Source organism: Protopterus annectens, chromosome 2.part2, assembly GCF_019279795.1.
Source record: "Protopterus annectens isolate FY-2018-M chromosome 2.part2, PAN1.0, whole genome shotgun sequence".
NCBI classification, from domain to species: Eukaryota; Metazoa; Chordata; order Ceratodontiformes; family Protopteridae; genus Protopterus; species Protopterus annectens.
This window is the reverse complement of record NC_056730.1, coordinates 784,574,882-784,719,060: the sequence shown is the minus strand read 5'-3', so window position 1 is coordinate 784,719,060 and position 144,179 is coordinate 784,574,882.

Genomic DNA, 144,179 nt, shown 5'->3' with positions numbered 1-144,179 from the left:
GTTTCCCTTCTGTTGATTGGAACCCAAGGCATGCCAAACTGCAGGCATACTGGCCTTTATCCTTTCAAGCCAAGCTAATAGCCAGAACATGTTCTTAAGAAAACAAAGAGGTACTGTTAGACCAACCATTTTGTTAAAAAGCCGATGTTGGCAAAGCATTACAGGTTCATAGGTTCATAGGTGTTTACTAGGCTAACGACCACAAGGACCTTTTTAAACCTAGCCATGCATCCCAAATGTCTGACAAGTTTTGACACCCTTGATAAGTGTAAGCATGGGCCTGGGAGATTAACCATTTACAGGTTAAACGTTTGCATCAGAGACTTAGGAGCCAAACCAGGGATGAATTTCTGGTTTTCCATCCAATTGTCCAAGGAGACAGAATACAGGGACAGGACCTTTAGGCGGTCTGCATAGGATATATTAATTATGCCCTGTATTCTTTTAGTGAGGAACCTCTGTAGATATTCCAGTTGTTGGATATGTCTTGTTAGGTACATACTAAAGGGGGCATTGTACTCGATGATAGGTCTGATGAATGCTGAATACAGTGGACCAATGACTTCCTTGGACTTAGATGCCATCATCATCTTCTTTCGGCTGTTCCCGTTAGGGGCTGCCACAGCGGATCATCTGTTTCCATTTCTTCCTGTCCTCTGCATCATGCTCTTTCACACCCACCGCCTGCATGTCCTCTCTCACCACATCCATAAACCTTATCTTAGGCCTTCCTCTTTTCCTCTTACCTGGCAGCTCCATCCTTAGCATCCTTTTCCCAATATACCCAGCATCCCTCCTCAGCACATGTCCAAACCAACACAATCTCACCTCTCTTGCTTTGTCTCCAAACTGTCCAACCTGAGCTGACCCTCTAATATACTGATTCCTAATCCTGTCCATCCTAGTCACACCCAGTGCAAATCTTAACATCTTTAACTCTGCCACAACCAGCTCTGACTCCTGCCTTTTCGTCAATGCTACTGTCTCCAACCCATATAACATAGCTGGTCTCACTACCCTCTTGTAGACCTTCCCTTTCACTCTTATTGGTACTCGTCTTTCACAAATCACTCCTGACACTCTTCTCCACCCATTCCAACCTGCCTGTACTCTCTTCTTCACCTCTCTTCCACACTCACCATTACTCTGAACTGTTGATCCCAAGTACTTAAACTCATCCATCTTTACCAGCTCTACTCCCTGCATCCTCACCATTCCTCTACCCTCCCTCTCATTTTCACACATATATTCTGTTTTAGCCCTGCTGACCTTCATTCCTCTCCTCTCTAAAGCATATCTCCACCTCTCCAAGGTCTCCTCAACATGGTCCCTACTCTCACTACATATCACAATGTCATCTGCAAACATCATAGTCCACAGGGCCTCCTGTCTGATATCATCTGTCAACCTGTCCATCACCACTGCAAATAAGAAAGGGCTCAGAGCTGATCCTTGATGTAATCCCACCTCCACCTTAAACGTATCTGTCACTCCCACCGCAGTCCTCACCAATGTCACACTACCCTTGTACATATCCTGTACCACCCTTACATACTTCTCCACCACTCCCGACTTCCTCATACAATACCACAACTCCTCTCTAGGCACCCTGTCATATGCTTTCTCTAAGTCCACAAAGACATAATGCAACTCCTTCTGACCTTCTCTGTATTTCTCCAACAACACTCTCAGAGCAAATATTGCATCTGTAGTGCTCTTTCCTGGCATGAAACCATACTGCTGATCACTAATCATCACCTCCCTTCTTAACCTAGTTTTGACTACTCTTTCCCATAACTTCAAGCTGTGACTGATCAATTTTATCCCTCTTTAGTTACTGCAGCTCTGCACACCACCCTTATTCTTAAAGATAGGTACCAAAACACTTTTTTTCCACTACTCAGGCATCCTCTGACTTTCCAAAATTTTATTAAACAATCTGGTTAAAAATTCCACTGCCATTTCTCCTAAGTACCTCCAGGCTTCCACTGGTATGTCATCTGGGCCAACAGCCTTTCCATTCTTCATCCTCTTCATAGCTGTCCTTACTTCCTCCTTGCTAATCTGCTTCACTTCCTGATTCACTATCCCCACATCATCCAACCTTCTCTCTCTCTCATTCTCTTCATTCATCAGCCCTTCAAAGTACTCTTTCCATCTACTCAACACACTCTCCTCACTTGTGAGTACGTTTCCATCACTGTCCTTTATCACCCTTACCTGCTGCACATCTTTCCCAGCTCTGTCCCTCTGTCTAGCCAATCCATACAGGTCCTTTTCTCTCTCTTTAGTGTCCAATCTCTCATAAAACTCTCTATATGCCTTATCCTTAGCCTTCGCCTCCTCTCTCTTTGCCATGTGCCTCATCTCCTTATACTCATGTCTACTTTCTTCATCTCTTTGACAATCCCACTTCTTCTTTGCCAGCCTCTTCCTCTGTATACTCTCCTGTACTTCCTCATTCCACCACCATGTCCTCCTTCCTCTGTCCTGATGTCACACCAAGCACCTTCCTAGCAGTCTCCCTTACTAGCTCTGCTGTAGTTACCCAGCTATTCAGTAACTCTTCATTGCCTCCCAGTGCCTGTCTTAACTCTTCCCTGAACTCCACCTCACAATCACCCTTTTTTAACTTCCACCATTTAATCCTTGGCACTGCTTTCACACTCCTCCTCTGCTTCTTAATCACCAACATCATCCTACAGACCACCATTCTATGCTGCTTAACTACACTTTCCCCAGTCACCACTTTACAGTCTCCAATCTCCTTCAGACTGCCCCTCCTACATAGGATATAATCCACCTGTGTGCATCTTCCTCCACTCTTGTACATCACCCTATGCTCCTCCCTCTTCTTAAAATACGTATTCACCACAGCCATGTCCATCCTTTTCGCAAAATCCACAATCATCTGACCTTCTGCATTCCTTTCCTTAACACCATACCTACCCATCACTTCCTCATCCCCTCTGTTCACTTCACCAACATGCCCATTGAAGTCCACTCCAATCACTAGTCTCTCACCCTTGGGTACACTCACCACCACTTCATCCAACTCACTCCGAAATTTTTCTTTCTCATCCATCGCACACCCAACTTGTGGAGCATATGCAATAACAACATTCATCATTATACCATCATTTTCAAGCTTCATAAACATCACTCTATCAGACACTCTCTTCACCTCCAAAACACTCTTGGCATACTGTTCCATTAGGATAACCCCTACCCCATTTCTTCTGCCATCCACACCATGATAGAACAATTTGAACCTGCCTCCTACACACTTGGCCTTACTTCCCTTCCATCTGGTCTCTTCCACGCACAATATATCAACCTTCCTTCTCTCCATCATATCAGCTAGCTCTCTCCCTATACCAGTCATGCTGCCAACATTCAAAGTTCCTACCCTCAGTACTACACTCCTAACCTTCCTCCTCTCTTCCTGCCTTCGGGCATGCCATCCCAGATGCTATACCTTTGTGTATAAGTTGCTCAACATAGAACGATTTGATTTTTTCACCACTATAGATACGTGATGATCAAAGGCAAGATTACTCTCTATGTGTGTCCTTAAGTCCCTGACTACTGGGTCAGCTCTAAGGGGTGTGCTGCCAATATGATAGTTACCAGGGATGGATGACTTCCCAAAGGATACTATTATGCATTTCTTGGCATTTAGCTTTAGTCCATGACTCTGACACCAGTTGTTTCTGGATTACAGGCCTATTTCATGACTAACTCAGTTATTCATAATCATTCACAATATAAACATTAATATAAATTATTGAAATGTGCTTCTCCAAAGAAATGCTATGGATGAAGTAATGAAAGATAATGATTACAGATATGTTTCCCCTGTGTGGACTGGAACCCATAGCATGCTAAGATGTATGAATGTTGGACAATTTCCTTACAGGTGAAGCTAACAGACAGGAAGGTTTCATTTTAACAAACGTACTGCAGGTGTTTATTAAAATTCCTGCAGTGAATGGATGAATACAGAAACCTCACCAAGAATGATGCCACAGTATAAAGACAAAATGATCAATTTTAACAATTGGCTAAAGTATTGGTGTCATTCAAAGGGGATCCAGTGTCTGTCAGCCTGGGATGACATGCTCAACAAGCCATGTTGCTTTACTAGGGACGGCTTGCACCTGTCACCCCTGGGCTTTCAAATACTGGCTAATGCTCTTGCCACCCCCATAGTGCCTTTTTTAGGCAAGGCTCAAAAGACAAACCCACCTCCATAGACAACACAAAGAAAAAGAAACTAAAGGTAATGCTGCTCAATGCCAGAAGTCTAAACCTCAAGATGCACGCACTCGAGGCTCTCCTCAGTATGGAGAATATTGATATCTGTGCAGTAACAGAAACCTGGTTCAAGGCTCCTGAGAGCACCCCAGCACTACCAGGTTATACCTTGTACCATGCTTTTCGGCCCCAAAACTCGGACTGAACCACAAAAAGAGGGGGAGTATCCATATTCATCAAAGATACCCACACCTCCAGGTTAGTGGCACTGCATGAAGCATCGGAGACCATCCATGTGCAACTAACAGTGGGCAAAACTGCCTTTCAGTTTGTAGCCTGCTACAGACCACCCTCCCAAACTCAGCAACCCCACTTGGCTTTCCTGAGAACACTGGAGAATATGAAGGTCTCTCCAAACACCATTATATTGGGTGACTTCAACTACCCAAACATAGACTGGGAGCACTACTCAAGCCCCAACACCCTCGCCCAAAGGTTCCTAGAATTTATAAACTCAAATGCTATGGAACAAATGGTCACCACTACCACAAGAGGGGAAAACATATTGGACCTGATCATCACCAACATGGGGACTCTATGTTCCATACCAGAGGTATACCCCTCATTGGTAAGATCTGACCATAAATTAATCTCACTGGACATCCATATCCCGTCCCCACCCCCAGCCAAGGAAACCACGGTGAAGAACTTCTCAAAAGCAAACTTCACACTTCTCAAAACTGAGGTGGAATCCTTAAAAGTCCCTGGGCCAGTGGAAAATACGGCCCAAACCGCAGTATCCTTTACAAACGCTTTCTATGGACACCTACAGGAATGCATGGATCATGCTATCCCAAATAAAACCAAGACTCATTCCTCCAAAGGCAGGAGACCTGTCTGGTGGACCCCAGCCATAAATAAGCTATACAACAGAAGGAGGAAGCTACTACATGATAGAGCAAAATCCCAAAAAGGGAAGGCATCTCTGATCAGTACTAGCAAGAAACTACGATCCCTCATAAAATCATCTAAGGCCAGCTTCGAAAGAAAAATTGCACAAGATGCTAAAGATAATCACAAGGCCTTCTTTAGTTATGTCAGGAACCTGGGTGGCAACTCCCAGATATGCTCTGAGTTAGTTCAAAATGACAAAAAAATACACTGAACCCACAGACATTGCCAACATCTTGGCAGACAAGCTCAGTGCAAACTTCTCCCCCACTTCCCCCCCAAAAGAGCAAATGTCTATCCCAACAAAGTGTAGCCTCCCTGACATCACAGATGCACAGGTGAGAGCTGCCCTCTCCAAAGCAAAAAACACAGCATCAATGGGACCGGACGGTGTCCCGGGCTGCGTCTTATATGAACTCCAAGAAGAACTGAACCCTCACATAAAGTCACTGTTCAATCTCAGCCTTACTACAGGATATGTACCCAAGGAATGGCGTACAGCAACAGTGGTCCCACTCCACAAAGGTGGTGCCACAACGGACCCCGGAAACTATCACCCTATAAGCCTGACTAGCCTGGTCTGCAAAGCTATGGAGCATATCATCATGAAAATCATAAACAAAGATATTGGGAACCTCCAAACACTGGATCCTACCCAATTCGGCTTTGTTAAGGGCAGATCTTGCCTCTTGAACCTGGTCTACTTCTTTGAAACAGTCACCAAGGCCATAGATGAAGGGAAGGTAGTCCACACAGCCTACCTGGACCTCGCAAAAGCCTTCGACACAATACCCCACTTGGGCATCATAAATAAGCTCACCAGCTTAAATATCAACCTCTATGTCACAAGATGGGTTGCAAACTGGCTCAGGGATAGAACCCATATGGTCAGAATTGCAGGTGCCATGTCAGACTCTAAACCAGTTACAAGTGGCGTCCCACAAGGCTCAGTCCTGGGACCTCTCTTGTTCGGTATATATTTCTCTGAGGTACAGGCTAACATGGGAGGACTATGGCTCACCAAGTTCGCAGATGACTGCAAACTGGGTGCCATAACTGACTCACCGACTGACACAAGCATCCTCCAAAAGGGTCTCACAGAGACAAATAACTGGTGCCAGAGCCATGGCCTAAAGCTAAATGCCAAAAAGTGCATAGTCATCCCTTTTGGGAAAAACAAAGTGCCTACAAATTACCACATAGGTGGTAATCCATTAAGTACGGAAGAAGTAATTAGGGATTTGGGGACCCAAGTAGATAGCAATCTCTCCTTTGACAATCACATTGCCAAAGTAGTTAGAAAGACCTTCTATATAGCCCACCTTATCACAAAAGGGTTCACATCTAGATCAAGAGAGGTCATTGTGCCCCTCTACTCATCACTCATCAGGCCCATAATTGAATACAATGCCCCTTTTGGGATGTACCTTACCCGACACCTGCAGCAACTGGAAAGACCCCAAAAGTACCTCACCAAGAGGATCAAGGGACTCAAACAGATGCCCTACGCAGTTAGGCTAAAGAAACTCCAGCTCTACTCAGTTGATTACCGCCTACTCAGAGGCGATCTGTGCCTGATGTACAAAGCCATGTCCAACCCAAAATTAATGGACATGCTCCACCTCAGGAAATCCAAATCCCTTAGAGCTACACACTCCAGGGACTTAAACCTCAGCACAGAAATAAATAGGACATGCTGGAGGGACAGATTCATATCCCAGAGGCTCCCCTCACTCTGGAACAAAATCCCAATCCATGTTAGGCAGAGTCCCTCAACGACCCTCTTCAAGAGAAATCTTGACGAGTGGATGGGAGATCGTAGGTTTACCCCTGGGTTCTCTTCTGTGTCCCTACTAGACAGAGGCACAGTAAACTAACCTCAAAAGGGCTATCTTCTGTGACCTACTATACAGAGGCACAGTCAACTAATCTAAAAGGGTGGCGAAAGCCAAACACACTCTGGCTAGGCTTATAAATGCCCTAGGGCAGATAGCTTAGTATCAACCTATGAACCTAACTGCAAACAATTATTGGACATTTTATTATAAAGAAATAGCCATCAACACATAAATGTGTAAGCAGCTGCACAGACAATTTTATGTCTTAAATAAACATGACTGTTTACTTTATTAGGAATAATGAATTCAAGAAGTTACATATGAGCTTTCATTCTGTTATATAACTGTGCAGTAGGCGATATTATGGTACCTTAATGGAAAATGAGTACACAGTTATCCGCAGCCTAGGCGCTATAGGCATCAGTGATGCATGAGGACAGTGGCTATGTGAAATTATGTTATTAGATGTTGAAAAATCTAGGTTCATCTACAAAGGTCATAATTATGGATATTATAAACATTATTAAATAAAATAAGAGAACGGAAATTGAACTCACAGTCATAGGGACAGCAGTTACCATATCCACATAATTATCCCCATGAGTGAATTGTCAAAGCAGTTACTAAATGGTTATATAAAACCATCTATTTGATATATATGGGTCAGATATATTTCTAAATTCCATAGGAATGTTCAGGTATGTGTAGAAAAGTGACACTTGCTGTAGGGATCTACAGGCTGCCTCTGCACCTCGGCAACCCTCCTACAAACCTCCATGCCCCTCCGATGAAGGTCATCATGACAGTGGCAAACCAGCAATACAATGTGATAGATCTCTGTCTACCTGCCATGCTCCCTCCCAATTCAATTCCATATATCTATCATGTTTAAGTTCCTGGGTTTGTCTGTAATTCGCTGCTCCAATCCAGCCTATGCAGTCAACATCTGGGTTATCTCCTTGTCACTCCAGTTGGGTTCACTGACAATTCTCAGCCTTCTTGAAATAGCCATCATAATCCATAAATGGAAAAAAAGTGTGAAAATTACAAATGCATAGAAACACTCAATGAGATAACACTCAATTCACAGTTGGCAATGGCCTGATCTGTAAATGTATCAAGATCAATATTTGAAAGTAGCACTGATGTCATCCTATCAGATCATTAGCAGAAAGCACATGCCACACATTGTACCATTTATCAATACCTATGGATGTTTGCAAAGAACACCTGGGTGTTACTTCACATAAAGCCAGTTTACGAAGAGGTACACAAATAAGATTCCAAAATCCTGAATTTTAATGAACCTCATTCATTATGTATGGTGCAAATGGTACTTAAAGTTGGGTGCACATTGATTCTGTAATTGGAAGTAAGTGATACATTGGCAATTGGTAGCATTTCAGTTTTGGTGATTATTAAATCTGTTCAAGTTATTCATTTCTAAAGGTACCTGTTTAAATTAATTTTTACTCAAACTGTTATCTTTAACAAAAGTAGTAATAAGTTACTGGAGTGATGTTTGTTTGAAATTTATGCATACAGTTGTTGCTTGTTTAAATACTTCATTTCAGTCCCATATGCAGTTATATAGACAGTTACATTGCAAATGTTAACAGTATATAAAGACAAATTTATGGATCATCCACAATTCCTTGCACTCTGTGGTAACTACAGAAAACAAAGGATTCTGACACTATCTGTATGTACTATGTTATGTTGATATTACAGATATTTCTTAATTCATGTTTCCTAACAAAACTGTTAAAACATGCTGTTGCTGTCATGAATATTTCTTCGGTGATGCTTCTTAACAAAGTGTTATTACTACTACTGTCTCAATATTCTATGGATCCGGGCTGTCTGTGGTCTGCCTACAGATCCTGAGGTTTCCAGTGCTTTCCTTAAGTCGTTCAATTGTTATCTGCTGTAGAAATGTCAGGTGAAATGCATGCAGATACCTGTAATATGATGCTGTTGTCTTTTCACCTTCATTCAACACATATTTAATGTAATGGGTTCTAATTCCTCTCATGAATTCTAAAGATACTGCAAGGTATGTTGATTCTACAAATATTTATGAGTGCATGGTTTCTGTTTATATGTCACATTAGTATTTGTCACAGACAGTGTTATACAGACCTTTTCACTGTACAGGAATGCATACTGTTCATATTGATATATGCTGTCCACAGTCTCAAATATATAAATTGGCTCGTACAGGAATATTAGCATCTGCATATCACTGTCTTTGAGATGGCCAGTCATCCTAGGGGTAACAACTCCCCCCCAGGAAAATGAAATCATAATTTACAGTATGCTCTCTGGCAACATGGACGGCAACTCTAAGGTCATCCTAGCGATACAGTTTGGAGATATAAAATCTGGAATGACCTTGCCAATATGATAAATTCAGTCAGAGACCACAACCAATCCCACAATGTCTAGATGATGCTGTGCAGACATGATCCTTCATGCAGCCAACAGATTGAGACATTACAAGAGTTCAAGGGATGCCACTGGTTGTAGACCACCATTTACCCCCTGATGATACCACAGTATTTCTGGCCTGACTACATACAGCAGGAGGGGAGCGATGCATGGCCAGTGTAAGAATGAACCTGGAGTTTTAGGCCAAACATGCACGTCTTTCTTTTCATTACATGACCAGGTGTAGAGGCAATCACTGCATATTGCTGTAGCATCCATAATCATGTATTGTTGTTTTTGATTTACAGCAGCAGAGTTGAGCCACGCACACACATCCACACAGGGTGAGGATGATGAATGTACGTCTAATGACATGTATACATACAACTGAAGTATGGACAAAGTGCTCCAAACAACGTGTAATGCTGTTTGCATTAATATTCACAGGTCCATCTACTTCAGAACTAAACCAGGGAATGGCAGTTGAATGTCTCCATACTGTTATTGGGGCCACTGTATTGTAATTCCCTCAAGCTAGTTTCATGACAGATTGATATTTCCCTAGCATTGTAAACTACTGGTACATCCAGTGGGGGCACAGGCCATGCAGGTTCAAGTTCAGACAAACCAGGTATCTTACAGCAAAATTGTCATAGCTTACATCATTGTGTAGGATACATGTGATACATGACAGTTATGTCAATATTTGTCAGCACAGGCCCATCTGGTGTACAGTTGCAATGTCCATCATGTGAGTATCTGCATCACCTGTTACTGTGTTCTATATATGTTGCTGTCAGCATTGTTTTTGCTAAAGACATGACTGTGTTGTCTTTCTCTTTACTTACCATTAGCATTAGCATTGCAGAGCTTTGTTTTTGTGCTTTGTTTGTGACATTAAAGGAAGACTGTCTGCGAGCTTTATTGTACACCTTTCCAGGTCTATTGTTTATTTTACAAGTAATCTTTGTGGACCTAGTGCAATTGTCTTTGGATTTTTTGGTCATACTATTAAATTACGTAAACATAGCTGGTTCATAATATTAAATTACCACTTTACTGTGATATATTTTTCTGTGGCTATTAAACATAGGTTCATAGATTAGTACTTGGCTAATGGTCCTTGTGGGCCATTTTAAGCCAAGCCAATTACCCCATGTAAGAATCAAACCCTACATCCTGTGTATGTAAGGTCAACACCTTAACCATTATTCTAACCTCCAACCCAATAACAGACAACTGCGCTAGGCCACATTTATGTCCTTTGTGGTTTCTCTTTTTTAATGTTATTATATTGTTGAGATAGACATGTGTAACACTGATGTGTCCCTTATTATTTTTAATACAGAGATACAACAATCTGAGTATGCACACATATCTGTGTCAGTTGTGACCTGAATTGATGACCCCAGTAGTGATACATTTGCATATGTTCATATTTGTAATATATAATGATAATATTTTATCTGATGCTCAGTGCGTATATCTAGTGGGTAATTGCCATTAGATGCAATCTGTGCTGCTGTGGTGGGGCAACACCTGAACACTAATGTTTAATCTGTGTACTCATGTACATATGGCTTCTGTTGACTCAAAGAAATGGGCCAGGCACTGCTGTGTTGCCTGGGCCTGCACTTGTTGTTGCACCCTATGTTGCCTACGCCTGTGTCTTCTGCCACCTATGCCCTCCTGCTCCTCCTCCGGTACCTGTTGGATATCCTCTTCAGACATCTGGGATTCATGGGGTAGTTCACTTATACATGCAGCTGGAAGACTGCCATGTGCTCTAGTTAGAATGCTGTATACCATCGTGCACACCATTATCTGTGCTGTCTTCTCGTGTGTATTGCAGTGCACACTGGATGTGTCTAGACATCTGAACCTAGACTTCAGTACATCGACCACACACATGCTCAATGGTGTTTCTGGTTGTTGCATGTGCTCTGTTGAAGGCCTCCCATGCAGAGTTGGATGGTTTAGTGTACAGTGTCATTAGCCATGGCTCAAGAGGATAACCACAGTCACCTGTTGTGGGGAATTAAAACACATTTGGTTAGAACAGATATTGTTGTGAGGGATATACTTAGCTTACATCCTAGCTGTGTTCCTGTATTTACCTAGTAGCAGTTCCTCTGCCCACTTTCTCTCCATATGGCAGCATGATGGACACTTTCAGGGTGTTTTGCCATGATGTTTGCTATGCTGTCATCTGCTGCACACAGAGCTTAGCAGTTGATGGATGGCCATCCCTTTCTGTTTATGTATCAGTCTGCTTCAGGATCTGCTGGCATTTTGATAGGTACATGTATGCAATTTATTGTACTGAGCAAATGAGGGAATTTTTCAGTGCTTTAAAACTTATGCATTACAGTTCTCTGCACCACAGGAGTAGATGGAAAGTACAATGTCATCCATCTAGCTGCACATTGTTTCCAAGAATTTTGCCAGGAAATGGCTGACAGCTGTCTGTGACAGTGCCACAACATCCCCCATGTGTCTCTGGAATTCCCCAGATGTAAGTACACTCAGGCTGAAACACACTTCGGTTTTAAGGGAGATGGGGCTTCTTCACAGGGTATGCACAGAAGTGTGTAGCACACATGTCACAGACAACCTGCACCAGTTGTTTGGCAAATATTTGCTGATCTGACAAATAGTTTAGTTTCAGCCTTGCTCTGAGTCTAGCTGGTTGTCCTCTAAGGTGTGCAGCCACAGTCTCATTAATGGCTTATATCACTGTAGCCTCTTGCAGTTCATTAACAGCAGGTTGCATTTTTTGTTCTTTTGCTATGAGTTTTACCAATATCCATAGTATTTACTTTAATTTCTCTGCAAACTCCACAAAGCATCTACCAAGGATTTCATAAAAGGAGTCAGTGTGGCAGTTTATCACGTTTAAGTCACCTTGTGTGCACATGATGTGTTTTGAAATCAGGCCAGCATGTGCAGAGTGGGTCTATATTAGAATCTCGAAGGTTTAATGCTTCAAATCACTAAATATCGAACATTAGTTGTCGCCTCACAGTAAGACGATGTCCTGTTCATTCTCAGCTAGAGCGTCTACTGTGTGGAGACATGCGTGAATGGGTATACCTTCGTTGAAGGTTGTGCATCAGGGCCGGCAACTCGGCACATAAAAATCTACTGCCAATCATTAGCGGACCGGAGTTCTGCTGTGGCGACCCCTAACCAGGAAAAGCTGAAAGACACAGCAGCAGTGATCAAAACATTAAACCATCGAAATTCTAGTAGACCCCTGCACCCCCCCCCCCACTACTTAAATATACCAACTCTGAGATCGCACTTTAACAGAGTATGGTGCTGAAAGGGAAGATTTCCCTTTACTACACTGTAGCGCAATCTCAGAGTTGGTATATTTAAGTAGGGGGGGGTGTGGAGGGTGCAGAGGGGCTTGCCCCCTGCCTATAGTCATTAGTTTTTTTTTTTTTGGTCCTAAAAATATTTTTATAGGTGTTCGACTGTTTAATAGTTCGATGCATATAGTTCGATGTTTATGCATTCGAAATATTAAACTTTCATGATTATAATATAGACCCGTGCAGAATCCCTAATTATTCTATGCTGAATATCTAAGTACTCAAATGCCTTCAATATGTCTTCTGAAATCTCATCCCCAGCAGGTGCACTGAAGTCTTCCTTTGGCATGTTGCACTGTCTGCAAATACCTTCCACGAGCTTTATGGAATCTGGCCCTTTGTATATTATCCATGATTTATTAGACACACATACATGATCTTGTAATGTAATAGTTTCATAATTTGCATTCAGAGTGTACCTTTCTACCACTGTTTTGAAGGATATTATATTATGCACACACACTGTACATGCATACAATTAACCACCACAATTAAAATAACTATATAGTCAAAATATAACTATAAGCTAAGGTTAAAATTCAAATGCTTTTATTGCCAAGCTGTTTTTTACATATCGTGTTTGGCCTTCAAAGGTCTCTGCAGTCTTGCATTTTATGTATATTCACAATAGTTAAACATCACTAAACAAGACATATACATAGCTGATGGAGAAAATAAGACAGATTACACAACACAGGTAGAAAATGGTTGCTGCCTTATTATGCTACTACAAGATAACCAACAACAGCATATTTACAGAAAGTTAACATATTAGGCATTACAGCAGCTCTCAGGAAAAGTCTTCAAATCTACTACATTACTAATATAGGTATTTAGATGTGCATTAAGCATGTGGTAACTGCACAGTAATATTGTGTTGTATATGGAATGTGTGTCATGCGTACATGTGTATACGTCTAAGATGGGAATACATAATGCTAATTTAGGTAACTAATACTGTAATAACATTAATATAGCTGTGGGGAAAAGATTTCTAGGCAATAGGTAAATGGTGGTGACATCTTTAAACTGTTAACCAATAGAAAATAGATTATCTCAGAGTCTCACTGCTATGTTGTGTCCTGTCTGTATTTACCCAATTTTTAGTCATATTACCCTGTCCTCTATTGGTCCATCTTAAATTCAGTTTCCCTATATTACTCTAGCATGTCCAAAGGTCAGTCAATGGTTTCCTCTCCAGTCCAGCTGGTGAATCTGGGAATTTTGAGGCAATGTTACAACTGTCTCATGTACACGGACAACCCTCTCCTCCTCCAAACAGGTTCAAATATATGTGAGAGATGCAACTATTTAGCCAAACTGGAGGCTGAGCTCTCTCATCTCAAAACTGGTGTAACCAGTCAGGAGGAGAAGGTAACCTCACACAACACAATTCCAGTATCACATAGTCCCAGCACATCAGCGAACCAAACACATAAATACACAAAAACATACTCGGAGGCTCTAAATAACAATCTACCTAAGCAACAGAGACCTCCAAAGCAGACATCCAAGCAAACGCTACCTCAAAACAAAACACGCACAACACATAGCCCACAAAGTCAGTGTGCCAAGCAGCCACAGCCCTTAAGGCTGAATAACACACCTGATACTCTTGTAATAGGTGACTCTATTGTCAGCACACTGACGTCCCACTTACCAGGCTGAATAAAGAGAAGGTCACGGTGAGCTGCCTGTCGGGTGCTAGGATCCGCCACATAACGCAAGCACTCAGGTCACTCCAAAGCAAATACAAATATGACTTAGTCATTGTACATGCTGGTGTGAATGACCTGAGACGTACCTCCCTGGACTACATGAAAAGAGACATAAAGGAGCTCTCTGATCATGTAGCCCAGGCTGGTATGACCCTGACCTTGAGCAGCATCTTACCCTCACCTAGAATGATGCCACAGTATAAAGACAAAATGATCGATTTTAACAATTGGCTAACATTTTGGTGTCATTCAAAGGGGATCCAGTGTCTGTCAGCCTGGAATGACATGCTCGACAAGCCACGTTGCTTCACTAGGGACGGCTTGCACCTGTCACCACTGGGCTTTCGGATATTGGCAAAGGCTCTTGCGACCCCCATAGTGCCTTTTTTAGGCAAGGCTCAAATGTCAAACCCACCCCCATAGACAGCACAAGGAGCAAGAAACTAAGGGTAATGCTGCTTAACGCCAGAAGTCTTAACCTCAAGATGCACGCACTCGAAGCTCTCCTCAGTATGAAGAACATTGATATCTGTGCAGTGACAGAAACCTGGTTCAAGGCTCCAGAGAGCACCCCAGCACTACCAGGCTATACCTCATATCATGCTTTTCGGCCCCAAAACCTGGACCGAACCACAAAAGGAGGGGGAGTTTCCATATTTATCAAGGATATCCACACCTCCAGGTTAGTGGCATTGCACGAAGTATCGGAGACCATCCATGTACAACTAACAGTGGGCAAGACTGCTTTTCAGTTTATAGCATCCTACAGACCACCCTCTCAAAGTCAGGAATCCCACTCGGCTTTCCTGAAAACATTGGAGAACATGAAGATCTCTCCAAACACCATTATATTGGGCGACTTCAACTACCCAAACATTGACTGGGAGCACTACTCAAGCCCCAGCACCTTAGCCCAAAGGTTCCTGGAAATTATAAACTCAAATGCTATGGAACAACTAGTCACCACTCCCACAAGAGGGGACAACATACTTGACCTGATCATTACCAACATGGGGACTCTATGCTCCACACCAGAAGTATATCCCTCATTGGTAATATCAGACCATAAATTAATTTCACTGGATGTCCACATCCCGACCCCACCCCCAGCCCAGAAAACCACAGTGAAAAACTTCTCAAAATCGAACTTCTCAAAACTGAAGTGGAATCCTTCAAGGACCCAGGGCCAGTGGAAACTACAGCCCAAACTGCAGAATCCTATATAAACGCATTCTACGGACATCTCCAGGAATGCATGGATCATGCTATCCCAAACAAAACCAAGACCCAATCATCCAAAGGCAGGCGTCCAGTCTGGTGGACCCCTGCCATAAATAAACTGTACAACAGAAGGAGGAAGCTACTGCATGATAGAGCAAAATCCCTAATAGGGAAGGCATCTCTGATCAGTACTAGCAAAAAATTACGATCCCTCATAAAAACCTCCAAGGCCAGCTTCGAGAGAAAAATTGCACAGGACACCAAAGACAATCATAAGGCTTTTTTCAGTTATGTTAGGAACCTGGGATGCAACTCCCAGACTTGTTCTGAGTTGATTCTAAACGACAAAAAATACACTGAACCCACAGACATCGCCAATATCCTGGCAGACAGGTTCAGTGCAAACTTCTCCACCCCCTCCCCCCAAAAGAGCAAGTATCTATTCTGGCAGAGGGCTGCCTCTCAGACATCTCTGATGCTCAGGTGAAGGCTGCCCTCTCCAAAGCAAAAAACACTGCTTCCATGGGACCAGATGGCGTACCAGGTTGCGTCCTACATGAACTCCAAGAGGAACTAATCCCTCAAATAAAACAGCTATACAATCTCAGCCTCACTACAGGATATGTGCCCACAGAATGGCGTACAGCAACAGTGGTCCCACTCCACAAAGGTGGAGCCTCTACGAACCCTGGAAACTATCGCCCCATAAGCCTGACTAGCTTAGTCTGCAAGGCTATGGAGAGGATCATCATGGAGCTCATAAACAAAGACATTGGGGACCTACAGACACTAGATCCTACCCAGTTCGGCTTTGTCAAGGGCAGATCCTGCCTTTTGAACCTGGTTGACTTCTTCGAAACAGTCACCAAAGCTATAGATGAAGGGAAGGTAGTCCACACAGCCTATCTGGACCTTGCAAAGGCATTTGACACAATACCCCACTCGGCATCATAGATAAGCTATCCAGCTTAAATATAAACCCCTATGTCACAAGATGGGTCGCAAACTGGCTCAAAGACAGAACCCACAGAGTGAGATTTGCTGGAGCCATGTCAGACTCGAAAATGGTCACAAGTGGCATCCCACAGTGTTCTGTCCTGGGACCACTCTTGTTCGGTATATACTTTTCCGAGGTACAGGCAAACATGGGAGGACTATGGCTCACCAAGTTCGCAGACGACTGCAAACTGGACACCGTAATCGACTCTCCAGCTGACACAAACATCCTTCAAAAAGGTCTCACAGAGACAGATAACTGGTGCCAGTGCCATGGTTTAAAGCTAAATGCCAAAAAATGTATAGTCATACCCTTTGGCAAAAACAATGTGCCCACAAATTACCACATAGGCAGAAACCCATTAAGTACAGAGAAAGTTATTAGGGACCTGGGGACCCAAGTTGATAGCAATCTCTCCTTTGAAAACCACATTGCCAAAGTGGTTAGAAAGACCTTCTACATAGCCCACCTCATCACGAAGGGTTTCACATCTCGATCAAGAGTGGTAATCGCGCCCCTTTATTCATCCCTCATCAGGCCCATCATAGAATACAATGCCCCTTTTGGGATGTACCTTACCCGACACCTGCAGCAATTAGAAAGACCCCAAAAGTATCTCACCAAGAGGATCAAGGGTTTCAAACAGATGCCATATGCTGCTCGGTTAAAAAAACTCCAGCTCTACTCAGTTGCATACTGCCTACTTCGAGGCGATCTATGCCTGACATACAAAGCTATGTCAAATCCAGAATTAATGGACATGCTTCACCTCAGTAAATCTAAATCCCTTAGAGCCACACGCTCGAGGGACATGAACCTCAGCACAGAAATAAATAGAACTTGCTGGAGGGACAGGTTCATAACCCAGAGGCTCCCTTCACTCTGGAATAGAATTCCAGTTCATGTGAGGCAGAGCACCTCACTGAATCTCTTCAAGAAGAATCTCAATAGGTGGATGGGGGTTCGTAGGTTTGTCCCAAGGATTACTCCCGTGTCACTATTAGACAGAGGCACAGTAAACTAAACCTTAAAAAGGGCACAATATACTCAAATCAAGGGGTGGCATAAGCCATACAGAATTGGGCTAGGCTTATAATTGCCCCAGGGCAGATAGCCTAGTATGAACCTATGAACCTATATGTCATCAGCACATCTTATTACAGTATTGTCAGTAAGATCAAAAGTGATTAGCTGTTGTACATATATCTGGGAGTCATGTGTTAGTGACAACTGCACACATTCTGCAGCAACATACCACTACTGTACATCAGACTCATGGCACATAATTCAATTCACTCTAAATACTTCTAAATAACCAATAAAACAGAATATTTACAAATGAGGAAGAAACCTACAAACTAGTATGTTACATATCCATAATATTCACTGCACATGCAGTTGATAAACTGTCTAAACATAATGCATGCTGAATATAATTAATTTTACCCATGCATTGCACTACACTACTGGAGTATAACATGTATCACATGTTTCCTGTCATGTAATTTAATTGTATGTGTTTCCTAGGGAAGAGTACTGATCATAGATGATCAATTGCAAACTCATCCCAGACTTCATATATAGTAACAAAAAAGTATGCATTTATATAAATTTAATATTAGCAATATATCCAGTAATAAACATAAGTAAAGGTTAACACAGGAAACATTAAAAAATGAACCAATAATCTAGAAAGTAACACAGTCTATATGTACACTACAACAATGGAACAGAAAAATAGACCAGTTAGAGGAGATAGTAGCAGAGGTAATCTTTCCTACAAATATGCAACAATAACTATTGGGGATTGGGTAATATACTTATCATAACTGTTCAGTTCCTTACATTTTACCAGCATGATGACCCTTTTATATCAGTATGAGATATTGGTTAGTGCAGCTACTTGTACTTAAGACTAGCATGTTACCATATTCTTACAGCTGACTTGTGAGCAGAGTAAGCACATTAATAATATGTGTAAACCTATATCAACCATATATTGCATGTTACATTACAATGTTTAGTACTGTACACACATACAGTCATATTTCTCAAACTATCACATATTAGCAGATACCACCTGTATGGAAATGCAGATATGACGGTACCATGCTGTACTCTATCTGTCTACAATATCCAAGATATAGAACCCACAACAGAGATGCGAGAAGGTAGCTGTTACCAGCTTTAAAGTAGAGGACTTACTTCAACTTATTTGTGAAAAATGAAAAATAGAAACACGTAAATGATATGATATTAAGCAACAGTAGTAAACAGACCAAAACTTCAGATGTTAATTCTTCTTTTATGAAGGTACTGAAGAAACAAATTCAAGCAGGGTTAGTCAACAGAATAACTCAGCTTTAATTCACGATAAACTCTTTTGTTCACCAAATAGACTTCAATATTCAAGATATTTAATATAATAGCTATATTGACAATATTTGAAATATGCCTATAAAGCCCAGACATTTCTGTTGTCTGCTCATCTCTCACTTTTGTGATATGTCTTGTGTCATACACGTTCATCTGCAGGACTTTTTTTGTACATCTGTTATGGTTCTTTGAGACGTCTGAGGAAGAGTGACTATCATGAGCTCTCCTTTCTATGATACCACAAATATACATCATCATGCATGGATTTCTACCCCTCCAGGGTAGGTTCACCAGCTGGTATGGGCTGAAAAAGAGAAAGAGCAGAAGAGTGAGACTGGAAGCCAGCACTGCTGCTCACAGGGGATGTCTTGACCCAGATTTGGGAGGCTCAACCCTCTCTTTGCTGTCATCATTCAGAAAAGCATTGTGAACTCTTAACAATGAGCATATCATCAGGTGAATCCCCACCCTTCCTAAAGTTGTGACATCCCTCACAGCCAGCACATTCATCTACTTTGATCACGGTTCATGGTGACTGACTTCACTGAGGAGTCAATAATGGCTTGGCTCACACCAGCATATTATCCTCTTCCTTCTTTGAAGAGGGATGTGCAGGCATAGTATCATTCTGACCTTTCCCACCATCTGTTACATATACTTGGGATGTTAAAAGAAACCAGCCTGACTGGGTCATAGTAAAGACATCATCCCTCTGCACCAATAAAGCTAACTTCCTCTGCAAGGCATTTAGATTTTGCTGCATACTTTTGGACTTGGCAGACATTAGCACTGGGTGTTAGTCCCAGAAATTCTGAAACATCTCATGTTAATGAGATTCATTAGGGATTTATAGTGCTGAAGAGCAACGTATGTTAGCCAACATGTCATATAAGTCTGTAGTATTCTGAGATGGATTCTACATGGTTAAATAATTTACCTTCCTGATACCACAGTATCATCATCATCACCCAACCACCCTTCCTCCCATTTTCTGCATTGTGTCAGGGTGTCATGTTAACTGTTGCCATCTCTCTTGTTTCAATGTCACACTCCTGCCTTCTTCGACACTCATGCCTAGCTGTTTCAGATCTTCTCTTACACAATCCATCCACCTCTTCACTGAACACTCTTATTTCCTCTTACCTTCTTCCTGTCTGTCTCACATCTTCTTCTCCAGATTGTCTTCTGCTTTTCTGCACATGCCCAAACCACAGTAATCTGTTTTTTTTTGCAATTGGAGCTACTTTGGCTTCTGCTCTTATGTCCTTATTTCTTTGTCTATCCCACAGTGTGCATCCTACCACCATTCTCATACACTTCATCACCTCTAGCATTCTCATCTGCTCTGTCTTTACTGACCAAGTTTCTGTAGTATACAGTAATACTGGTCACAACACTATTTTGTACACCTTACTTTTCAGCTTCTGTCATATACTACACCTGGCACTCTATGCCAGTTGACTGCAGCCCCTCTGATTCTAGCTTTGACCTCTTAATTCAGACTTCCCCTCTCTTCAACCACCCCTCCCAGATACTTAAAGCTATTAACGTCTTCCACTAATCTTCCCTTCCATCTCAATTCTCAGTTTCCTCTGATTTTGCCAATTTGCTGCCATCACCACTGTCTTACCTGTACTTAGTTTCATCCCATGTGCCTACAGTTTTGCATTACATTCCCCTATCCTTCACTGATGTTCTTTTTCATGACTATAGTGCTCTTGGCATGTATTTGTTGAAGGTGAAGAACTGCTTGGAAGATCCATCCAATATACTATGATTCTGATGACATTTCTGAGGCTTCATTTGTAAACCACTCTATGCAACTGTCAGTACTTGCTATGTAATGCTTGTGGGCATGTGGACAATGATGCATATTTCCTTACCCGTATATTGTCCATAGGTATGATACACCCTTAGCACAGAAATGTGTTGGTGTCTACAGATGCCTATAAAAGTATGCTGCATACCCACTGCATCCATAACTAGCTGCATATCTTTGTAGTTATACACTAAAAGGAGTGACTGTAAGTTTAGTTAGAGTAGGTTTTCTTTCTCTCTCTATAGATATATCTATACACACACACACACACACACACACACACACACACACATATATATATATATATATATATATATATATATATATTGTAATTCTGTCTTTATATATAGTACATCTAACTCACAGTGTATGTGTGAGTGTATAATATATATATATATATATATATATATATATATATATATAAATATATATATATATATATATATATATATATATATATATATATATATATATATATATATAGCTATAGATAGATAGAGGTACACATACTCAAACACAGACACTTGTTCACATACAACATAAACACATGCATATGTGTGTGTGTGTGTGTGTGTGTGTGTGTGTGTGTGTGTGTGTGTGTGTGTGTGTGTGTGTGTGTTTGAGTAACCATAATGTAAGCATAGCCAGTATACACTGCAGTAGTGCATTAGCCCATAAATCTGTAATGTCAACATAACAATTCACATGCATATTACACATGAAGCCTGCTTGTTACATTGTCTCTTAAATTACTCAGAATAAAAAAACGTCCCTTAAATTACTCCAAAATCTCAGAATGGTGAGGCTTTTCAGAATCACACCCATCTTGTAGCCATGTCTTTTAAGACTTTAATGAAGGCAGCATTTATTATGTTTATGGCTGGATCCAGATGTATTGTTTGTACCAAAAAAATCAGATTTTAATTTTGTTTTCTGAAATAATATCTTCACTACATGTCAGCATCTCCTGCTACCTATAATCTTTAGAAAACATTACAAAATGGTAAACAACCTTTGAAATAACAAGCTAGAATGTGTCAATTTTCTTTGCAAAAAATATTCCATGTAAATTTGTCAGATTTCAAAATGAATACCCAAAATGTACATAGGCATTTATACCTGGGGAATGCTACTTATCAAGTATAAATGAAAAGTATTTTTCACTCAAAAAAGGGGCATTGCTATCACTTTACAAAAATCACATTTTCTGGCACCATCACAAGTAGCACATCACTTCTGAGTCACAACCTGGCAGTGTTGCCTCCACAGCTCCTGCACTACCTGCTAAACTGCAACAGGTAGCTCTGCCCCAGTGGGCTGGTGCACTGGTACCCACTGAGAGTAGTACCAGTGGATGTGTAGACTACATCATATGTTAACTGCTGACAGGACTGGTGGGGGAAACAATGGAGAAAGGACTTGGTGTTTGCATTGGCAGAATAGAAAAAATCCTGCACCGAATAGTTAAATCAATGCCTTGTCCCTCACTGCCCAATGTGTTTGCAACAGGTGACAGTGAGAATATTTCAGATGGTAAAGACTAAGATTCTCAATATACTTGTGCTGGATGAGGATGCAGCTCCAAAGTCCCCTACCTATTCCCAATCATGGGGTCCCCCAACCTTTTGTGCCCGTCACATGCCTGTCTACCTTGTTTGTTCTGTATGTCAGAACCTGCTACCTAATGTAGCCTGCCTATCTAAACCTCTTGTTCCTAACACCATCTCTAACATTTCTATCTCACAAAAAATGTACCCCTGTCCCACACAAAAATGCTACCACATAGCTCTTTGCTTCACTTATATATATATGTATGATGCACTTGATTTGGTCCAACTGGACAAAAAACATTATTAAGTTGTTGTCACCTACTCTTGATATGGTGACTATACAAATTCCTCAAATTATTTGTAGAAGCACAATGTTGGCTGGTGAAGAAATGAATAGCTATGGTGCTCTCCCACCACCATCCTGCATATTTCTTTATTCTTCCCCCCAGTGTCCTACCGTCTGCTTGCCTCCATTTTTACCACTGTCCTATCAACATCTTTTCACAACTTTAACCTGGTCAAAAATAGATTCACACTGCACACACACATAGCCAGAGATGGCCCATAAAACAAACTCTCAGTTTTTTCCCTCAACATTTGCATAACAGTTGGCATCATGCACCAGATGTAAGTGATGAACCATGTTCTTCAGCAAAAACTGAAAATTTTTCAATCAGCCACATTATTACGGTTCTCGTCATGCAACTGTGCTTAGCCTCACTGTGAGACAGAAAGCACGAAAGAAAGCAGTATGAGGATAAAGTATTTACAGGTTTATCAGGCTGTAGAATTTAGTGTACAGCACATGGGATGTTTCAGCACTCATTACTGTAATGAAGTATGATGCACACATATCCCCTTGCTTCATACTTTTCTCATTGTCCCATTAAATACGTGAATTTTACAACATGAAATATGAGTTGCTTTGTTTTGTGATTGGATAATCCTCAAGTCTACTCAATTTTATAATGTTTATAATATATATAATGTTTATTGTAATTTGCTTTAAATTAAGCTTTTTTCCTCAGGCCTCCATTGAAAAAAGGGCTTCCTGCCCAGTTAGACTAACCCGGTCAACGAATGTGAAAATAAATAAAATAAAAAAATATTTTAATGTAGATTGGCAGGTGTTTGAATCCAGCAGTATATCAAATCATAGTTACATTTTTGTTTTTAATAGCATCTTCCCTTCTGAAGTACTGTATAAATATGTTAGGCCAACTAAAGCATCTTGTATATCCATTTATTTAGTATACTACTATCCCACCCATTGTCATATCTCCAAGTGCAAACATCTGGACATAGCAAAAGTACTAAAGTGACAGAGGTTCAAAAATAGGGACAGATTGCAGTCATTGCTCTTACACACTTAGGAAGTTGCCTAATAAAATATTTAGCAATAGTGTGCATTTTCTAAAGGATCTGAAGTCTGACACATAAATGTATGTTATAATGTAGTAACTTCAGACCTCAATGATTTACTAGAAAACACAAATTATAAAGAAGCCTACAGCATGACTTTCATGTGGACATTGAACAAATCTGTTGACAGTGGAAATATCTGTATTAGGAAAACTTTACTGTAATGACAATGACATTTGTTTCCATGCTGTCATAGAAAACATTAACTCAGTATGCAAATGTTATGAAATGGCTCAGTATCAGAAATGTCTAAATGCCCGTACTCCTTAGTTATGAGACATTTGGTATGGAGCACCATAAACCACTGGTATTCCCCATTCTATATTAAAAAATGAAAAAGTAATTATGCATGTGGTAATATTTTGCCATCTGTCATGAAAATAAGCTTGGCACTAATGCACCTCAGTAAGTAATTGTGGCAAACTGAAAGTAATTCAATGGCTTCTATTACTTGTGTATGGTATGCTGGCTTATTGTAGTCAAGATATAAGGAACTTACAAAGATGCTGTTCATTTGGGGCATAATGGAAATTACTTTTGTACTGACACATTGCCCTTTCAAATGTGTACCATTGAATTGGGAAGTTTGGATACATAGTTGCAGAGACATAGTCATTAGTGTACCATTTTATGTTTGGTGAGTATGTCTTGTAGTTACCTCACTCACACAATGTGCACACTTTAAAAAGTATGCACAATGATACAGAAACTATGCGAGAACTGTATAAAGTGATCTTGAGATGAAGAATCAGGAATGCTACTGGTTGACAGCTGTGCTTATCATTCATCATATGAGTTGTCAATATACTTTAGTGTGATACACATTGATATCATTCATGCTAATGAAGTGATGTATGAGTTACTGTAGTAATATGTAGTGAGTTGTGATAAACACATCACTGTTTTGCCTGCCTGTCAAGACATCACTATTCACCCAAATGTGTAATGCACACTACAGCTATATGCTATCCATCATTTGTTACAAGACTTCTCCTGTGGCATTGGCTGTTGATACAGTGTTCTCTAGAGTGTGTACTTATATAGGCAGGTATTCAAATCCAACAATGACTAACTAGTGTGAATGACTGTAGTAACAGGTATGATTGGCATATCCAACTGATCTGGTATGTACACTTCCACTCAGGAGAAACATTTACATGGGGAGAGGCTCACCACAACAATTTCAGTCCCAATTAGCTCAAACATGTACTTTGCAACACAATGGTCAAGTCATCCCTTCAAATATGTTCTGTCTCCCACCTCTAGTAAGACTTTCTGTGGTTTGAGCAACTAATACACATTGTTCTAGTGTGTATACTTAGACAGCTAATTGTTCAAATCTAGTAAAGACTAACTAGTATGAATATGTGTGAATGTCATGACAGATAGGACTGCTATATTTAAATAGTCTTATGTTAACTTCCCCTTGGAGGAAATGTTTACAAAGGGAGAGGTCTCTCACAACTCCTTCATTTACTTTTTAAACCAATCAATTGCATTACAATACAATGATGAAGTTATACTTTCAAATATGTTAATTTGATATGCAGTAAGACTTCTTTTTTAGCATCAAATTTTTGGAGATTGTGGACTTAAACATGCAGGTATTCAAAATTAGCAATGACTAACTTGCGAGAGTGTGTGTGTGTGTGTGTGTGTGTGTGTGTGTGTGTGTGTGTGTGTGTGTGTGTGTGTGTGTGTCTGTGTGAGAGAGATAGTGAGATAGAGACTATGGAGAGTGTGTCTGTGTAATTTTACTGCTCTGTAGGAGTGGCTTACGAGACAGGTCTTGTATGTAAACTTCCCCTCAGTGGAAATATTCACATGCAGGGAGTCTCCTACAACTGTTGCACTCACCTTTTAGCTAAATATTTGCCTTGACACACAATGATGAAGTCATACTTTCAGATTTCAGTCTCACAGCTGCAGCAACGCTTCTCATGTAGCTTGAGCAGCTAATATAAGGTTCTCTAGAGTGTGCTCTTGAATAGGAAAGCTTTCAAAATCTGCAATGTATAAGAAATGTATGTGTGTTCAACAATGGTGACAGAGAAGACTGCATTATATTCAACATATATCAATATGGTTACCACCCACTTGTGTAAACATTGATATTGCTGAAGATTTTGATTCCTCAAAATACATTTTAGGGGACACATGACCATTCCAAAACAATATTTAAGTCAGGCCTTGAAGCATGTGCTTTCAGATGCCTCTAGTTTAATATCTCCTGTGACAGAAGCAGTTAATGCACAGCACTTTAGATTGAGGACATAGATAGTGACTCAGATCCAGATATTCTCACCTCTTTCTGATTTATATTAGATTATATGGATTGTATAGCAATTGGTTCATTAACAGATATAATGAGGATAAATCAATGCTGGTTAACAGTTGCATGGCCTCATTATTTTAATAATTCAAACACATTTTTATGTGAGTCATGCAGATTCAAACTTACCACTGAAGTCATCTATTCAAGTATGCACTTTCTGACAATTCCACTCATGACCTCTTACATGGCATCAGCAGTTAATATGCAGTTCTCTAGATTGTGGACCTAGATAGGTAGATGTTTAAATGTGGTAATGTAGTTGTGGAAGACAATAATAGTAACAGACATGACTGGAAAGGAACAGATACTGACATGCAAACACACACTGCTGTTAACAACAACAGGGCGAAAGAATTTTGAGCCACAGAATACATTTTAGTGGAGGCATAACCATTGCAACAGATTGTTAATGTAATTGCTTCAAGTGTGTCCCTCATTAGACTTCAGATAAAGTTCTGTCTGTGGTGTCAGTGATTGATATACATCTTTATGAACCAAGAACTATAAACACGAGTAGGCAGGTGTTCAAGACTGCCAATGCATAAATGCTGAGTGTGTAAAAGAGAGGTAGCACTCAGTATTAGCTTCTCAAAAGTAATTGATCATTACTATTATTCTTACTGTATGTTTTTCCATTTGGGGAGAGACAGACCAAATTGTGTAATACCCTGAATGGAAGCTGTGAGGTCCAGTAATATTCTATTGAATTGCCACTAAATAATGTGATGTCTCCCACTATCCTGGGTCAATAACTAAGGCACTTCAGTCTTTACTACTGACTCCAATGTGAGACTGTCACTTAAACAGGAGTAATATTTCACCATGTCCCATAAGACACAGGCACAACAGGAATGTACTCTATAGCCTAGGACTGGACTTTATACTTCTGTCCACCCCTAATGTAACTGCTTATTACACACTTCAGAGCAATGTGTCCCAGTTTAAGACCTTTGATATACTCACACTTAAATAAATTAAATCTCACACATCCAAACACTTCTAGGAAAGACTGACAGATTTACAGCTTCCCTTCCCCAAAATAATATGGTAATGCTACCATCAATCAGAGTGTCTTCATGCCCATGCAAAAAGGTGTCTAATTATGAAAATTAAATATTAAGACAAATAGTAGCAAATGTAAGTTAATATGTAAGTTAATAAACATATTTAATATTGAGCAAAATGATTAAAAATATAAAACAGTAATTTCCAATAAACAGCGCTCAATCACAAGGAAATGAATCAATACTTTGGGATAGAAATCCAATATACAGAAAAACTCTAACTGATCTGATTACTTATAATTTTCTCATCTGACTAAAGAACACTGTCTCTGATCTAAACAAAATTACTACAACAGAGCAAAGGCAGGATGGTTCTTGGTAAGTCTTTTTTCATATCCACTGCACACTACATATGTGATAACTGACAACTGTAACTGACTTCTAACAACTGACGTCTCTAACTGACCACAAACTGTCTTCAGCAGACTCTTTTATAGACTAGCTTAACTGTCAGCTGTTCCAGTTTTAATTTTCATTTCATATTTTGAAAATCAACAACTAAATGTTCATTCCTGTCTTTCAGCTTCTGACAGTAACACATAGCAACTGTCAACATTCCAACATCATCTGCTGATCAGCTGAATCTGAGACAGTTTGCTTTTAGAATCTCTCTTCACAAACAGGCATAGTTAGAAATGCAAAAGGACACTGCTCAAGTCTCCAAAACACTCTGTACAAACAAATCACAAATCAACATACAAGAACTTATTTACAATATCATAGCTAGTCATGTTGGCATATAACACACAGGTCAATCTGAAATCATGTACAATAACTCAGCCATACATGCTAGCACAAACAACAGTGTCCAATTTCTTCACACACACCCATGACTCAAGCACAGTTTTCAAGTAACCCTTGAAAAACGACGCTTGAAAAAATGGGTCTGTCTAGGAATATCAATCCACTCCTCTTTTGATTAATCCATTTGCAATAGCGTTATTAACCCTACTGCAGTGTTCTTCTCCTTCTGAGGTAACATGGCTGAGCATGGTCCTCATGCCACAATTTGATGCATCTACTTGCACATAAACTCTTCACTATAATCTGGACTGGCCAACACTGGGGTTACTCCCAAAATATCCCTACGTTTTTGGAATGCCTGTTCACAGTCCATGGTCCACACTACCTTATCTGGTTTACTTTTCCTAGTTGGGTCAGTAAGAGGTGCAACTATTGCACCACAACTAGGCACAAGTTTTCCAAAATACCCCACTGTCCCTAGAAATGCTCTCACCTGTTTTCTAGTAACAGAAATGGCACTTACTGGGATTAATGGTTAGTCCTGCCCTTTTAAACTGGTCTGCAAATGCCCACAGCATAGCATAGTATTTTATGTAGAGTTTAACCTTTTCCCAAGACCATTAGTCTGGGTATAGTAGGGGTTGGTCTTTAAATGTTTCACTCCACAACACTTCCACAAGCAAGTCAGCAGGTCTGACATGAAGTTGGAACCTTGGTCACTCAGTATCTCCCTTGGAAAACATACCATGCTGAAAATTTCTAGCAAAGCATTTGCTACCTTCTCTATAGCCATATCACCTGCAAAAGGAATATTAGGAACTATAGCTAGAAGTGGCAGATGGTAGGCTCTAGGATCTACCAACTGCCAAACTACCTCACCTTCCAGCCCTCCTTCAGGATATCAGTCTTTATACAGCAGACCTCCTTTCTCTGCCTCAATATTACCTGCACAAGGAATATTAGGGACTATAACTAGAAGTGGCAGATAATAGGTTCTAGGCTCTACCAAATGCCAGACTACCTCACCTTTCAGCCCTCCCTTAGGAGTCTACTTTCTATACAGCAAACCTTCCTTCTCTGCCTCAGTATCAAATGCACGAGGAATAGTAGGGACTATAGCTAGAAGTGACAGATAGTACGCACTAGGCTCTACAAACTGCCATACTACTTCACTTTCAAGTCCAACTCCTGGAGTCCACCCTTTATACAACAAACCTTTGTTCCCGTATACAGACTCCCCTCTTCCTTGAAACTCAGGTGCTTCTTTAGGCATTTCTCTCAAGCTTTGTAATGTAGGGTATGTAAGTTGAGCCTGTCACAGCTCTACATTTGTGACCCTCCCAAGTTCCCCTTCTGCATGTAGCCTACTAATGTCTGACAGCTGTACCTCACTGCCACTCTGAGTACTATCACTCACCTTCATCCTTGTAGTCACTATGTCCAAGGGAACATCGGTACCTCTCAGCAACTGTGGCTCACTTTCAGACGTACTGCTAGAGGATAGCTCCTTCTCAGAAACAGCCACCATACCAGTCTCAGCTGCAGGTATGAGATCTGTCTGGGTCCCCAGGAAACCGGACATACATGCTTGTCTCCAAGCCTGACTGAGTGTCAATGCAGGCACAAAAGGAACTGCATCATCACAGTCATTCCCTATCAGGACATCTTCAGGAATATTTTCAAACACACACTCCCCTTCCATAGGAAGCCTAATAACTTCTGACAGTCGTACCTCACTGTCAATCTGGGTACTATCACTCACCTCCGTCCTTGCATTCACCATGTCCAAGGGAACATCAGTACCTACCAGCAGCTGTGGCTCACTTCTCTGACACAGCCACCACACCAGTCCCAGCTTCAGGTATGAGATCTGTCTTGGTCTCCCACAGGCTACTGCACCTACATGCCTGTCTCCAAGCTTGACTTAATGTCACTGCATGTACACAAAGTACTGCATCATCAAAGTCATTCCCTATCAGGACATCTGCAGGAATATCCTCAAACACATCTACCTACCTGCTTCCTCTTCCATGCTCCCAGTCAAGGTGAATCCTAGGTTATGGTATTTGGAATGGGGTCCCTCCCTAAGCTCTCACTGGAGTGTACTGTCCAAGCAAGTACTGCTCTTTTATAACCACTACAGGCTTTAAAATAGTTATATCAGAAGCTGGGTCTGTATTAGCAAGTAACCTGTTTACCACCTACTAAGATAGGATATAAATTTGGTGATAGATTGGCATCCCTGTTGTTTCCAAACAACTTACTGCTGGCAGTTTATCATCACTACTTGCTGGCTCCCTCTCCTTCTGGTTCTCATCTTGCCTCGACGGACATTTCACTGCTATGTGGCCCCTCTGGTTGCACTTGAAACACCTAATCTCTAAACGTGCACTTGGACTAGTAGTTTCCCCTGCTACTGGTGTACTCTGTTGGAGTTGTTTAGACTGCCCCCCCCCATGCATTCCCTTATATCCATCTGCAGCATTGGGAATCCCTTTTTTATGCATTGATGCTCTGCTTGCTAAGTAGAAATCCCCTTTTCTCCCCAACTCCTTTACAGAGTCACACTCTCTGTCTGCTAACCAGATTCTCGTGTCATCAGACAAAGTACTAAGGGCTTGTTCCCTCACCAAAAGGTCTCTCAATCCCTCAGAAATGGTGACCTGACACCCACACACCCATCTGTGAAAGTAAGTACTTAAATCAGCATTCTAATCACACACACTTTCATCTGCCTTATGTCTGTGTTCACTAAACATTTTTCTATAAGTTTCAAGTGTTAGTATAAACCAATCTAGAAGACAGTTCTTAACTTTAACATAATTCAAATAATCTACATCAGACAGTTTTGACATGGCCTGAACAGCTTTACCATGGAGTAAGGGAGTCAAGAGCTGAACCCAGAGCTCACGGTCAACATCATACTGTCTACATACCTCTCAAATATGTGAATTAAAATATCAAAGTCATCCCAATCCCTGTAATGAGGAAAAAGGTTACCAACCTTTACATCTTCTAGGGTCTGGATATTCCCTTCCCCATTATTTTTATGACCCTTTCAATGGGGAAGAAACTCCACTTCATGCCAGTGCTGTCTCTCATTTTCCTCAACTTCAGCTGTTTGACATCCAGTTTCTGGGCTTCTAGGTGCAGTCTCTCTGCTGATTCCAGTTCAAGATGTTTGGCCTCCAGTTCATATTGACACTGCTTCTCCCTTTCCTCAGCCTCCCAATGTTGGGCTTCCAGTTCATATTGGCATTGCTTCTCCCTTTCTTCAACCTCCAGACCGCATTCTTTTCTCAGCCTCCAGGCACAGTCTCTCTAACTCCAGACAGATTTTCAGGTCCTCTGAAGAAAATGTGGACTGTCCTGTCTTGGAAGGCTACACATCCACAATACCAAACTGGATATCCTCTGAAAGGCTGGTCTGAGGTGAAGCTGCAGCTAAGGTTGAGATAATTTCTTCCTTAGTCAGGTTGGTATACATCAGTCCTCTGTCTTCACACTACTTGGCCAATTGGCTCTTTGTCAGCTTACTATGTTCTTCTCCTGACATCTTTGCATGCTGTCCCTGACTAACTAAAAATAAATAAAACTGTGGCTAACTGAGAATCTGTATGTTTATTTTGTGGCTGTCAAGAGTGTAGAACTTAATGACAACTATGCATAGGCTACTAAAGTCCAATTAAAAATCCCACACCACTGCCACCAATTAATGTTGTTTCCAGTAATATTCCATTGAACTGCCACCAAATAATGTGATGTCTCCCACTATTTTTGGTCAATAACTAAGGAGCTTCAGTCCTCACTACTGCCTCTAATGTAAGACTGCCACTTAAACAGGAGTAATATTTCACAATTTTCCCATAAGAGCACAATAGGAATATAGCCTGGGACTGGACTGTATACTTCTGTCCACCCCTAATGTAAGTCCTCATTACATACTCCAGAGCAATGTGTCCCAGTTTAAGACCTGTGATGTGCTCACACTTAAATAAATTAAATCTCACACATCCAAACACTTCTGAGAAAGCCTGACACAGACTTCCAGTTGTGTTCCTTCCCAAAATAATACAGTAATATGCCACCAATCAGAGTGTTTTCATGCCTTTCCAAAGGAGTGTCCAAGTATGAAAATTAAATATTAAAACAAATAGCAAATGACCTAAGCTGTCAGGCTTTTGGAGTGGCCCTGAGAATTATCAAAGCAAGTATAAGCCATATCAAATCACTAAAGAAAAACACTGATTGGCCAACCACAATGTAAGTTAATAAAAATATTTAATATTGAGCAAAATGATTAAAGATATAAAATAGTTATTTCTAAAAAACAAAGTTCAATCACCAGGAAATTAAATAAATACTGTAGGATAGAAATTCAACATTCAGAAAAACTCTAACTGATCTAACTGATTAATTATAATTTTCCTATCTCACCAAAGAACACTGTCCCTGATCTAAAATAAATTACTACAAAAGAGCAAAGGCAGGCTTCCAGTTTTTGGTGAGTCCTTTTTACTATCCACTGCACAGTGCATCTGTGATAATTGACAGCTATAACTGACTTTTAACAACTGACATCTATAACTGAAGACTAACTGTCTACAGCAGGATCTTTTATAGACTAGCCTGCCAACTGTTCCAGTTCTAATTTTTATTTCACATTTTGAAAATCAGCATCTGTTTTCTAAAAGTTCCTTCCTCTCTTTCAGCTTCTGACAGTAACACATAGCAACTGTGAACATTCTGATGACATCATTTGCTGATCAGCTGAATCTATGATAGTTTGCCTTTAGAATCTCTCTTCACAAACATCTGCAGTTAGAAACACAAATGGACAATGCTCATGTCTTCAAAACACTCTGCACAAACAGATCACAAATCAACATGTAAGAACTTATTTACGATATCATAGCTAGTCATGCTGGCATATAACATGCATGTTAATCTGAAATCATGTACAAAATCTCATCCAGACATACTAGGACAAACAACAGTGTCCAATTTCTTCATAGAAGCCATTCAAACACAATGGTCAGATTATACTTTGAGTCGTGTAATCTGAAAAGTGGGATATGAAGTCTTGAGTGGTGTCTTCTGTTACTGCACAGCTCAAGAAAGGCTTGATCTACAGTATACATGTTTGTATCCAGTGGTTTATGGCTTTTATTAGTTCATTTACATTACAGTGGTCAGATGCTACAAAGGCTTATTCAACAGATTTTGATGTAGGTCATGCTAAACAGATGTCAGAAAGTGTCATAGGGCCTGTGTTGTCATCCTGTTTTATGGTTTTAGCCTGGGTATCTGAGGTTCATCCAGTAGTTGCTGTACTTCCATATGAGCATGCCCAGTATAACAATGATGATGATGATGATGTATTTCATTGCATGATGTTTAGCACAGTGCACATTAACTAAACAATCTCATAAAATAGCTATTGTCCTCTGTTGTTTTGTGGAAAAAACTTCTTAAAAATTTCCTCTGACAGCATGGCTCAGCCTGTGACTGTATAATGGAGGTAGTGTCTGATGCATGGTGGACATCAACATTGCTGTGGACTGTCCTAGGCTAGTGTGCACCTGATGTAAGTAAACTCAGGGTGTTTCTACAGTTCACTTACTACTTGATGGTATTGTTGTACCTCTTGGTGTGGTATCTTGCCTGCAGTGATCCAGGTATCACTGGTGTGTTGCACATTGCTAAACTGGGGGAACATATTGTTTTCTGACATGACAGTATGCTGCCTTCAGAAGTATACTTTGTCAGACTGCAGTAACTTGTGCATGTATGGCAGCACCAGGAACTACACATATAAGCCACTAATGCTTTACCTTCCCAACACATATAATACATTGAAAAGGTGAATGCAGCAGCTGTCAATACACAATTGTTGACATCAGGCACATTTTGGTTGTGATTACTTCTCCTAGAGGTTAACTACTATGAGTGGTCTTCCCTTCACCAAGACCTTACCATGTCCATGGACATACAGGGACATTTGTAGACAAACAACCTTCATGTTAATGGACTACCTCCACTTTGTTTGTTTCTTTCAGATTTCCAGCTTAGTATATTTCTCTTGACATCTCTGTCATCTCCTGTGTAATTGCATCTCATTTGTTAGAGGTGGATATCTGTACCAAAGCATTGCGGCATAACTGTCAGCTAATATGTTGTTCAAAGTGAGAGTTCTGTTTCTGTGACAGATTTTTGAGTCTTGCACCACCTACTGATTTGGGATGTATTAACAATCTCAATTCCTACCCTGCCAAACATGCATGTTGCAGCCATAACTGTCATTATTGTTTCAGCTGTCAGTACTTGTATGGATATTATGTCCATTGGTTTTCTTTATTTCTTTTAATAGATCCATGAGTTTTATGTATGTAGTTTCCCATTACACCTACATAGTTACTTCAACACATATATGGCATGGGATTTTGTACACTTGTGTTACCTGAATGTCTATGCACATATCACAGCTGATTCATTTGAAACATTTATTGCTTGTGTTTTATGTCCCGATATACCCAATTGCTATTGAATTTCCTTCATGTCCACTATTGGCACTGAATACAATGTCCTACTGTAGCATGTTTCATTGACCACTGGTATCATACCTCTCTGTCCCTGATTTTCAGAGACAGGCCAGAGATTGACTCCAGTTTAAACTCTGTTATCTCTTAGTTCCTTGTAATAATACAAATGTGTGAAGTTTGGAGTAAATTTGTGAACTTTACCTAAAAATAAATCATGGCACTGTTTAGAGGTGTACACTTCTTTAATTTCTGAAATTTATATTAATTCACACTATCTTATTTTGTGAACATTTCAGGTTATTGGTACTAACATTGTAGAATGTGCCCCTGATTGTCCATGATTATTTCCAGATTTGTTCCAAATTCTGATTAGGTTTATCTCTGATTCATTTCATAGCAGTGACTGATATTTGTTAGGACTCCTGCCTTACATATATTCCACTTTGCCCTACCTATTATTGTGGAATTCATGTATACATACTTACTGATCTTAGGCTTTTTTGCAGTCTTGTGTTTATATTGTCTACATGAGGCTTGCTACATCTCAACATGGCTGTCAGCATGTAATATGGCCACAAGCAGGAGCTGTTTGATGTGTCTAGCAACTTGGAGCCCTGCATATTTGATTAGCACTGTTTCACATTACACACAGATGACTATACCAGTAATTAAGGAGTCTCAATCCTCACCCCTGACACTGGTGAGAAACCATCACTAAAACAGGATGGATTTACACAGTAATTTCAAATGCTGATTTCTGCATCAAGCACAATTTCCCCCAAGAGCAGTTCCAAGTGACTGACACACCCACAACTGGGTACTTAATTTTTACACACACACACACACACACACACACACAAGCGCGCACGCATGCACACACACACACACACACACACACACACACACACACACACACACACACACACACACACACACACACACACACACTCCTGGGAAAGGCTGGCACAGATTTACTAGCTGTGCCCCATTATGCCCAGACAAGAAGATAATGATGCTGCCACCAGTCAGTAACTTTCAGGCTCTTACAAGGGTATCCAATTATAGAGTAATCCAAGCTGCAAGGCATTTGAAGTGGCCAAGGCATCACTAGAATAAGCACAAGTACTCTCAAGATGTTAAAAGTAATCTCTAAAAGACCAGGCACAATAAAGGTATAAAAATATTTAATAATAAATAATAAGGTAGAAAACATGAGAATATTACATATTTAAATGCAGTAAACATCAAAGTTTTAATCACAGGATAAATAACAATAGCACAGTTGGAGAGATTCAAGCAAATGCAGAAAAATACTTGGCTAATCTCATTGTAATTCCTGACTGTCTAAAGAAGAAGTGCTCCCTATCAAACTTAATTAATACAGAAAGGCAAAATTAGATACTGACTTGCTTACTTCCACAAGACAAGATGATGATCTTCCAAATAAACTGAACTCAGCTGAACAGACTGTGATGACTGGCATAGATTTTTATATTGGGTTCCAAAGAAAACAAAACAAAACAAGCTGATCTGTGAGTTCCATCCCCTCAGTGCTGGTTAGAGAATGACACCACATTTGATCACATGACTCTGGTAGAGAACAGACTCAGATCTTTACTAAGATTGGTTGTAGTGTTTGAAAATTATAAAATTCTTTGTTTAAACATAAGCATTTAATCAGTCATAATAACACTGTTGATACATTTTCAACATAAGCATCTATACAAGTTAGTTTGACAGTCAAATGGCAAAACAATATCAACAAAACTCCGCTAACTATGCTGGCATATGTTACACATGCACTGCCCCACTCTCCCTGACACAGATGGAAAGAACTGACATTGTCACACCTCTCTCACTCCTTGAAGACTCAAGTTAGTTTTTCAAATGACCCTGGAAAAATGTCACTTGAGAGAAATGGGACTGTCTGGGAACACATCAACCTATACCTTGTCTTGGCAGTACATTTTCATTGGCATTGCTGTAATCTGGACTGACTAACACAGGGGGTCCTCCCAATGCCACTTTAAGCTTGTGGAATGCCTGCTCATAGGCTGGGGTCCACATTACCTTATATGGTCTGTTTTTCCTTGTCAAGTCTATGAGGGCTTCAGCTATTGTATATAATTGGGAACAAACTTTCTGTAGTACCCCACTATCTAAAAGAATGCCTTTATCTGCTTTTTGGTGACAGGGGCAGGCCATGTTTGAATAGCTTCCACTTTGGTAGGTTCTGGCATAATTTTACCACTCTCCACTCTATGCTCCAAGTAAGAGATGCCTGCCATATCCACCTGACACTTACTGGGCTTAATGGTCAACTCTGCCCTTTGAAGTCTGTCCAGGACTTCCTTTATATGCTGAAGGTGCTCTTGCCAGGAATGGCTGTAGATGGCAATATCATCTACGTAATCAAGGGCATAATCCCCTGCTCCTACTAAGATAAACTCTACCATCCTCTGAAAGGTTGCTGGGGCATTTTTCATCCCAAAGAAGATCTTTGTGAACTTGTATAATCCAAAAGGAGTCATAAAGGCTGACCTTTCTGTAGCAATAGGAGTCAAGGGGACCTGCCAGTAGCCCTTAGTCAGATAAGTAGTGGTCAGATACTTAGCCCTGTCTAGCTGCTCTAAGGCTTCATCTGTCCTAGGCATGGGGTAAACATCTGACTCTGTGTGAGTGTTTAGTTTTTTATAGTCCACACAGAATCTGATGCAATCATCTTTCTTTGGTACCAGCAATATTGTGGAGGCCCAGGGACTGCTGGACTCATGGATTACCCCCAGATCCAACATTTCCTGTATCTCCTCCCTCAGAGTCTGTCTGACTCACTCAGGTACCCTATAAGAGGCCGGCTTGATAGTCCTTTGGGGGTCCTGTATCCACATTCTGCTGCACAACATGGGTGTTCCCAGGTTTCCCAGTGAATATGCCCCCCAGACTTCTGCAACACTGCTCAGATTTCTAAAACCTGAGTAGGGGATAACCACAGGGATATTGCTACTCCTTCCACAGAGGTGTCAGTCTGAGCCTCACTGAGGAGATCAGTCAACAGATCCCCCTCAAACTCCTCCTGCCATCCACTGAAAATACTCAGCACTAGGGCCTCCCTATCATGATAAGGTTTCATCATGTTAGCATGGTACAATTTTTGCCCCTGCCTGCTGCCTATCAACTTTATCATGTAGTTAATATCACTGACCTTCCTTACCACCTTAAAGGATCTCTCCCAAGCTTCCTGCAGCTTATTGTGTCTGACAGGAATGAGCACCATAACCTGCTTTTCCATAGCATATTCTCAGGCTCGAGCCTTCCCGTCATACCAGACCTTTTTCTGCTGTTGGGCTCCTGCCAGTTTCTCGTGGACCAAGCCCATGAGCTCCCTAAACCTTGTCCTGAGTTTTAGGACATATGCCACAACAGACTCTTTGTGGGATTCACACTAACCCTCCCACTCATCACAAATTAAATCTGAAGGCTCCTTCATCCTTTGCCCATACAGCAACTCAAAGGTTGAAAAACCTGTGGATTCCTGTGGTACCTCCCTGTATGCAAACAGTAAATGAAGCAAATATTTGTCCCACTCACTCCTATACTGGTCTACAAATGCTCATAGCATAGTCTTTAGTGAAGAGTTTAACCTCTCCACAAGACCATTGGTCTCGGGATGGTAGGGAGTGGTCTTTAGGTGTTTCACCCAAGAGCATTTTCACAGACAAGCCAGCAGATCTAACATAAAATTGCACCTCTGTCAGTTAATATTTCTCTTGGGAAAACTACCTGCTGAAAATCTCTTACAAAGCATTTGCCACCTTCTCTGTCTCGATGGAGGACAGAGCCATCGACGCAGGGTATCTAGTAGCATAATCTACTACTACCAGGATGTACTTCTTCTCTGTGGAATTTGCAGTGCTCAGAGACCCACAATATCCATAGCTATCCTCTGAAAACAGCTCCTCAATCACAGGCAAAGGCATCAATGGAGCTTTAACTTTGTCCCTTGCCTTGCCTATCTTTAGGCACTGCTCACAGGAGCTGCAGTACCCTGTTGCATCCTTTTCAATCCCAGGTCAATAATAAATCTGCATACTATGTCACTTGGTACCCTTTATGCCCATATGACCTGCAAAAAGAATCAAACCAAAAAAGGAGCCAGCACAAATCCTGTTGGAAATAAGTGTATTAAAAAATACACATAATATACACCATAATGACAGACTGCATATACATATGCAAAACAAACAAATTACACAGACCGGTTTTAGCTAAACAGCTTTCCTCAGTGTAACAAAAATAGTAAAAACCATTGCATTCAAAAGCAGACCATAAATATATAGGCGTACAATTATGACAGAAGCCAGTGCACTATATAAGCATATTTGTAACCATCAGACTGGTTCGTGTAAATTCACCATTATTGATTGTATTGTGTATAAAAATAATGATCGAGCTGGTTTACATCAAGTTTTGGACATCAAAGAAAAAAAAGTGGATTGTTAAGCTGGGCGGGCTTTTTCCTTCCAGTCTAAATGAACAGTTTTGAATATCTAATTTGTGTATCATTTTCATTGGACTTTGTCCTAATTGTACACCTATATATTTATAGGCTGCTTTTGAATGCAATGGTTTTTACTATTTTTGTTACACTGAGGAAGGCTGTTTAGCCAAAGCCGGTCTGTGTAATTTGTTTTTTTGCATATGTATATGCAGTCTGTCATTATGGTGTATATTATGTGTATTTTTTAATACACTTATTTCCAACAGAATTTGTGATGGCTCCTTTTTTGGTTTGGTTCTATTTGTTTGAGCCGCTCCCTTGCCGTACGTGCGGGTGCCTTACTGTTTTTTGGGAATCTGCAAAAAGAATGTCATGGGATATGTCTAGAAGTGTGAGATGGTAGGCTGTACAAACTACCAACTGGTGTATTACCTCACCCTCTAGCCCTCACTCAGATGTTCATTCTCTATACAATAACTCTTTATTCCAGTATACAACCTCCCCTTTTCCTTCAGCATCAGATGCCTCCTTACTTACCTCCCTCAAGCTTTATAAGGTATGGTCCAAAAGCTGAGCCTGTCTCAATTCTACATTTGTGACTCCTCCCAGCTCCTCTTCCATAGGAAGCCTAGTATCTTCTGACAGCAGTGCCTCACTGTCAGCTTGGGTACTAGCCATCACCTCTGCCCTTGTAGTCAACCTGTCCACAAGAACATCAGTACCTAATAGCAGCTGTGTTTCACTTTCAGGCTCACCACTACAGAGTAGTTCTCTTCCTGAAATAGCCACATCACCAGCTCCAGCTTCAGGTGTGGGATCTGTTTGGGTCTCCTCCAGCCTAGCAGACCTACATGCCTATCTCCAAGCCTGACTGTGTGTAACTGCATGCACACAAGGTACTGCATTATCAGAGTCATTCCCTATCAAGACATCTGCAGGAATATTCTCAAACACAGCTACCTGCTTGCTTCCTTTTCCACCCTTTCAGTCAATGTGAACCTTGGCCAAAGGTATTTGGAATGGAATTCCTCATAAAGTTCTGATTGAAGTGGACTGCCCAAGCAAGTACTGATCCTCTTTAACCACTGCAGGCTTCACAATGATTATGTCAGGGGCTGTGTCTCTCTCTTAACAGTAGCCTGTCTTCCATACACTAGGATAGGATACAAACTCCAGTGACAGTTTGTTACCCCTGTTGTCTCCAAACAATTTTGGTACCTTTGTTGTCTCCAAACACCTTACTATTGACACACTGTTATTCCCACTTGCTGGCTCCCTTACCTTTTGTTCCCCAACTTGCTTCAGTGGACATTTGTATGCTACGTGACCCCTCTGGTTGCATTTAAAACAACATAACCCCTAATCCTGACCATGTACCTGAACTATTGGCTCCCTCTGTTACTGGTAGACTCTGTTAAGGTGCTTTAGCCTGCCCAACATAGGTTCCCTTATATCCATGTGCAACACTGGGTATCCCCTTTGTTCAAAAAATATGTATTTAAATATATGTGAAATGCTAGTTTAGAAGCAAGGTAGTTTATAATGCATTTTATTCTATTAATCATATAACAGAAGGGATAAACTCATGTGTAAATGCAAGTAGCTTCTGAAACTGCAGTGTGCTTTGACCCCTGACCCTGGCAGCTGCCAGCTCAGCAAGCTTAATGTTTATGCTTTTCATAAGTGATTATCTGCTGGGTCAGGAAATTAAATGTGTAAATCTTCCGCAAAATATATGCAATTACAACATTCTGATAACGTTAGGTATTATACGAAATGGGTTAATAAATATGAATTTGATGGTAAACTAGATAAACCTTCACTAGTTAAACTCCTTAAACAGCTTAAATCTGATGCAGGAGGTCAGGCAAAAAAGCAACGCCAACTAGGCATTCCTCAAGCACACAGGTGGATTGAGGAAGCAAATCGTACAGAACAGAAGCTTAAAAATTCAAAAACATTATTTTTAGACAAAGAGGATAATAACTTGGTAATAGCTACAGCTCCTCCTCCTTCTCCTTTGCCCCCTCCCTTACCCTTTTCAGGATATGAAGCGAGTGGACAGGCTGGTCCACCTGCGCGTTATCCTGAAGTTTCAGTAAGATCACAATCATTTGTTAGAGATCCTATTGAGACTAGGTCCCGAACATGTAAAACACATAGGGACACAGAATCATACCAAATAGAGAGAAATCTACAGGATGAGAGTGAGGAAGAAATATGCCCACTTATAGAAGTTCCAAATCCTCAGGCAGGACAAGAAGGGCAGGATCCAACATTCTTAGTATATAGACCATGGACACCGGAAGACATCCGGAAGGCTACTGAGGGAATCCCCCATCCGAAAGTTAATTTTACGAAATTTTTAGAAGATTTACAAGGCATGAGGTTAAGTTACCACTTGAATGGGGAAGAAGTAGAAAAAGTAGTAAGACAAATTATATTTCCAGACTGGCACATGATTTGTGGCACCTGGAATCTTCGTAATGCAGAACTTAGGCCACTCCCACATAGTGACGCAGAGTTAGACAACAGAGTGAAAGGTCTGACAGACCGAATCTCTGAGAAATGGAAACCTAGAGCAGACTGGACTTGCATTCATCAATGCATACAACAGGAAAATGAGACAATAGATGGATATTATGCTAGATTATTAGAATGTTTTAATAATCATAGCGGTATGTCGGTTCCTGAGAACCAAACAAATGATTCCCCGTATGAACAACAATTAAAAAATGCATTTTTGAAAGGTTGCATTGCACCTATTAGTAGCTTCATTACGAAGCATATGATAGATCATCGAACAGGGAGGCTACAAGCCTTACTCGAATACGCTAGGCATGCTGAGAGACATTTTAATAGTAAAAAGAAAAAGAAGGCGCAAGTCTTCACTGCTGAAGATGGAGCTGAAGTATTTGTATTACAGTCAGGTAAAAAGGGCAAGAAGAATGCCCAGAGAAACAAACAGTCTGATAAACGATCAGAAGATTTTGAAGAGAGGAAAAAGAGAGGTGAATGCTTCAAAAGCGGGAAAGAGGGCATCTAGCAAGGGATTGTAGGCAAAACAAAAAGGTAATTACAGAAGATAAGGGAGATGAAGACTGACTATATGATAGTGAGGATACATCAAATAAAAGTCAGAAATCATCAGGAAAACTTAATAAACAGAAAACAAATGTAAATGTGATAGAAGGAGTAAAGGAAGTGCAAGTAGATATGGAGGATGAAGAAAGTGAAATTTTGGACTTAGCATTATTGAGCTTAGAGCTCTACTTAGCGGATACGAAACCGGAAGTTACACTTCTGGTAGAGGGAAGGGAAGTCAAATTCCTGTGTGACTTAGGAGCGTCACGGAAATTGATACACCCCTCCAAGTTACCAGAACATTCTGAATCACCTGATTATATACTAGTAAAAGCCGCAAATGGACAGCTATACAGGGAACCACTTTCCCATGATATAGCAATAACTGACCCTGTTTCAGGTATGACCCAGAGAAGTAAAATAGTTGTGTCTGCAAAGTGTCCAGTAAACCTATTGGGCAGGGACCTTATGCAGATATTTGGCATAGCAGTAGTTCCAACTGTACAAGTTATGGAGGCACAGAGACGAATGGATACCTTTGTAGTGCGATCGGAGGGTGAAACGTTTTATTGGTACAGCCAGGACCTAGTCACGACTGGTCCAGGGGCAGTAACCGAGGAACTGATGAACGTAGCCATCAGTAAAGCCCCCTCCCTTGACACTGATCAACAGCATTTGTTGCACTGTACTCTATATTACTTTACCACACCAGGACTTGATAGAGAGTATGAACAAGAACTGTTTAGAAATCGTGCAACTAGATTGGTTTTGCGTACTTTGTACTGGGATACTGAGGGGAACAGTGTAGTTAGCTGTTCATTACCCCAAGAATTCCTTGCATTGTATAGATCAAATCGGTTGCCACATCTCAGCTTGACAAAGAACAAAAGTGTTAAATGGGCAGATTTAGGAGAAAAAGTAACAAGATGGGAGAAACAGACTGATTTAGAACTGTCAGAACAAGGGATACAAAAACAAAAACTGAATTGGTTGACACAGACACATCCAGCTGTACACTTGCAATCTAGCGAGGACAGCTGATTAGCATTCTTATTAGAAGAAGAAGAAAAGACCTTATGTGAAATTCCAACAACTCTCTGGTCAACAGGCAAGTCAGATGTAGGACTTATTCGAACAGCAGGACCAGTTACAATAACCCCAAAGTTAACTTTCAGACCACAGAAAAGACAATACCCTTTGAGAAAGGATGCAGAAATAGGAATTAAGCCTATAATAGCAGCATTACTCAAAGAAGGAGTACTGGTAGAATCTCCTGATTCACCATGTAATACACCCCTATTTCCTGTTAAAAAAGCAAATGGGAAATGGCGGATGGTACAAGATTTACAAGCTGTAAACAATGCAGTAATACATAGAGCACCCACGGTGCCAGACCCACATACTTTGTTAAATGATTTAGAACCGCAGCAGAAGTATTTCTCTGTGGTAGATATTAGCAATGCTTTCTTTTCAATACCTATACATCCTGATAGTCAATATTGGTTTGCATTTACATTTCAGGGTAAAAGGTATACATATACTCGACTACCACAGGGATATTGTGAGAGCCCAACAATTTTTGCACAAGAAATGGCTAGCAACCTGGCAGGATTTACCCCACTGGGAGGTAGTCAAGTTCTACTTTATGTAGATGACATCTTGCTAGCAGCCCCCACCCAGCAACAGTGCAGGGAGGATACTGTAGCATTACTGAAATTTTTAGCAATACAAGGACACAAAGTAAACAAAAGTAAGTTACAACTTTGGAGAAAACAAGTTAGATACTTGGGATATGTAATATCCAATGAAGGTAGAATACTAGATGAGGAAAGAAAACCAATATTGCCATCTAATTTATTTAGATATGCAGCTTTGTTGAGCCATGGGCAGAGCCATGTCTCAAAAGGGGGGATGGCACAGTTAGTAAACCGAATATTCCAAACATATGGATACACAAATTACACAAAAAACATTTGTGCAGCTTGTCATACTTGTAACAAGCACCATGCACAAGGAGCATTTAAAACCAAGCAAGGAATTTTTCCTATACCACCATACCCGTTCCATACTATCTGTATGGATTTCATAGAATTAAATAAATGTGAAGGGAAGAAGTTTTGTTTAGTTATTGTAGACATGTTTTCTAAATGGGTAGAAGCTTTTCCAACCAAAAATCCAGATGCAGCAACAGTGGCAAAAGCCCTGATAAAAGAAGTAGTCCCTAGATTTGGCATTCCGGAAAGGAATTATAGTGACAATGGCACACATTTTGTGAATCAAACGATTCACCAGCTTGGGAGATTTTTTGGTATCTCCTTGAAGAACCATTGTGCTTACCACCCACAGTCAGCAGGACTGGTGGAAAGGTACAATGGTACCCTAAAGAACAAGTTAAGGAAGCTAGTAGAGGAGACCCAAAAGAATTGGATATACTGTCTGCCTTTAGCACTGCTGAGTATGAGAACGGTTCCAAATGTAAAGGGTTTGACTCCCTTTGAAATGATTTTTGGGAGAGCATATTATGTGCCTCAGTGGAAAGCTCTCATGCCTGCAGAACAAGAGGCTGACAGTTCGTTAACAGAGTATATGAAGAAATTCTTAATGAATAAATCTGTTTTGCAGTTTAACTCTTTTTCAGATAAGGAACAGACCAGACCAGTGGAAGCAGTCTTGGCTCCTGGGACATACGTCTGGCTGAAAGTGACGAAAAGGAAGAATTGGGCGAGTCCAAAGTGGGAAGGACTATACCAGATTCTGTTGGCAACACCCACTGCAGTCAGAGTGGCTGAGAGGACGTCCTGGGTTCATTTGACGCATTGTAAACTGGTAAAGAACTTTCAACTTGATAAAAACTTTATGACTGATATACAACCAGACCGAGATGGCCAAAAACAAAGCGAATAGAAGTTTAGAGCAACCCCAGAGATGTTGCATAATCATTTTGTTGTGTGTACATTTATTAACTGTAATTGTGACAATTTTCCTCTTGTTGTGGTTTATCCTACAAACAACTACGCAAGTGAAAGTGAAAAGGCGTGATGAGACGTCTATAGACTGGCATCCAAATTTTAACACATACCTAGCCATGAAACGTGTGTATGCAGAGACTATGAACATTTCAAATTGCTGGGTTTGTACAGCTATACCAACAGCATATGGAGGACTGATAATGTCCGCTGTCCCTTTGGGGATAAATGAGACTTGGGAGAATTTACTTTTCGACACAGGAATTGTGAGATCACAGGATAAAATAGCTTTATTTTTACCTATCACACAAAAAGGAGTTGTATGTTTCTACAAAAATGACACTCTCCAGGTGGGCTGGAGCAATTGTAATATAACCATATCTTACCAATGTTATATTAAGAATAGTAATGGCAATACTTTTTGCAATACTAATTATGACTCGTATTTAAACTCATTGAAAACAACTATGAGTGACATTCAAAGAAATCCAGTTTTGTTTAAACAATTGTCAGTTATAGATCAGAAAATGTTTCATGTAGGGCTGATGCGTATTAGTACTAAAGTAGAAAACTGTTATTTTATTTGTGGGAAAAAGGCATATAAATGGTTACTTGAGAATTGGTCCGGCAGTTGTTTTTTGGGTTACTTGATTCCGGCAATAAGACATACTGCAGAATTACCTTTGGGTAAGATACGAAATGTAAGAGAAACAGCTCGAAAGCCCAAAGGTCCAGTTAAGAAACCTGTGAATCCAGTTGGGAAGATCAAAGCTGGTTGGAAAGACCATAATTCAGTAAAAGACAAAAGCAAATTGACTCATATGGACTTGAGTTACAGTGTTATATCCTGGGCAGGAATATTACCAGCCTATGGAGCAGTCAAATCGATCTGGGAGCTGAGGAAGTTGTTGAAACTTCTCGAAGTAATGAGTAATGCAACTTTTTCTGCCCTAGAACTAGTGACTGATGAACTGAATGCAATGAGAACTGTTGTGCTACAAAATCGGATGGCTCTTGACTTCACCCTAGCGGCAAGAGGTGGTACGTGCGCGCTTATCAAAGAAGAATGCTGTGCTTATATGCCTGACAATCATCACGAGATAAACAATCACCTAGAGGTAATTCAGCAAGTATCAGCCATGACTGAACCAGGCCCAAACCCACTGACAAACTTTTTCCAGAATCTGTTTGGGGGGTGGGGTTCCATCCTAATGAACATTCTAATTGCTATTTGTGTGGGTATACTCCTAATAGGAGCATGTGTTTGCTGTGGAATTCCCTGCATGAAAAGATTAATCAAAGATTTTGTTGATGTATCTGTTACTGAAACTTTCTACCAAGATATTGAAATTGAAAGATTGATTTCAGATGACGCTTTTTCTGAAGTATAGATTGAATGACTCACCTAGCTGAAAATCCTAAGTGGAAAAGGTTAGGAGATGAAATAACACTATGCATACTTCAAAAAAAAAATAGAATAAAAAGGATTAATAGGGGGGAAATGTTAGAAAAATATGTATTTAAATATATGTGAAATGCTAGTTTAGAAGCAAGGTAGTTTAAAATGCATTTTATTCTATTAATCATATAACAGAAGGGATAAATTCATGTGTAAATGCAAGTAGCTTCTGAAACTGCAGTGTGCTTTGACCCCTGACCCTGGCAGCTGCCAGCTCAGCAAGCTTAATGTTTATGCTTTTCATAAGTGATTATCTGCTGGGTCAGGAAATTAAATGTGTAAATCTTCCGCTCCTTCCTGATGAGATAACTTGTCCTTGTAAATAATGAAATCTTCTCTTCCTGCATGAAGTAACTTGTCCTTGTGAGATAAAAACACAGCTGGTAAAGAAAGTGAAACAGAGAACAAATATGTATGTTAAAGACTGAATCTGCTATTGTATTCAAACTGATATGAAACCTTGAATAAGTAACTTTACAGAAAGACATTATGACTGACCAGCTGGATAGCAAGGCCGTATTGTATCTAGAGGAAAATTTTTTTAAAACATACTGCATCAGCAGATTAAAAGAATAGAGGCTTGTAAGCTAAAGTGATGTAGATACCCCGTGACATATCATGTCAGTAAGGTGGGCATAGCTTAAATGTTAAACCTATATAAAATTGTGTGCTTCCTGTTTCATGTCAGACAAAATTCTGTACTTGTATGGTTTTTTGCCTCCTGGTGTACACTAGTAAAGTTTTGAATCTGAACCTCCTGTGTATTGAATTATTAATTTTATTTAACACCCTTCTTGTGCAGTGATGCCCTGCTTGCTAAGTAGAGATCACCTTTTGTCCCCAGCTCATCTGCAGAGTTACACTCTCAGTCTGCAAACCAGATTTTCATGTCCTCAGGCAAAGTACTAAGGGCTTGTTCCCTCAACAAATGGTCTGACAGTCTTTCAAAAGTGGTGATCTGACATCCACTCATCCACCTATGGAAATAAATGTTTAACTCAGCAATATAATCACATACACTTTCATTTGCCTTGCGTCTGTGTTCCCAAAACTTTTTCCTGTAAGCTTCAGGTGTTAACTTATAACAGTTTAATAAACACTGTTTCACTCCATCATAGTTTAAACAGTCAGTAACTGACAATTTATAAATAGCAGTTACAGCTTTATCATGGAGTAAGGAGGTCAGGAACCATTACAAGAGCTCTTGGTCATCTTTATACTGTTTACATACTCTTTCAAATATATGAATAAAACTATCAAAGTCATCCACTTCTGCAAATTGTGGAAGAAATTTACTGATATTTATTGCTTCTGGGGTCCAGTTATCCCCTTCCCCATTACCTCAATGACCCTGTCAAAGGGTCAGCATTTTCTTCTAGTATTGTCACAGCTTCTCTTTTTCTTCAACCTTCAATTGTCACAGTCTCTCATTTTCTTTGATCTACAAATGCTGTAGACTCTCATTTTCTTCAATCTCCAGACATTAGGCCTCCAGTTCACGTTGATGCTGCTTCTTCTTTTCTTCAGCCTCTAAACATCACAGCCTCTCTTAGATCTCCAAATGTTGAAGTTCATGCTGAAGTTGGTTCTCCTTTTCTTCAGCTTCCAGTTCATGACACTTCATCTCCTTTTCTTTAGCCTCCAAACATTGCAGTCTCTCCTCACTCTCCATAGGTTTGGCTTCCAGTTTAAGTCTCTTTATCTCCAGATGGATTTTTAAGTCCTCTGAGGAAAAGGTGAACCGTCCTGTTCCTGAAGACTGCACATCCCCAACACCAGACTGGTTGTCTTCCTGGTCACTGGTCTGTGCTGCAGCTCTGAATAAAGCTGAAATAATTTGCCCTTTAGTCTGGATGGCATGTACCAGTCCTCTGGCTTCGCAAATCTTGGCCAACTGGTTATTTGTCAGCTTACCATAATCCTCTGCTGATATCTTTGCCTGCTTTCCATGACTAAACTAAACTAACAGAAATAAACAAAACTGTGACAATGAAATTCTGAATGTTTACCTTATGGCTGTTCAGAGTATACACACCTTCAGTGACAACTGCCCACAGGTAACTGAAGTTCAATTATTATCCCACCACTCTGACACTAATATGTGACGGGCCCTGTTTAGCCGGGACAGGTAATCAAGGATCCTCAGCTTTTGCCACTGACACTGACGGGAGACTGTGACTAAATCAGGGATGGATTTACACACTAATTTCAAATGCTGCTCTCTGCATCAAGCATCATTTTCCCCCAAGAACAGTTCCAAGTAACTGACACCTACACCTTGGTATTTGATTTCACACACACACACACACACACACACACACACACACACACACACACACACACACACACACACACACACACACACACACTCCTGGGAAAGGCAGGCACAGATTTTCTAGCTGTGCCTCCTTATTTCCAGACAATAAGGTAATAATTCTTCCACCAGCCAGTCACTGTCAGGCTCTTACAAGTATATCCAATTATACTGAGTAAAATCAATACTAACAAAAGTGGTAGAGTATAACCCAAGCAGCAAGGCTTTTCAAAGTGGTCAAGGCATCACTAGAATAAGCACAAGTAATCTTAAGATGTTAAAAGTAATCTCTTAAAGACCAGCCACAATAAAAGGTATAAACATATTTAATAATAAATAATAAAATAGAACACATGAGAATATTAAATATTTAAGTTCAATAAATATCAGAGTTTTAATCACAGGAGAAATAAAAATAACACAGTTGGACAGATTCATGCAGATGCAGGAAAAATACTTGGCTAATCTCACTGTAATTCCTGACTGTCTAAAGTAGAAGAGTTCCCTGTCTAACTTAAATTAATACTGCAAGGCAAAATTAGATGCTGAGTTGCTTACTTCCACAAGGCAAGGTGATGATCTTCCCCTAAACCCAACTCAACTGAACTGACTGTGATGACTGTTATGGATTTTTATATCAGGTTCCAAAGAAAACAAAACAAAACAAGCTGATCTGTGAGTTCCGTCCCTTCAGTGCTGGTTATAAAATGACATTACATTTGATCACATGACTCTGGTAGAGAACAGACTCAGAGCGTTGCTAAGATTGGTTGTAGCATTTGAAAATTAAACAATTCTTTGTTTAAACATAAGTATTTAATCAGTTATAATAACACTGTTGATACATTTTCAACATAAGCATCTATACAAGTTAGTTTGACAGTCAAATGGCAAAACAATATCAACAAAAATATTTGCAAAACTCCAGCTAACTATGCTGGCATATCTTACACATGCACCACCCCACTCTCCCTGACACAGATGGAAACAACTGACATTGTCACACCTCTCTCACCCCTTGAATACTCAAGTTAGTTTTTCAAATGACCCTGGAAAAATGTCACTTAAGAGAAATGAGACTGTCTGGGAACACGTCAACCTATACCTTGTCTTGGCAGTACATTTTCATTGGCATTGCTGTAATCTGGACTGACTAACACAGGGGGTCCTCCCAAAGCCAATTTAAGCTTGAGGAATGCCTGCTCATAGGCTGGGGTCCACACTACCTTATATGGTCTGTTTTTCTTTGTCAAGTCTATGATGGGATCAGCTATTGTACTATAACTGGGAACAAACTTTCTGTAGTACCCCACTATCTCCAAGAATGCCTTTTTCTGCTTTTTGGTATCAGTGGCAGGCCATGTCTGAATAGCTTCCACTTTGGCAGGTTCTGGCGAAATTTTACCACTCTCCACTCTATGTCCCAGGTAAGAGATGCCTGCCATACCCACCTGACACTTACTGGGCTTAATGGTCAACCTTGCCCTTTGAAGTCTGTCCAGGACTTCCTTAATATGCTGAAGGTGCTCTTGCCAAGAATGTCTGTAGATGGCAATATCATCTAGGTAATCAAAGGCATAATCCCCTGCTCCTGCTAGGATAAACCCTACCATCCTCTGAAAGGCTTCTGGGGCATTTTTCATCCCAAAGAGGATCTTTGTGAACTCATATAATCCAAAAGGAGTCATAAAGGCTGACCTTTCTGTAGCAATAGGAGTCAAGGGGACCTGCCAGTAGCCCTTGGTCAGATCAGTAGTGGTCAGATACTTAGCCCTGTCTAGCTGCTCTAAGGCTTCATCTGTCCTAGTCATGGGGTAAACATCTGACTCTGTGTGAGTGTTTAGTTTTTTATAGTCCACGCAGAATCTGATGCTATCATCTTTCTTTGGTACCAGCAATATTGTGGAGGCCCTGGGACTGCTGGACTCATGGATTACCCCCAGATCCAACATTTCCTGTATCTCCTCCCTCAGAGTCTGTCTGACTCACTCAGGTACCCTATAAGAGGCCGGCTTGATAGTCCTTTGGGGTCCTGTATCCACATTCTGCTGCACAACATGGGTGTTCCCAGGTTTCCCAGTGAATATGCCCCCCAGACTTCTGCAACACTGCTCAGATTTCTAAAACCTGAGTAGGGGATAACCACAGGGATATTGCTACCCCTTCCACAGAGGTGTCAGTCTGAGCCTCACTGAGGAGATCAGTCAACAGATCCCCCTCAAACTCCTCCTGCCATCCACTGAAAATACTCAGCACTAGGGCCTCCCTATCATGATAAGGTTTCATCATGTTAGCATGGTACAATTTTTGCCCTTGCTTGCTGCCTATCAAGTTTACCATGTAGTTAATATCTCCAACCTTCCTTACCACCTCAAAGGATCCCTCCCAATCTTCCTGCAGTTTATTGTGTCTGACAGGAATGAGCACCATATCCTGCTTTTCCACAGCATATTCTCGGGCTCAAGCCTTCCCGTCATACCAGGTCTTTTTCTGCTGCTGGGCTCCTGCCAGTTTCTCATGGACCAAGCCCATGAGCTCCCTAAGCCTTTTCCTGAGTTTTAAGACATATGCCACAACAGACTCCTTGTGGGATTCACACTAACCCTCCCACTCATCACAAATTAAATCTGAAGACCCCTTCATCCTATGCCCATACAGCAACTCAAAGGTTGAAAAACCTGTGGATTCCTGTGGTAACTTTCTGTATGCAAACAGTAGATGAAGCAAATATTTGTCCCACTCACTCCTATACTGGTCTACAAATGCTCATAACATAGTCTTTAGTGGAGAATTTAACCTCTCCACAAGACCATTGGTCTAGGGATGGTAGGGAGTGGTCTTTAGGTGCTTCACCCCAGAACATTTTCACAGACAAGCCAGCAGATCTAACATAATATTGCACCTCTGTCAGTTAATATTTTTCTTGGGAAACATACCTGCTGAAAATCTCTAATAAAGCATTTGCCACCTTCTCTGTATCGATGGAGGACAGAGCCATTGATGCAGGGTATCTAGTAGCATAATCTGCTACTACCAGGATGTACTTCTTCTCTGTGGAACTTGAGTGCTCACAGACCCACAATATCCATAGCTATCCTCTAAAAACAGCTCCTCAATCACAGGCAAAGGCATCAGCAGAGCTTTAACTTTGTCCCTTGCCTTGCCTATCTTTTGGCACTGCTCACAGCTGCTGCAGTACCCTGTTGCATCCTTTTCAATCCCAGGTCAATAAAAGATCTGCATATTATGTCTCTTGGTACCCTTTATGCCCATATGACCTGCAAAAAGAATCAAACCAAAAAAGGAGCCATCACAAATCCTGTTGGAAATAAGTGTATTATAGAATACACATAATATACACCATAATGATAGACTGCATATACATATGCAAAAAAACAAATTATACAGACCGGATTCGGCTAAACAGCCTTCCTCAGTGTAACAAAAATAGTAAAAACCATTGCATTCAAAAGCAGCCCATAAATATATAGGCGTACAATTAGGACAGAAGCCAGTGCACTATATAAGCATATTTGTAACCATCAGAGTGGTTCATTTAAATTCACCATTATTGATTGTATTGTGCATAAAAATAATGATCTAGCTGGTTTATATCAAGTTTTGGACATCAAAGTAAAATAGTGGATTGTTAAACTGGGCGGGCTTTTTCCTCCCAGTCTAAATGAACAGTTTTGAATATCTAATTTGTATATCATTTTCATTGGTCTCTGTCCTAATTGTATGCCTATATATTTATGGGCTGCTTTTGAATACAATGGTTTTTACTATTTTTGTTACGCTGAGGAAAGCTGTTTAGCCAAAACCGGTCTGTGTAATTTGTTTTTTTGCATATATATATATGCAGTCTGTCATTATGGTGTATATTATGTGTAATTTTTAATACACTTATTTCCAGCAGGATTTGTGCTGGCTCCTTTTTTGGTTTGGTTCTATTGGTTTGAGCCGCGCCCTTGCCGTATGTGCGGGTGCCTTACTGTTTTTGGGAATCTGCAAAAAGAATGTCATGGGATATGTCTAGAAGTGCAAGACGGTAGGCTGTACAAACTACCAACTGGTGTATTACCTCACCCTCTAGCCCTCACTCAGATGTTCATTCTATATACAATAACTCTTTATTCCAGTATACAAACTCCCCTTTTTCTTCAGCATCAGGTGCCTCCTTACTTACCTCCCTCAAGCTTTATAAGGTAAGGTCCAAAAGCTGAGCCTGTCTCAATTCTACTTTTGTGACCCCTCCCAGCTCCACTTCCATAGAAAGCCTAGTATCTTCTGACAGCAGTGCCTCACTGTCAGCTTGGGCACTAGCCATCACTTCTGCCCTTGCAGTCACCCTGTCCACAGGAACATCAGTAGGTAATAGCAACTGTGGTTCACTTTCAGGCTCACCACTACAGATTAGGTCTCTTCCTGATGAATATATGAATAAAACTATCAAAGTCATCCACTTCTGCAAATTATGGAAGAAATTAACTGATATTTATTGCTTCTGGGGTCCAGTTATCCCCTTCCCCATTACCTCCATGACCCTGTCGAAGGGTCAGCATTTCCTTCTAGTATTGTCACTGCTTTTCTTTTTCTTCAACCTCCAATTGTCACAGTCTCTCATTTTCTTTGATTTCCAAATGCTGTAGTCTCTCATTTTCTTCAATCTCCAGACATTAGGCCTCCAGTTCACGTTGATGCTGCTTCTTCTTTTCTTCAGCCTCTAAACACCACAGTCTCTCTTAGATCTCCAAATGTTGCAGTTCATGCTGAAGTTGATTCTCCTTTTCTTCAGCTTCCAGTTCATGACACTACTTCCAGTTCATGACACTACTTCTCCTTTTCTTTAGCCTCCAAACATTGCAGTTTCTCCTCACTCTCCATAAGTTTGGCTTCCAGTTTAAGTCTCTTTATCTCCAGATGGATTTTTAAGTCCTCTGAGGAATGGGTGAACTGTCCTGTTCCTGAAGACTGCACATCCCCAACACCAGACTGGTTGTCTTCCTGGTCACTGGTCTGTGCTGCAGCTCTGAATAAAGCTGAAATAAATTCCCCTTTTGTCTGGTTAGCATGCACCAGTCCTCTAGCTTTACAAATCTTGGCCAACTCGTTCTTTGTCAGCTTACCATACTCCTCTGCTGATATTTTGCCTGTTTTCCATGACTAAACTAAACTAACAGAAATAAATAAAACTGTGATATTGAAATTCTGAATGTTTACCTTATGGCTGTTGAGAGTAGACACACCTTCATTGACGACTGCCCACAGGCTACTGAAGTTCAGTTATTATCCCACCACTCTGACACCAATATGTGACTGGCCCTCTTTACCTGGGACATGTAATCAAGGATCCTCAGCTTTTGCCACTGACACTGACGAGAGACTGTGACTAATTTCAAATGCTGCTCTCTGCATCAAGCATAATTTTTCCCCAAGAACAGTTCCAAGTGACTATCACCTACACCTTGGTATTTGATTTCACACACACACACACACGCACACACATGCACACACGCGCACACACACACACACACACACACACACACACACACACACACACACACACACACTCACTCCTGGAAATGGCACAAATTTTCTAGCTGTGCCTCCTTATTCCTAGAGAATAAGGCAATAATTCTTCCACCAGCCAGTCACTGTCGGGCTCTTACAAGGGTATCCAATTATACTGAGTAAAATCAATACTAACAAAAGTGGTAGAGTATAACCCAAGCAGCAAGGCTTTTCAAAGTGGTCAAGGCATTACTAGAATAAGCACAAGTACTCTCAAGATGTTAAATGTAATCTCTTAAAGACCAGCAACAATAAAAGGTATAAACATATTTAATAATAAATAATAAAATAGAAAACATGAGAATATTAAATATTTATGTTCAATAAATATCAGAGTTTTAATCACAGGAGAAATAAAAATAACACAGTTGGACAGATTCATGCAGATGAAGGAAAAATACTTTTCTAATCTCACTGTAATTCCTGACTATCTAAAGAAGAAGAGTTCCCTGTCTAACTTAATTAATACAGCAAGGCAAGATTAGATGCTGAGTTGCTTACTTACATAAGGCAAGGTGATGATCTTCCCCCTAAACTGAACTCAGCTGAACTGACTGTGATGACTGTCATGGATTTTTATAGCAGGTTCCAAAGAAAACAACACAAAACAAGCTGATCTGTGAGTTCCATCCCTTCAGTGCTGGTTATAGAATGACATCAGATTTGATCACATGACTCTGGTAAAGAACAGACTCAGAGCTTTTCTAAAATTGGTTGCAGTATTTGAAAATTATACAATTCTTTGCTTAAACATAAACATTTAATCAGTTATAATAACACTGTTGATACATTTTCAACATAAACTGATGTACAAGTCAGTATGACAGTCCAAGGGCAGAAAACTATTTTCAGAACTACTTACAAAACTTCAGCTAACTATGATATGTTGCACATGCACTGCCCCACTCTCCTTGACACAGATGGCAACAACTCATATCATCACACATACTGTTAATGAATCCCTAGGCAACTCATAATTACAGAACACAAATGTGATAGCTACAAATGTTGTGATGAAAAGGGGGTTATATGTCCTGGGGATCAAAATAAGTGGATAAATAAGGACAGGGAACACTGTGGATAAAATATAATCCAGATATTACAAAGTGCTTATTTGTAGCAATTAAACAATTATAATAATTATCCAGTCACAACACTTGGTTGCAACTAAAATATCTGCTTGTGGAAAGAAAAAAAATAAAATGATTGGAAATAACAGTGAACATTCTCAGAGCAAAATATATGGTGTTTTTTAATAGACTGGCCTGTTTATTTCCTGCTCATGATTTGCTTGTTGCCTCTGTCAACCATCACTCATGTACTGAATATGTGAAGTCTGCAAAACTTCTCTAGGTTATTTTGGGTAATGAGCTCAGATTTATCCATGTGAAGTCCCTAACTAGAAAAACTGATAGAGAATCTGCATGCTGAAGAGGTAAGGACCTTTATATCTAGCTATAGCAGAACATGTGTAGTCCATGCTTCCTTGCTGTTCAGCCTCCTGTATGCTTTCAGTGAAGTAATGAGCCTTTTCACAACCTGCAAACATAAATTGAACTAGCTTATAAAAGAACTGCATGCTTCGCTGCTGGGTATACCTGACATATTTCACAGTTATGAAACCTCAAGCAAGCGTACAGGCCTAGAATTAGCCAATTATCTGTAGTTAAATAATGTCTCACTGTCTATGAAATTCCACAAAGGACCTAACATTATTTCAGATACTCACATGAAATACCCATCTCAAAGCCAGTTGGTTCCAAAGCACCATGTATTTATAAGCGCTACTATGTACTAATAGACAAGGGAGACTTAACAATGACACAAAAAGACTGGAATAAAATAAAAGAACTTTATTGGCTCATACTCCTGGCATCCCAACTAAAAGTCTTCTATTGAGTTCTAAGCCACCATAAAAATCACAGTTTTTATTTTATTTACTTTATTTCAATGTGATAACAAAGTTAGAACACTGATTATGAACAACCAGTTTCAGTTTTAGCATGGGAAATCAAAAAGTAGAATAATAAAAAAGTACACATGCAGTGGAATGCAAAATGTAACAAAGAAAAAGGTAAGTATATCAGTATGCACACATTATAGTAGATATTAGTACAGATTTATAGACATGATAGTCAAAAATGATAATTAGGTAAACTGTGTGCTGTGAGGATTACAGCAGAGATTAGCTGACATGAAACTACGAAGGCAGTGAGAGACTATTATGGGATTAGGTAATGTGGCCAGAGAGATGACATTTGCATTTAGCAGGTTTCCGAAGATAAGCCTGGAATTATGGGTAAGATTATATTTGCTTTAAGATGGAATTAGATAGATTCCCAACATTTGGAGCTGAGTATAGAGAAACAGTGATTGATGCAGTGCTGTTTGGTTTTGGGCGGCTTTTAATGTAGGTACTGAATGGTCATGACTTTGCACACGAAAATTCTGAGGTTACAGGATGGGAGTTGTCTTATTAGTTTGGCTGCTAAGGAAGAGATTGGTTGTTTAAAAGTGTGAACAATTGTGAGTTCTTTGACTGGGAGTCATTTTGCTTTTTCTAAAGTTTTGTAGAACTGTTCATGAAGGTGATAGTATGAGCAGCCTGAGTATTTTTCCATTAGATGGATATGTGTGATGTTTCTTTCTGAGGCAAATTTTGTTTAAGGGGAGGCCATATTCCAGTAGTCAGACTCTTTGTTTTTCCATTTATTTATCTGTCTTATTGTTGGACTTCCATTGCAGCTTCATTCAGCACTTCCCCATTTCACCTTCTTACTCACATATGCTTGCATTCATTGCCCCAGCTCTTTTCATATATTCTAAGTTCATAGGTTGTTACTAAGATGATAACTAAGGAGACCATCTAGAAGTTCAGCCACATCACACTATACTGACAGGAGACTAGCAACATTCCCCATTAAGTATACTTTTCTCACATATCCCACGTGAAACGTTATGGTCACCCATCCAGTCATCCATACTGGTTTTCAAATAGGCAATGGGAATAATCTGCTTTATATGCAAAAGGATACTATTCCACAAATGTGGACTTTTCTGAGTTAGGTATCAGTTGTAATATTTGGTGATGTCAGCATGGTACTCTTGGTTTTCTTTACTAGAGTAGATGCTGCAAAATTCAAAGGAATAGGCAGCAGTTTCAAGTACACAGATTGCTGGGGAGTTATGCTTTCATAAAATTTAGCATGTTCATTAAATAGTAAGCACTTGTTTTTTTGAGTAAACCATAACACGTATGTATATAAATTATCAGGATCTGCAAAGCAGGACTTCAGTGAAAAAGGTCACAGCAAGATGGTTAGATTTGGCTAAAGTGGGGGTAGCAGACAGTGTGTCACAACTAGAACAAATATTTAAAAGGAAAAGATGAAGAAGATTAACACTTTTAGTGGGTAGGGGGACAATTTGGTCAAGTTTACTGACATTTTTTAAGTCCTGAAATCTCTGGGTATAATCATCATTCACAGTATATGCTTGAGAGTTTGTGTGGATAGTGGAAGTCAATTGTTAACTTTTCTAACTGGTCACTTCCATTTTACTCACTGTCTTCACCATGAATTTTGCCTTTATCATCATCCATGTAATTTCCAGTTCCTACTTTCAAACTACTGTCTTCAACCACTTTAATTATCTGCTAGACACTTTATCAAATTTTCACATACCTATTTTATTCTTCTGCTTGTTGTTTCTTAAGATCTAAGGGATTATAGATTATTTTAACCAGTGTTCCTCTGTTATTTTGCTTAATTTTAGCATTTGTAACATTTATATATATATATATATATATATATATATATATATATATATATATATATGTATATATGGATTCCTATTACAAGAACGAAAGTTCACTACTTCGAACTTGTAATACGAAGCCTCACTTCTGCGAAAGTTCACTTTAAAGAAAGTGAACTTTTGCGTAAGTGCACTTCACCAAAAACACCACAGCACAGTGGAGGACATAAAAAAACAAGCTATGTCCTCCACTATGGTGCGATAGTCACGGACCTTAGGGTTAGGGCATGGGTTAGGGTAAGGGGATAGTTAGTAAAGCTATCCTCTTACACTAACCCATGCCCTAACCCTAAGGTTTGTGACTATCGCACAATAGTGGAGGACATTGCTATGTCCTTCACTACGCTGCAGTCGTCACGGACCTTAGGGTTAGGGCATGGGTCTTGGGCTATCCCCTTACTATGACCCATGCCCTAACCCTAAGGTCCATGAGTACTGCACGGAAGTTCAATGCAACACCCGTTCGTTCTAGTGTATGGAACCCATATATATATATATATATATATATATATATATATATATATATATATATATAGATAGATAAACACACACACACATATATATACTCATATATGGATGCTGTTCAAAGTGCAGACAGGTCAAAATGTTGACAGTTCAGACTGTAGACAAAGGTAAGTGGGTTGGTTTTAGGTTTGTGAATGTGATTCTGTGAATGTTTTTGGGTTATTGTTAGAATAAGGGTTAGGTAAGGGAAGAATTTTAGTGTTGTGCATGCTTGTTTATGCTTGTATCTGTGTTTGAGCCTGTAGTATGTAGCAGTAGTGTTACATAAAGTGCATTTATAAGGTAAGGTAAGGTGCAGGGTTAGAGTTAGAGTTGAGCTTTGAGGCAAGGGCGGGGTTAGCAATTGGGTTAGGGCTACGGTCAGTACACATTAGAAAGGTGGTGCATGGGGAGGGGGTGAAGTCCTCTTTCATAGTTACTATTGAGTGATAACTCTAACCCTAACCCTAGCCCTAACATTAAGTCTAACCCTCCCCTTGCCCCTAACCCAATCCTGCAACTTACTGTAGAAAAACTCAGTACCTCTAGCACTATTCAGACAAATCACACCCTGTAATATTGTTTTGTTTCATTTTTGTGCAAGTTTAGTATAAACTGATCACAGGCTTAGATTGCTTGCATGTGTTTTGCTATTCATTTAATGTGCCTTTAAATATGTGTCTGCATTTTGAGTGCCTGTATCTTGATGTGCCTACATTATGAACTGTCTGTATTTTCTTGTCTGTATTGTGAGTCATGAGTGTCAGCATCTTAATGTGTCTACACATTTAAGCACACACACACATACTGTACACACACACACACACACACACACACACACACACACATATATATAATATATACATATATATATATATATATATATATATATATATATATATATATATATATATACATATATATATATAATATGCAACAGTATGTTACACTAAATGTATAGTCACATTACAAGGAAACTTTGTGTGTAGACCAACTAATTTAACTGCTGATGTTTCTGTCATTAGCTGCATGTATATTGCAACTATATTCACTCATGCAATATGCATACTGCACTATTGTTCTTGTTTTCGATTATTGCTTTGTTGTCTAACAGGGGCTTAAATAAATCACAGGCCAGCTGGAGCTGGCTATTGTAAGACTTTACTATACCATAGAAAGTAAATAAATAAAACAACATCCAAACAACTCGCCAACACAATGCTTCTCATAATCCATGTATATCATCGCAGGCATGCATACACAATCACTAGGAAAAACAACAGTCCCAAGGATGAAGCAGCAACAAAAATTAATAAAAACCAAACCGCCAGTCTGACCGAACAATGAAGGAAACCACCAGCAGTAGTGAAAAACACAGTTTAATATCTCTTTTGTCTCAAAAGACTTCTTCAGAATGAAATAAAATACACACAACAGCATCCTCTTATATATCAAATCAAAATAATTACCTAATAAAACAATCAATTACTTTAAGTGCACTAGCAAAAGGAATACAGTCATTTAAAGGCACAAATCTAATAACATAACATAGTTAATTTTAAAATCCTTGTCTTCTATTCTTCAAAAAACATTTAATATTCACTGAGTTATTAATATCAGTTTTTTGTTAGCCCCTAACCTGAGCTGCCACACAGTTTCTCTTTGTTCCAGTTGGTCCTTATAGGACCCCCCCCCTTATATTTCGAACTACATGCTCCAAAACAGCAAACAGAAACTTTTTAAAACCACTACATGTAATGGAATGTTTAAATAGAGCATTGTTGATGTTCTTAGTTCTAATACAGTAATAATGCTCTTTAATTCTTTTACTAAGTGGTCGTGTGGACATACCTACATAAAATTCATTGTACACAGAACAAACAGCAAGATAGATTATGCCACTAGTATTGCAATTGTATACACCATCCATGGAAAGTGTCCTGTTCAAACAGGGTAAATCAGTATAGGGTCCCTCTAAAATAAAACAACATGAAGAACAAAAAACACATTTATACATCCCCTTACAGTGTCTGCTGTTGTCATGGGTACTTTTATATATGGAGTCAAATTGTAAACATTTTTGTTAAACAGTAATGTTTTATATGTGAATGTATTAATTGTTTGTCTAACTGATTTTGATAGATATATCCATTATCTTCATTGTCATAACACTGCATTGTATTCTGATTCATATACACAACTTTGCTGACTTTTTGTAACAAAAACTTGCATTCTAACACTTTTCTTTCTGGGTGTCTACTTATTGTGTCCTACCCACTTGGACCATTTATTTCCCAATGTCCACTTTTTGGGTCTTGCACAGTTGAGCATCTCAGTCAATAAACAAAAATGTACAGGTGGATGCCACAGACAGTAGCAACATTATTAACGGTTTAATAAAATAATAAACTACAAGAAAGATGCAGGCAAGATAGTCTTCACAGTGCAATGCCTTAAACAGTAGTTGGGACCCATGGGATATATGCAAATGACCATTTAAGGACATACCAGTGTTTCATCTACATGGCTTTGGAATGCCCATGACTTTTTAGTTTTTACTTTGGGGGGACCTTTATATCTAGAGTTTGTACTTTGGCAGCAAGTAATCTTTAAACAATATGGTTTGCTATCGGTATAAATACAGATTTGTTCTAATCAAAAGATAAGCCCTGAGATTCAATAGAGCTTACATGGGGAGTGTAAGAGTAGTGCAGCTGCTCCTGCATGGAATATGGCCGCCGAGCGATCCAGTAAACAAGCCTGGAGACGTGCACGAGCAAGACAGCACTATTCCTGCATGGACACCACTGAATAATGCTAATTACCTCATTTGCTGGTGAAAACCATGCAAATGAGGTGAATTAGTGACTCAGTAAACAGGCAGGCATCTATGCAGGAATTGTGTTATGTGCAGAAATATATTTGGCTACTAGCCAAATACATTTCTGCAAAAATCAAAATGAAGGCATGACATCTCAAATAAAAGCATGTATTATAATCTTTAGGCATGCCAAATATGGCCATTGGCATGGAAAAGTGTTAACATTTTATAAAAATAAAAGTTAATTTTTTGGATGATCTCAGCCATTTAAGCATAGGGCAGTGGCGCTCAAACAGAATTGTGCCGAAAATAAAAAAAAATTAATGTGAAAACAATTTTAAGGGAAATCTGCATTTTGCCATTATGGCCTATGTCATGCAGAATCAAAACAATACCAGGGAACAGTGATTGCTAAGGGGAAAGGCTCTGGTGTAGTGCAGTAACTAGGGTTTAAGGCAGTGGGGTATGCTAATGAGGGAAATTTACTGAATCACAAAAAGAAGCTAAATGCCAAACTGCACCTAACCGTGTAGGTGGTATAAGGCAGTGGTGTAAGCAGGAGGAGCAGCAGACATGAAAAGGGGGTGTGTCATGCTTGGTGTAAGCACATTGGAGCTCCATGGCTCCCAGATAAGCTCAGCTAAGCACAGCTAAGCAAGGTGGTGTGTCTGAGGCTGTATTGACTTATTCCATGAAATGAAGAGCATGTTGGCATCCAGGGAGGGCCATTTCTCAATGTTTACATCAGGTAAATGGGTTTGTGCAGTGCACACTCACCACACTGGCTCTAAAAAAAAAATGGAAATAGCAGAACTGTTTACATTTGGGCACCGGGTTTGCAAGGTGTGCCTTGCAGTTTAAAAGGGGCGGAAATGGAAAGGAGAAAAAGAAAAAGAAAGGACAATAGCAGAATAAAAGCAATCAAGTTAAATAATATAGCTAGCAGGTGGAATGCATCATAGTCACCCAATCATACAGGCAGCATCTGCAGCACAATAGTATAAACTATGCAAACAGCTTCCAGTCTGTTTTTTCCACAAACTCTTCACCATTGGTGTATACATGCAGGGGAATTTTAACCAAAAACATGTTAGGGGCTACTATCTCTTTGATTCATCAGTATGTGCTAGAGGCTGAGGGCAGTGAGGAGGATAATGCTGACAACTGCCACAGACCGATGAGGAGAAGAGTGTTCAGACTCAGGGTAACTTACCAAGGATTACATGATCTGGAGATAGTAGAGAGATACAGGGTGTACAGAAACATACTGCAGCAAATCATTGAGCTGTGCTGGTCTCAACTCAGACCCAGAGCCAACAGAGGGGAACCCATCCTAGTGGATACCAAGGTATATGTAGCCTTAAGAATGCTACCTATAGGTACTTTCCAAAGACCTACTGGGGACATCATGGGGGTCTCACAGGCATCCACATCCAGGGTGCTCCACCAGTTCCTGGATGCCATCCTACCACATGCTGCTGAGCACATTTATTTCCCCAAAACCCATGAGGAGAGGACCAGCAATATGCATCTCTTCCACCATGTAGCAGAATACCTGGAAGTACAGGGTGCGATAGACTGCATGCATATCCACATCAAAGCACCACCCGGTGAACAGGGTGGGGTCTACATAAACCACAAGGGCTTCCCCTCCATCAACTGCCAGGTCATGTGCAATGCGCAGGGCATTATCTTGAATGTATGTGCTTGCAGCCCTGGAAGCTATGACGACTCCCACATCTGGCATTCATCACAGCTGTACCAGGCCTTTGCCACTGGGGACATCCCATATGGACATTTTGTGGGGGATGCTGGCTACGTACTGGAGTCGAGGATGATGACACCCATCAGAAATGCACACACACCCAGACAAAAATGCCATAATGAGGCACACGCACAAACCAGAATCATAATAGAGCATATGTTTGGGATGCTCAGGTCACGGTTCTGCTGCCTTGACATATCTGGTGGAGCCTTGCAGTACTCTCCAGCCACATGTGCACACATGTTCATTGTATGTGCCATGCTACACAATATGATTCTGTGGAAACAGCTGCAGTAGGAACAGCATGGGGAAGGGCCACACAGCCCCCCACCATTACTAAGCTCCCCACAGGCACAGAGGGACTGAGAAGAGTAAACCTCTGAGCCTGCTACCATAGGGAGAAGGAGGCATGCCCAGTTTGCCCAGGCCTAGGCAAAGAGACAATGCATAGCACACACACTGACACTGTAGGGACCCAGTGACTGACACCTCTCTCTGAAGTGCACACACAGTAAAACGGTTGATACACACATCGCATATTGCCTATAGCTTACCATGTATATGCAGTGTACTGTGTACATCCAATATAGGCAGCCCTCAAGCACCATTCTCACAACTGCCACAGGCACAAGGTAAATCAGTCTTCTTAACAATAAATGAATGGATTACTATGTTTTGGTAGCATATCTATGGAAATGCTGCATGCATGCAAGGGAATGGGGTGGCCTACTTGGAGGGCAACAGACAACTGACAGCTATGTGGGACACCAGGAAATATCTACACAATACTGACTTCCCCACACTATGCAGTATCATTTAAGGTGACAAATCCCACTGCAGATTATGTGGGGGACAAGTAAGGGGATTCATATGTCACATGCACAGATGTCACTGTGGGGACCCCACAACCACTCCAAGACTCACACAGCAAGTCAGCTGTAGAAAACCATAAATGGATGTTTGGCAAAGGCACACAAATGGTGACAATGATAGAATACCCCCCTACAGACTTACACAGTGATACCACATCAGGTCTTGCAGTTGCAGTAATGCTCTGAAGAGTAAGAAGTCTGAAACTCAATTGTATGGCATTATGATCTAACCTGTGGTCTCTAGTGATATGCCTCTATTCTCCAAGACAGGGCACAATACTATGCTAAATGGAACCAAAATGTAAAGCGAATATCAGCAAAGTCCATGCAAATGTGCACTGTTGACAGGTGTCACCCCCACACCCATATTCCCATAGAAATGCAGTAACATGTAAGTTTGTAGCATAATAGCAGCAGAGCACACATTGCCAGGGCTGTCCCAATCAACATGATGACTTGTTGCATGTCCACAATATGAGCTATGTATATGTGTGGTTAATACTGTCAGGATATGGCCAGCACTTATACTTGGCTGTTGTATCATAGTGGCCTAGGTACAGTACTGTCAATGACAGGGCCATGTCCCATGAAATGCAGTGCCAACTATTTTGCATGTCAGCTACACATACGGTGGGATTTGTACACACTGTCCAGATGTCAATATCCATTACAACCAGGAAGCTGGACAGGTCACGTACAGGGAGCCACACAGATCAACAGTATACAGGTTGGAGTAAACGACATAGTGCCTACCATACCCCACATTTGTACAGACCTTTTGCAGAATGTACACAGGTTTGCATCATATCTGTGGTGTCTTTATTCTGAAATGGTTGTCTGGTAAATCACTGGCAAACCACGAAAGTCTAAAGTCAGAAAATATCGATGTATTGTAGTGTCTTAGACTTCATACCCTATAGAAAAATGCATGCTAATGCAAAATCTGTTATTGTATCACCCTTCCAGGTTTGTAAGGCCAATAGCTATAATGGTCTGTATATTTAGGCCCTTGTCAGCCAATTACTCATGGCTTTGTCTAGATGTCTGGCTGACATATGTAGAGAGGTATAGTGCCTAGTAGCACAGCAGTGCATTCTGTGACTTACCATTGTCACCCTGGGGGGGGGGGGGTTCCACTGCCTGGCAGCTTGGGAACATATGAGTGGCAGAACACACTTGCTTGCTACAGGTGGCCTGCAGCAGTGTCACATGGCCTACAGGCCTGTGGCAAAGTCCCATGCCTCACCCATAGTGCCTTTGTAGGGAATGTCATGGGGTCCATACTACCAACATAACACAGTCAACAAAATGCAGATGTAAGGTCATGCTGCTAAATGCTAGTTGCATACCTCTCAACCTTGTCGAGGAAGAAATCTGGACAAAGCCATACATAATGGTGAAATAAAGGCCCAACTATAGGGACACATTTGAAATATTGCTCTCATAATGTTAGACAGTTGATAGAATAACAGAGGAGGTGTGTAGCAGCATGGATGTAATGAAGGGTGTGAAGTCTGAAACTCTAATGTGCTGTCAGTATTCCCTGACTGCAACCCTGAGTGATATGCAACAAATGTGCTAGAAAACCACAATGTTAAGGGAAACCAACCAGATATATGAGGCATGCATCTGGATAATCTGTGAGAATCTGTACAGTTGACAGGTAAGGCCACACCAGGATATGATCTGTCAGGTAAGAAGAAAACCGCACAACCAGGAGATCCCCAGCCAGCATATCACCAGCACATCACCAAGATGCTGGACCTTTTACACAGCTTCATATGTCAATCAGCTGTAGCCACACCTCCCAACTGACCGGATTGTGCAAGAATGTCTAGCCTTTACCTCATAATATAGGTATGTGCATCATCCATCTTGTATTTCTCTGGTAAATAACTGTGATGATCCAATTATATATGTCAGTAGGTAATGACACAATATATTACAGTGTCACACATTACATATGTCAGAAAATGTCTGCTAAAACAATCCCTGTCACTCAAGCAACTCATACATTGATAACAGCAATAGTTACAGTACCCACCTATGTTTGGCCCATTGTTTCCCCATACTGGCAGCCTATCTCCAGATATCTTGCAAAAACAGGTTGCAAGGTATGGCTGTATCACCCAACACCCCAGACTAGAGTACAACTATCCCTAGAATGGATTCCCACACTTACTATAGAAGGTCATATTGGGCATGCTCCTATACTTATAGAAGTTGAGCCTTTGTCTGAAACCACATCGGACTATATATCACTGTATTGTGCAAATGTCTTTGCATACATAGCTACGTAAACCTAACTGTCTCCACACAAACACATCAGGCAGGATCACCCACAGCCAGCTGTAGGTGGCACATATGTGGTATATCTGTATCTGTTGTGTGTGATACATACACACACATATATATATATGGGCAACATATTACAATATTACATATTACAATAAGTCAAGCATACACACACATAGAATTGGGAAGAGAGGGACAGGCAGTGATAGAGTGAGACAGACAAGGAGACACACACAGACAGTGAGAACTACACAGGGATCCCCTGAATGGTATAAAGTGATGTCCTGCTGCAGACAGTTGCATACCAGTTGTAAACACTGGCATGTGCCAGCATGAATATGATATTCATTGTTTATTGGTACTGAGGTGGGAGTTGGAATATCACATCAACTACCTTTGTGTGTGTGTGTGTGTGTGTGTGTGTGTGTGTGTGTGTGTGTGTGTGTGTGTGTGTGTGTGTCTGTCTGTCTGTAGGTCTAAATATTATGATGCTTTACCCATCCAGTACACTTCCCATTGCCCTACCTCAGAAGTACCTTTGGACTGACTTCAGTCCTGTAAGCTCCATAGCATGTGTGATAACTGTGGAATACTATAGCAGACAGTTGCATACCAGTTGTAAACACTGGCATGTGCCAGCATGAATATGATATTCATTGTTTATTGGTACTGAGGTGGGAGTTGGAATATCACATCACCTACCTTTGTGTGTGTGTGTGTGTGTGTGTGTGTGTGTGTGTGTGTGTGTGTGTGTGTGTGTGTGTGTGTGTGTGTGTGTGTGTGTGTGTGTGTGTGTGTGTGTGTGTCTGTCTGTCTGTAGGTTTAAATATTATGATGCTTTACCCATCCAGTACACTTCCCATTGCCCTACCTCAGAAGTACCTTTGGACTGACTTCAGTCCTGTAAGCTCCATAGCATGTGTGATAACTGTGGAATACTATCATATAAATAACTAGATCAGTAAGGGTTCTACTCACAGTCCTGGCATGTGTAACTAGGGGAGTGTGTGGTGGGGGTAGGAATAAATGTTTTAGTCCATTCCCACCCAGTACACCTCCTATTGCCCTACTTCACAAGCTCTGCTGATGTCATTCACTGTAGAAGTACTGTTGGACTGGTCTCTTCCTTATAAGCTCTATAGTGTGTGTGTGATAACTGCATAACACTATAGTACAAATAACTATTTAGGTAGGGGTTCTAATCTCAGTCATGGCCAATGTAAAAGTGTGTGTGTTTGTGTGTCTGTATGTTAAAGGTTTTGAGCCCATTCACACTCAGTATACTTTCCATTGCCCTACTTTAGCAGTCCTGATGATGTCAGTCATCTTAGAACTACCTTTGGGCAGCTCCCATCCCTAAAATCTATGTGGCACATGTGCTAATTGCATAATACTATAGTACAAGTATTTAGTTAGGCAGGGGTTCTAATCTCAATTCTGGCAAATGTAAAGGTGTGTGTGTTTATAAGTTATAGATGGTGAGCCCATTCATACCCAGTACACTTCCCATTGCCCTACTTTAGCAGTCCTGTTGATGTCAGTCACCTAAAAAGTACTTTTGGGAAGCCCTCAGCCTTGTAAGCTCTGTAGCGCATGCGATAATTGCATTTTACTATAATTCAAATAGCTAGTTAGGTAGGGGTTCTAATCTTAGTCCTGGCAAATGGAAAGATGTGTATGTTTGTAAGTTAAAGATTTTGATCCCATTCACACCCAGTACATTTCCCATTGCCCTACTTTAGCAGTCCTGCTGATGTCAGAAACCTTAGAAGTACCTTTGGGCAACCCTCAGCTCTGTAAGCTCTGTGGTGCATGTGATAATTGCGTAACACTATAGTACAAATAACTAGTTAGGTAGGGGTTCTAATCTCAGTCCTAGCAAATGTAAAGGTGTGTGTGTGTTTGTAGGTTAAAGATTTTGAGGCCATTCACACCCAGTACACTTCCCATTGTCCTACTTTAGCAGTCCTGCTAATGTCAGTCAACTTAGAAGTACCTTTGGGCAGCCCTCAGCCATATAAGCTCTGTGGTGCATGTGATAATTGCATGACACTCTAGTAGAAATAACTAGTTAAGCAGGTGTTCTAATCTCAGTTCTGGCAAATGTGTGTGTGTGTGTGTGTGTGTGTGTGTGTGTGTGTGTGTGTGTGTGTGTGTGTGTGTGTGTGTGTGTGTGTATGTGTGTGTGTGTATGTATAAGTTAAAGTATTTTCTGGTCTCTCTCACCCATTAAATCACCCATTGCCATAGTTTACAAGGGCTGGTGATGTTCTTCACCTTAGAGGTACCTTGGGATAGCTTTCACTCTGTAAGTTCAGTGGCATGTGCATTAAATGTATGACACTGTAGTAGCAGGCACGTAATAGGTAAGGGTTCTAATCTCAGTCCTGGAAAGTGTGTGTGTGTGTGTGTGTGTGTGTGTGTGTGTGTGTGTGTGTGTGTGTGTGTGTGTGTGTGTGTGTGTGTGTGTGTGAGAACAGTATCCTGTATGTGGGTGGCTGGGGTCTGTTTGTGTGAGAACCATATCCATTGGGGGAGGTTTTGCAAATTTTTGCTGTCGCCCACACAGTACATGTCCCAATGACCACTTTGCAAGGCCCACTGTTGTCATCCACTGTAGAGACAGCTGTAGACACTCTGCAGCCCTATAAGCTCTGTGCCATGTGCAATAATTATGTAACAGTATGGAATAATTAACAAGATAGGTGGCCCTTCTAATCCTTGGATACCATTCCACACTCAGGAATCATGGACAAACACACTCAGCTAAGCATCAACCTCTATATCACTAGGTGGCTTGCAAACTGGCTCAAACATAGAACCCACAGTGTGAAAGCAATGGACTCCATGTCAGACTGCCGAACAGTCATGAGTGGAGTCCCACAGGGTTTGGTCCTGGGTCCCCTCAAGTTTAGGATCTACACCTCTGAAGTCCAGCCCAACACAAAGGGACTCTGGCTGACAATGTTTGCAGGTGTCTGCAAGGTAGGTGCTATTATTACCTCCCCACATGATGTTGACATCCTGCACAAAGGCCTCATTGAGACCTATGACTGGTGCCAGAACTCTAGAATTTAACTCAATGCCAGAAAATGTGCCACCATCCCCTTTGGGAACAACATGGTTCCCATGAATTACTACATTGATGGTAGTCCACTGAACACTGACGTTTTAATAAGAGAACTGGGAACACAGGTTGACAGTGAGCTCTCTGTTGACCACCACAGTGCCACTGTGTTCAGAAAGTCATTCTATGTGTCACATCTCCTGACTAAGGGTGTTGCATCCAAGAAGTAAGAGGTCATTGTCTCCCTTTACTCTCCCCTCATTAGGCCAATCAATAAGTACAATGGCTCATTTGGCATGTACCCCACTGAACACGTACAACAACTGCAGAGGCTGCAAAAGTACCTCACAAAGAGGATCCTAGGCCTTAAATACTTGGCCTATATGGACAGACTTCAATAACTCCAACTATTCTCTGTCTCATATTGGTTCCTTAGATGAGATCTCTGCCTGACTTACACGACCATGTCTGACCCAGCTCTGTCAGAAATGCTACATCTGAAGAAACAAATCCATCCACACCACATGCCTCAGAGACCTCAACCCCATTTACACAATCAACATAACATGCTGGAGGGACAGGTTTACAACCCAGAGACTGCCCACGCTATGGAATAGACTTCACATACATGTCAAGCAGAGCACCTCATTGGCCCTCTTCAAGAAAAAAATGGATGAGTGGATGGGGAATAGAAATCCCACCCTGGGGATCACTCCAGTGGCTATACTCGTTAGACACATTGGAGACTATCGTCAGGTAGCATGATGCCAGGGTATTCCCATGGGCTAGGCTTGTAAAGGCTCCATGGCCATTCACCTAGTACACATCTATGAATCTATGAATCTATGGATCTCAGTACTGGCAAATGTGTGTGTGTGTATTAGTGTATATAGAAGTGTTTGTGAGTGTGTAAACATGTGGGTGACAGTAATTTGAGGCCACCCTCACCCAGTTCACCTACCATTGCCATACCTTACAAGGGCTGGTGATGTTATTCACTATATAGGTACCTTGGGATACCCTTCACCCTATAAGCTCTGAGGTGCATGCGGTAACTGCATAACACTATAGTACCAATGACTACATAGGTAGGGGCTCTATTTGAGTCCTGGAAAATGTGTGTGTAAGTGTTTATAAGTGTGTATATTTGTAGAATACAGCATTTTGAAGCTTCACTCTCCCAGTACACTGCCTATTTCCATACTTTACAAGGGCTAGTGATGTTGTTCACCTTAGAAGAACTGTGGGACACTATTCACACTATAAGCTCTGTGGTGCATTCGATAAATGCATAGCACTGTATTAGCAATAGCCAGATAGGTAGTGGTTCTTATCTCAGTCCTGGCAAATGTGTGTGTGTGTGTGTGTGTGTGTGTGTGTGTGTGTGTGTGTGTGTGTGTGTGTGTGTGTGTGTGTGTGTATGTGTGTGTGTGTGTGTGTGTGTGTGTGTGTGTGTGTGTGTGTGTGTGTGTGCGTGTGTGTATGAGAACGGTATCTTGTGTATGTGTCTGAGTGAGAACTATATGCATTGTGGGGGTGGGTTTTATATTTTTAGGCTATGGTTCTCCCAGTACACATCCCAAGGTCCACTTTACAAGGCCTGCTATCGTCTTCAACCATAGCGGTATCTGTTGACACTCTTCAGCCCAATAAGCCCCGTGCCATGTACAGGAACTATGTAACAGTATGGCCTGACTAGCAAGATATGCAGGGCTGGTAATCTCAGTCCTGGCAAATGTGTGTTTGAGTGTAATTGTGTGTGTAAGTGTGTATAACTGTAGGTTTGAGTATTTTGGGTCCATTCTCACCCAGTAAATCACCCATTGCCATACTTTACAAGGCCTGGTGAAGTTGTTCACCTTGGAATTACCTTGGGATTTTCTTCACTCTGTAAGCTTTGTGGCGCATGTGATAAATGCATAACACTGTATTAGCAGTAACTAGATAGGTAGGGGGGTTTAATCTCATTCCTGGCACATGTGTGCATATTTAAGTGAGAACTATATGCATTGGGTGGCTGTGGTGTACAACTTTAGGTCATGGTACTCCCAATACACGTCCCAAGGTTCACTTTACAAAAGCCGCTATTCACATCCACCATAGAGGTATTTGTGGATACTCTTCAGCCCTATAAGCCCCGTGCCACATGCAACAGTTTTGTAACAGTATTGGTTCATAGGTAGGTACTAGGCTATTGGCCCAAGGGTCTACATAAGCCTAGCCAGCAAGGTTCCATGGCTTACACCACCCAAGAAAGTTATTTTCATGTGCCACTGTCGAGCAGAGACACAGAAGTGATCGCCTGGGTGTATTTCCTATTTCCCATTCACTCATCAAGATTTTTCTTGAAGAGTGCTAATGAAGAACTTTGCTTTACATAGATGGGTAGCTTGTTCCAGAGTATAGAAAGTCTCTAGGACAAGAATCTATCCCTCCAGCATGTCCTGTTAATTGTGGTGACAAGGTTTAGGTCCCTAGAGCACGTAGCTCAGAGGGATTGGGATTTCTTTAGGTGTAGTATGTCCAACAGCTCTGGGTTTGACATAGATTTTTATGTTAGGCAGAGATCACCTTGGAGTAGATGATATGCTACGGAGTAAAGCTGGAGTTTTTTGAGGCGGTCAGTGTAGGGCATTTGTTTGAGGCCAGTAATCCTCTTTGTGAGGTACTTCTGTGGCCTTTCAAGCTGCTGAGATGTCTTGTGAGGTACAAAAGGGGCGTTGTACTCTATAATGGGTCTAATGAGTGATGAGTAGAGGGGAACAATGACCTTTTCTTTCCTGGATGAGAACCCTTTTATGATGAGGTGTGCCACATAAAAGGACTTCCTGACTACTGCGGCGATGTGACTATCAAAGGAGAGACTACTGTCCACCTGGGTCCCAAGGTCTCTTATCACGCATTCGGTGTTAAGTAGATTGCTGCCTATGTGGTAGTTCATGGGTACAGAGTTTTTACCAAAGGGGATGACACTGCAGTTTTTGGCATTGAGCTTGAGGCCATGCCTCTGACACCAGGCATCTGTCTCAGTGAGGCCCTTCTGTAGGAAGTCCACATCATTTGGGGACTTGACTATGGCTCCTAGTTTGTAGTCATCTGTGAACTTCATTAACCAGAGGCCTTCTGTGTTAGCCTGTACTTGAGAGAAGTAGACACCAAACAGGAGAGGTCCCAGGACGGAACCCTGTGGTACTCCACTTGTCACTGCTTTGAGGTCAGATTTTTAGTCTGCAACTTTTACAGTGTGGGTTCTGTCAGTGAGCCAGTTGGCAACCCATCTTGTGACGTAGGGATTTATACCTAGTTGAGTGAGTTTAGCTATAATTCCAGAATGGGGGATGGTGTCAAAAGCCTTGGCGAGGTCAAGATAGGCTGTATGAACCACCTCACCCTCATCTACGGTTTTGGTGACTGCCTCAAAGAAGTCGACCAGGTTCAGGAGGCATGATCTGCCTTTCACAAACCCGAACTGGGTGGGATCCAGAGTTTGGAGGTTACCAATGTCTTTGTTTATGAGTTCCATGATGATACGTTCCCTGGCCTTGAAGACCAGGCTCATCAGGCTAATAGGTCAATAGCTCCCGGGATCAGTGGTGGCTCCCCCGTTGTGGAGTGGGATAACTGTTGCTGTGCGCCATTCAGTGGGCACAAAGCCTGATGCGAGGCTAATATTGAACATGGTGCTTAAATGGGGATCCAGTTTGTACTGAAGTTCATGTAAAATGCAGCCTGGGATATTGTCCGGTCCCATGGATGCTGTGTTTTTGGCTTTAGAGAGTGCAGCTTTTACTTGCATAGTTGTGATTACAGGGACTCTGCATTCTTTCTGTCTAGATATGGGCCCTTTAGGGGGTGAGAGGGGGGTAAAGTTAGCACTGTATCTATCTGCCAGGATGTTGGCAATATCAGTTGGTTCTGTAATTTTCGTGCCTTTGTGCTGTAACTCAGAGCAGATTTGGGTGTTGCCATCTAGATTCTTGAAATATCTATAGAATGTTTGTGGTTGTCCTTGGATTTAGAGGTGATTTTATTTTCGTAGCTTTGGGGGATCTTATAAGGGATCTCATTTTCTTACTGAGGCTGACCAAGGAGCTCCTACACTCATAGGATTTTACTCTCTTTTGCAACAGTTTCTTCCTTCTTTTGTACAGTTTGTTTATGGCAGGGGACCACTAGATTGGCTTCCTTTTTTTGGAGGATAGCGTCTTGGTTCTGTTTGGGATAGCACGATCCATGCACTCGTGTAAGTGCTTATAGAGTGCATTTGTGTAGGATTTAGCAGTTGTAACTGTATTATCCATCTGCATGGGTGTCATGAAGTTCACCACTTCTGTCTTAAGAAGGATGAAGTTGGGTTTGGAGAAATTTTTTACTGTTGTTTCTTTAATGGGGGGTGGGAGCGGGATGTGGACATCAAGGGTGATAAGCTTATGGTCAGATCGGACCAAAGAGGAGTTGACTTCAGGTGTGGAACACCGGTCACTCATGTTGCTAATGACTAGGTCTAGGATATTGTTGCCCCCAGTGGGGGTGTGGATAAGTTGATCTAGGGAACTGGAGTTAATGAATTCCAGAAAGCGTTGAGCTAAGGGGTTGGTACACAAGTAGTTTTCCCAGTTAATGGTGGGGTAGTTGAAGTCGCCCATTATTAGGGTGTTTGGTTGAACCCTAACATTTTCCAGTACATCAAGAAAAAAGGAGTGGGAATCCTGGGGCATGGTGGGGGATCTGTATTAAGCTACAATTTGGATTGCAGTTTTGCCCAGAGTTAGTTGCACTTGGATAACCTCGGATGCATTATGCTGAGCAACTAGCCTGGAGGTGTGGATATCCTTAATGAATATGGACACGCCTCTGCCTTTGGTGTTTCAATCCAGGTTACATGGCTGAAAAGTGTGGTATGAGCTATAGCCTGGTAGTGCATGGGGTGCTTTCTGGAGCCTTGAACCAGGTCTCAGTCACTGCACAGATATCGATGTTCTCCATTTTAAGGAGTGCCCCGAGTGAGTGCATTTTGAGATTTAGACTTCTAGCATTGAGTAGCATTACCCTCAGTTTTTGCTTGCCTGTTCCTGTTATACTGGTGAATTTGTTATTTGAACCCTTCCAAAAAAGGCACTATAGGGGCAGCAAGAGCCTTAGCCAGTATCCGGAATCCCAGGGACAACAGGTGCAGGCCATCTGTGGCAAAGCATCGCGGTCTGCTGACTATGTCATCCCAAGCAGACAGATACTGGATCCCCTTAGAATGACACCAGAAGCTTAGCCAATTGTTGAAGTCAATCATTTTGTCCTTGTACTGTGGTATCATTATGGGTGATGGCAGAATGCTACTCAGGGCTAGGGTCATACCTGCCTGGGCTACAAGATCGGAGTGCTCTTCCATGTCTCTTTTCATGTAGTCCAGGGAGGTACGTCTCAGGTCATTCACACCAACATGGACAATGACAGAGTCATATTTGTACTTGTTGTGGAGTGACCTGAGTGTGTGGGTTATGTGGTGGATCCTGGCACCTGACAGGCAGCTGACAGTAACCTTCTCCTTGTTTAGCCTGGTGATTGGGACATCAGTGTGCCTGACTATAGAGTCACCTATGACTAGTGTGTTGGGTACGTTGTTTTGCCTTATTGGCTGTGGGTGAGTGGCACACTGAGTCTGTGGGCTATGTGTCATTTGGGTTGTGTTGGGGGATGGAGGTTGCTTGCGTTTCTGCTTTGGAGGTATCTGTTGCTTAGACAGATTATTATTGAGAGCCTCCGTGAATGTTTTTGTGTTACTATGTGTGGATTTTGGTGGTGTAGATTTAGTGATACTATGTGATGAGTGTGGTGTGGTGCAAATGATTACCTTCTCTTCATGACTGACAAGTTCAGTCTTGGTTGGAGAGAGCTTTACCTCCAGTTTGGCTAGATAAATGCATCTCTCACAGGTTGTAGTGTTGGGTGGTAGGATGCCCAGATTCATCAGATAGACAGGAGAGAACACTGGGAGCTGACCCTTGGACATGCCTGAATAAAAATCTATTTTCCTCTAGATAAGTGAGGAAAGTGAGTACAAGAGCTGTTTTTCTCTAAGCAAGTGAGAAAAGTAAGTACAAAAACAGTTTTCCTCTAGGTAATGAGGACGATTGAGTGCTATAGAAATTAGTAGCTTATTTAGTGCTTACAAGTTCTGAACAAGTGCTGAGCATGAATAAACAAATTTAAGTGCTAAAACTAAGAATGTGTATCTGCACTAGATGAATTAAAGGACAGTAACAAGTGCAAATGTAGGCTTTTAAATTAGAAAGTTGAGAGAGATGGAATATTGCCCAAATGGCCAATAACTATAATTTCTGGGCCAGAACCACTCCTTATGTGGTAGACAGGTTACCTAGTGCTTACCACTCCCACTGATAAGTTAGAAGGCTTCCTTCCAACACAGAAAGGCTTGGGGGGCTCAGAAGCTTACATACAGTCCTGGATACAGCAAATCTGTATCTGGAACACTAGTTACAGGAAAGGTAGGAAACAGGCTTACAGTTTTTTTTTTAGAAAAGTAGCAAAAACAGTAGTAAAAACAATTCAAATGCAGTGCAAGCTAAGCTAGAACACTTGAGTATGCAGCAATATTAGACCAAACACAGTTTAAAAAATGCAATTAAATTAAAAAGGACTAAAAACAAGTGCAGAAATAGTTTATTCGGTAGAATTTGGTAAAGAGCTGGGACTGGAGGAGTGTCCCAGATCAAATCTACAGTGGGGCGGGCAACTGCAAAAGCCACCAAATTTAAACTACAAACCAAAAATACGGAGGGTGGGTGGGACAAAACAGTTTCAACAGAGATCTAAGCAACAACTAACAGTACAAACTTTAAAACCAAAAAAATATACTCAGCTCTGTATATTTGCAGATAGTCTGTAAGGCAGTCTCTGAGAACACAGGTATGGAATGAATAACATTCTAGGCAGGGTCGCTAATGTCAGTACTGGCAATTGTGTGCACATTGGAGTGTATAACAGTATTTTTGAGTGTGTAGACTCATAGGTGACAGCATAGTGAGTCCTCCATACCCAGTACACACCTCATTACCATACCTCACAAGGGCATGTGATGTTATTTACTTTACAGGTACCTTGGAACAGTCATCGCACTATTAATTCTGTGCCATCTGTAATAACTGCATAATACTGTAGTACAACTAACTAGATGGGTAAGAGTTCCAAACACAACACTGGCAACTGTGATTTTGTGTGTGTGTATGTGTGTGTGTGTGTGTGTGTGTGTGTGTGTGTGTGTGTGTGTGTGTGTGTGTGTGTGTGTGTGTGTGTGTGTGTGTGTGTGTGTGTGTGTGTGACTGTGTGTGTGGGAACGGTATTCTCTGTGTGTTTGGTCAACACAGTATCTTCTGGGGATGTGGGTTTTACCAATCTGAGGTGTGTTCCACCTACAACAACATTGTCCATTTCACAAGGCCTGCTGACGTCAACCACCATGGACTTACCTGTATATAACTTTCAACCCTATAAGCTCTGTGGCACATGCAATAACTGTTACACAGACCAGGTAAATGTGTACATATACAGCTGTACCTTGGCTCTGACACAATCAATGTGTTACCACTCTGCCATTCCCCTTGTTGTGAATTTCTGCAGGGCCACCTCCTGCTGATGCACAGACACCTAGAACACAAACAGAATACAGCACGTGAGACTACATTCAATCAGCATTACTAACACCAATAATGTATCATGGCTGAAAAGATACACACACTCTGAAGTGTACCCATTACAACTGCAAGCTGACAGGATCTTACCCAGAATTACATACTTAAACTGTATTTAATTCACCCTGTGCATCAGAAGCATATTAGCATGTCCCTACATGAGTGGTATGGATGACAGGGATTTGGCATGGGTATCATCATATGCATAGGGTGTTGTGTGGGTTTTCTAGAGGCCTAGGCTGGGCCATACAGTTGATGTCATGTGTGTGTGTGTTTGGAGGGGTGTTCCATGAATGGGCCATGCAGAGGTAGTGTGTGTGTGTCTGGAGGTGACCTAGCTGTGATGGTGATGTGTGTGCGTATATATGCACACAGTCACACCATGTGGCTGCCCTACACAGGGGAATGATGGACAGCTATGCACCATACATGGCAGGGTTTACAGTTCACTGTCTCTGGCCACAGACATGGGAACTGGTCCTGCCAGGGGTATCACTGGCACCACCAGGTCTAAGGCCAGATGCAGTACTGCTTCCCAATGATGACTGCTGTCTGCTGGATCTGTGTCCCTGATGGGGCTGGCCAGGACCACGTGCACATGGCCTGCTCCATTGTGTTGTGGACAGCACTCCCCCTTCAGTAGTGCTGATGGTACTGCCACTACAGGAGTCTGAAGGTGCATGGCCCCATAGACTCTCAGCTGATGTTGATGCTGACCTATGGCCATGTGGCCGATGCCCATCTCCCACCACACGCTCTAGCACAGACATGCTATGGTCAAGGATTGCCAAGGTCTCACCCCACCATCTATTCATGACCTAAGTATTTTGCCATGTGGCCTCAACAAGGTCATGTATGTCGCCACGTAAACCAGAAAGAGTTGCATCCAAGACCCTAAGTATCTGTCTGGTGTTGCATTCACTATGTGCCTGTGCATCCATGACAGCCTGAAATATGCATCTGGTGAGACCTGCTGTAGCACTTGCGACAGTGACTTAATGGGCAGCAGTCCTCCTTCGAGCACCCACGTCAATCCGCTTGTGTGGGACCTCACCTGCACTCTGGCCTATGTGTGGGAATTGTGACTGTGTATGGGGACATTGTGGATGACTGTGGAATGCTAATTGATGGCAGAGATTCAGCGCCTGACAACCCCACCTGTGCCACACTATGACCACCATAATTGTCAGAGTCTGCAGTGACACTGACATCAGATTCTGAGCGGGGAGGGACCACGACCACCATGTCCACCTGTGAGGGGAAGACAACATATGTAAATTAATATCTGCACTATAAGGTTTGCTGGTACACACACACGCACACACACACACACACACACACACACACACACACACACACACACACACACACAGACACACTGACACACACAGACAAATACAGGTGAGGTGGCAGAAAGGCATTACACAGATCTCACAATAGCCAGCTGGTGACATTCACGACACAGTCAGACCACAACATACACACTCTGGACAGGCCGTCAACATCATGCATTGCAGCCCTTTCCACTTAGTATTGCTACTAATATACATCTCTGTGATACGTGAGTAGTGTTAGTAGGTGATGAGCCTTCACCTAGCACACACTGCAGCCATGTACACATTATTGCTGTTCACCTGTATAGCACAGTGCCAACTCCTACAGAACATGCCTCTCAACTGTACAGAGTTTCACTGAATGTCTAGATGTGTGGCTCATATTTTTTTGTCTTTTCCTCATAAATCCTGTGTTTGTCTGACACAGTACTGGGATAATCTGAGGACTGGCATCACTAATTAATGACATGGTTTGAGTTTCACACTTCAACACCTGCATTACCTGTATGTCAAAACAAAACCAGTTACACTAACAACCTTCTAAGCTTACAGTGTATATAATAAGCATACACATTCCTGTTAACATGCCAGGTATTTTCTGATATATAACATGAGACCACAGAAATCATGTCATGACATTTCCCACCTTTAATGTGACTTTTAAACTGTGCAATCCAATTGAAGAACAAACACATCGGTTAAGGGTAACATATAGAAGGTGAAATACGTACAATAGGCTGGTTGCATGAGTGTGCACACCCTTAAACTAATACTTTGTTGAAGCACCTTTTGATTTAATAACAGCAGTTTGTCCTCTTGGGAAGTTGTCTATTAGCATGGCACATCTTGACTTAGCGACATTTACACCCACCCCCCTTGCAGAAGCTCTCCAACTCTGTCAGATTGTGAGGGCATCTATTGTGCACAGCCCTCTTCAGGGCACCCCACAGATTCTCTATTGGGTGTAGGTGTGAACTGTGGCTGGGCCATTCCAAAACATTGATTGTCTTCTGGTGTAGCCATTTATTTTTAATGTGGATGCTTGGTTTAGGTCATTGTCATGTGGAAAGGTGTAATTCCTCTTCATCTACATCTTTCTAGCAGACACATGAAGATTCTGGGCCAGAAGGGACTGGTATTTGGAACTTTTCATAATCCCCTCCTCCTTGGCTAAAGGCCCACTTCCAGCTTATGAACAGCAACCCCAAAGCAGGACACTGCCATCACCATGCTTCACCATGGGAATGATGTTCTTTTTGGTGATGCACAGTGTTGTTATTGTGCCAAACAAACCTTTTGGAATTGTGGCCAAAAAGTTCAACCTTGGTCTCATTACACCATACCACATTTTTCCACATGCTTTTGGGATACCTGATGTATTGTTCTTGAGAATTTTGCCAGACCTGGATGTTGTTCTGTGTGAAAAAAGGCTTCCATCTTCCAACCCTACCCCATAGGCCAGACCTGTGGAGAATACAGGAGATTGTTGTCACATGTAGTACACAGCCAGTACTTGTCAGAGATTCCTGCAATTCCATTAGTGTTGCTGTAGGTCTCCTGGCAGCCTCCCTGACCAATTTGGGTCTTGTCTCTTCAACATATTTGGAGGGATGTCCTCTTCTTTGCAATGTCACTGTTGCCCCAAATTTTTGCCACCTTTTTATGACTGTCTGCACTGTGTTCCATGGAATATGCAATGCTGTTGAAAATTTTTTACCCTTCTCTGGGCTGTTTTCTTTTAGAAATGAGATCCCTTTGTTGCTTCTTAAGCTCTATGCAAACCATGGCTGTTGCTGTAGCAGGCAACTGAGTAAATGTCAGGAAAATCCTGGTAGGACAGGTGACCATTATTTGCTGTTAATCAAAGAGTCTCTGTAACTGATGTCAGATGTGTACCCAAGAGGGCGTAATGCTGTAATTATATTGAAAGCTGCTTCAACACAGTATTAGCTTCAGCCTGTGCACACGTATGCATCTAGCTTATTGTATGTTTTTCATTTGTCATACTTATACAGGTTATAGGTCACATGAAAGGTGGAAAGAGTTCAGAAATGTTTTATTGTGCTCTCATTTTTGTATACCTGGCATTTTAACAGGTGTGTGTGCACCATTCATATGCACTGTATAACACTAATTTATAAAATATGTCCCTAGTTCTGGGCCTTTGTCTCCCCATTTTGTCAATCTTTGTTCAGATTTCTTGCAATGACAGGTTGTGAGGTATGCTACAGATATGTTACATCTCCTGCAAATAGGCACCTGTGATGACCACTGTAATGCAATGCAGTTAACCCCACCACAAGTGAACATGCAGATATCGCAATATGGTTGAGAGTAACAGTTGTGTGCATGGTAAAATGCAGGAGATTAACATGCCTGGGGTACTGGTGAGCCACAACAGGACAGTCCCATACTCACTGGCTTCAGGCTGCTGTGCCAGATCCAGAACAGAGGTACCTATGTAGTTGTGGGGGAGAGGTATTGTCAGCAGACTCACATTTGGCATTGGTACATGATGAATGCTACTTTTCTGCACATATACAGTACAAGCTCTGATAGTGCACAATTTGCTGTCTTACCATAGACGTGAACTTGTGTGCATTACTAAACCCCACCCACAAATGCAGTTTGATTTCACATATGCATATAGATACTCTACAGAAGCCACTATGACTAATACATGATTCAATTGTTGTGTACTGTAGCCTTACCTGGATGCTCCCCGCCTGTTGCCTGGGTGCCACCCACCCCCACAACTTGTGTTTCTTGTGTTGGCTATTGTGTGGCAGCTACCCCAAGGTTGGAAAGGAGTTCCTCTGTTGCTGTAAGTGGGGTCTGTATGCCAGGACCCCCACCTATAGCGTTAAAGTATATGGCCATGGCAGCAGCCCTTTGCCAGGTATGATGTATCAGGTCAGTCACAGGATGCCTAAGCTGATCATATGTGTGGCCATGGTGGCCAATGTTGCTCACCCTGTGGCCAAGCTCGTTCCACATGGCAGTCCGCTCCCACAGATCCTGTTGCCTACAGCCAAACATCACCCCATAGTGCTGGATGATAATATTAATAATAGGCTCATTTTCAGCTGCAGATTACTGGGGCTAATGGACACATGGCATGTCACCTGGAAGACATAAACAGGGAAACACATTACAGGACCTCATGCATTGGTCAACATTCTTTAAAGAACCTAAACATTAACATTGTTCATCATCAGCCACCACGTATGACTACATCATACCGCTGTCATCTATCAGCATAGTATGAGCTTGCATTGCACTCCTGGTCCTGATGTGTCATGTTCCCCCCAATGAGAGCCAGTAAATTGCATAATCCACCATTTATCTTTCACCTTTGTGTAAAGGGTTGACAGTGGCCATCTTCCTTGGAGACGGGATGTCAGTGGTGCCAGGCTTTGCTTGAGTACAGTGTGTAATGGAGTTGGAAGTATATGCCTGAGTTCATGTAGGATGCAGGCAGGGATGTTATCAGGTCCCATGGAGACTTATTTTGTTGCCTTTGAGTAGGCATTATGTACCTGCTTCCTGATGATGAGGGGAGGGGTGCGGGTGCTGTGCATATCCACCTATACTGATGTTGGAACAGGGGGATGATGTTTTCCCTTAACCTGTCTGCAGCAGGATGGCTATAGCTATGCTGTGTGTGTATGAGGTGTGATTGACCACCAGTACAGGGTGGGTTGAGTTGTTGCCTCTCAGATGGAAGACATATGTTAAGACAGCCTTGGGATGGTCCTTGGTGGATGTTTCTAGTTTGTACTCATAGCCTTACAGTGACACACCTGTGACCTTATATACTTCTTCAGACAAAGGATGATCTCCTTCCAAGTTGGTGCCTGCTCCTAATTGGGAGGCATGGTACTGAGATATGAGTGCACTACATGTTATCATGTTATGAGAATGTATATGTATGTATGTATATATATATATATATATATATATATATATATATATATATATATATTAATATATGTTTCATACATATGTATCTCCATACATATATATCTGTATATGTATATATAAAAAAACTGAGTGATTCCACAGAGCTTTTTCCCTACTGTTGAACGATTCTACTGCATGGTATGTTTGAAAATGCATGAGAAATTCCTACAGCTCAAATGGTGCAGTAGTGCATTGCTCTGACTGTAGTGTACAGGGTCCTGGATTTGAGACTTGGCAGGGCTGATTATTTTGTTGCTAGGCAGAACAGTGGTTGATGGAGACTATGTGATTAAAGCAGTTTTAAGCAGTTGTAAGTGGCTTTAAGAAGGTTTGCATGGGTTTGCGCAATGCTAAGTGATGCCAACATATGGTTAACCATACAGATGCTTACTTCATTTTGGCTTCACTTAGCATCAAGCAAACTCACTTACTCCCGCTTAGTGCTGCTTACACCCATGCTAATTCCTTTAAAAGAAAAGAAAAAGGGGTTATCGGAAAGTGATGAGAAAGGGGCACGCAGAGGAAAAAACAATATGAAAGGTAGCTAGGAATGTGCAGGACGGGTGTAGGGAAGGTTCATAGCTGTCCATTTCTTATACAACAACAGCTGTGCATTTATACAGAATTTGGAGGTAAATTTGGCCAGTCAAATCACAGAGAGAGGGGTGAGGACAACAGAAATGTGTTGTCAAGCCAATTGGACTGAATTACATGTGTCCAGTGGACAACTGTGCAAAACGGACAGCTATGTATGGGGCAATAATATTTTGGGTGACAGATGCCCTTTTTTCTTCATTAAGGTGAAAGTGGGATGTTGTGGAAGGATTGTAGGTACGTCTGACGAGGTAGGTTGGGTATGGAGACATACAAGACAGACAGGACAGCAGACAAGGGTGATATATGACACGTGGGGGGTAAACACCTTGGATGGGGAGGGTGTTTGGGAATCAGAGGCCCATGATCCCCCATATGGATACAGTGGGACTGACATTGCCACCTGTGGCCAGTCACGACTCTATTTTCTCAGCCCCGATGGGCTATTTTCCTGTACCTCACATACATATATCTCAAACAGTAGAGGCCCCCAGACCAATCCTTAGTGTACACCATTGTGGAGGGATGTACTATTAGAGGTGGGTTCTACTACTTTGAATGAGTGGCTACTATCACTGGGCCAGTTAGCTATGCATCTGGTAACCTACAGTTTGTTGCCTAGCTGTGTTGGCTTATGTATCCTATCCACCTGGGGATTAGTGTGAAAGGATTGGGCTAGGTGAAGTTAGGCATTGTTCACCATCTTCCCCTCGTCCCTGTGTTTGTTGACCACTGCAGAAAGGTCAAACAGGTTTCACAGCCCTGATCTCCCTTTGACAATACCATGGTATGTGGGCCCAGGTATTTTGATGTTGCCGATGTCCCTGTTCATAATGTCCTCGATATCATCTCCCATGCCCTTGCAGAGCAGGGTAGTTAGGCTAATGTGCATCATATTGGCTGGGTTGGAGTATTGCTCAACCTTTGTGTGTAGGGATGGCAGTGGCTGTCCTCTGTGCAGGTGGGATGACACCAGTGCTCAGGCTGTGGTTGACTACAGTGTGGAATGGATCTGACAGCCCATGCCTGTGTCCATGTGGTATGCAGTCAAGGATGTTATCATGACTATGGAGACCTCTGTGTGTTGCCTTTGAGAGGGCATTACGAACCTGCTTCCTGATGATGAGGGTAGGGGGTAGGTGCTGTACATGTGCACCACTGGAGGGACAGGGGGTGGTGTTTACACTTCAACTGTCGGCAGCCGGTTGCCTATATCTATGCCATATGTGCATGTGGTGTAATTGACCACCACTATAGAGCAGATTTGTGTGTTGCCTCTGGAATTGTAGACCCATGTGTGGAAGGCCTAGTCATTTGCCTTGGTGGATGTGGCTAATTTGCACTCAAAGAAAGCCTTAGGGTACATCACCTGTGCCATTATTTGCTTGTACAGACCAAGATGACATTACTTCCGATGAGGCACCTGTTCTGTCTTGGCCCGTCCATCAATTATTTCCACCTATTATGGTATTTGTATATTGCTGGCATCCACCACAGGCATTTACTCTACATTGAGGGGGATGATGTTATCCTGTCAGGTACTGCTGAGTCCATACAGCTATGTGGGTGCCCACATAGTATTATGGTGTGAACCTGGACACTGCTGCTAGTTCCAACAAATGGGACGTTGGCTGTACAGCTACCTACTCTGAGGGGATTTATAGTCATTTGTGTACAGTTCATTCTGTTTGTCACTGTAAAGAGGGGAGCAGGGGAGATGGTGACCTGAACATTGATGGCTATGTGGTCAGATATTACCAAGGAGGATGGAGCAGTATGAGTGCTACAGTGACTACTCATGTTGGTTAGGTCCAGATACATGAGATTCCCACCTGCTGTAGGAGTGTTTACCAGCAGATTCACTGCATTGCCATTGACAAAGCCAAGACATCTATGTGAATTCATGTTCCAGTGGCATAAGTCAGGCACACTATGGTTGGGTATTTGAAATCACCCAGGAGCAGGTTCATAGGTTCATAGGTTGGTACTAGGCTATCAGCCCTAGGGCTTATACAAGCCTAGCCATAACAATTCCCTGCCTATTTCTTCCCACACTATTTACTTCCCTGGAACCCTGTCTAGCAGGGTGACTGACGTGATCTCTGGGGTGAATTTCCTTTCTCCCATCCAATCATCAAGGTTCCTTTTGAAGAGGGCCAAAGAGGCACTCTACTTGACATGTATAGGCAATCTATTCCAGAGTCTGAGGAGTCTCTGGGTCAGGAACCTATCCCTCCAGCAGGTTTTGTTTATTGTGATGACAAGGTTTAGATCCCTGGAGCGTGTGGCTCTGAGGGATTGGGATTTCTTTAAGTGTAGCATGTCCAACAGCTCTGGGTTTGACATGGCCTTGTATGTTAAGCAGAGATTGCCTCTGAGTAGACGATAAGTGACAGAGTATAGCTGGAGTTTCTTAAGACGGACAGTGTAGGGCATCTGCTTTAGGCCTGTGATTGTTTTAGTGAGATATTTCTGTGGCCTTTCCAGTTGCTGCAGATGTCTTGAGAGGTACATACCAAATGGGGCATTGTATTCTATAATGGGTCTAATGAGGGATGAGTACAGTGGGACAATGACCTCCTTTTTTCTGGATGAAAAGCCCTTAGTGATGAGGTGTGCCACATAGAAGGATTTCCTGACTGTTGTGGCGATGTGGTATCGAAGGTGAGACCACTGTCCACCTGTGTCCCTAAGTCTCTTATCACACTTCCAGTGTTTAGTGTACTGCCACCTATATGGTAATTCATGGATACATGTTTTTTCCCAAAGGGGATAACTATACATTTCTTGGCATTGAGCTTGAGCCCATGGCTCTGGCACCAAGCATCTGTTTCTGTAAGGCCCTTTTTTAGAGTATCCACATCATTTGGGATTCAACAATGACTCTCAGTTTGCAGTCATCTGCGAACTTTGTTAGCCAGAGTTCCTTAGTGTTGGCCTGTACTTCAGAGAAGTAGATGCCAAACAAGAGCGGTCCCAGGACTGAACCCTGAGGTACTCCACTTGTCACTTGTCTGGAGCTGGATTTGGAGTCGGCTACTTTTACAGTGTGGGTTCTATCAGTAAGCCAGTTAGCAACTCATTGGGTGATGTAGGGATTAATGCCCAGCTTAGTAAGTTTATCTCTGATTCCAGAGTGGGGGATGGTGTCAAAGGCCTTGGCAAGGTCTAGATAGGCTGTGTGGACCACCTTACCCTTGTCCATGGCTCTGGAGACTGATTCAAAGAAGTCAATCAGGTTCAGGAGACAAGATCAGGTGGGGTCCAGTGTTTGAAGGTTGCCAATGTCTTTGTTTATAAGTTCCATGATAATAAGCTCCATGGCCTTGCAGATAAGGCTTGTCAGACTGATGGGACGGTAGTTTCTGGGATCCAAGGTGGATCCCCCCTTGTGGAGTGGGATAACTGTAGCTCTGCGCCACTCAGTGTGCACAAAACCTGAGGTGAGGCTATGATTAAACATGACACTTAGTTGAGGTGCCAGTTCATATTGTAGTTCATGTAGTACAGAGTCCGGGATGTCATCTGGTCCCATGGATGCTGTATTCTTAGCTTTGGAGAGTGCGTGTTTTACCTGTGTGGCCATTATTACCGGAATTTGGCAATCTTCCGGTATTGAGATGGGCCATTTAGGGGGTGAGAGGGGGTTGAAGTTGGCACTGAATCGATCTGCCAGGATATTGGAAATATCCTTGGGATCAGTATATTTAATGCCATTCTGTTTTAGCTCAGAGCAGATCTGAGCATTGACATTTAGATTCTTGGCATAGTTATAGAATGCCTTGTGGTTGTCTTTGGAATCTTTGGCAATTTTATTTTCGTAACTAGCTTTGGAGAATTTTATGAGGGATCTCAGTTTCTTTCTGAGGCTGGTAAGGGAGTTTTTTGCATCCTGGGATTTTCCTCTTTTCTGCAACAGTTTCTTCCTTTTGTTGTAAAGATTGTTTATGGCAGGGGACCACCAGATTGGCTTCCTTTTTTTGGATGATATCATCTTGGTTCTATTTGGGATGGCATGATTAATACATGAGTGGATGTGCTCGTACAGTGCCTTAGTGTAGGATTCAGCAGTTGAATTTTCAGTTCCCATCTGCATGGGTGTCATGAAGTTTGTCACTTCTGACTTGAGTAGCATGAAGTTGGTAGATGATTGAATCCTGACAGATTCCAGCAGGTCCCAATGGGTGTCATGAAGTTTGTCACTTCTGACTTGAGTTGCATGAAGTTGGTAGATTATTGAATCCTGACAGAATCCAGCAGGTCCCAATAGGTGTGGTGGGTGTCCATAGTCATGGTGGAATGCCCATAGCTAGCTATGAATTGAGTAAGTGTTTTGTCAACTGTTAACTGCACTTGGGATGTCACCCATGCAACATACTGTTGGTCCAGCCTGGAGGTGTGTATGTGTATGTTAATGTTCAACACTCCACCTCTTGTGGCTTTGCAGGCCTCCATTTGAGGTCTACATGTATGATGGGATGAGTGACCTGGCAAGGCTGGAGTGCTCTCCACAGCTAGAAAGCAGGTGTCAGTGACTGCACAAATGTCAGCATCCTACAGGACAAGGTAAACTTGCATTGACATGGGTGTCATGGTAAGACACCTAGCTCCTGTTAGAGCAAGACATCTGCACAAAGGCACATATCAGTGGTGGGCAAAGGCCAGTAATTAGTGTTACTTTATGAATCTAGCTGAAACATACTTATTTGCCAGCAAAGACGGTGTCACATCCACAGGTGTACTCTGCAGTATATGACATCTGCCAATGTAATGTATGCTAATTTGATATGACTTCAGTCTTTAATGGGTTGCCAGTGATGTGCCAGACAAAACACAACTGTCTGAAGCACTGACTACAAATATGAGGCAGACGTGTTTAGTCTGCAAAACTCTGGACAGTTGTCAGGTATGGGCTTAGTATATCAAATACAGTTCAACACACACATCTGCACATGTCATGTAGTATGCACATACCCTATGTACATCTCCTACATTTGTAAGACAAGCATATGTATCAGAGTAGCATTCACAGGTAACATATGAGTAATTACAACATCCCAGGTAGCTGGCCTACCAGTGACACTCTCAGTACTGGACAACAGAGACTCCAGTAGTAGTCATACGTGAGCTGGACTTTGCTCAGGTGACTCAGGGGCCAGACATGTGTTCCATGTCAATGCAGGCAGGCCAAGTAGTAATGACCATAGGTGCTGGACAGCAGCATGTGAGTCCAGCAGATCTTGTTGTGGCCTAGTGTTTAATGTCCCATTTGACATCATTGCATTCACCCTTCTGCATTCCATTACATGTTTAAATGATTGACATACCTGTTATAGTGCTCAGGAGTTCCCTCACAACAATGCAAATGGTTAGGTTTGTTTAGTCACAGTCTGTCCTTGTGTAGATGGGGCGAGACCTGTGTTGCATAGGCAGCAGCTTGCCTTTGTAGGTACTGCTCATGAGCAGGTGATGGCCTGTGCACCAATCGGTGTCTCCCACTTGCTACTTTCATCCAGAGCAGCTGTGTTGTCTTTCCATTTGCCAATGCCATAGCAACACAGTGCTATAATGATGGCCTTCAAGTGGATCTTGCCCCTTTCCCTTGCCTGTGTGGAGGACATTATGGAGGTGTGCGGGCTACAGCTTCACAGACTGTAGGTGGGAATACCTCTCAGGAGAGGACATGTGGAGACAGCCCAGCAACACGGGGAACAAAGATCCAGAATTGGGTACGGATTGTAAGTCAGTAGTGCTGTTACACACATAGAAAGTTGAGGGTTTAACAGGGTTCATCTGGACATGCATTTTCTGTGTGACCTGACGTATGAGAGTGATATGTCTCTGACATACCTCTCAACTGTCCTTATGCCCACAAACTGCCCGGGGGTTTGCCTGTTATGGTTGGTCTGTTCCTCAGACAATGTCTGTTTTTGTGGAGGCAGTAGGATAATGTGAGTGTGGTGTTTCAGACATCATATCCTTCAGGGATGTTATGTTACAACAAAGCCTGTGACACAGCCAGCTGTTTCAGTTTGTAACACCGTTATTTGAGATATGTCCCTCATTCCAGCCCCCTGTCCCCCAAAGTATGTTATGCTTTGCCCAGATGTCTTGCAGTAAGAGGGTAAAAGGTATGTGATATCATTATTTATTGACTGCACTTAAGGTATCATCCCATTGACTTAGCAGACTCTTGGGAGTGGTTTGTGGCAGTGGCCATGAATATGGTCTCACATCCTGGCCACTCTGTGGAAATCTGTACATTTGAGAGTTATGTATGTCTGGCCATTGTGAAGTGACTGCAAATATTGTGTAGCAGTGTTGTGTTTAGATGTTATTTTGGCTGGGTAGGGAGACTAGCAGATGTGAGTGCCACAGATCATTTTTCTATCTGACTGTGCATGCTCCTACGGCTGCTGGTAGTCTATCAGGGGAGTCTGTTTGTAGAGGCAGACTGAGAAAGGTCCCTTAACACCTCAGGATCCCCAGTGATCTGTGAGTTTGGCCTGTATCTGTCAGTGTATTGTGTGACTGGGAATCAGGAAATGTTTGTTCAAACAGTCATTCTATTCTATTGTTCATTAGGGGTACTGGTATGTTGTTGTGACTGTGATGCAAATGGTTGTGGGAGGACATTTATGCACCACTATCTGCTTTGCCTTATAGTTCCATCCCTGTAGTGCATGTTATATATGGATATACATGGATAATTGCCCAGAGCTGATTTGATATAGTGTTGTGTTGATCTTACTGTGGTTCAGAAGGTGCTGGGTGACATGGTTGGCGGCTGTCACAGATTTTTCTATTCTATTACATGACTGCAGTCATACCTCTCCACTGTCCAGCTGTCTAGATGCTGTCCTGATGTGTGCCTCATATGTTTTGTCTGTTGGCCACAACAGTTGTGGGTTTCTGAGAAATAACTGGGATGATGTGAGCATTGTTATCTGTAAATAATGAAATTAATTTGTGTTTCAGATTTGGAATCTATCTGGCATTGTATGTTAAAGCAAACCATGCTACTCTAGCAGACTTGTATGCATATGACAGCCATATTTCACAAATGTCACTATTGTTTGCCCTTTATCCCCCAGTTTGTTGGGCTTTTTGCAGATGTATTACAGTAAGAGTTTGGTTATTTATATATATATATATATATATGTATAAATCAAAAGTAAAAACAATCCAGCAGAGTTAATGCTCAGCAGAAAAGCAACAAGCGGAAATAAAAATTAAACAAACAACTGCTGTGCAACGCAATGGAGGGTACCAATGAGATTATACTTCAAAAGCAACAAGATGTAATGAATAGTAAAAAATATAGCAGTCCAATCATACGAAGGAAGAATTTAATTTATTGAGCAGGTTAGCGCTTTCGCAATAGCTTCATCAGACCTTTGGTAACAAAACACATCACAGCCTAATTGTTTAAATGCATTAAAAGGCGCCAAAAACCTTCATGTACATTATGCTCGGCCTACTATGTAGGCAAAACTAATCGAGTATTGAGAGATAGGATCAGGGAGCATATGTATCATACAAGGAAGGGCAATCTACACAATGCCCTGGCTAAGCACACCAAGGATGAGGGGCCGGCACACCAGTTCAGGTTCAGGGTACTGGAACAGATCTCCAAGACACATAGGAGGGGGGACATTAGGAATTACACCGAGACCAGAGAGATACACTGGATAATTAAGTTCAGGGCTGATCTGATACCAGGGTTGAATGGGAAGGTTCCATTACGTCCCATACTTAAATCAAGGAGGCTAAAGAATAAATGATGACAGGGTGTACATTAGGTATACATGTCTTCAAATTTTTAATGTTTATATTTTTCATTTTTATTTTTATGCCCTTATATATATATGTTATATATTTTATATATATTATATATATATTTTTATGCATTTTTTATCTTAAGTGTATATAATGTCTATACATATATTCTTTATTGTCATGTTTACCTTATGTGTTTTTATGAGTGCTACACCTTTAAAGAGTTGAAGGTTTTTGGCGCCTTTTAATGTATTTAAACAATTAGGCTGTGATGTGTTTTGTTACCAAAGGTCTGATGAAGCTATTGCGAAAGCGCTAACCTGCTCAATAAATTAAATTCTTCCTTCGTATGATTGGACTGCTATATTTTTTCACTATTCATTACATCTTGTTGCTTTTGAAGTATAATCTCATTGGTACCCTCCATTGCGTTGCACAGCAGTTGTTTGTTTAATTTTTATTTCCGCTTGTTGCTTTTCTGCTGAGCATTAACTCTGCTGGATTGTTTTTACTTTTGATTTATCTTTTTGGGCTTATACATTCCAGTAGAGGCATGATCGGAGGGGGACCAGCACCCAATGAATTACCTTACACAATTTCGGATACTAAGGAAGCATCTATGACATCACGTCCGTTTTTGGATCGCTTTGCTGATTGCCTACGTACTGAGAGGAACCCTTTAGCGTCGTTTGTGGAACCAGATGAGGGCCCAGCTACTCCAAGTTCGCTGGATTATGACAGGGATGGACTTAATCTTGCCATTGAACAACTCGAGCAGGATTTATTCAAACTTAAACGTATGCAGACCCAGCGACAACATTTCGAGGTCTGCATACAGCGTCGGTTGATACCAAGAGGGCTTAGGGTTTTGAAGATGCCGACGATGGGTACACTACATCCGGAGCTGTTATTTGATTGGCAACAGCTCAACATTGAGGTAAGCCTCAATTATATGAAGCTCATGAATACTTTCTTTCTTCCGATTGAGGAGAAACTTAGGGATGACGTTAGGAAAGCCAAGAATATTATTCTAACTGACTTCCAGATCTCAGTAGTTGACCGAATGTTGGGCTTGATGCTGGACAATGTTAATATGTATGAGCGCCGTCTTTTAAATCAGAAAAGAATGAAGTTACATAGAGATAGTACGGACTTCCGTTTGGGCAATATCTTCACCTGGCCCAGGAATAATTTAACGGACAACAATATACATACTAGAAGAGCTAATAATGTTTTAGTTAGAGATGTTTGTACAAATGTTGCTAGAGGGAATGGGAGTGTTTCAACTGTTGAAGTTGCATCTGTAAATGATACGGATGATAATTCTGTCATGAATGTAGAGAATACAACTGGGGTTAATGTTGATGTTGTCGATAATGTTGATTCTGTTGTTCTGACTCCTACTAGAGATCCTTTGGATGTTGTTAGTGCCGATATTAATGTTCACACCAACATTAGGGACAATATACAGGCCTCTAGTTCAGAACCAGTTGTTAGGAGGAAGACAACTGGTTCAGTACACAACAGAGTTCATAATGGTCCTGACCTTGCACATATCTCTGATTCACAGAGATTGAATACTCCACAACAGGGGGGGAATAGATGTCCTTTTCCCATCAGAGTATTTGCCAGTGGGGAGAGGGCGTACCCGAACAACAAAGGGAGATACAAGAGGAAGCTGTCTCCAGAGAGACAGCCCAATCGGACCATCAAGAAAATGTGGGAGGTGAAATAGTAGGTACTGTTTTCAATTTATCTAGGCATGTATTGAGTGAATATGAGATACAGGTCCTCTCTAGAGGACTTACCTTTATTCCCACGATGGATAGTAAGTATGAGGAAACTTTAAAGGACTTTAAATTATTTATTAGGAATTTGTCCCTGAGGATATTTTTCAAGAATGCAGGTACAACATCGCATGATACTACTTTTAAGATACCCAGTACTTTTATTCCCCCGATACATCCCCTGGTTGCTGCTTACAGCAAACTGGTGGAAGATGACATTTACAAGATGAATCAGAGAGGGGTCACAAGTAGAAACAGGAGGCATAATCTCAATTATCGACAACGAGAAGCCCTACACTCCCTCTGTCACAACCGCAACATTGTCATTCGACCAGCAGACAAGGGGGGCGGTGTAGTAGTTTTCGACGCAGACAGGTATAGTCATGATATGTCACAGATGTTGGCCGATGAAAGGTTCTATGTTCCTATTACCAACAGTGAGGTTGACACCATTATTTATACTATACATTCTACACTCCTTGGACTACTGAATGAGGGAATCATTGATCAGGCCTTATTTGACTATCTATATGTCTCTCATCCTTTGATTCCCGTCATTCAGGGCCTACCCAAGATCCACAAGGACCCACACCATCCCCCATTGAGACCAGTTGTTGCTGGCAGGGGATGGTCAACTGAACCTCTATCAATTTTTGTGGAAGCTCAACTAAGACCTCTGGTTGATGCCAATCCATTTATTCTCAGGGACACCAGACAGTTTCTGCTGGATTTATATCAATACATCCACGACTGCCCCGATGTTGAAGATCTTATATGGGTGACCATGGACGTACAGTCCCTGTTTACTGTTATACCGAACACTAGGGGTAAAGAGATGATTGTTGCTTACTTGAGGAGATCCACCTTCTCTCTAGACTATGACATTGAGTTGATCAGTTTATTGTTGGGGATTATTTTGGACTCTAACCTATTCTGCTTTCAAGACAGGATCTTTTTACAGCGAGATGGCGTGGCTATGGGCACTTCATGTGCGAATAGCTACGCCAACTTGGTGATGGCGGAATGGGAGCATTGTCATCTGTTCCAGAATGAACTATTCAAGGAGTTTGCACCGTTCTACAGGCGTTTTGTAGATGATCTTTTCTTTGTCTGGAGTGGTACATCAGAACGGTTGGAGCATTTCTTTGAATGGATCAATATCTCCAACACATTCCTGAATTTCACCATGGAATGGTCACACACCACCATTCCATTTTTGGATATTTATGTGGATAAATTACCCGGTGGGATCATCAACACGGGAGTGTATCGTAAGACTTGTCATAGGAATACACTACTCCATCGTTCCAGTATGCACCCAGGATATGTTTATAACAACATTGTGAAAGGACAATCCATGCGGATGTCCAGATACACTCCTGGGGCCATCGAATTGGAGAGGGAATTGGAAGATCTGGGCATGAGACTTGTGGAACGAGGATATAGTGGCTTGGATATCACCAGAGGGATGGATGATATTCACAGTCTTAGGGAGGGTAGAGCCAAACCCTATTTTTCAGAAGGGGCAAAGGAATTATACACAGATGACATTAGGGTCAATTGGAGAAAAGATGATCCTTATATTGAGAATAATAATATCATTTTTCCCATCTATTACACCAGAGATGTTGGTCTTGTTAAGGACATTTTCTCTAAACATTGGCATATTCTATCGGTGGACCCTATTATTAATGGTCTGACAGGTGAACGACCAAAATTTGTTTACAGGAACAAGAAGAATCTTAAGAGGTTACTTTGCTATCCTAAAGTATCTTATTCACCAATCACTTTGTCAGGGCCTTATATGACACCTTGTAATAGGTGCAATTTTTGCTCCTATATTTTGACTGACCCCATCTTTGTTTATCCATATGGATCTGGAGTGTTCCACATCCGGACGAAAGGCAGCTGTATGTCGAAGGATGTAGTCTATCTCGCCTCATGTACATTATGCTCGGCCTACTATGTAGGCAAAACTAATCGAGTATTGAGAGATAGGATCAGGGAGCATATGTATCATACAAGGAAGGGCAATCTACACAATGCCCTGGCTAAGCACACCAAGGATGAGGGGCCGGCACACCAGTTCAGGTTCAGGGTACTGGAACAGATCTCCAAGACACATAGGAGGGGGGACATTAGGAATTACACCGAGACCAGAGAGATACACTGGATAATTAAGTTCAGGGCTGATCTGATACCAGGGTTGAATGGGAAGGTTCCATTACGTCCCATACTTAAATCAAGGAGGCTAAAGAATAAATGATGACAGGGTGTACATTAGGTATACATGTCTTCAAATTTTTAATGTTTATATTTTTTATTTTTATTTTTATGCCCCTATATATATATGTTATATATTTTATATATATTATATATATATTTTTTATGCATTTTTTATCTTAAATGTATATAATGTCTATACATATATTCTTTATTGTCATGTTTACCTTATGTGTTTTTATGAGTGCTACACCTTTAAAGAGTTGAAGGTTTTTGGCGCCTTTTAATGTATTTAAACAATTAGGCTGTGATGTGTTTTGTTACCAAAGGTCTGATGAAGCTATTGCGAAAGCGCTAACCTGCTCAATAAATTAAATTCTTCCTTCGTATGATTGGACTGCTATATTTTTTACTATTCATTACATCTTGTTGCTTTTGAAGTATAATCTCATTGGTACCCTCCATTGCGTTGCACAGCAGTTGTTTGTTTAATTTTTATATATATATGTATATATGAATATATATATATATATATATATATATATATATATATATATATATATGTATATATACCCATTTGTGTAATATATATATATATATATATATATATATATATAGATATAGATATATATGGGTCCCCTTTATATGGTCGACATTTCAGAATGTTAAAGACCATATGGCCAAGACCATATGATTCATAGGTTCATAGGTTGGTACTAGGCTATCGGCCCTAGGGCCTATACAAGCCTAGCCATTACAATTCCCTGGATATTTCTTCCCACAATATTTACTTCCCTGGACCCCTGTCTAGTAGGGTGACTGACATGATCCCCGGGGTGAATTTCCTATCTCCCATCCAATCGTCAAGGTTCCTTTTGAAGAGGGCCAAGGAGGCACTCTGCTTGACATGTATGGGCAGTCTATTCCAGAGTATGGGGAGTCTCTGGGTCAGGAACCTATCCCTCCAGCATGTTTTGTTCATTGTGATGACAAATTTGAGAACCCTGGAGTGTGTGGCTCTGAGGGATTGGGATTTCTTTAAGTGGAGCATGTCCAACAGTTCAGGGTTTGACATGGCCTTGTATGTTAAGCAGAGATCACCTCTGAGTAGACGATATGCCACAGAGTATAGTTAGAGTTTTTTAGACAGTCAGCATAGGGCATCTGCTTTAGGCTTGTGATTCTTCTAGTGAGGTATTTCTGTGGCTTTTCCAGCTGTTGCAGATGTCTTGTGAGGTACATACCAAATGGGCATTGTACTCTATAATGGGTATAATGAGGGATGAGTACAGTGGGACAATGACCTTTTTTTTTCTGGATGGAAAGCCCTTAGTGATGAGGTGTGCCACATAGAAGGATTTTCTGACTGTTGTGGTGGTGTGGTTATCGAAGGTAAGACCACTGTCCACCTGTGTCCCTAAGTCTCTAATCACACTTTTGGTGTTTAGTGTACTGCCACATATGTGGTAATTCATGGGTACATGTTTTTTCCCAAAGGGGATAACTATACATTTCTTGGCATTAAGCTTGAGCCCATGGCTCTGGCACAAAGCATCTGTTTCTGTAAGACCCTTTTGTAGAATATCCACATCATTTCTGGATTCAATTATGGCTCCCAGTTTGCAGTCATCTGTGAACTTTGTTATCCAGAGTCCCTTAGTGTTGGCCTGTACTTCAGAGAAGTAGATGCCAAACAAGAATGGTTCCAGGACTGAACCCTGAGGTACTCCACTTGTCACTTGTCTGGAGCTGGATTTGGAGTCATCTACTTTTACAGTCTGGGTTCTGTCAGTAAGCCAGTTGGCAACCCATCAAGTGAAGTAGGGATTTATGCCCAGCTTAGTAAGTTTATCTATGGTTCCAGAGTGGGGGATGGTGTTGAAGGCCATGGCAAGGTCCAGATAGGCTGTGTGGACTGCCTTACCCTTGTCCACAGCTTTGTAGACTGATACGAAGAAGTCAGTCAGGTTCAGGAGATAAGATTGGCACTTCACAAACTCAAACTGTGTTGGGTCCAGTGTCTGAAGGTTGCCAATGCCTTTAGTTCCATGTTAATGTATTCCATGCCCTTGCAGATCAATCTCATAAGACTGATGGGATGGTAGTTCCTGGGATCCAAGGTGGATCCCCCCTTGTGGAGTGGGATAACAGTAGCTGTGCGCCACTCAGTGGGCATGAAGCCTGAGGTGACGCTATGATTAAACATGACACTTAGGTCAGGTGCAAGTTCATTTTGTAGTTCATGTAGTACACAGCCCGAAATGTTATCTGGTCCCATGGATGCTGTATTCTTAGCTTTGGAGAGTGCGGTTTCTACCTGTGTGGCTGTAATTACCAGAAGTTGGCAATCTTTTGGCATTGAGATTGGCCCTTTAGGGGGTGAGAGGGGGTGAAGTTGGCACTAAATCGATCTGACAGGATATTGGCAATATCCTTGGGATCAGTATATTTATTGCCATTTTGTTGTAGCTCAGAGCAGATCTGAGCATTGCCATTTAGATTCTTGACATAACTATAGAATGAGTTGTGGTTGTCTTTGGAATCTTTCACAATTTCATTTTCGTTACTAGCTTTGAAGATTTTATGAGGGATCTCAGCTTTTTACTGAGGCTGGTAAGGGAGTTTTTTGCATCCTGGGATTTTCCTTTTTTTGCAACAGTTTCTTCCTTCTGTTGTATAGTTTGTTTATGGCAGGGAACCACCAGATTGGCTTCCTATTTTTGGAGGAGAGCGTCGTGGTTCTATTTGGGATGGCACGATTCATGCACTAGCGGATGTGCTCGTACAGTGCCTTAGTGTAGGATTCAGCAGTTGAAATTTCAGATCCTGTCTGCATGGGTGTCATGAAGTTTGTCACTTATGACTTGAGTAGCATGAAGTTGGCTTTGGAGAATTGTTTTTACAGAGGTTTCCTTACTGGGTGGTGGGGGTGGGATGTGGATGTCAAGAGTGATCTGCTTATGGTCAGACCTGACCAATGAGGGCATGACCACTGGTGTGGAGCATCTATCTTCCATGTTGGTAATTACCAGGTCTAGGATATTGGATTCCCTGGTGGGACCATGGATTAGTTGATCCAGGGTGTTGGAATTTATGAATTCCAAGAACCATTGGGAAAAGGTGTTGGTACCCGAAAAGTTTTTCCAGTTAATGGCAGGTCATTGAAATCACTCAGTATTTGGGTGTTTTGTTGTATCTTAATATTTTCCAGTATGTTTAGAAAGGTGTAGTGAAAATCTTGGGGCATGGTGGGGTATCTGTAGCAAGCTACAATTTGGATTGCAGTCTTACCTAGTGTTAGTTGCAACTGGAGAATTTCAGATGCATTGTGTTGGGCAACTAGCCTGGAGGTGTGAATATCCTTGGTGAATATGGACACTCCTCCACCTTTAGTGTTTCGGTCTTGGTTTGATGGCCGAAAAGTGTGGTAAGAGTTGTAGCCTGGTATTTCAGGGGTGTTCTCTGGAGCCTTGAACCAGGTCTCAGTTACTGCACAGATATTGATGTTCTCCATTTTTAGGAGTGCCTCGAGAGAGTGCATTTTGAGGTTTAGACTTCTAGCATTGAGTAGCATTACCCTCAGATTTTGCATGCTTGTATCTGTTATGGCGGTGGTTTTGTCCTTTGAACCTTGCCTAAAAAAGGCACTATAGGGGTGGCAAGAGCTTTAGTCAGTAACCTGAAGCCCAGGGGTGACAGTGAGGAGTTGATGGTGTGGGATTTGAATGGCTATGTGTCGCTTGTGGTGTAATGCAGGTGTTAACCTTCTCCTCTTGACTGTCTAGCACAATTTTGGCTGGAGAAAGCTTTGCTTCCAGTTTGGCTATGTAAGTACATCTCTCACAGATTGTAGTGTTGGGTGGTAGGAGGAGAGGGTTGTCTTTGTACATGAGGCAGTTGCTGCATTGCCCCAATATGCCCAGATTCACCAGGTGGACAGGAGAAATCACCTGAAGCTGACCCTTGGACATGACTGTTTAGGTGCTTTTTGTAAAGTACAAGAGCTGTTTTCCCTTACCATTGCAAGGTACTTTGCAGTTATAGGCTGTTTATTGCCTATGATTAATTTCTCCTTATTGACATGGAGAATTGAGTGCTTGTATATGTTTAAGGCTTCCTAGTGCTTTCCAGCAGGTTCTAGAGCAAGTGCTAACACAGAGGTTCAGATTTTAGTGATACTACTGAGAAGCCAGCTAGTTCTAAGGAAAAATTTGAAGAGCAGACTTTCTGGGACCTGGAATAGTTTAACTGTAGCCCTACTGTGTCGACCATGTGGAACTGTCATCTGCAAACAGTGCGGAATGGAAAGATTTCCATCTTCCGCATTGTAGTGTGATCTTGAGTTGGTATATTTAAATTCTGGGGGGGGGTGGAGCCCCCCACAGTGGGGTGTTTGCAGCATGAAGGTAAGATTTTGTTGTGTTTTTTTTTTTTTTTAATATGGTTGACATTTCAAATGTCGATCATATGGTCTCGGCCATATAGTTTTCAAAATTACTTGTTATATATATTTTCTATGCACATTTTATTATTTAGTACATATATATATATATATATATATATATATATATATATATATATATATATATATATATGTTTGTTTTTATTGCATGCACACATTTGCATATGCTTTCTATATGCACTGTTATGTGATGACACACTACATTATTCAATATTGTAAGCATTACTAGGCAGAGATGATGTAATTGATTTTTGATTACTACATTAATTAACAATGTAATGGGATGATTTTGATTGGTGCAAGCTGGTTAAACCTGCCTTTATATTGATGTACTATAGAAGGTGTACTTTTTAAGTCCAAAGAAGCATTCCGAGAAATGTGAAAGTGCTTACTGGCCATTGTTCTGTGCTCTTTGTGTGAATAAAAAGGTTTTCATCAGGTCGGCTCCATTTGTTGTGATGTGACTCTGGAGTTTTTTTTCATTGTTTCCTATCTGTGTCCAGGGTTATTGACTTCAATGACCACTAGCCGTGACAGCATGACACTTGACAGACATGTATCAGGAAGAGTGCATGTTGTATGTACCTATCCTGCTGTCATTTGCAGGCATGTGTTGGGACAGTTGACCAGTTGTGCACAGTTTATTAGTATACCCTTTGTACAGTTACTACTAACATTTCCTTACCTGTACAACCTGTGAAGAAAATATCTAACACTACCTGGCAGTTTTTGCATTTATTCCTGATTCCTTCTGTGTAGATATGCACACATCTTAGTACTACTCTCTGGATTCAAACCGTGTCTGTGTGTGCAAAAGTCAAAGCTTAGCTATTTCTCATCACACTGAGCTACTGGGGAACTACAGTTTTGAGATTCATTGGTTTCTGCCTAATAGTCTCTTGGTTAGGCAGTCTGAACTTGTAATCCTGTGGTGCATGCATGATAGTCATAGTACTGTGTATTAATCCTGTGGATTACTACAATCTGGAAAGCAAAGGTAACCACAAGGCAACACTGGATGGAACACAATTTGAAACTTTACACATTACTATTCAGGGTTCAGAGCTTAGTACAGTATATATTACACATTTCAGTTATATCTTGTTTTACAGCTCCACCATCTACGATTTCCTTACAGCAAGTTCACAGAAGAAGCTCAGTTAATGTATCCTGTCACAGCCACATTTGCTGTGAACATTTTGTATACATTCTAAATGTCTACAACAACATACCAGAATAAACACAACAGTTTTTTAGTTAGTTTTATTGCACATCAGTATTAGTTTCTCAAACATTTTTATTTATTCAGTTCACATAGTAACAGTATACCTTCTAGCAGTAAGCAATGTACTCCTTAGGTATTTGAAAAATATACTGCAAAATAGATTTGTACTCACCAGCCTGTCAGAGCAGCCTCAGCAGTCTGTCACCATGAGTTTTGATGTTCATAGCCCTCTCTGCTGCAGCTGTAGGGGAGAGAAACAAACATTATGCATACCTGTCTATCACATTCTCAGGCTAGTATTTGCTACAGACTACTTGATAGTGATACTTACTCACTACTGGGGCATTCTGTGCCCATGCATCTTGGATCCACTGGGCCAAGAGCACCACTTTCCTCCACTTTAGGTCAGCGTAGTGGTGCCCTCCCTGCTCAACAATCCGGGTGATGGCAGTAGCATTGGTGAGATCATGTACACGATGGTCCCAGACCTCTGTTTTGTATTGTGAGCCCTGGTACTGGCCCTGCAGCAGTCTGTCATTATGGTTTTCGACAAGAAGTCCAGCCATGACCCTGGACTCCTGAATGCTCCAGCACTGTGCCCGAAAGTGCGCTCCCTCTCCAACGCCAGAAATGTTCCTGCAGAGATCAAACTAAACAGATTATGGCTGCATTCCCACCTGCACAGTTTAAATAAAGCCATATTCCAACCCTTTGCCGTCATTGGACCATTTTGAAAATGCTGAGCACAGCTTAGCAACACACAAGTCCACTAAGCTGAGTTAAACAGTGCTTAAAGGGGTAATTGCTAAGCACTGCTTAACAGTGTACAAATCCGCTTAGCTGAGCTACCTGCTGCTTAGCAATCCTGTGTAAGGATGCTTAAACCTGGTAAGCATAGCTGGGCATTGCTGACCATTGCTCACGTTTCAATTAAAAAAAAAATATCAGGATAATGGCTTCATTTAGTAGGTGTATATGATTTACTTTACATGACATCCCTCTATGTGCTTTCATTACATTAGCAAGGGTGTGACTATACTGTATGGGACACTTGTGTATACATGAGTGATTTCACATGTTACATGCACTCACACTTCCATTTTACACCAGCCACACTACTCTGGGTTAAAAAAACAATTAATGCATACATTCAGTTTAAAACAATAATTTTAACACTGCTTTCCCATATAAAAATAACTTGCATGCCTTGGTACTCAAACCATGAACACCTGCATGTAAAGCCAGGCCTTTAACCACTACACTATCTCAGTTTAGGAATCTCAGCTGTATATTTCTATTTATCTTCTATGGGATGTTTAAGCAATGCTAAGCGGAGGGCCATAATGCGCACACTTGCTTAGCTAACCTTAAACATTCCTTAGCTTGTAAAAAAAAGATTTATTATATTATTATGTTATATAGTGAGTATTGCAGTTTTCTGACAAGTCATTGAGGACTGCAGTCAGGAAATAATGGCATACATTTGACTTTCAGGTTTCTATCCTTCAAAAATTCATGCTATTGCATATCCTGTTTTCTATCAACTTTCTAAGTTTGTGAGGGCAATGTTTAAGAAGTGTCCCTTTTTAGGGCTTTGTCCCCCCATTATTTGTGCATTTGTCCAGATGGACTGCTGTCAGGGAATAATGGCATACATTTGACTTTCAGACTTCTATCCTTCGGACATTTATGCTAATGCATGACCTGTTTTCTATCAACTTTCTAAGTGTGTGAAGGCAATATTTAAGATGTGTCCCTTTTTATGACTCCCCCCATTATTAAAACAACCTTAACAAAATGGAAAACTCGTACAATAACATAGCCAGATTTGCTACAGGTAACCCTTTCAGAACCCACCACTGGTTTAATCTAAATCAACTAAGATGGCTTGAATTACAAAATCAGCTTAAATTCCACCAACTGACCATTGCTCATAATACCCTTTACCAACCTACCAATACCTCTATACTATCTACCCTCATTACCCCCTACAACAATCTAAAGACCTTATGATCATCACATAAACGTCTTTTAAATATTTGTAAATCAAACAGCAGGGCTGGGGACTCTCTTTTCTCTAATACTGTTGGAAAATCCTGGAACCTTCTTCCTAACGAACTTTCCTCTCTTCCCTCAATATCACTCTTTAAAACCAAATTGAAACTTTTCCTCAGAACACACTGGTTGTGCCCCTGTACTAAACCTGACTGATCAACTAGCTCTTCTTACTTGGTTCAACCTACCCTCCTCTTCTCAGTAATCAAGTGCCTTTTCTTAATAACAACTTACCTTGTCCTTCTATACTATTACTTACATCTTCAGAATCTCATTAAGGAGACTACTTTTACTAATATATTGTATAATTTCAGCTCCTACTTTTTCTTTATGACTACTTGTATACTAATATATTGCATAATTCAGCTGCCATCTTTTTCTTTATGATGTATTGCAACTACATTTTGTATTGTACTAATTGTATCTGTATATTTTGCACTATGTTATGAACGAATGACCTCTTTGATTATTCTCTGTACTGCCCCTGCAATGTTCATTGTATACATTAATTTTTGTATATGTGATTTTGTTTCTTTCCTTGGAGCTTATCTCCCCAGGCCTCTACTGAAAATGGACATATATCCAGTTAGACTAGCCCGGTCAACAAATGTAAAATAAATAAATAAATAAATGTGCCCACATTTCCTACCTTAGCAGGTTGCGAGATGTCGCACGGCACTTTTACAATGCAGAGTGTGTGTCACAGAACCTGTCACACACCCCCTGTATTGCTTTCCCGTTCCCGTATGTATTTCAGTGTCTACGGACACTGAAATGATCATTTATTTAATTTCAGTGTCCGCGGACACTGAAATACTGTCATAATATCGGTACGACACTTTCTGAGTGCAGGGGGCGTGTTCGTAGTCCGTGCACTACTTCAACATGCCCCCTGCACTCGTTCACAGTTCATGTCCATTTAGCCTGAACAGCAGCATGCCTTCATGAATATGCAAGGCATGCTGCTGTGGCTACATGGACATGATCCGCTCTGTGCAGGAATAGCACTATTCCTGCACTGAGTTTATTCAATCCAGCGAAAGGTTTTGAATTCCAGCAAATCTTTGACAGTGTACAAGGTAAAACTTTGATCTGCGTTCTTCCTGTGCCTAGGGAACATGTTCTGATTCCACCCACTTTTATTTGTGTACTGCATGACCCTGAACAATGCACTAAACCAGACAGTGCTCCTAGGTCTCCCCTTAAAAGGCACAATTTTCGTTATTTGATTTACTTGGTCAACAAATTGGTAAAATTAAAAAAAAGAGAGGGAGAGAGAGAGAGAAAAGTCAGACTTTGACAAAGCAGGTAGGTGCTGCAAAAATCTAGAAAAGGACATGTCATCATGAAATAACAATGGAGTGTATCAAAACGTCTGTCAGAAAAGCAGTAAGGATTTGTATAAAACCAAAATAAAATAAAATAAAAAATGATAAAACACATTCACACTCATGGTTGCTTTGAAGGCTATAAAAACTATGATATTTACGAAAGTAAGGAAAATAAAGGAATACAAATAACAACTGAAGCTAAATGAAATAGAAAAGACAGACTAATATGTCAAGGCCAAAGTGAAAAAAAAGATAAAGCTAAAATTTTCTAATACGTGCATTATGAAACAAAGAAAAACAAAATAAGGACTACTTGTAGTATGAAAATGGATGCAGTTACCAGAAATGGACTGTGAAAATCAAGGCTTCTAAAGAATTACTTCCGACTACTAGTCATTAAACAACAGAACAGGGATTTATGCAGTCCAGCCAGTAATCATTATTGATATGATAATATTGCTGACTCGCGTTTCACAGACCGAATGGTTGTGAAATTATGCCTATAATTAAAAAATGCACCAGGCCTTCAATGGTCTTTCTACAGGATTCTTATAAACATGGTAGAAAGCTGATAATACACACTGATGCATTTTTGCCAAATTACAGCAGGATTAGAACATTCCAAGTCACTGAAGAAAGGTAGACGTATGATATATTTTCATATATGTTGCAGCATGGCAGAGGCTGGAAACTATCAACTCATCAGTCAGCCCTCAGTCAAAATGAAAATATTGCAATCATAGACAAAGGTAAAAATCTTAAAAAATATCTGCAAGTCAGTAGGACCCAAGACCCAAACAGGAAAATTAAACCACATAAGCCTATCAATCTTTTTGGCTGTATAACCAGGCATGAGAAGTGAAAATTGCTGTGGATATGGTCTACTTAAAATTAATAAGTCATTTGAAAGACAAACACATAAAAGTTCATTAAAAAGAGGTAGTATGGTCCTAGAACAGTACAACAGGTAATAAAGTAGCTAAAGAGTAGATCACTAAAGGCCATAGTAAATGACCTTCTGAGATGATAAGAAAATCACCATTAGTATACTATAAATGTTAACACCAGGTTTGATCTTTTAAATCTATTCATAAACTATACCATAGACAGGAACTAATGCAAAGTTTACATCCTCGCTTATAACACAAAATGATGTAATAAAACTGTTACATCATAAGGAGGAGTAGAAAGGCATGAACTAGTAAATATGGAGGACTTGTTTAAGGTTTGACAGCATACAGTCAGTGCAACAATTTAGCATTATTTATTTATTTATTTATTTTTGCATTAATTTGACTATGTACTAATTAATTAATTGTTTCTCAAATAATTTATTTTTTATTAATATTTTTGAGTGTGAATATCCAACTAGGTATAGTCTGTTTGCCACGGAGTCAAAGGAGAATGTTGTCATTATTGAACTCATACCATAGTAAAGATATAAAGCGACTTACTACATAATTATGGACAATCACAAGAAGTATGAAGTCAATTTTGCCACTCAGCATAGTAAACTATAACTTGTTTCAAGGTACCCTATAATTCCAATAAGAATACTGACACAGAAGAGATAATATATTCAGTAAACGTGTTGTTAATGATAATTCATGCTAGAGATACTACATACAAATGTACAGTACAAAATTGTAACTCTAATCTTAACAACAGCATGTGAGAGTCAATGGAAATATAGGGTATATGATGAGTCTACATTAGGACTGTTCCTCACTAAAAGAATACAGAGTGTACGTAATATGTCCTATAATGACAGCCTCAAAGCTCTATCCCTGTATTCTGTCACCTACAGGATGCTGAGAGGAGATCTATGCCTGGCCCACAAGGCATTGTCAGATGCCACCATAATGGACCTCTTGCATATGCACAAAATATAGAGTACCTGAATTATCCATTCTAAAAACTTAAACCTTGCTTGTGATATAAATAAGACCTGCTGGAAAGACAGGAATGTATTCCAGAGGCTACCCATTTTGTGGAACAGGCTCCCTATCCATGTGAAGCAGAGTTCCTCCTAAACCCAGTTCATATATAACTTGGGGGTTCCTATTAGATTGTCGAAACTCCGTTTATACGAATACAAAATCATCTACATGTATTGTGCGAAATACGTAATCGTCGAACATGCAAAACCGTGAAATTCGAAATGTCAAAGTGTTTTGGTTGGCCCATCTGTGGTATAGCTCCGTAAGGTAAGTGTGCGATAGTTACTGACCTTAGGGTTAGGATGCAGGTTAAGGTAAGTGCATAGATAGGTAATGTGTGCAAGATTTAGTGTAGTGTAGTGTTAGAAGTAGGGTTTTGTTAAATGTATTTATGTGTATTATTTATTTTGTTTAGGTATATCTCCGTGGGGGAAGTGTGTGGTAGTTACGGACCTTTGAGTTAGGGAGGGGTTAAGGATAGTGGATAGATAGTTGTGTATGTGGAGTTTAGTGTGGGGTTAGAAGTTGAGTTTTGGTGCTTTACTTTAGGGTTAGAAGTAAGGTTTGGTTAGTGTATGTATGTGGTTTATTTATTTTGTTTGGGTAGGTAGTATGTAGCGGGTGGTGGGGTTGGCCAACTATGAACGTTCGATATTTTAAATTTCACGGTTTAGTGCATTCGGTATTTTCGCGGTTCGAGTAATATGTGTTGCTGTTTTGGTATTCGATGTAATGGATTTTCATTCATTTAATATAGACCCATAACTTGGACAATTGGATGGAGAACATGAAATTCATCTCTGGTTTGTCACCTATGTCTATTGATCACAAGCAGCCTGTAAATGTATCATCTCCCAAGCCCCTGCTTACATGTATCAAGGGTGCCAGAACTTGTCAGAGATTTGGGATCTATGGCTAGGCTTAAAAGGCCCTTTTGGTTGTTAACCTAGTACACATGTATGAACCTATAATGAAGGGATGAATGCATACAACCCTATGCTTCATGCATTTGCACAGTATGTATTTTTTAGTATTTGTATTCACAGATTACATAGTTTCATCTTCACCAAGATGGACTTGAATATTGAGTCACATGTATTCATTAAGTAGGAATTTGAATGTGTTATATAAGGAATGATAATCCTAGTTATCCATTTATACACCATTGCCATTTTTAATAATTGTAAAGTAATGAAATATCTAACAAAAGTAAACAATGGGGTTGGAGTTGGCATAATGGTTAAGGTGTTTACCTCACAGACATGAGGTGCAGGGTTTGATTCTCATGTTTGAAAGGGAAACTGGCTAGGTTTAAAATCTCCCACAAGGGCAGCTTGCCTAGTACTTACCTATGAACCTATGACAGGTCATGACCAGGACGTGGCCCAGAGATAGGAAAACTGGAGGTGAAATAGGAAGATCAAGCCTGAGAAAGGTGTCCTATATCACCAAACACACAAGTATAGTCCTGGCTCATGGCACATGTTAAGATGATTTTGTACCACAGGCCTGAATTTGATTGTAGAATGGATATATACATACCTTTCAAGCTCTTGGCACAAGAAATTCTATTAAAGCCAAAAATAATCGAGGGACAAAGGCTCAAAAATAGTTACAGATTTTATATATTTCTTGTATAAATTTAAAAAGTTGCTAGAATAAAAAGTGTGTTACCATGCATTTTCTGAAGGGTATGAAGTCTTAAACTCTAATTGCTGACATTATTTAGTGACTTCAAACCTCAATGATTTAACACAAATTTTATGAGGAAAAGACCAAAAGTTTGAGGCAAACATCTGGGCAGCTGAGAGATATTTGATGGTTCTTTCCATAGCTTTTCTACCACACTGGAGGATAACAAATTGTAATAATGGTTAAGGTGTTTACTTCACAAGTAAGAAGTACATGGATTGATCCTGAAGGAATGGCCAACAAAGACAGGTTGCTTAATAGTTACTTATGTATATGTACCATGCTAACTTTTTGAATGCGAGGTCTAAGTTTAATGGAATAACTCTGACCAGTGACTGCAAGATGTGTCAAACCTATGGCTTAAAGACATATTGGCTAGCATCCATCAGGTTTATAAACAATAGCACACACTGTTTTAAAACACAATGAGAAAAAAAGGTGGTTAAATATGATTCATAGGTTCATAGGTTCATAGGTAGGTACTAGGCTATCGGCCCTGGGGCCTATACAAGCCCAGCCAAAAAGGTACCCTGGCTTTTGCCACCCAAGAAAATTATTTTCCTGTGCCACTGTCGAGTAGAGCCACAGAGGTGATCCCTGGGGGAGAATTTCCTATTTCCCATCCAATCATCAAGATTTTTCTTGAATAGTGCTAATGAGGAGCTTTGTTTGATATAGATAGGTAGTTTATTCCAGAGTATGGGAAGTCTCTGGGACAGGAATCTATCCCTCTGGCATGTTCTGTTTATTGTGGTGACAGGGTTTGGGTCCCTAGAGCATGTAGCTCGGAGGGATTGGGATTTCTTTAAGTGGAGCACGTCTAACAGCTCTGGGTTTGACATAGCTTTGTATGTTAGGCAGAGATCACCTCTGACTAGGCGATATGCGACGGAGTAAAGATGGAGTTTTTTTGAGATGGTCAGCGTAGGGCATCTGTTTGAGGCCGGTAATCCTCTTTGTTCCAGTTGTTGTAGATGTCTTGTGAGGTACATACCAAAAGGGGTGTTGTACTCTTTAATGGGTCTAATGAGTGATGAGTAGAGGGGAACAATGACCTCTTTTTTTCAGGATGAGAAACCATTTGTGATGAGGTGTGCCACATAGAAGGATTCCCTGACTACTGTGGCGATGTTATTATCAAAGGAGAGACTACTGTCCACCTGTGTCCCAAGGTCTCTTATCACACTTTCAGTGTTAAGTATACTACCGTCTATGTTTTAGTCCATGGGTAGAGAGTTTTTACCAAAGGGGATGAGAATGCACTTTTTGGCATTGAGCTTGAGGCCATGGCTTGACACCAGGCATCTGTCTCAGTGAGGCTCTTTTGTAGGATGTCCACATCATTAGGAGTTTTGATTATGGCTCTTAGTTTGCAGTCATCTGTGAACTTCGTTAGCCAAAGACCTTCTGTGTTAGCCTGTACTTCAGAGAAGTAGATACCAAACAGGAGAGGACCCAGGACTGAACCCTGTGGTACCCCACTTGTCACTGGTCTGAAGTCGGATTTGGAGTCTGCTACTTTCACAGTGTGGGTTCTGTCAGTGAGCCAGTTGGCAACCCATCTTGTGACATAGGGATCTATACCTAGTTTAGTGAGTTTATCTATAATTCCAGAGTGGGGATGGTGTCGAAAGCCTTGGCAAGATCTAGATAGGCAGTGTGAACCACCTTACCCTTGTCTACGGCTTTGGTGACTGCTTTAAAGAAGTCTATCAGGTTTAGGAGACATGATCTGCCTTTTACAAACCCGAACTGGGTGGGGTCCAGAGTTTGGAGATGTCTTTGTTTATAAGTTCCATGATGATACGTTCCATGGCCTTGCAGACCAGGCTCATCAGGCTAATGGGTAGGTAGTTCCCGGGGTCCGTGGTGGCTCCCCCCTTGTGGAGTGGGATAACCATTGGGATGCGCCATTCAGCAGGCACAAAGCCTGAGGTGAGGCTATGACTGAACATGGTACTTAGGTGGGGTCCCAATTCATTCTGTAGTTCGTGTAGAATGCAGTCTGGGATGTTGTCTGGTCCCATGGATGCTGTGTTCTTGACTTTGGAGAGTGTGGTTTTTACCTGTGCAGCCGTGATTACAGGAACTTTGCATTCTTCCAGTATAGAGATGGGCTCTTTAGGGGGTGAGAGGGGGGGTAGGGGGTAAAGTTAGCACTGAACCTAACTGCCAGGATGTTGGCAATGTCAGTTGGGTCTGTATATTTAGTGCCATTGTGCTGTAACTTAGAGCAGATCTGAGTGTTGCCATTGTGATTCTTGACATAGCTATAGAATGCTTTGTGGTTGTCTTTAGAATCAGTGACAATTTTGTTTTTGTAACTAGCTTTGGAGGATTTTATCAGGGATCACAGCTTCTTACTGAGGCTGACCAGGGAGCTCCTCCACTCATAGGATTTTACTCTCTTTTGCAACAGTTTTTTCCTTCTGTTGTACAGTTTGTTTATGGCAGGGGACCACCAGATTGGCTTCCTTTTTTTGGAGGATAACGTCTTGGTTCTGTTTGGGATAGCACGATCCATGCACTCATGTAAGTGCTTATAAAGTGCAATTGTGCAGGATTCAGTAGTTGTAACTGTATTTTCCATCTGCATGAAGTTCACTACTTCTGTCTTAAGATGCATGAAGTTGGCTTTGGAGAAATGTTTTACCATGGTTTCCTTAATGGGGGGTGGGAGCAGGATGTGGATATCAAGGGTAATTAGCTTATGGTCGGATCGGACCAATGAGGCGTTGACTTCAGCTGTGGAACACCGGTCACTCATGCTGGTAATGACTAGATCTAGGATATTGTTGCCCCTGGTGGAGGTGTGGATACGTTGATCCAAGGCATTGGAGTTTATGAATTCCAGAAAGCATTGAGTGAAGGAGTTGGTACATGAGTAGTTTTCCCAGTTAATGGTGGGGTAGTTGAAATCGCCCATTATTAGGGTGTTTGGTTGAACCCCAATATTTTCCAGTACATCAAGAAAAGAGGAGTGGGAATCTTGGGGCATGGTGGGTGATCTGTAGCAAGCTACAATTTGGATTGCAGTTTTGCCCAGAGTTAGTTGCACTTGGATAACCTTGACTGCATTATGCTGAGCAACTAGCCTGGAGGTGTGGATATCCTTAATGAATATGGACATACCTCCGCCTTTGGTGTTCCGGTCCAGGTTACATGGCCGAAAAGTGTGGTATGAGTTATAGCCTGGTAGTGCAGGGGTGCTCCCTGGTGCCTTGAACCAGGTCTCAGTCACTGCACAGATATCAATGTTCTCCATTTTAAGGAGTGCCTCGGGTGAGTGCATTTTGAGATTTAGACTTCTAGCATTGAGTAGCATCACCCTCAATTTTTGCTTGCCTGTTCATGGTACGGTGGTGAATTTGTCATTTGAACCTTGCCTAAAAAAAGCACTATAGGGGTGGCAAGAACCTTAGCGAGTATCTGGAATCCCAGGGGTGACAGGTGCAGGCCATCGCTGGTAAAGTATCGTGGTCTGTCGACCATGTCATCCCAGGCAGACAGATACTGGATCCCTTTAGAATGGCACCAGAAGCTTAGCCAATTGTTGAAGTCAATCATTTTGTCTTTGTACTGCGGCATCATTCTGGGTGATGGCAGAATGCTACTCAGGGCTAGGGTCATACCTGCCTGGGCTACAAGATTGGAAAGATCTTCCATGTCTCTTTTCATGTAGTCCAGGGAGGTACGTCTCAGGTCATTCACACCAAGATGGACAATGACAGAGTCATATTTGTACTTGTTGTGGAGTGACCTGAGTGCGTGGGTTATGTGGCGGATCCTGGCACCCGACAGGCAGTTGACAGTAACCTTCTCCTTGTTTAGCCTGGTGAGTGGGACATCAGTGTGCCTGACTATAGAGTCATCTATGACTAGTGTGTTGGGTACATTGTTTTGCCTTATTGTCTGTGGTTGAGTGGCACACTCAGTCTGTGGGCTATGTGTCATTTGAGTTGTGTTGGGGGTGGAGGTTGCTTGCATTTCTGCTTTGGAGGTCTCTGTTCCTTGTGCAGATTATTATTGAGAGCCTCTGCAAATGTTTTTGTGTTTCTATGTGTGGATTTTGGTGGTGTAGATTTAGTGAGACTATGTGATGAGTGTGGTGTGGTGCAAGTTTTTACCTTCTCCTCTTGACTGTCAAGTTCAGTCTTGATTGGAGACAGCTTTACCTCCAGTTTGGCTAGATAAGTGCATCTCTCACAGGTTGTAGTGTTGGGTGGTAGGAGGAGAGGGTTGTCTGTGTACATGAGGCAATTTCTACATTGCCCCAAGATGCCCAGATTCATCAGATAGACACGAGAGAACACTGGGAGCTGACCCTTGGACATGCCTGAATAAAAAAATATTTTCCTCTAGATAAGTGAGGAAAGTGATTACAAGAGCTGTTTTTCTCTAAGCAAGTGAAGAAAGTAAGTACCAAAACTGTTTTCCTCTAGGTAATGAGGAAGGTTGAGTGCTATAGTAATTAGTAGGTTATTTAGTGCTTACAAGTTCTGAACAAGTGCTGATCATGAATGAGCAAATTAAAGTGCTAAAACTAAGAATCTGTATCTGGACTAAACTAGTTACAGGAAAGGGGTAAACAAGTGCAAATGTGGGCTTTTAAATCAGAAAGTTGAGAGAGAAGGAAAAACTGCCCAAACAGCCAATAACTACAATTTCTGGGCCAGAACCACTCCTTATGTGGTAGATAGGTTACCTAGTGCTTACCACTCCCACTGATAAGCTAGAAGGCTTCCCTTCCAACAAGAAAGCTTGGCGGGGTGGGGGGGGGGGGTTCAGATGCTTACATACAGTCTTGGATACAGCAGATCTGAATCTGGACTGCACTAGTTACAGGAAAGGTATTATATATATATATATATATATATATATATATATATATATATATATATATATAGATATATAGATAGATAGATACATATACAGAAAAGTAGCTAAAACAGCAGTCAAAACAATTCAAATGCAGTGCAAGCTAGGCACTTGAGTATGTAGCAATGTTAGACCAAACAGTTTAAAAAAATGCAACTAAATTAAAAATGACTAAAAACAAGTGCAGAAGGAGTCTATTAGGCAGAATGTGGTAAAGAGATGGGACTGGGGGGAGCATCCCAGATCAAATCTACAGTGGGGGCGGGCAACTGCAAAAGTTTCCAAATTTAAACAACACAGGAATAGGGAGGGTGGGTATAGGAAAACCAAAAACCAACACCTTCAGCAGAGATCTGAAAAACTATACAGTGAAGCAAAAATAACAGTGCACAACACTGGTCAGCCAGCAATGATATAAAATTAGTCAAACAACAATTACCAGTATACAACTCTGAAGTGCCAGAAAAATATACTCAGCTCTGTATATCTCCAGATAGTCTGAAGAGCACTCTGTCAGGACACAGGAAGGCTCCAGCAATGATATTGTCTATATTTTAAGGATATGCAATGATGGGACTTGTAAGAAGGTTGGATATGAATTTGGCTATATGGTTGCAGGATTTTATTTCCAATTTTGAAGTATGTGAGGACTGAAGATTAATAATACTTGAAGCATTTTGCAACTTGAATAATAGACATGGGCAGTAATAATTTGGCATGATCACTGGGAAATGTTTTTGCTATAAAATACATAACAAGTTTTTGATTTATTCAAAGCACAACCATGATGAGATTTTAGTCAAATTTAAGTTCACCAATAACAGTGATGCCTAACAGCTTGATGACACTAGCTGCATCAAAATTATCTTAATATTCTGAAGCTGGGCAGTGTTAGGTCATATGGCACCAGCTATGACTAGTACAGCTTTAGTTTTATTGGAATTATATAAAAACAGATATAGTTTTCATTGTTTGGTTCAAGTAAAGCTACTTTGTGAGTAAAAGGACACACTTCAGATAGATTCAACAAATATCCATGGAATGATTTGTATGCTGGATTATTTTAGTTGACTGCAGTATGAGGGCATATTATTTTAAAACACAAGAGAATAGCAAAAGACTAAGGACTCAGCCTTGCAGGACTTAAACTTGATAGTTTTGCTGCTAACATGGCGCCATTCTATTGGACTGTTTGGATCCTGTCATCAAGGTAGCTTACAAGCCAATTACAATATTGCATAGGTAATCCACAGAGTTCGAGATGAGAAACTAGCAATCCATGGTTGACTGTATGAAAACTTTTGAAAAAAGTTGAGAAAGCCAGATACAAAATTTCACCTATGCTGCAATTTGTCTAGATATATTCCATAAATATACTTCTTCTTATTCTTATTAAATACTTATTCTGCATTCAAATATTGGGATTGTCTGCTCTTTTGTATGAGTATTGGGAGTAGGACTGAATATGTTAGTTGTATTCATTCTTTACTTGTATGTGGTGTTTTACTTCCTGTTTGCAATCTCAAGAAGGAGTTGATGCTTGAAATTTAATTTATTCTACACATGTGGTCCTATATGACAATAAAGTTTACTTTGAATCTTTAAATTCAAAGAAGGCAGATATAGTTTTACAATCTCATCTAAAGCCATGTTGAATGTAGGCTAGAAGATCATTTCACAAAAGAGGATTTATAAAACACAGATCAATATAAAATGCTAGAACATTCAGGTGTGAGGAGAGTATGACAATTGTTCTGAAGACAAACAGTTACATGATACAGAGGGAGTACAAAAGAGTCAGTTCAACTCTTTGAGACCTAGAGCTTGCCTGCTGGTTTACAAGGACCAGGACAAGAGATGCTATTGTTTCATTGGATATCTTTAGATATTCATTCAGCAGATTATCCTCAGCAGAAGAACTGGTCTATTGACTTACTAAAAGATTATTTTATTAAAGCAAAAGGTGTTGTCAAAGTGCATGCATATTAGGGGAAGATAGGGAAAGGAATAAAGAGGAAACAGGAGGAGGTGGTACCTTCTGTTATACTGTCAGAATGTGATCAGTAATTGCTTTTACAGTTTCTGTTGCACAAGCACGTTACTGGGTAGAGCAGAATGTTAATGATCTTTCCCGGGTTCTGTAACCAAGGTCTACCATTCCTGAAATATTTTGAATAGCAAATTATTTCTATGTTGATTCTGCCATATATGAAAATGACACCTTTTTATACTGTTACCCCAGATTTACCTTATTATTGTGGTCTCTTTGGGCATTATGGTCAGATGTTTTTTACAACAATGACCCCTCTTCATGATAATGGGATTCTATGCAATTCGACATCCATAGAAGAGCTTTTTTTTCATGTTTGATGCCAAACTACTCAGTACATTCTCGAAGGAGTTTTTAAAATCGTTGACTATTATGAAAGCTGGTGGGCAGAAACCATTTTTAGTTAATGTGTAGCAGTGTTGCTTTTTTACTTTATGATACAGCTAAATTGCAAATATGATGAAAAAGTAACTTCTACAGTACAACAGGATTATTACTGTTTTTATATTATTGGGTACCGATAATATAATCCAGACTAAACTACCTTTTCACACTTTCTTTCTTGCATCTGGTCATCAAAACAACAGTAAAATAAAACTCAGCAGGTTCAGAAGCTTTGACAGAAAGAAATAAGGAATGGAAAATGGGATGAAGAATGCTGGCAGAATATTTGGATGCAAAAACAAATTCACTACCAGAAGACCAGAATAAGTCATTACCCCTCTATATGAGCAGTGGTTCTGACCCAGTCTTGAGCTTTGCATGCAAGTCTAGAGACCTTACCTTTGAAAGGGCATAGGACAGAATGGTGCATGGTCTGTAACAGCATTAAGATACATGAGAAGAAACAGAAGTGAGATTAGAATTAATTTACTTAATTTTTTTATTTACATTTGCTGACCGGGAGTGTCCGACTGGATGTAGGTCCATTTTCAGCGGAGACCCAGGGAGAAAAGCTCCACAGTTAAAATAAACAGACAGTAGTTACATTGGATTACATAGCGATTAACAATTTAACATAGCAATTACTTACAACATATTTACAGATGAAGAACATAGTACATCAGTAGACAACTAGAATCTTTATCTGTGAAGTACATAACAGACATTAACAAATGTTACAATAAGAAGTTCCTGCTGTATAATAAGTACTAGGCTTATGAGCATCTGAGCTTGCTATAATCAAGGTAGTTAGTGGAGTGGAAAGAAAGGTAATGGTTGGATGGGGTGGGTGATATTAGAGTGGGAGTTGCAAGGGCATAGCCAGCATGCTTTTAGGAGTGCTTTTAGTAAAGTTTTGAAGTGGGTGCATGATTGTATGGAGGTAATTGTGGGTGGGAGGGACTTCCATAATTTGGCTATGGTGCAAGAGAATAGTGCTTCACCAGCAGAGTTATTGGCTTTAGTGATCTGCAAATGATTTTTGTTGCTGGATCTTAATGGTCTGGTGGTGCGATAGGGTTGGAGTAGATTCTGGAGGGATGGGACATTTAGTGGATGGTTTACTAGTTTGTGGGCGAGTGAGAGTTGATACCACTGAAGGAGGTGAGGGAGTTCAAGCCAGCCCAGTTCAGCAAGTGAGAGACAGTGGTGACTATGGTAGGATGCCCCTGTGGCAAATTTGGCGATTTTGTTGTAGCAGGTCTCTAGCTTGTTTATATCGCATTGCCTTAGGTTGGTATATATTGGAGAGGCATAAAGTAGGGTGGAGATAAGGTGGGAATTTGCTATTGAAATCTTTGCTGCTTTGGTGAGAAGTTGCTTATTTCTGTATAACGCTCCTAGTTTTTTGTGGACTTTTTTATGGTCATGGATATGTGAATGTCAAATTTTAGTTTTTTGTCTATTTCCACCCCTAGCAATTTGGCAATTTGGTGTATTCAGTTGGGTATATAGTGGTGTTGTCTTTTGCTGTGATGTTAAAGTAAGAGTTGTTTTGAGTATGTTTGGTGGGTTGGAAGACTCAAGGTTAGAAGAATTTGACACCAAGAAAACTTTAGAGAAATGTGTAGCTATGACTAGAGTATCTAGACAGTACCAGTGACTACCATCTTAAAAATAAGAGAAGGGTGAGAAGAAGACAGAATTTGAATTTATGATGTAGCTATCTCAGGGCAGACAGAGTGAAGCATTATTTTATTAGTATAGTGTTTGATGACTGTAACATGCTCCATAATAAGTATTATGGTCAACAACTGTAATGATATTCTCCAGTGCAAAGGACCAGTATAAATAAAGCAATTGTGGGTGTAGAAAAACAAAGAAATGAACTATTTAGCTTAGTGATATGCATCGTAGATATCTACATGGACTAATACATCTTTACCAACCAACAAAACTTGTACTTAAATACAAGTTGACACTTTACACTACTGTAGGAAATATTGTATTGACTGTACTAAAGAAACATCATGTCCAGAGAAATAGTTTCTTCTTAACTCGTGAAATACAGCCATTAATGAAAACTGTGGTTATCATAACTGTTTAAAATAATAATTGTTAACAGCATGCATTTATTCTTAACAATGCAATTCCTTTTACATAATATAGCTTACCCATATAGATGTTCACTGACAGCATGTAATTCTTTTAATTTTATCATTCATAAGTGCTGATGGATATTCTGTTTTGATTCTAACACATGGGACAGTACAGTGATGCAAAAAATTAAATTACTGCCTCTTATCTCCTGGTTCTCCTGTTTGTTTCCTAGTAGAGCACCTTCTCTGCAGTGTCTGCATTTATTTTATGTTTCAGTGTGGGTTTTTGACACATGCTCTAGTTTCTTCCAGACACTGAAAGACAAGCTGTATACTAATCAATGGCCTTCTAAATAGGTATGTGTTTGTGTGTATATGTGTGTATGTGTGTGCATCTGCACTTGTGTGTGTGTGTGTGTGTGTGTGTGTGTGTGTGTGTGTGTGTGTGTGTGGAGTGTCCATATGTAGATGGGTGAGTGCATGCACATATGTGTGTGTTTGTGTGTGTGAGGGTGAGTGTGTGTGTGTGTGTGTGCGTGTGTGTGTGTGCGCATGTGTGTGCATGTGTGTGTGTGTGTGTGTGTGTGTGTGTGTGTGTGTGTGTGTGTGTGTGTGTGAGGAGTGTCCATATGTGGATGGGTGAGTGCATGCACATATGTGTGTGTGTGCGTGTGTGTGTGTGCGTGTGTGTGTGCGTGTGTGTGTGTGTGTGTGTGTGTGTGTGTGTGTGGAGTGTCCATATGTGGATGGGTGAGTGCATGCACATATGTGTGTGTTTGTGTGTGTGAGGGTGTGTGTGCGTGTGTGTGTGCGTGTGTGTGTGTGTGTGTGTGTGTGTGTGTGTGTGTGTGTGTGTGTGTGTGTGTGTGTGTGTGGAGTGTCCATATGTGGATGGGTGAGTGCATGCACATATGTGTGTGTGTGTGTGTGTGTGTGTGTGTGTGTGTGTGTGTGTGTGTGTGTGTGTGTGTGTGTGTGTGTGTGTGTGTATGTGTGTGTGTGTGTGTGTGTGTGTGTGTGTGTATGTTACATGTGAATACATCTTGAGACCAAATAATGTTCCAGTTAGGTTAAGGTATTTGCCTTATGCATACTAAAGGGTGAGAGTAGTTCCATCTCCTCACAACTCTGGACAGGATAAAGCAAATATGAATAATTAATGTAATAGCTGTGCCCCTTCAAAAGACATTCCCTGGGATTCAAAAATGTCACCAGAAACATCAAGTCCTTTTACTGCTAATGGTAGCTGTTTTCATTTCATAGACAGCCCTACCACATTCATTAGCTCAAGGAAGAACACTCCTGTGTTGCTCTGTTTCTCTGACCTACCACAAATGTAAATGATTCACAATCTGATCTCCCCTGCAAGTGCCTGAAGTAAGAGTTTTACTCATAGAACTACTTTCCTGGGTAAATCACTGCTGCCAATCATGTGAATTAATGTAGCCAAAAGCTTAACTTCATCCATTATCTTCAATGGGTGAAATCATATGAAAGTTAAATGCTATGGAATTAAACAAACAAGTAGTATTAGGGTTGTGTAGATGTGTGTTTATTTTTGTGGCTGCATGTGTGGATGTATGTGGAGGTATGAGTGGTACATGGTGTGTATGTGCAACTATATATATATATATATATATATATATATATATATATATATATATATATATATATATATATATATATATATAGGGGTGAATAGGTGGGTGTGCATGTGTGCATTTGGGTGGGAATGTTTGATGTCCGGAAATCCTTTATGTATGTGTGTGTGTGTGTGTGTGTGTGTGTGTGTGTGTGTGTTTCTAAAATGGTGGGAGGTTTCCATACCTCTCAACTCCCTCTAGATTAATAAGCCATGGATGTAATATGTGGGGGGAACTAAACACCAGGGAAACTCTTTCAGTATTACTTTTTAAATCACATAAAAAAATTAATAGAACTACAGCTTTTGTAGCAAGAAGCTGCACTTGCAGAGTGCAAAGTATGAAACTGTAATGTCTGTCATTACTGACTGACTGCATTCATCTGTGTATGGGCATGGTGAATGCATGAGGCAAACTCTCAGATGATATAATCAGTCATGGGTAGTTGAGAACTATGGGGATGTGTCCATTTCTAAGTGTGCACATTTAGATGTGTGTCTTTGTGTAGGGGAATGAATGAGGCATACTTGTGCCAACTTGATGCACAGGCTGCTGGTGGAGATTAGTGTAGCAAACTGCTTGTTAGCACTTGCTGTAATCACCAAGCAATTCAGAAGAAATAATGAGGTATTCTCCCATCATGGCTAAAGTGCTTCTGAATCACTGGTTTCTGTGATTGTGATAAACGATTGTTTTTATGACAGCCTTGCTGCTCTTGGTTGTGCCTGTTTCGGAATACTGGTCATTGTATTTAAAGGACCACTGTATGCAAATAATGAAAAAACATATATTTTTATCTTTCCATGAATTACTGCACCTCCCAAATTTACCTACAGCAAATTAAGTACTTATTCCTAATTTTATTTTTTTATCCTTATCTGCCTTCATAGGAGCAGAGATCCTGATTGCTTTTCTAAAGCTAAATCTGTCTCATAATGCACTATGAGAGCACAGATTCTGAGGATCAGTGTCCCTACCATTTGCTGTCTGACTACGTTTCCATTCACTTGGAATTGAACACCTGAAAAATGTCCAAGTTTGAGAGTCTGCAGATCAGGTATCATAAATTGGTCTGCACTGAGTTTTACAAATGTTGTTCCTACTGATGTGCTACACATTCTCTGAAAGATGCTTGCAAAAGTGTCAACAAATTACTGAGATAAAAAAGACTTTTAACAAAGAGCAGTTTTGCAAGTTTCAGTTCATGGCTAAATTACTCCTCCCATCTCCCCTCCTTCAGTGGGCTTGAATCTCACATTTCCAGCTTGGCTAGATTCATCTCATTAGTTAACTATGGATGACAATAGACATCAAACAAACACAGCCTGGTCTGTGCCACTGAAACTGTTCCCTCGTATGTCTCTTCACTTCTGAACAGCATTTCCCAGGAGTTATTTCTAAAAAACATGTCAGTCCAGTGTTTAGGCCAAGCTATCCATTTCTTAAAATATGCACAGTTTGTTTGTTTGTGTCTTTCGGCTTTTCCCGGTTAGGGGTCGCCACAGCGGAACTCCGGTCCGCTAATGATTGGTAGTGGATTTTTACGTACCGGGTTACCAGCCCACGCACAACCTTCAATGAAGGCATGCCCCATTCACATATGCCTCCGCACAGAAGACGCTCTAGCTGAGAATTCAATTTGAATTGCATTCTGGCCACTTGTGGTTATCTTTGCATAGTTATTCTGTTATTGCATAACCTGAACTATGGTATTTAATGCCAAGCTTTACATAACAATGAAATAGAGTTCTGTTTCTTCTTAACAATGACTTCCAAAGCCTTTGATGTGATCCAGTACTTTCTGTTACTATTGCTTTATGTAGTTTGTCTGAGTTTTATAATTGTAGCATCTCTGTCATCCTCTTGGCAAAAGACTCATGGAGAAATCTTTCAAACCAGATACTGTTGAAAACAGCAGTACTACTGATTTAGTAAGCTCACAAAATAAGACTAGAATTGGCATTCATTTTCTAAAAAAAGAAGTCTTTAATTACAGTGAATGTCATTATTTGTTCATGAGAATCCAACACCTTTTTCAAAAACCATTATGGATTGTAGTATGCCAGGGCTAAAGCAAAATAAAAAATTAGGGACACGTGGTTACACTGATATGTGATCTTACACTCTTCTACACATGTCTTCTCCATTGCTACCTCCCCAAATCACACAGGGATGTACATAGGCATGTACATACTTTATGGCACACGTGTATTGAAACAGTACCAGCAGCTGTAGCAGAGATACTATACTCCAAACAGGGCACTCAAACAATGTACTCACAAACACAAGGCAATGTATGTCTTAATCAAGCAATGATGTAATTGCTAGGGACCACACTGAGCACAATTTTACTCTTTAATTTCTCCATTTCACAATGTATAACATTCACACCACACTTACAAAGACACACTTCCACTCCCCACAAACACACAGCAACCCACATGCATACAACATACCAGTGAACATAGGTTCATAGGTTCATAGGTAGGTACTTGGCTATCTGCCTGAAGGCGTTTATAAGCCTAGCCAGAATGTGTTGGCTTTCACCGCCACCTTAGATTAGTTCCCTGTGCCTCTGTCCAGCAGAGCCACTGAAGTGATCCCTGGGGTAAACTTTCTGTTTCCCATCCACTCATCAAGTTTTCTATTGAAGAGTGTTAGCGAGGAGCTCTGCCTAATGTAGATTGAAATCTTGTTCCAAAGCATGGGAAGTCTCTGGGACAGGAATCTATCCCTCCAGCATGTCCTATTTATTGTTGTGGTGAGGTTTAGATGCCTAGAGCATGTGGCTTGAGGGGATATGCTTTTCTTTAGGTGGAGCATGTACATCAATTCTGGGTTGGACATGGCCTTGTATGTCAGGCAGACATCACCTCTGAGTAGGCGGTATGCAACTGAGTACAGCTGAAGTTTCTTCAGTCGAGCTGCAAAGGGCATCTGTTTGAAGCCAGTGATCCTCTTGGTGAGGTACTTCTGTGGTCTTTCCACCTGTTGCAGGTGTCTTGTAAGGTACATCCCATATGGGGCATTGTACTCTATGATGGGTCTGATGAGTGATGAGTAGAGGGGCACAATGACCTCTTTTGATCTGGATGCAAACTCTTTTGTGATTAGGTGGGCCACATAGAAGGATTTTCTAACCACTTTGGCAATGTGATTATCAAAGGAGAGATTACTATCTACTTGGGTCCCCAGATCCCTTATTATGTCTCCCATATTTAGGGGACTACCAGCTATGTGGTAGTTTGTGTGTACTTTGTTTTTTCCAAAGGGGATGACTATGCACTTTTTGGCATTTAGCTTGAGGCCATGATTTTGACACCAGGTATCCATCTCAGTGAGACCCTTTTGGAGGATGTTTGTGTCAGCCAGAGAGTCAGTTATAGCCCCTAGTTTGCAGTCGTCTGCAAACTTGGTCAGACATAGTCGTCCTGTGCTTGCCTGTACCTCTGAGAAGTATACGCTGAACAGGAGGGGTCCTAGGACTGAGCCCTGGGGAACGCCACTTGTAACAGGTATAGAGTCAGACCTAGCTCCCACAAGTCTTACCATGTGGGTTCTGTCTGTGAGCCAGTTGGCAACCAATCTTGTGCCGTAGGGGTTTATGTTCAGGCTGGTGAGCTTGTCTATAATACCAGAATGGGGAATGGTGTCGAAGGCTTTTGCGAGGTCTAGGTAGGCTGTGTGTACCACCTTTCCCTCATCTATAGCCTTGGTAACTGTCTCAAAGAAGTCCACCAGGTTTAGGAGGCATGATCTGCCCTTAACAAAGCCGAACTGGGTAGGGTCCTGTGTTTGGTGGTTCCCAATGTCTCTGTTAATGACTTCCATGATGATGCGCTCCATAGCCTTGCAGACCAAGCTAGTCAGGCTTATAAGGCTATCATTCCTGGGGTCTGTTTTGGCTCGACCTTTGTGAAGTGGAATAACCATTGCAGTGTGCCACTCTATGGGTACGTAGCCTGTGGAGAGGCTGAGTTTGAACAGTGTGTTTAGGTGAGGGGTTAGTTCGTCTTTGAGCTCATGTAGGATGCAGCCTGGGACACTGTCCAGTCACATTGATGCCATGTTTTTGGCTTTGGAGAGGGCTGTTTTAACCTGAGTGTCTGTGATTTCAGGGGCTCTACATTCTTCTGGTATGGTTATGGGCCCTTTTGGGGGTGAGAGTGGGGGTGAAGTTTGCACTGAACCTGTCTGCCAGGATGTTGGCGATATCTGTCAGTTCAGTGTATTTTGTGCCATACTGCACTAACTCCAAGTAGATCTGAGCATTGCCACTTAGATTCTTGACATAGCTAAAGAATGCCTTGTGGTTATCTTTGGAGATCTTGGCAATATTTCTTTCAAAGCTAGCCTTGGATGATTTTATGAGGGATCATAGTTTTTTGCTGATACTGATCAGGGATGTCTTCCGTTCTTGGGATTTTACTCTTTTCTGTACTAGTTTCCTTCTTCTATTGTATATCTTGTTTATGGCAGGGGTCCACCAGACTGGTTTCCTTTTCTTGGAGGAGTGAGTATTGGTTTTGCTTGGGATAGCACGATCCATGAATTCTTGTAGGTGCCCATAGAATGCATTAGTAAAGGATTTTGCAGCTTGGACAGTGTTATCCTTTAGCATGGGGGCTTTGAAACTTTCCACCTCGGTCTTAAGTAACGTGAAATTTGCTTTTGAAAAGTTTTTCACAGTGATTTCCTTGTCTGGGGGTGGGGGCAGAATGTGGCTATCCAGAGTGATTTGTTTATGGTCAGATCTAACCAGCGAGGGGCTGATCTTCAGTGTGGAATACTGGTCACCCATGTTGGTGATGACCAGGTCCAATATGTTTTCACTTCCAGTGGGAGTGTTGACCAGTTGATCCAGGGTGTTTGAGTTTATAAATTCTTGGAAATGTTGGGCAAGGGAGTTAGTACTTCAGTAGTTCTCCCAGTTAATGTTTGGGTTAATTGAAATCACCCAGTATTAGGGTGTTTGATAAGACGTTTATGTTTCCCAGTGTTTCCAGAAATGCAGAATGGGGGTCCTGGGAAAAGGTGGGTGATCTGTAGCAAGGTACAATTTGAATTGCAGTTTTACCTGTTGTTAGTTGCACGTGGATGGTTTCTGAAGCATTGTGCTGTGCCACTAACCTGGAGGTGTGGGTATCCTTGATGAATATGGATACGCCCCCGCCTTTTGTATTTCCATCCGGGTTCTGTGGCCGAAATGTATGGTATGAGTTGTAGCCTGGTAGTTTTGGGGTGCTCTCTGAAGCCTTAAACCAGGTTTCTGTTACTGCACATATATCAATTTTCTCCATACTGAGGAGTGCCTCGAATGCGTGCATTTTGAGGTTTATACTTCTGGCATTGAGTAGCATCACCCTCGTTTATTTGTTACTTGTGCTATTTACGGTGGTGAGTTTGTCTTTTGAGTCTTGCCTAAAAAAGGAACTATGGGGGTGGCAAGAGCCTTGGCCAGTATTCAAAAGCCTAAGGGTGACAGGTGCAAGCTGTCTCTAGAGAAGCAGCGTGGCTTGTCGAGCATGTCATCCCAGGCAGACAGACACTGGATCCCCTTTGAATGACACCAGAAACTTAGCCAATTGTTGAAATTGATAATTTTTTCTTTATACTGTGGTATCATTCTTGGTGAGGGCAGGATGTTACTCAGGGTCAGGGTCATACTGACCTTGGCTACGTCATCAGAGAGCTCTTCCATGTCTCTTTTCATGTAGTCCATAGGCTTTTCCCACCACTCTGCATAATACTGGTGTAATGTCTTTGGCAAATGAAAATGATTGATGGATGCCAGATCAGGACTCCCATCCCTACGTACTGGAGCCAGTGCATTTACACAAATTTTCCCCTCAGCAGGGCAGCAAGCAGGTGTCAGTACAGATTTGCAGCATAGTTCTTTTACACCACACACACACACACACACACACACACACACACACACACACACACACACACACACACACACACACTCACACACACGCACACACTCACACACAAAACAATGACACATGGTTAATGTGGGCAAATCTGTTTTTTCAATGTCACTACACTTGTCTCCAAAGCTAGACTTATGACATCTGCTACCCACCACCTTGTTATCACTTGTCAGTCCACAGCTGCAAATCTTGATGTCCATTACACTTTGAATAGCACACACACACACACACACACACACACACACACACACACACACACACACACACACACACACACACACACACACACACACACACACACACACACACACACAATCATATGGATGTGAAGACTTGCAGTTTGTCATGTAAGGAGAGTTATTTTTGGACCTGCATACTTATTTTGGTGCATGGCATACACATAATAGACAGACCACATATAAAGTAATTTTCTGATACGCACACCTCAATACATTGTAAAAATAGCACTTTTTAGCACTTTTAAAAATCTGTTTTGTTACATGTCCCCTTCTCAACCTTCCTGATGTCAGAGTATGTACTGTGTCATGACAACTTATTCTTTAGGGGGGGGTGCAGAAGCCACCTGTGCCATAATGCATGCTTGTGCTATAATGTACTACAGTTTCCATTTTATATTGCTTAGGGTTACAGGAGCCAGTTCTTACTTGGCAATGTGATTTCCAATGATGCCCTGATAGTATTGTGAAATTACAAGACAATCAAAGTCACAGAACAGATACTCAGAAAAAGTATATTAATTACTTGTTAATTCACTACGAGTTGACATTCTATAAATGTACTCTTGATTTTTGAACCGTTCTATTCCTTTGCCACATTCTAGAAAGTACATCACCCTCAGATATCATATGTTACTATGCATACTGATATCTATGCCAGATGGAGTACAGGTTGCACTGGGAATGTACCTCCATATATCAAAATTAAAAAAGATGACTTTTACCGCTGAAAATAATACAGTAGAGCGTCGATTATCCAAACTAATTGGGACCTAGGGTAGTCTGGATAATCAAATTGTTCAGAAAATCAAACATATAACTGAACCATATAAAAACATTTAAAATCTTGTTTTTTCTGCATGCAGGAATATACTTTTCAACCATTCATTGATTACAGTAAACAATAAAGAATATTTTTCACACACAAGCTGTCTATAAGCTCAAGAAGCATGATAAAGAAAATATGTATAATGTTTACGTATTCAAACTTTATGATTTTTCCTACTCTAAAACTTTGGAAGGCTGGTTCTGATAATTGACATTTCTGATAATCGACGTTCGGATAATCGACTCTCTAGTGTACACAGTTTCATTTTTTGGGAAGCTGATATAAATATACAGAAATGCACAATATATGCATATGTATGTATAAATCTACCAGATTTGCCATATGAACCTACAAAACAAATGCGTGAAGCTGTGTGTGTGTGTGTGTGTGTGTGTGTGTGTGTGTGTGTGTGTGTGTATGTATATATATATATATATATATATATATATATATATATATATATATATATATATATATATTTATATATATATATTTATATATATATATATATATATATATATATATATATATATATATATAAAATAAAATGTGATGTGTGAATATATATATATATATATATATATCTAGAGAGAGAGAGAGAGAGAGTAAGAGAAAGGAAGAGGCAATTCTTTGGGCAAAGTGTTCATTTGTCTGACCTAGAAAAACTTGGTTTTAGTGAACTTTGGATTAGAAGAACATGCATTTTCCTCTTTTGGTTATGGTGAATTATGTGTGGAGAAGCTCAAGTGCATCATATTGCTTGACCCACCTTGAAGTGTGATGTAAATGGAGACACCTCTGCCCTTTGTCCCTTTCTGTGCAGTAGCTGGTCTACATGTGTGAAAGACATTATAACCCTGCTCTGCTGGTGTGTTGTCTCTGGCTTTGAACCATGTCTCAGTAACTACACAGGCATCTATATTCTCCTGAATGAGGAGAGCTTGCAGGGGGTGGAAAGACAATATTTTCCATTTGTTTTGTGGCATTAGCCTTGGAAAAGTTTCAATGCTGCTCACTGCTAGGCTGAAACCTGCCTCTGACAAATAGTTGGAGAGCTCCATCATGTCTCTCTTCATATAGTACAGGGAGGTACATTTCAGGTTATTTATGCCCACATGAACTATGACTAAAATCATACAAGTGCTTGTGGTTTAGTGACTTTAATGCCCCTGATAGGCAACTGACCATAACCCTCTCCTTGTTCACCATTGTGAGTGGAACATCAGTGTGTCTCACAATAGAGTCTCCCATGACCAAAATATTGGATTGTGTGAGGTTGTCTGCCTTATGGGCTTAGAGACTGAAACACTGAGATGTGGCTGAATGTGTCATGGTGGGTGTTGCACCAGTAATGTGTTTTCCAGTTTGCTGAAGATACTTATTGTAATTTCTGTGTCTCAGAGGCCCTTTTGATTTAGGTAGTGAAATTTTAAGAGCCTCCACAATTTTATCCGTTTTTAGCCGAGACCTGGGTAGAAAAAGATCCACAAATAAAATAACAGACAATATGCATACATAAGTAAACATTTATATTATATTACAATATATTCTAAATACATAGAATAATACAAATATTAATGTACATGTGACATCTATATTAATATACATACACCATCATTAAAACAAGATACAGTAAAGTCTTAATTAACCAGAACTCAAGCAACTGGCACTCTCAAGCAACCAGAAAAAAAATATCGAAGAAATACAGTCAAATTTTCATGTGTTGTACTTTCTGTTTTCCCCCTGAAGAAACATACTTTACGTGTTTAGAGCTTTAGAGTTTTAAAAATGGAGATAGGAATAAATTCCCCTCTCCCCAACCTGAGAACAAGTCAAACCAAACAAATAGTATAGAATACTGTATTATTCAGGCCTGTTTTTAATAGTAACGCCCAAGCTACCAGAACCTACAGTTATTCAGCATCTACCAATCTCCATGGGTGCCGGTTAACTGAGAGTTTACTGTAAATACAATATGCAGCATTGAAACATGCTGATATGTTATAAGTGTGACAGTTCGTTACTCACTCATAAAGCAAATGTCAGAGTGGAAAAATTCAAATGATGGATAAGCAGGAAGAGGGGAAAAGAGGGAACAGTGATAACAAGTTTTTGTTATAAGTAATAATTGGGGTAGATATGGGAGGCAGGAGAAGTAATGAGTAAAAACAAAATTATATGTAAGAGAAATAAAACCAAGGAAAAAATAGACAGGATGTATGTAGGTATTAGAGGAGAAGGAGCTAATATTTTAACCAGGAGAGCAGCACATGCAAAGCCAGGAGTCAGAGAGGCATTCTTTTAGTCACAGCTTAAATAAATGAATGTTATGTATTGCCCTGATTGGTGCATGGGTCATATTCCAGACTTTTGCTACACAACACTATGAAAGCAGTTTTTGTAATGCTTACAGATGTCAAGCAGATTTTTGTCAGATCGAAGGTGACAATTTGGGAGGTATTTGACCCATGGATTCCCTTACTTAAATATACCAATTATCCAGTCACACAACAGTGAAATGAAGACAAAAGAGTCAGCAACTGCTTCTGTTCAAACATAAAACACAACAACACTGACATGTCATGATTCAGGTAAATCTGATTTTAGTCAAATGAGATTGACAGTTTTGTTCAGTCCATAGTGATTTAGTTGCATACCCAAGTGTACCTCATTATGAGGAACATTCCTCATTTGGAGTCTTAAAAAGTTCATGTTCCTTGAAGTTCCACATTGAAAGGGTTTTACACACATTTAAGTGTTAGCAATTTTTTAACTGATATCTATGGTAAATAGAACTGAATCACATTATTTCATTAAAATAATTATTCTAAAATTAAAAATATTACATTTTTTACCATCCTGTGAGCTTTCTGGTAGGATTTGTTAGCAAGCTGTTAGTAAGTGTTTCACATTTTGCCCATTTGTTCCACATTTTGCAGATTGAAAGTTGAGAGCTATGGTAAAATGTGATTCATTCGAAAGAGCCGGTACTATATATGAATGTGTGTGTGTTCAAAATGCTTATGTATTTTACTGCTTGTTTTTAACTGTTGATATTTATGTATGCATGTGAACTTTACAAATACCACGGTTTATAATATATATTATGTATATATGTTGAGATGAATATATGTAAATCTCTACACGTTTCCAAGGAGGGAGATGCAATGCAATGCTTTTGTACATGATGTAAAAAAGGAAACAAACCTTGAAAGAACCAAAAATGACGAAGGTAGCTGCCCAGTGTGATCGTTATCAACTGTAGTAGTTTTCTTAAAGTATTGTTATTAATTTTCTATTATTAAACATTTATTATAAGCTTGTGGCTTAAGTATTGCTTTCTGCACTACTATAGTTACTACGGATCACATCGGGCAGCTATCTCAGTCATTTTTTGAACATAATGTGTATGGATGCTTCGGGAATGCCAGAAGTTGATGACATTACATTTTGTCCATTTTACATGGCTCACTACGATTATAGTTTTTTTTTCCTTTGAAGTAAGATGGATGACAAGCTGTTAGCCAGCACAATTAAGACACCTGTAGGGGTCATGGCTAGCTGTGGCCTGTCAGGCCACTACTTTTTGTCAAACCTCTTCTTCCATTGTCACTTAGCAGTTCTGATGTCTGTAGTTCCTTTCAGATTGTATGACTGACATTTCCAGAAAAGTGTCACTCCCTATCAAAAGCAGTCATGTTCATTATTATTTAATTGCATTCACACATTACCCTTTCTGTAGTCATTTATATGCCTACTGTTTTAGTTTCTGAAATAATGAGGTTTCATTTCTTCACTTTAGGATAAGTGATACAGTGTTCTGTTTTAATATGTAGAGTGGGCAAGCGTGTGTGTGTGCATGTGTGTGTGCGTGTGTGTGTGTGTGTGTGTGTGTGTGTGTGTGTGTGTGTGTGTGTGTGTGTGTGTGTGCGCGTGTGTGTATGTGTGTGTGTGTGTGTGTGTGTGTGTGTGTGTGTGTGTGTGTGTGTGTGTGTGTGTATGTGTGTGTGTGTGTAGTGTGTCTGGGTAGCCTGGGTACCCACAAGTATAGATGTATGTGGTCTGTGTTGGGGAGGCAGTGGTCACATGCCCTGTGTCCAACACAACTCTGTATCCCCTGACTGTGCCAGATCTTCCCCGCCATTGTTATCAGATGCTGCAGATCCTCCAACATTAGACAAGGACAGTTCTACTGTGCTAATGCCAGATAAAGAATCAACTGTGAACACACAAAAACTCAAAATATCCAGTATAAGTATGACCCAGAACCACAACTATACATGCAGCTGAGATTTTTAAAACTTTAAACATGATAAAAACTACTGCCCTATGACCATTCCCATTATGGACATATTGCTGTTGAATCCCAGACTTTCCTATATACTATCAGTCAAATAGATTTAAATAAGGTTTACACTGAGAAAGGGATACAGTAGACTTGCATGTATTGATACAGTGAAATAAAACTACATAGGTTCATAGGTTCATACTAGGCTATCTGCCCAAGGGCATTTATAAGCCTAGCCCATAGTTATGTGGCTTTCGCCACCCCTTTAGTTTGAATAAAAACTATGCCTATCATTTTGCTGTGCCTCTGTCAAGCAGTGACACTGAAGTAATCCCTGGGGTATATCTGCAATCTCCCATCCATTGGTCAAGATTCCTCTTGAACAAGGCCAGAGAGGTGCTCTGCCTCACATGTACCGGGATTTTGTTCCACAGCATAGGGAGTCTCTGGGTGATGAATCTGTCCCTCCAGCACGTTCTGTTTATAACTGTGTCAAGGTTTAAGTCTCCTGCCCTTGTGGTTCTGAGGGATCTAGATTTTTTGAGGTGAAGCATATTCATCAAATCTGGGTTTGACATGGCCTTATATGTCAGGCACAGGTCACCTCTGAGCAAGCGGTATGAGACTGAATAGAGCTGGAGTTCTTTCAGTCGGGCAGCATAAGACATATTTTTGAGACCCTTTATCCTTTTGGTGAGGAACTTTTGGGGCCTTTCAAGCTGCAGCAGGTGTCTGGTCAGATACATTCGAGCGGGCATTGTACTCAATCATAGGTCTAATGAGTGATGAGTACAGGGGGACGATGACCTCCCTTGATCTAGATGTGAATCCCTTCATCTAGTTAGATATATACTAACTAGATGAAGGGATATACTATAGACAGTTAGATATATACTACATACATGGGCATCTACAGTGGATACTCTCTGGGGGCTGTCCGTCTCTGTCCCAGCATCCAGCACATCATCAGTGGAGATGGTACTCTCTGTGAGAGGTGGTCCAGTCAACAGCATCACACCTTTTGCCTGATGCTCCCATGCCAGTTTCTGTATAGAAACACATATTATATAAGTGGCCCTGAGGTGCACCATTTCATAACAAAAGCCCTGACCATCAACTGCATTCAATTTAGTGACAACCTCATCTCAGGCGCAGTCATGGTCAGGCTGTTCAGGTGCATGCATATCAAAGAGCCTTTGGCCATGTAGACAAAAGGCCTGGAATACCAGCTCATTCTCTGAGTCATAGACAGTTTGGGTTGAGATGTGGATGTCGATGTTGATATCCAAATAGATGTATCAGTCTTTTTCTATGTGCCCTAGTTTGCAGGCATTGCTCTGTTGGTAAGGAAACAGTGGAATTAGCAGCCTTGTTTTTGCAAGGCCCTTAGAAATCATAACACTGCTGTTATCCCCCTTAGCCCTATAGTATGCTGTCTTTGTGCATGACAGTTAGATATATGTATTCACATTCCTGAAACAGATGTCAAGCATTTAGATTTACTTAGCACAATAAAAATGAAGTGCAGTTGACCAAGGACACATGACTGTTACTAACACTGTTACAAGTTGTTTTGATAGGGGCATATGTACAAAACATACAGCAATAAAATTGTACTGAACCATATTTGAGTATGAGCTAAGGGGCCATGAAATCTATCAAACAACTATACAAATCTCTGGATGAGACATACAACTTTTAAGTTTAGTTATATTACATTTGATAAAACAGTAGGGGCATATTTTAGACACTTTAGCTTGGAACAAGCTGCCAATAGAAATTAGGTCCCTCAATCAATTTAAACAATTCAAGGCAGCCACCAAGGAATACTTGCAAAGTCACAGGTCCTGCCACTGCACTCACCCCTTTTAATCTCCCCTACTATCCCCAAGACACTGTTCTACCTGCCCTCGATGTTGTTTTGCTCTACTGACCTCTTCCTCTTAGCTCTTCTTAGCCTCTCTGAAGCCTGGTGTCTTTACCAAGAACTGTAACCTCCTTACACTACTATTAATAATTCACATCATTCATCACTCTCCCTCAAACTTGATGTACAGCAACAGCAAACATTACCATGTTTCCTCCTCACCTTCCTCGATTGATAAGATTGTACCTATATATTGCTTCCTTATTATACTTAGGTTCATAGGTGTGTGCTAGGCTAAATGCCCTGGAGGTTTTACAAGCCTAGCCATAGGATTACCCTGGCATCGTGCCACCTGACATTAGTTCCCAGTGCCTCTGTCGAGTAGAGCCATTGGAGTAATCCCCAGGGTGAACTTTCTATTTCCCATCCACTCATCAAGATTTTTCTTGAAGAGGGCCAGTGAGAAGCTCCACTTGACATGTATGATAAGTCTATTCCATAGCATGGGCAGTCTCTGGGTTATGAACCTGTCCCTCCAGCTTGTTCCGTTGATTGTGGTAATGAGGTTGAGATCTCTGGAGCATGTGGTGCAGAGGGATTGGGATTTCTTTAGATGTAGCATTTCTAACAGAGCTGGGTCAGACATGGCTTTCTAAGTCAAGCAGAGATCACCTCTAAGTAGGCGATATGAGACAGAGAATAGTTGTCATTTTTTGAAGTAAAATACCAAACAGCAAGAGTTCTGGATAAAGGACAGGCTCCAAAAGAAGCAGACCACCAAAATAGAAGTAAATAGAACCTTTTCCACCATGGCTGGATACAAATGCTTTATTTAAAATTCCAAAACGTAAGTGATTTCACAGTTTCTATGACTGCTTCCTCAAACAACTTTAAACAACTAAAGCACATTCTTTATACAGTTAAAAATCAATTAGCAAGTTATTGATAGCAATTAGGGCATTTAAAGTGTCCCTTACACTTTGCTACTAAAAAACATCTAATACTTAATTTACAACCTTTCCCCGGGTTCACAAAAGCTTCCACGGAGTGCATGATTGGTGCAGGAGGCCACGCAGGCAATATGTCTGCTGTGCGATCCAGGAACAGCCTGCAGGGGCATGCACTAGCACTCCTGCACAAATCCTGCACGGACTAAACCCTGGTATGCAAATCACCCCATTTGCAGGTGAAATCCATGCAAATGAGGTGATTTTGCAATCCAGGAAGCTTGCAACAGTCCGCGCAAGACTAGTGCTATCCACATAAATGTACTCGGTTAGTAACCGAGTACATTTCTGCAAAATCCAAAATGGAGCTATGACAGCTCCAAATAAAGGCTGCATATCATTGAGGAAGCATGCCAGTGGCCAAGTATAAGGCCATTGGCATTGCAAACAATACAAAAAAAAATCAACTTTTATTTTATTTTTTTGCCAATCTCGGCTGTTTAAGCATAGGGCAGCGGCACGCAAACAGGATTGGGGGGAAATAAGAAAATAAGCCTATAATAAGTATTCTAACTAAAATCAGTATTCTGCCATGCAAGCCAATGGCAGGCAGAAGACAACCTGGCCAGTGAGTAGTGGTTGCTAAGGGGGAGGCTCAGTGTGAGATATGTAACTATGCATTAGCAGGCAATCCTATGCAAATGAGGGGAAGGATAGTGAATCTCAGTTTTCCCCAGCATGTGAGGCAGGTCCCAACAGCGTAAGTGTATGAATATCTGGGTGCAAGACTAGGAGGTAGGTGGCATCATGGGGGTGTGTGTCAGGCATACTATAAGTGGATTGGAGGCCTGTGATTCAGGTTTGCTCCTAGCTTAGCACAGCTATGCTAGGGGCTGTGTCTAAACCTGCCTAGCACTCTTTGCAAAGTGTAAGCAGGTGTGCACACCGCACACCAGGTTTTACAGGGAAAAAAAAGAAGTTAAACCAGGAAATAGCAGCATGTGCACATTTGAGCACTCTATTTGCATGGCACACACACGGGCTTAAACAGGGAGGCAATGGGAAGGGAAAACAGCAGTAGGAAGGTATTCAAGCAGAACTAGTGTAGCTGACAGGTGAAATGTATCAGAATCAGCCAATTACCCAAGAAGCAGACCAGCCCATCCAAGAACACTACTATAAACTAAGCAAACACCTTCCCCTCTGGTTTTTCCCACACTTTACCACCGGTGTATACAAGCGGGGAAATTTTAACAAACAAACCTACAAAATGAAAAGGGCTGCAGCAGGCAACACAGAACAACATGTGCAAGAGGCTGAGGGTGGTGAGGATGTGAATGCTGCTGAACAACCCACAGTGAGGAAATGGAGAAGAGCGTACAGACCCAGGGTAACCTACCAGGGGCTACATGAGCTGGAGATAGTGGAGTGCTATAGGGTGGACAGAGACCTTCTACAGCAAATTGGTGAGTTGTGCCGGCTACACCTGACACACCAAACTGACCGAGGGGAACCCATCTCAGTGGATACCATGGTATGTGTAGGCCTAGGTATACTAGCCACAGGTACCTCCCAAAGCACCACTGGGGATATCATGGGGATCTTACATGCGTCAGCATCCAGAGTATTCCACTAGTTCCTGGATGCCATGTCAGCACATGCCAGTGAACACATATATTTCCTCAACACCCATGAGGTGTTGACCAACAATATGTGTCTCTTCCACCAAATAGCAGAATACCCTGGGGTAGTAGGTGCTATAGACTGCAAACACATATGCATCAAAGCACCACCCGGTGAGCAGGGTAGGACCTACATCAACCATAGGGGCACCCGCTCCATCAACTGCCAGGTCGTATGTGATGCCCAGGGCATTATAATGAATGTGTGTGCTGGCTGCCCTGGAAGCTATGATGATCCCCACATATGGCATCTGATGCAGCTGTTCAGAGATTTGCCAATGGGGACATCCCCTACAGTCACCTAGTGGGGGATGCTGGGTACACACTGGAGCCGTGGCTGATGACACCCATCAGAAATGCATACACACCTGAACAACAATGCCATAATGAGGCACACGCACAGGCCAGACATATAACAGAACGTGGGTTTGGGATGCTCAGGTTATGGTTCCAGTGTCTGGACACATCTGGTGGAGCCTTGCAGTATTCACCAGCTTCATGTACCCAAATTGTTATGGTATGTGCTATGCTACACAATATGATCCTGCGGAAACAACTGCAGCAGGAACAGCATGGGGCAGGGCCACACAGCCCCCCACTAATGCCAAAACCTGCACAGGCACAGAGTGAGCCATAGGAGGAGCAACCTAAGCCTGCCCCAGTTGGCAGGAGGAGTGCCCAGTATGCCCTGGCCTTGGAAAAGAGGCAAAGCATAGCACATGTACAGACACAGTAGGGACCCAGGGAATGACATCTCTCTCTGACTTGCACATACAGTAAAAGGGATGTCAAATATGACACTACCTGTGCTCAACCATGTATAGGGAATGTACTATGTGCATTCGACATAGGCAGCCCTCCAGCACCATCCGCAAGTCTGGCACACCCTCAAGGTAAGTCAATCAATCTTCCAACTGCCAAATGGAGTAGAATGTGTTGTAACCTGTAGCTATGGTATGGATGTGAGCATGCAAGGGCATTGGGTGGCTGAATGTTATGGCAGCAGACAGTAGACACCCATAGTGGCACCATGATATCTGTAACACATACCGGAGTCACCATAGTAGCCAGCACTTCACAGAGTGATAAAACCCACTGAAGGAAATGTGTTGAATGACATGTTTGTCCAGATGACCCACACATGCCAGTCAGGATGGTTCACATACCCAACAACGGTCTCAGCCAGCAGGACAAGTGTAGACAAATCCAAAAAGAGCCTGTGCCATGGCCCCAGAAGGATGGCTATGGTTAACCTCCCCCCCAGGCCTACACACACAGACCACAGCAGGGCAGGCAGTGGGATGTAAGTTCTGAAGGGTAGGAAGTCAGACAATAATATGTAGGGCAAACAAAGCCACGATCTGTAGTACACTGGTATGCCTCTAGTCAACATGATAGTTAGCAATACAGAATGAAATGGAGTACCTGACATACCAGTACACTCATAGCAAATGTGTACAAGTTTCATGTGTGCCCCCCACATCCTGCATAATAATGTAATAACAGTCAGGTGTGCCTCCCCAACCCTCTGTAGAAATGTAGAAATAACCAGTGTGCCCCCATCCTACATAGTAATGTAATAACAGTCAGATGTGCCCCCCACTCCTGTGTAGAAATGTAGAAACAGTCAGGTGTGCACCCCCCATCCTACATAGTAATGTAATAACAGTCATGTCTGACCCCCAACCCTGTGTAGAAATGTAGAAATAGTCAGGTGTGCCCCACATCCTACATATCAATGTAATAACAGTCAGGTGTGCCCCCCCACTCCTGTGTAGAAATGTAGAAACAGTCAGGTGTGCCCCCCCATCCTACATATTAATGTAATAACAGTCAGGTGTGCCCCCCACTCCTGTGTAGAAATGTAGAAACATTTAGGTGTGCCCCCCCCCATCCTACATAGTAATGTAATAACAGTCAGGTGTGCCCTCCCAACCCTGTGTAGAAATGTAGAAATAGTCAGGTGTGCACCCCCCATCCTACATAGTAATGTAATAACAGTCATGTCTGCCCCCCAACCCTGTGTAGAAATAGTCAGGTGTGCCCTCCATCCTAAATAGTAATGTAATAACAGTCAGATGTGCCACCCACTCCTGTGTAGAAATGTAGAAACAGTCAGTTATGCCCCCCCATCCTACATAGTAATGTAATAACAGTCAGGTGTGCCCCCCCACTCCTGTGTAGAAATGTAGAAACAGTCAGGTGTGCTCCCCCCTGCTATACAGAAATGTAGCAACAGTCAAAGTCAAATGATCGATGGATTCCCTGCAGAGACAGCATGCTACCTGTCGGTGTACAACACAAAGGTCAGCACTGCAGCACAAACTACCTGGACACAATCCACACATTCAATACAGACGGCCATACTGGGCATGCTCACACACTTGGAGAAATGAAGGCAATGTCAGTCAACAACATACTGAAAGGTCATACTGGACATGCTCACACACATGAAGGCCATGACTGCAAACACCAGTGGACCAGACTTATGTGGCAGTTGCAGTTGTTAGTGCAGACACTTGTCAATATGCACCACTCATGGCTTGCACAATCAGTGGATAGGAATACAGACATATATATCAGGACAACACACTATAATAAGCCAAAGGTAGATGTACATAGATGTGTGGAAGAGGGTGACTGTGACAAGGAGCCATCTAGGCCAGTCCCACCCAGCACACAGCCAAAGGGCCCCAAACACATGAGGTGCAGATGTCACTCATTGCAGATACTAGCCACCAGTATCTGTCAGAATTACAGACTATGTGGTGCATGTGCCAGCTGTGCAACATGACTGTACAAGGAAGTAGTCATCTAGCAGCTGTAAACACATACCTGTGACATATGACCCTGTGTGTGCCCACATGTGGTGTGGCAACCCCTAGATCAATGGGTTATGGCCCATGCACACACCGCCCTCCCCACAGCCCTACTATGACAAGCCTGCTGTGGTCATCCAATGTGAAATACACCTTTGGGAGAATTGTAGCCCAGTGATCTCCGTGGCATGTCCAATAACTGCGTACTACTATTGTGTGATAAGCAAGTGAGGTAGGAGTTCTAACCCCTGACTTGACAACTGTGTGTGTGAGTCTGTTTGTGCATTTGTGTGTGTGTTTGACTGTGTAGAAAGCAATGCTTTTTAGGGTACTCACACTCCTTACAATTCATATACTCAACTTTGGCAAGGCTGCTGATGTCACCCACCTAGAAATACACCTCTCGGAAGGTTATAGCCCAGTAATCCCCCTAGCGCGTCCTGTAATTGCATACTGCTGTAGTGTGAAAAACTAATTAGGTCGGAGTTTTAACCCCAGACTTGGCAAGTGTGCATTTGTGTGCGTGTCTGTCTGTGTAGAAAACAATGCTTTTTAGGGTACTCACACTCCTTACAATTCATATACTCACTTTGGCAAAGCTGCTGATGTCAACTACCTTGAAATACACCTCTGGGAAGGTTGTAGCCCAGTAATATCCATAGCGCATCCTGTAACTGCATACTGCTGTAGTGTAATAAAGGAATTAGGTATCAGTTCTAACCCCAGACTTGGCAACTGTGTGTGTGTCAGTCTGTGTGTGCATTTGCATGCATGTGTGTGTCTGTCTCTGACTGTGTAGAGAGCAATGCTTTTTAGGGTACTCACACTCCTTACATTTCATATACTCAACTTTGGCAAGGCTGCTGATGTCACCCACCTAGAAATACACCTCTCAGAAGGTTATAGCCCAGTAATCCCCCTAGCGTGTCCTGTAATTGCGTACTGCTGTAGTGTGAAAAACTAATTAGGTCGGAGTTTTAACCCCAGACTTGGCAAGTGTGCATTTGTGTGCGTGTCTGTCTGTGTAGAAAACAATGCTTTTTAGGGTACTCACACTCCTTACAATTCATATACTCACTTTGGCAAAGCTGCTGATGTCAACTACCTTGAAATACACCTCTGGGAAGGTTGTAGCCCAGTAATATCCATAGCGCATCCTGCAACTGCATACTGCTGTAGTGTAATAAAGGAATTAGGTATCAGTTCTAACCCCAGACTTGGCAACTGTGTGTGTGTCAGTCTGTGCGTGCATTTGCATGCATGTGTGTGTCTGTCTCTGACTGTGTAGAGAGCAATGCTTTTTAGGGTACTCACACTCCTTACAATTCATATACTCAACTTTGTCAAGGCTGCTGATGTCTCCCACCTAGAAATACACCTCTGGGAAGGTTTTAGCTCAGTAATCTCCATAGCGTGTCCTGTAACTGCATACTGCTCTAGTGTGATAAAGTAGTTAGGTAGGAGTTCTAACCCCAGACTTGGCAAGTGTGTTTGTGTGTGTTTGTCTGACCCTGTCTGTGTAGAGAGCAATGCTTTTTAGGGTACTCATACTCCTTACAATTCATATGCTCAACTTTGGCAAATCTGCTGATGTCACCCACCTAGACATATACCTCTGGGAAGATCATAGCCCAGCAATTTCTGTAGCATGTCCTATAACTGTGCACTGCTGTAGTGTGATGTAGAACTGTGGTAGGGTTCCATTCCCATCCATGGCAGTTTTGGAGGTTTTGTATGTGTTTCAATGCCTGTGTATGGGGCAATGCATTATAGGCTAGTAACACTCACTACATTTCAAATGGCCTACTTTGGCAATCCTGCTGATGTGCTTCATTGTGAAATACACCTTTGGGGAAGGAGTTCCCTAGTAATCTCCATGGTGCGTCCTATAACAGCTCCATGCTGTAGTATGATATAAACCTCTGTTAGGGGTTCTATACCCACACATGTTGGTTGTGGATGTTTTATGTGTGTCTCACTGTCTGTGTAGGGAGCAATGCATTTTAGGCTAGTCACACAGTACATTTCAAATGGCCTACTTTGGCAATCCTGCTGATGTCATTCATTGTGAAATACACCTTTGGGGAAAGAGTTTTCTAGTAATCCCTGTGGTGTGTCCTATAACAGCTTCATGCTGTAGTGTGATATAGACCTCTGTGAGGGGTTCTATACCCACACATGTCAGTGGTGGATGTTTTGTGTGTGTCTCACTGTCTGTGTAGGCAGCAATGTATTTTAGGCTAGTCACACACAGTACATTTCAAATGGCCTACTTTGGCAATCCTGCTATCATTCATTGTGAAATACATCTTTGGGGAAGAAGTTTTCTAGTAATCAATATGGTGTGTTCTATGACAGCTCTATGCTGTAGTGTGATATAGACCTCTGTTAGGGGTTCTATACCTACACATGACAGTAGTGGATATTTTTTGTGTATGTGTATGTGTGTGTGTCACTGTCTGTGTAGGGAGCAATGCATTTTAGGCTTGTCACACTCACTACAATTCAAATGTCCTACTTTGGAAATCCTGCTGATGTCATCCAATGTGAGCTACACCTTTGGGGAAAGAGTACTCCATTGATCTCTGTGGCACATGCTATAACTGTGTAGTGTAATAAACTAATTAGGTAGAGGTTCTACTCCCAGACATGATAGGTGTGTTTGTTTGTAACATGTATCCTGTGTGGAGGTGGTTGTGTGTGTGTGACACCAGTGGCCAATGTGAAGCGGGTTTTGCATATTTCTTATATGGTGGCCGTAATATATATCAAAATGTCCACTGTACAGGGATAACACATGTGAAATAGCTGAGAGGCTGGGGTCTAAAGCCATACCCATACATGTGACATCAAGGCCAAGCAATCACAGTTAGCAACCCCAGTATTACCCAGACCACACTCTCAACTCATGTCTCATACACACACACATGCCTAGGCAACAGCCAATATGGGGGTAGTACACTGCATATTGGCCAGTGATAGTAACTATGGGGTGATAGCTGTGGACTACAGAGGGCATGACACCCTGTTCATCTGTCCAATATGCATGTTCATGCAGACAGTGCACCTTCCCCATGTTCCCCAATGGACACCTAAAACACCTGTGGTGCCATCACATGTGACCCACAAAGGACATACCATCCCTGACAACATGCCCTGCATTGACAGATGTCACTGACACCAGGGAATGCTGTTAGCATGCTATCAATTTAGGTGCAGGGTAAACCTGCTGACAATTACCCATTCCTGCCACGTGTGGGCAAGACTGGCACATCTGATGATAATCTGTGTTCACAACATGGGCCAGATACCCCAGGTACAGTTCCACATGTCACTGTACATGCATATGGGAGGTGTGCACATCCCAGACACCATCCATGTCATCGACTAAGGAACACATACATGGCAAGCGATGCACAGCATTGGCTACACACAATAGTCACCCAGGTGACTGGTTGGGGGATACAATACCCATCTGTGTGGGCAAATGCAGACACTACAGCCCTGAGTCACAATGCAGACCATCATCATGTGGCCTGATGCCAAGGTATACCCATTGCCTCACCTTGTACAGCCATCTGGCACAGTCAACCACCACACACCTGTGCAGACATGCACCCATGCATGTCAGTACTAGCACCCTGTGTGTTTGTGTGCATGTTGCATGGTGTGTATGTTCACATCCACACTCCCTACAACCCCCATGGGCATACTGAAGCATGCTGTCTGATGTCAGACACCTCCCCATACCCTTTGCCCATACAACCCCTGTATGACCTGTGTGGTACATGTAATACCTGCACAGTGATGTGTTGTGGCAATCCCACTACTGCTGAGTTGTAATCCTGGCCCTGCCAAGTGTGTCAATGTGTGTGCATCCCTGATATAGTGTGGCTGTGTTGATGCTGGCAACTGTTCATGCGGATGAGCACATGTACATCACCTAACATATAGCTACAGTATCCCTGTTGCAGATGTCAGTCACCGTCACATATATGTTCTGAGAACTCCACAACAGATAACCCATAGTTTCATAGTTTCATAGTTTAGTACTAGGCTATCTGCCCTGGGGCATTTGCAAGCCTAGCCCTAGAGATGTGGCTTACGCCACCCCATGTAGTGGTACTAAGGTGTATAGAATAAATTTAGAATACTGTGCCTTTGTCTAGTAGTGACACATTGAAGACCCCCTTACTTATTAAAATTAGTTTACTGTGCCTCTGTTAAGTAGCGACACAGGGGTGACCCCCGGGGTAAACCTACAATCTCCCATTCACTTGTCAAGATTTCTCTTGAAGAGAGTCAGTAAGGGGCTCTGCCTAACATGGACTGGGATTTTGTTCCAGAGTATGGGAAGCCTCTGAGTTATGAATCTGTCCCTCCAGCATGTTCTATTCATGTTTGTACTGAGGTTTAAATCTTTGGCTCTCGTGGTTATTATGGATTTTGATTTTTTGAGGTGGAGCATGTCCATCAATTCCTGGTTGGGCATGGCCTTGTACGTCAGGCACAGATCACCTCTGAGCAGGCGGTATGCTACTGAATAGAGCTGGAGTTTCTTTAGCCTGGCAGCATATGACATATGTTGGAGAACCTTGATCCTCTTGGTGAGGTACTTCTGGGGTCTCTCCAGCTGTTGTAAGTGCCGGGTGAGGTACATACCAAATGGGGCATTGTACTCAATCATGGGCCTGATAAGGGAGGAGTACAGGGGCACGATGACCTCCTTTGATCTGGATGTGAACCCCTTCATGATAAGGTGGGCAAGGTAGAAAGTCTTTCTAACCACTTTGGCAACGTGGGTGTCAAATGAGAGGTCACTATCAACTTGGGATCCCAGGTCTCTGATTACTTTTTCAGTACTCAGTGGGTTACTGTCTATGTGATAATTTGTGGGTACTTTGTTTTTCCCAAAGGGGATGACTATACATTTCTTGGCATTCAGTTTAAGGCCATGATTCCGGCACCAGTTGTCTGTTTCGGTGAGGCCTTTCTGTAGGATGTATGTGTCAGCTGGTGTATCGACTATGGCTCCTAGTTTGCAGTCATCTGCGAACTTTGTCAGCCACAACCCTCCCATGTTTGCTTTCACATCTGAGAAGTAAATGCCGAACAAGAGGGGTCCCAGGACAGAGCCCTGTGGGACACCACTTGTGATTGGCTTTGAGTCTGACATGGCTCCCGCAATCTTGACTTTATGGGTTCTGTTCTTTAGCCAGTTTGCAACCCATCTTGTGACATATGGATTTACATTTAAGCTGTTTAGCTTATCTATGATCCCCGAGTGGGGTATTGTGTCGAAGGCTTTAGCCAAGTCCAGGTAGGCTGTATGGACTGCCTTGCCCTCATCAATGGCTCTAGTGACTGTTTCAAAAAAGTCAACCAGGTTCAAAAGGCAGGATATGCCCTTTACAAAGCCGAACTGGGTGGGATCAAGTGTCTGTAGGTCCCCAATGTCGTTGTTTATGAGTTCCATAATAATTCTTTCCATAGCTTTGCAAACCAGGCTGGTCAAGCTTATGGGGCGGTAGTTCCCAGGGTCTGTAGTGGAGCCTCCCTTGTGGAGTGGGACCACTGTTGCTGTACACCAGTGTTCAGGTACATATCCTGTAGTAAGGCTAAGGTTAAATAACATTTTTATATGCGGGTTTAGCTCCTCTTGGAGTTCACGTGTCACGCAGCTGGGGATACCATCAGGTCCCATATATGCTGTGTTTTTTGCTTTGCTGAGGGCGGTTCTCACCTGGACATCAGAGATGACAGGGTGGTTACATTCAGCTGGGATGAGTATTTCTTCTTTTGGAGGTGAGGGAGGGGAGAAATTTGCACTGAACCTGTCTGCCAGAATGTTGGCAATATCTGTGGGTTCGGTAAATTTTTTGTCATTGTGTACTAACTCTGAGCATATCTGAGTGTTTCCGCCCAGGTTTCTAACATAACTGAAGAATGCCTTGTGGTTATCTTTAGTGTCCTTGGCGATTTTTCTCTCAAAGTTGGCCTTGGATATTTTTATGAGAGAACGTAGCTTTCTACTAGTGCTGATCAGAGATGCCTTCTCTTTATGGGATTTTGCTCTGTCTTGCAGTAGCTTCCTTCTTTTGTTATACAATTTGTTTATGGCTGGGGTCCACCAGACAGGACGCTTTCCTTTGGTGGAGAGGGTCTTTGTTTTATTTGGGATTGCACGATCCATGCATTCTTGGAGATGTCCGTAGAAAGCATTTGTGTAGGATTCAGCATTGTGGGATGTGGTTTCCATAGGCCCTGTGGGCTTAAATGATACCATCTCAGTCTTGAGAAGTGTAAAGTCGGCTTTTGAGAAGTTTCTCACTGTAGTCTTATGTGCTGGGGGTGGAGGTGGCAAATGTATATCCAGGGTGATTAGTTTGTGGTCAGATCTCACCAGTGAGGGCAATACTTCCGGTGTGGAGCATTTTGTCCCCATGTTTGTGATGATCAGGTCTAGTATATTATCCCCCCTTGTGGGAGAGGTGACTAGCTGTTCCATTGCATTTGAGTTTATGAATTCCAGGAACCTTTGGGCTAGGATGTTAGGGCTAGAATAGTGCACCCAGTCTATGTTAGGGTAGTTGAAGTCTCCCAATAGGATGGTATTTGGTGAGACATTCATATCTTCAAATGTCTTCAGGAAGGCTGAGTAGGGTTCTTGAGATTGGGAGGGTGGTCTGTAACATGCAACCAGTTGTATAGCAGTTTTGCCTACGGTTAGCTGCACCTGGATGGTCTCCATGTGGCA